The sequence below is a fragment of the Phaethon aethereus genome (genome assembly GCF_964289735.1).
Source record: "Phaethon aethereus genome assembly, chromosome: 17".
Classification (NCBI taxonomy): domain Eukaryota; kingdom Metazoa; phylum Chordata; class Aves; order Phaethontiformes; family Phaethontidae; genus Phaethon; species Phaethon aethereus.
Genome location: NC_138593.1, coordinates 12,509,120 through 12,652,465, shown reverse-complemented (window position 1 = coordinate 12,652,465; position 143,346 = coordinate 12,509,120). Strand labels below are relative to the sequence as shown.

General features: G+C 46.3%; 3 protein-coding genes across 3 annotated transcripts in view; all 3 read left to right on the top strand.

The window, feature by feature from the left end:
• Window positions 1-37,374, top strand: part of SRRM4 (serine/arginine repetitive matrix 4) — a gene marked incomplete at both ends in the record, with an annotated part of 42,722 nt that extends 5,348 nt beyond the window's left edge. Inside the window, 12 exons of the mRNA XM_082007785.1 lie at window positions 14,025-14,168; window positions 16,577-16,660; window positions 17,002-17,073; window positions 18,770-18,796; window positions 19,491-19,541; window positions 22,515-22,613; window positions 23,606-23,762; window positions 32,241-32,578; window positions 34,129-34,350; window positions 34,617-34,727; window positions 36,369-36,515; window positions 37,116-37,374. Coding sequence (XP_081863911.1) covers window positions 14,025-14,168; window positions 16,577-16,660; window positions 17,002-17,073; window positions 18,770-18,796; window positions 19,491-19,541; window positions 22,515-22,613; window positions 23,606-23,762; window positions 32,241-32,578; window positions 34,129-34,350; window positions 34,617-34,727; window positions 36,369-36,515; window positions 37,116-37,374 — 1,711 coding nt within the window. The remainder of the gene's footprint in view (window positions 1-14,024; window positions 14,169-16,576; window positions 16,661-17,001; window positions 17,074-18,769; window positions 18,797-19,490; window positions 19,542-22,514; window positions 22,614-23,605; window positions 23,763-32,240; window positions 32,579-34,128; window positions 34,351-34,616; window positions 34,728-36,368; window positions 36,516-37,115) is intronic.
• Window positions 37,375-46,365: 8,991 nt separating this feature from the next.
• HSPB8 (heat shock protein family B (small) member 8) lies at window positions 46,366-49,969 on the top strand (the record flags this gene model as incomplete). Its single annotated transcript, XM_082007551.1, has 3 exons — window positions 46,366-46,744; window positions 47,564-47,627; window positions 48,823-49,969. The coding sequence occupies 3 exons, from the start codon at window positions 46,366-46,368 to the stop codon at window positions 48,980-48,982; spliced, it is 603 nt and encodes a 200-aa protein (XP_081863677.1). The 3' UTR covers window positions 48,983-49,969.
• Window positions 49,970-68,745: 18,776 nt separating this feature from the next.
• Window positions 68,746-132,497, top strand: CCDC60 (coiled-coil domain containing 60; the record flags this gene model as incomplete). The annotated part of the gene is made up of 14 exons (XM_082007751.1): window positions 68,746-69,195; window positions 94,469-94,552; window positions 97,376-97,467; window positions 111,539-111,718; window positions 115,649-115,771; window positions 116,767-116,871; window positions 118,510-118,600; window positions 120,453-120,678; window positions 125,371-125,461; window positions 126,078-126,176; window positions 126,613-126,735; window positions 128,035-128,166; window positions 130,748-130,937; window positions 132,399-132,497. 14 exons carry the CDS (start codon window positions 68,746-68,748, stop codon window positions 132,495-132,497), a joined length of 2,085 nt encoding a protein of 694 aa, XP_081863877.1.
• Window positions 132,498-143,346: the final 10,849 nt, after the last annotated feature.

Genomic DNA, 143,346 nt, shown 5'->3' with positions numbered 1-143,346 from the left:
CCCCAAGCTCATGGATGGGGACTTCTTGGAGACTTCGGGTACCCCCAAAAGCGCTGCCTTTCCCCGCCGTGCCCCTGCTGCAGCCACGTGGGGCTTTGTCACCTTCACCTAAAAGCTTCTTAAAAGAGGACGTGGGGCTGAGGGTTGTCCCCAGACCAGCGCCGCAGGGACTGGAAACGAGAAGGGCGGTGGGAAACGTTGTGGCTTACAGGCAATTTCTGACCTGTAAAAGTTCAGTCGAGAGCTCTGCTCGGGGCCCGGAACCAGCCCCGTGGCTCCACGTCCCGCGCTCGCCAGCCAGAACGCGGCCACGACCCGGCCCTCGGTCAGAGTGAAGCTCCACAGCATCTCACGGGAAAACATGGGGTGCGGCTCTCCCCAAATCCGGAGCTTGCTGTCGCCCCCATCTCTGAGGAGGGGGCCGATGGTGAGAGCTGGGGCTCGGGTAGCGCTGGCAGACGTCCCGTAGCAGTGCCGGCTCCGGCCAGCCCCGTCCCTGCTCATCTCCCATCCCGCGAGGACAGCGGGGCTTCGAAACCCCTGCACACGTTGGCATCCCTCCTTTGAGGCCTAAATAATAAATATGCTCTGCAGACCCCACTCTTGCTGCGTGTGGGGGTCCCTGCTCTCCCCCGGGGCCCCCAGGCACAGACGATTTCTCCTCCCAGAGGACCATGGCTAGAACTGAGCCCTCCCCTCCTCAGCCCGTCCCTATCCCGTTCCCCCATCTCTGTGTCTGGTGGCTGGACATTTCTTTAAGTATATTTTTCCATAAGATGAATTTATCAAATGCAAACCTTGCGTCACTGAAATGATTTCATGCATGACCACCCTTTCTTTTTCTCTTTTTTTTCTTCCTTTTCTCCCTGCGGCCACTGAAACCTCTTCATCATTGCAAAGCCTGACCCAGGCCAGCAAATCCCACCCGCGTTCCGGCTGCGGTTGGTGCCGGGGCTTTGCCACGGCCCCCGGTCCCGCTCAAGCCCCCGAGGGCTCTTTGCTGTGCTGTGCCCCGCGGTCCTGCGCTGCCCCGCTGGGGACCCACGCACGGCTTCCAGCCCCTCGGGTCCTCCTCTGGCCCAGATCCCCGGCAGTGCCGGGCTGCGCGTCACCGGCCGGAAAGCGCGGCTGGGTTTGGTGTCCGCATCGGAGCCCTTTGGCCTTCCCAGCAAAGGGGTGATGAGCGCCTGAAATCCGGCAGGAGCGGAGGATCCCAGCGGCACAGCACCCGTAGCGGCTTTGGCGTGGTGAGGATCTGGCCCGTGCCGGGGGGATGCGCGGGCTGGACCACCCGCTCCGGCAGCACGGCCGGGCACGGCACCCACGTCCTGGTGCCACCGCTGCCCAGCGAAGGCCACGCAAGCCAAGGCAGGGTGCTGCAAAACTGGCTTCTCCATCAGCCCCTCAAGCTGAAAGCGCTGACAAACGCTGGGAGTTTAAAAATAGCAGGTTTTTTTCACACGCGGTGGGAGCGCTTTCCCTGCCAGTGCAGCGGGGACTGCAGGAAGGGCTTAGAAAAAAATAAAAAGGGGGGAAAAAAACCTCCTCTTCTGCCCCGGCGCGGGTGCCCGAGCGGGCAGAGGGGTGGGGGGCGGCGCGGGCAGCGGGCTGCTGCCTGCGGGGCTGCTCCGCTCTCTCCTCCCGGCCCCTGCTTCCTCCCCGGGACAGGGGAGGCTGCGGTGTGCCGGTGCTGCTACGGGCTGCAAAGACCTTTGTGCCGGTGGATCCCGGGGCCGGGGTCCGATGCCCACCTCACGTGCGGGTGGCTGAAAACGCTCCAAGGCACCCACGGGCCGTGATGAGAAAACGGGTTTTCTCTGCCGCTGGCACCAAATTCCAGCAGCGCATCTTCCCGGTGGAACTGGCGGCACTTTGGCAATTGGGCTGGTCGTATTGAATTTGCCTCCGCGCCCGCGTGCGCTTGGGAGCGCGTGTGTTGGGGTGTGACCGGAGGAGAGCGGGGCAGCGGGCTGTGATTTTAGCTACATCACTGTCGAGATGAAGCTACTGCCCAGCAAGAGAAATATTTTTGCGTTAAGAGAGATTTCACAGGTAAAGGGCTCCTGCTGAATTAATCTGTGGGTCAGCTGGAGCTGCCGAATAACCAACCGCCCGCCAAAGCAGTGCGGGGAGCAGCGGAGCGCACGGGCTGTCGGCCCAGGTGTGCCCCGTGCCTCCAGCCGAGGGTGGACGTGACCTGGTGACCCCCTCTGGCCCTGTGTCCCCCGACCCTGGCTGCCCTGGGGGGTCCCTGTGTGGGGCTGGGCTCCGTAGGACACGGGACGTGCTGGCCGCATCTCCCCCAGGATCCCGGGGCATCCCGGGGCGCAGGGACACTCGGTTGCCCGTTCCGTCGAATGGCCGGAGAAGTCGGTGGCACAGTTTTGGACTGGTCCTTGTGCTCTCCCAAACATTTCCCATGTGTGGTTCAGGAGGCAGTGCTGGCAAAGGACGTCCTTCGGATGTTTTGGAAGGTTTTTCGGATGTTTCGGCGAGTCCAGCCTGGCAGACGCAGCCGTTTCACGCTCCAGGCGCGTCCCTGCCCTGGCCGTGGGCGCGGAGCATCTCAGCTCCCGCAGGGACAGAGCCGAAGGCGCAACGCCAGCAGCACGCGCCGGCGGCAGGTCTGGCTCCCGCTACTTGCTGCCTCCCGGCAGTAGTTACCAGCCCATCGCCCTCGGGGGCTCCCCAGAGGTGTTTTTTCTACCGACAGTTTCCCCATCCCCATCTTTCCGAGCAGGCTCGGGTGCTCAAGGGCAGGTGCTTAGCGTGGGAGCTGCCGCCCTGGGGACGGGTGGGTTAACTTTGCGGTGGAGGCTCGTGAGCCGAAGAGCTGGCTGCCGGCTCTGCTGGGCTGCGAATGCCACCGAAGGCACGCTCATCCCTGATTAATGGAAACCGAAAAGCGGGATGCTGAGGACCCGCCGCTGCCAGCCCTCGCCCTGCGCTGCCGCCGGGTTTGTCCGGCACGGAAGAGAGGACGGCGGGTCTCACCTTGCCTTTCCGCCGCGGAAAAGCGGGCAGCGAAGCCCGCGGCCGCAGCCTGCGCCTCGCCTGCAGATCCAGCGCTGGGACGCGGCCGCCGCCCCGCTCCCCGGCTCGCCCCCCCGCCGCGTCGGTATTGATTTGACCCAAACTCCCTTTAACGTGCTGTGATTTCTTTCAATTAGGCTCTGAGCGAGGCCTCTGCGGCGTTCGGTGGAGCCAGCCCCAGCACGGTGCCTGGACCAGAAGGAGGTGTTTGGGGATGCTGCTGCATCCCCAACAAGAGCGTCCCTCCACGTCTTATTTTCCCCATGTGCCGTGAAGATAATTCCACCGCTTAAAGGTTGCTCCTGTGTCCCCCCTGCATTTCGTAGCTCTTCCCTTCGCTCGGGCTGGTGGCTTTGCTACCCCAGCCCACAGGACAGATTTGACGCATCGTTAGCTAGTTCACCTTCCTAATTTAGATGAGCGCCAGACCTGCATGGTCCCCCCTGCTCCGTGCAGGAGCAGCCCCGCCGCCAACCGGAGCCGAACCAAACCTGAGCAGCCCTCATCTTCCCATCCCCAGCAAAGCTTCCCCCTTTCTCCTTGGCGGCTGTCACCTCCTCGGGGACGTACTTGGCCAAGTCGGGGCTTGGTGTCACATCGCTTCCGGCAAACTGATGGGCAGAGTGCTTGTTTTCAGAGATTGTATAGAGCAGAAATCCCTGCACTTCATCTCCATCTGCAATTACCGGAGCCAAGTCGATGCAGTTGATGGTAATAGGATGGTAACACTGTCTGAATTTGTATTTAACGCTGATTCCAAGGGTCTGTAATTTTCATCAGCACCACACGACTTTTTATAGAACAGAAAAATGTGAGAGCAGTTAATGAGCTGTAATTCTGGAGAGCTTCTGCCTTGATTGGGACTAATTATTTTCTTTATAAAAATAATTAACAATCCACACAACTTACAGAGCGAAAGGCATGTGGCATTAATTAAACCGTGCGGTATTTTCAACGCACCTTTATCTCCCCTTTCCCAGCACACCCCGAACAGAGCAGGTCCTGAGCGAGGGGGCTGCATCCAAATCCCACCTCTGCAGCGTCCCGGCCCTGCATGTGCCGTAAAAAGTCCTCGCTGGGGTAGGAAAGGCTGTTTTGGCTGGAATAAGGTGGTGGTTTTCATGTGTGGGCTGTCCGTGACGGGCGCGGAGGGGACGCTGGGGATGGCTCTGCTGTTTTGGCTGTGCTGGCGGGACCCTGGGGGGGACACAAGGGTCTGTGCCGGGTGCTGTCGCTTGCCGTGGGGCATCGGGATATCCCAAAATTGAGGCGGTGGCTTTGCACGGGCCAAGTCCTTGTTCTCCAGCACTCAGAGATCCTGGGACAAGTCCCAGGCGAACGTGCCCCAGCACCGATAGCGCGCGGGTCTGTGCATGCTTAGACACACACTTACATAATACACAACTGTTGACAAGACTAATTCCTCTATTTTCCTGGGGGTTTTCTGAGAACTAATGAATATATTTGCATAATCTTGATTTTATTTATTAATAACTCTGGATTATCCAAGTGTGAGTAGCACCGGGGCTTTGCCGTTCTAGATTGCCTTTCAGCTGAGGATGGCAAAGCAGTTTACAAATATTAGTTCAGCCTCACAAATCCCAGCAAGCAATAAAATCATTATTACACCCAATTAAAGGTGGATGTGCCAAAAAGTGAAATTGTTCTCTCCAGCCTCTCCCGGCAGGGTCTGCCACGCGGTCCGGGAGCCCAGGGACCCAGCTGCCTCCTCCAAACCTTCCCCCTAAGGAGCAGCAAGCCGATAAATATCCTCCTCTTTCTTTTTTGGGATGATTTAAAACAATGTTCAAAGTTGCAGGGTGGTGTGGATGGTTGGGGATGAGACCTGGTAGTGGAGAGGGAGGTTTTTCTGGCTCTGACCCCCAAACAGCACCGAGCACACCGACACCCACCCTGTGGCAGGGATGGCATGGCCATACCCACCTCTCCCTCCTTGGAGCGCAGCGGCAGGAGGAAAGGCCCTGTCTTTCCTCCCAGAAACTCTCCTAAACTTGAATGCCCCTCACCAGTCCCTCCTGGGCAGCTGGCAAGACCCCCGAGGTGTTTCCCACAGGACCAGGGGTGTTACGAGGAAGGAGGATTGGAGTCAAACCAAACCCATGAAGCCGCAATTCGGGAAATTTCCCAGCTCGGCTGACGCAGGAGATGCAAAGGGCCCTTTCTGGCCTTAAAAAGCCCCCGGCAGCATGTAATGGGGGGGTTAAAGCCCACTCGCCACCTCCCTTCCTGGGCTGGGTACGTTGTAGGCTCGTCTCTCCAGCAGGAGAAATCTGTTGCTTAATTCCTCGCCGCGGGAGCTAAGTGCTGCCCACGCGTCCCCGCGCGGGGACATCTGCTCCTCGCGGCGTCTCTGCGCCCGCCCGGCCCCACGTGGTCCGGGCATCGTGGCAGGATGGATGTTCAGCCGACAAAGTCCCGAACGGGAGGATGTCCAGGGACCCCGGTCTCACCAGACCCCCGAAGTGCAGCAGGCTGGCTGGCGTGCGCAGAAAACCTTCATCCTCAGCCGCTCCCAGTCTGGCAGCGGAGCGGCACCGGCGCTGCCCCGCTGGGGCGATGCCCGTGGGCACCCGGGTTGGGGACGCCCATTTGGATGCACCCGCGAGTCTGTCTTGGGGGGGGCGTTGAGCATTTTTTAATGTCGGAGCCGTTCCACGCCGAGCCCTTGGCATTGCTGCTCGTTAGCCGCGGGCAGGCACGTGCCCTGTGCCCCGGCTCATGGGGTGGCTCTGGGGGTGGTTTAGTAGTGGGGTGCGGTGACCTGAGCGTCCCTGTCCCCAGCCTGGATGGGTGAGGCGGCCGCCTTCTCCGTGCTCTCCCTGTCAGCCAGAGTCGTTCCCAGGGCAGCTCCGCAGGCGGGCGGCAGCTGCGAGAACAGGCTGGAGTTTTTTGGAGTTACCTGAGTGTTGGGACCTCCAGCGTGTTTTCCCCTCTTCTTCCAGTGGCAACTCAAAAAAACGCAAATTGGGGGAGAGGCGGAAAAAGCTTTACGTGAGCGGCAAAGGGAGCATTGCTGCTCCAAGTGGATCTTCTCCAGCCGCCTTCTCCTTGCTGCCTCCAACGTGCCTTATTACTAATTCATTTTTAAAGTGATCTCTCAGCGCTCCCAGGAGCTCCTGGTAACTGTGTGCTTACAATCCCCTGTTTGATTAAAATTGAATGAGGTATGTTATTGGCAAATACACTATTTCGCTGCCGTTCGCCATGCCAAAACGGCGTGGGGTTTTGGGCGAAGGAGGGAATCGGCGCATCGCAGAGAGCACCCGTAATGACCGAGCACCACGGCTGTGGCATCCCGTGGCACAGCCCTGCCATCGCTTGGCAGCACACGGGGTGGCCTCCTCATTAAAGAGCAAGTCCAGGCCTTCCAGGAGGATAGTGATCTCCAAAGATCCCGGATTAATCTGTGGAAGGGACCGGAATCTTGTGCGCAAGCACGGCTCCATCCGTGGCAGCCAGCACCGAAGCAAGGCACTGCTGCGGGGGCTTGGCTTGAACCCGGGGTGCTGTGGTGGCACCGGGGACGCTCCCTGGGGCGGGGGGTTTGGCACTGTGCAGCCTGTTGGACATGAAGCCTTGACATGAAGCCTCCAACCTTGACCACATCGCAGATAGTGGCAAAGCGCTTCTTTTCCGGGACATCCTTCAGCTTGATTTTCTGTTAAACCCCTCCTAAAACGTTAAGCATCATCTCCCGGTGCTCCTCTAGGAGCTTCTGGGTCCCAGCGTTGTGTTGGGAAGTGCTCAACCACAGCTGCTGGGCTTCCTTCCCAGCCCATGGCCCTGACCTTTGCCCAGCTTGGTTTTGCCCTGCGCTGCTCATGGGTGAGCAATTAATGAGAAATTTGAGCTCAGATCCAGGCTTTTCCCCATCGCAAGCTCTACGAGGGCTGCTTAGGGTTGCCCCCATGCCTGGCCGACAGCTCTGCCCCCATGGCTGCTCCAGGCTGCCTGGGGATGGATGATGGCAGGGACGGCGTCCGGGAGTGCAGTTTGTGGCCAGCTGGGAGGAGAGCGGCCGTGGGGCTATGGCAGGGTTTAGCGTAAGCTCTTGGCCCCAGTCCCTGCCACGCCAGGGTCACCCAGGAGCCTGGAGTCCCCCAAAACGTGGCTTGGGGATGTGCAGGATTGCTGTGCCATGGGTGCAGCATGGCCATGTTGGCACTTTGGGCTGCATTCGTGGGCACCGGGGACAGCCAAGGCTCCTCCTTTCCTATTCCCCGATTGAGAAGAAAACTGGCTCCTTTACAGGCATGGGAACCTGCAGGGTATTTGTCCAAGGAGAAGGATTTGAGGACAGGAAAGGCACAGGATCGTTCCCCTGTGAGCAAGTATGGCCTGGCAGCGTGCAGGTGCTGACGGGCACAAAGCACCCCAGGGACCGCCGAGCCGGCAGCGTGGGAGGCACAAGATGCTGTAGAAACTGCTCGAGATGGGGCAGCAGTCCAGGTTTCCTTTAGAAACGATACGACCGTGTGCCATATTCCTCGGGTTTATCTCTGCTGGCGCTGGCAGGCGGTCGGTGGAGCCGTCCTGGATCGCTGGCAGCGAGGGAAGGTGATGCCGAGCCTGGCAAGGTAGCCGGGTGCTTGTCAAGGAAGGCGGACGGGGGTCCCAGTGCCCCCGGGGAGGAGGAGACCCGGCCGTGAAGAGCAGGGAGAGGCTGTGCTCGCCATTGTGCTAAGAAAGACGGTCCCCGGGAGCATCGCTTTCCCCCATGGACTTTTACGCTCCGGCAGAGCCGTCCGTCCCGTGCAGGAGCCGCCGCCAGCTGGTGCCCGGGACAGAGCCCTCCCCGCGGGCTGCGGCCGCACGGCGTGCCCTGGAGCATCTGGCACCGACCCGGCGCCTCTTCCAGCGGGGAAGCTCCTCTGTTCCGATTCAACCATGCGTAGCAAATCAACTGCTGGAAAATAGAGAGCCAAGCTGCTTTTTTGGCCCGGGTGGTGATAAGAGTCGGTCGTTAAACGTTTCTGGAGTCCAAGAAGCAAAAGGAGCCGCTGCCGCGTTCAGCCGTGCAGCAGGACGCAGGGTTCCCGGGAGCAGGAGGGGGAGGCGAGTCGCGGCTGGCAAAGGCTGGATGAAAAATGTATGTTACGGGATTGTAATCTCTCTTCTGTGTTTGAACTGCCTCAAGAAAACCACGCGCTTTCCTGCAGCTGGTGCCTCTGCTGATGCACGGAAAAAATAGCGGGGAGAAGATTAAAATTGAACTGGCCTGGAGTCTGTGTAATCAGGGAAAATATCTCGGTGATTTGCTATTATAATTTTCAATACAAACTGCAGGGCTCCTGCCGCACTAGTAATGACGGTTTGAATGAGGTGGGGAAAGAACCTGACGTGGGGTGTTTGTGTGTGTGTGTTTGTGGGAAGCACTTACAATTTCTTCCATCTCCTAATTTCGAGGAGGTATTTTTAGTGCATATTTCGAAGAGCTTTATGTAAACACATCTGCTGGAGTTTTTGCTTGGAAATATCTCTACAACCTTTTTTTCCGCCCCCTCCCGCTCCTGGGACACAGGAACGGTTTGACCATTTCTTTTTCAATCAGATGAGCAAAGCTGGAGATCAAGACAGAGAATGAAAGGGTCGTTTTGCCAGCGCCAAAAGGCTTCTCGGCCCAAAGTGGTGGATTTTAGAAACGCTGTGAGCAGCTCGGCTCACCCCCACCGGCGCCAAGACCCCAGGGCAGAGGCGCATCGGAGGTGGCCATGGCAGAGAGTCAGGGGGGTGCGGGAGAGCAGAGACCCCAACCTGCCGCCTGCCCCCTCCCACGCAGCCAAAACCTCCAGGTGAGGAAAGGAGAGGAAAGAGAAGATACTCAGTCACGAGTCCGTGCCCTTTTCGCACGTTACTCGGGAGAGGCGGGAGAGCAGCCCGGGCGCGGGTGGCTGCGGGCACAGGAGTTTCTCCCGCTTCCCCTCGGGGCGGCACGCCTGCCACGGACGGACGCCTGTGTCCTTTCCCAGGCTGACGTTCCCAGTCCCCAGGCAAGGCACCCGTCATCGGTTTAATGCCAGCGCAACATTCACAACTAATAGGCTCATCGGAGGTGTTTAACCTTTTTCGTTTTTGGGGCTCCGGTTGGCTGCAGCCGCTCCTACCATTTCTCCAGGGGCTGTAGAGATGATGGGAACGCGGAGGCAGCCGGGGCTGAAAAGGGCAAGGCAGTAAAGTTTCCGTATTGGCTTTCCCAGGTACTCTGTCCTGAGCTTGGAAACGCTGTCGGTGCAGGTCTGCCAAGTGCAGCCAGTGCTCCCGGCCTCCGAACTGCTTGTGTATGCGGCCGGGTGCATCCAGCACCCAACCCAGCTGCGGCTGCAAAGTGAAATAAATGATAAAAAAAGAAAGGCTTGGTTAGCACGATCCAGCCCTGGTGTGCTTTGCTTACACTGCTGCTGGCAAAGCAGCTGGAAAGGGCAGAGGGGCTGCAGCGAGGCCGCTGAGGGCTGGGACGGCTGGAGCCCATCCTGCAGAGGCGAGGGACGATGCTGCTGCAGGTGGGGACACAGCTGGTGACGCGGCCCCGCAGCTGAAAGGTCACTAGGAAGGCAATTTTCCTGATTTTTGTCTCCTCTTGAGATGAGTTACTGCGGGGGAAAAGGATGATTGATGAAAGCTTTGTGGCAGGAGACTGCTGCGGGGCTGGGGCAGAGGAGCTCGGCTGGGACGCGAGAGCCTGCGGGCAGGGGGGGGCAGCTGCCTGGCCCCGGCAGCGCTAAGTGCACACCAAACCCCGCCGACCGCACGTCAGCGCGGGGCCGGGGGCCCGGGTGTCGCGGGGCTCAGCTCCCAGTGCAGCCTGCATCGCTGACTGCCGCATTTCTGGGCCTGATGAGATGGCACTTGGCCGTGACACTGAGCGCGGCGGCCCAGGATGGAGGAACGGGGATGGTTTGTGAGTTTGCTCAGCTCCCTGGGGCAGCAAATACCCTCTGCCTTTGCCCCATCCTCTGTGAAGAGTGCCAGAATCCGTCCGTGCAGTCCAACGGGGGCTCACGGGGCAGGGGGAATATTTCCCGGTGGCTGGGATGGCTCAAGCCCCCAGGATGCCCCAACGGGGTATGCATGCATACCTATGCCCCATGCAGCCCTGCCCCGGGGCCAAGGCTCACCCGCAGCACCCCTGCAAAGGAGGGGCCTCATCCTGCCCCCCGTGTGCACGGCCGCCTCGCGCTCCTGTAAGATACCTGGTGCGAAAGCCTCCTGCTGAGCCCGTCAGTGACTTTCTACCCTTCCCCAGCAAACAGTGACGTTCAGTCCCAAAGGGAGCCGGTGTAGGGCATGGGGGCCACAGCGTGGTTAACTGGCCTCAGCAGTGTCCCCACAAACTGGGGTGACATGCCAGCCCCCCAGGGCAGGGAGGCAGGATGGGCTGGCACTGGGTGACAGGGCTCTGTGGGATGCTGCTGGCAGCAGGGAGCCCAGTGGGATTCGGAAACGTGCTGTGCCTTTGGGAAAGGCTGGCGGGAAGAGTATCGGGCAGTTTGTAAAAATAAACAGGGGCCTCGCAGCTGGGTGCTGTCGCCCGCCCCGTTCTCCTCCGAACAGCCACAGTGGTTCACGGTGGTTTCACCCCACTTCAGGAACATTTGGGTTCTTTCCTACCAGTGATCTTCTCTGCATCGTTCTATTAGGGTGATAATAGGTCATTTCCCTCTGCTGTCAACACATTCTGTCAGGGAAGGAAAACATGGGAGAGCCTCAATCCGATACCAAAGCACCAAGTGAGCTGGCTGGGGTGTGACAAGCGGTTGTGAAAGGCTTGGGCTGATGGGAGAGGCAAGAGCCCGCTGCTTCCCTCCCAGCCGCTGAGAAACTGGCCCAAATCGCCATGAGCACAAAAAAACCCTCTTGGACTGGAGTCTGCCGCAAAGGGAAGGGACGAGGCTGAGGGGGAGGTTGCCCAGGGTGTGTTGTGTGCTGTGTTGTCTGTTGTGCCCCGCTGCGTGGGGTGTCCCGTCAGGAGCAGGGATGCTGCTTTGCGGCAGGCTGATGGATCGGCTGGATCTCTGCATGGGAGAAAGGAAGAAGAAAAATAAAAAGTGAGTGCAAGCAATTGTCTAATGGAAATAGAGAAACTTGGAGCGCAGGCAGGACGGGTGGGCTGCTGCCTTGTCATGGCCCAGCTGCCCATGGCCAGGAGTGCATCCTTAGGGACAAACACGCGATCGTACATCGGCAGAGAGGCTGCGGTCCTCGCTCCGAGGGCGGAGTAGTGTTGGATGCCCAGAGCAGCGGATGCCCAGACAAACCCTGGGGATCCTTCCTGCCTCCTCTTCCTCCCGCCTGCTCCGGCACGTGTCTCTGCGGGCAGCACATCCCCTGTGCTGAGCGAGCCCCGTACCTGCAGCTGCTTCGCCCCGGGCGTCCTCACTGTCCTCCCGGGGCCGGCTCCGGCAAAGGACCCACAGAGGCTTTCTCCTTGCCGCTGCAGGCAGGGGCTGGCAGGGGAAGGTGTGATAACCTTCTCCTCTGAGGCCACAGTAATCATTCACACCAAACTGCAAGCACTTTTATATCAGTCATGAAAGACACAAAAGACGTGAAAGACAACAAAAAAAATTACATGTTTTTACATATATATTCCATCAATGTCTATGGAGCTTAACGCAAGGGGATTACCGGCCAGTTTAGAGTGTAAGCGACTCTCGCATTCCTCAGAGAACATTTGGTTGAATTGAAGCCAGCCTTTGATGGGATTGGAGAATAATTATTTCCATCAATAATTACTTCCAAGCCCAGAAGAAACGGTTCCTGGCACATCGCAGGACAGGAGTCCTTGGTGGCCTCAAGGCCAATGTGTTTGAACCCCAGGACCTGACAGCCTCACCAGTGGGAGCGGGGGCCGGGGTGAGAGGGACGTCGCGCGCTGTGCCCCGGTCCCTCCCGCAAGGCGGCCGTGCCCCAGCGTGCTGCCAGCCTGGGGAGGATCCCTCCCGCTGCTGGAGCTGATCCAGCCCAGACTTTGCACAGGTCATTAATTTGAGGACATTTTTAATGGATCCTAATGACTGAGACTCAGAAGACTGTTCTTAAAAGGGGTTTGAGAAAGGCCACGAGCTAATTACCTCGCACAAAGAAAGCAATTAACCATGTAGCTTCCCGGATGGTTAAAAATAACATAGATGTTGGGAAGCGACTGGGGGATTTATTACACGCAGAGTAATAGATTTTTAAAGCCAGAGGGACCATCAGATCAGCCAGTGTCATCTCCTGCATGTCCTGGGCCGGAAATATTTCACCCGGCTTCCCCCATTGACCCCTGTCGCTTATATTTGGTTGATGCACATCCTTCAATGTTCAGAGATTACAAAATGGGCTCCAAGAAAGAGCCAGCTATTACAGAAAGTGGGGGAGAAAACATAGGTGGAAAGAGAGGGGTGACCCTTCTTCTGCCCGGTGCTCCTGTGCCAACTCCAGCCCTGAAGAGCCTGGCTCCTGGCTGGGGCAGGCGCAGGCTGTTCCCTGGGGCATGCAAGCCTCTGGCCATGCTAACGTGCCGTTTTAGCATCGCCCTTTAACCACCCGCATGGCCCCATTTAACCCACCGGCTGTGCAGCAGGCACCTGGCTGTGGCCCCACAGCCCACGTGTGATGGCTGTGACGATCTCTGCAGCCAAAGCACTCTCCCGGCATCGCTGAGCCACTGCGGCTGCGGGGCTGGCAAGGGGACATCCCAGCCTCACCCTGCTCCGGGGGGGAGTCCTCATGGACTGGGGGCTTCGACGTGCTGCTTTCTGAAGGGAGGAGTGGCAGACACGGCAGCGGGACCTTGCAGAGCTGACCTGGGGACGGCAAAACCCCAAAGCAGCACCCACAGACCTGTTCCTGAGATCGGCTTCAAAACAATAACGGGAAGAAACCGGGACACTTTCTCTGCCAGCTGAGCCCAGCCCACCATGGGTACCGCCCCACAGCCAGGGGCTTGGACATGCTGATGCTTGCTTTATTTATTCGAGTAATACTCTGGGTGACACCAAAAACATAGCGTTCTTGGCACCCCTGCCGGGTATGTTTCATGGCTTTCCATTAATCTTTCTGTTCTTTGAAATAAACGTCTGCGGGTCCTGAAAACCTATTTAGTTTCCTCCTGAGTGTCTGAGCTCAGGCTTGTTTGGGTTTGTTTTCTCCATTTGGCTTCTTTTCTCCATTTGAACTCACCTTGCCCAAGCCCCAGTGTTTCTCGGAGACCTCTCACCCCAGGCTTTCCCTGCCCTGGCTCTGCTCCTCACCTACTCTCATGGTCCCCCCCAGGGCTCTTGCAGGCACCTGCCTGGCCCAGATGGCTCCCCTTAGCTCTGCTGGGCTGCCCCAGGTTCTCCAGTTTGGGCTTTCATCAGGATCAGGTGTATTTACTGGCCCAGCACCCTATTTGTAGGAGCGATGAGGCAGGCTGTTCCCTGGCTGCCAAAGCTTTGCCTGAAGGATGGGGATGCGTGGTGAGGTATTGGCAATGTGCATAGCAGGTTTGGGGAATGGCATTTGAAACGCCAAAGGTATTTTTTCTAGCAGAGTGCAAGACCAGTGCTGCCTCTACAGAGCTGGTGAGCTAAAACCCACAATGCAGAGGAAGGTGTCTGGGGCTGCTGGTCTGATTAGCTGCTCCTGCCCCTTGCTCTTGCATTGGATCTGGACCCCGAGCTGTCCCTGCAGTGTGGGGCTGTCCGGCTGCTCCTCGGCCGCGTGATACTTGCGGCATCTCTGCCTGACAGCCAAGCACAGCATGCCCACGCTGGGGCACAGCTTGACTTGGGAGCGGGGGCTTTCCGGAGCCTTCCAGCAGCGCTTCCCACTGCAGGGCTGAGCGCCGCAGGCTCAGGAGGTCCGGGAGCAACCTGCAGCTCTCCTTCACAGCAGCACGGGTTCCATCTGCGGAAAGGCGAGGGGATTCCCCAGAGCTTGGGAAAACCTCCAGCCAATGAGCCCAGCTGAGTGGACGCTTCTTTATCGCTTGCTCTCTCCCGCAGCGGGACCCTCAGCTGCCTGACGTACGCCGCGGAGGACAGACGTCCCGAAAAGCTGAGTGGCCGCACGGTCAAGGAGGCCTCCACCGCCAGCAGCTGCGCGAAAGGGAAGGAGAGACGAGACCATGCTCGCCGCAGGTCACGCAGGTAGGAGCCCGGGCTGTGAGGGGTCACCCTGAAGCCGGGGGTCGGCCTCTGGGGGTGTGGGAGCTGAGGATGGGTTAAATGACTGAGTGTACAGCAAATATATGCAATTGCATGAAATCCCTGTGCATGTTTGCATCTGTAGTTCATTTCCACTCCATGTCTTGCTCCTATAGCCACCTTGCAAGTAGCCCTGGCTGGAAGACGGGCAACCGGCCGGCATCCCCGTGTGCTACCGGGTCCATGGGGTACCCCTGGCTGGGCATCTCTCAGCAATTCCCCTCTCCCCACGCCTACATGAGACCAGCAGCATTGGCTTCACTAGGACGCAGCTTTGCTATCAGTTCATCAGCCCCTCACAACTAGAGAGGGGAAAAATGAATCAAACTTTGTAAATGAGGTAGCTAGGGTCTCTGAGCCCTGCCTGCTCGACTGTCTCTGGGATTAAAGCCTCTCTGTTTTGTTAAAGATGCTGGAAAGAAAGATCAAGAAAGCACACTTTCTATCTTCAGACTTCAGGCTAACTGGAACAATAATCTAAAGCGTACTTTTAATTAGACTTTGGTTACAATCACAGAGAAACAATTAAAATGGCATAAGCTCAGGGAGAAAGCTTCCACATCAAAGACAAAAGGCTTTATCTTGGGAGAGGGAGACGGGCTCTGCAGAAACGCCTTGGAGCCACACGGCATGGCCAGAGGTTTCTCCCCGCTCTCCCTTGGCCGTGGCAGCGCCTGGCTGTGGCCCTGCGCGCGGTGGGGCTGGGACGCACCCAGGCCTGTTTTCTGGGGACCCCAAATCTGTGCTAGGGGAAAGCACATGGGAGCTGGGGTTGAGCATCCTGATAACTGAGGGGCTGAGATGGGTGTTCAGGTCCCCGGTCCAGGACGGACCCTTAGGGTGGCTTTGGGGAGATGTCCGAGCTTAGCAGCAATGAGCTGTTGTGGCAAACACAGTTCTTCTACCTTAATGCAGAAAAAAGCCCAACCAAGCCCAAAGTGTGCCGTATCTCCTAGCAGCACTTCTGCCGGTCGGTGAAATCCTTGGGTGGAGAAAGAGTGGGAAGGAGTTATTTGGGCGCTCTTCAGAGCTGTGGTGTGGTTGCAGCTCGTATTTACTGCGCCAAAACCACTCGGAACACGCAGTTACAGTTCACAACCAAAGCACCGGTGTACAGCTTTGTTCTGCAGAGCAATTTAAAAAAAAGTGTATTAAAAGCACTAAGCAATTGGCTTTAGGTAGTGTGATTTTTGGTAGTAATTCTGGCCATGGGCGAGCAAGTGTTGCGAGCCGGTGGAGCCAGAGTCCCACCACCACTGACAGGTCAACCCGCCACGATGTTTGCGTTAGGACTATTATTAAACATAATGTTTATTCTTTCTGCAGAAACTGCTTGATTTTTTTTTTTTGGCCTGTTTCTGTAGTGAAGATCCCACAGTGGTTCCCAAACGTGGGGCTGCCTTCACGCATTCCCCACTAGTGGAGACTCTTGTCGGCGGGGCGAGAAGTGGGGAAACTGAGGCACAGACACAGCACCCCACTTCCAACGGTGTCTGCCCTTTCCTTAGGATCACTGGTCCCCAGGTCTGGCTGTCCCCCTGCAAACCCCACCCCCGGATCCGTCTGGGGACCCACAGACAGATCTGGGGGTCAGTTTGGGGATTTGCAGGCCAATTTGGGGACCTGCAGGCCGCTGCCAGGTGCCTCCCATCTTTACAAGCATTTGCTTTGGTTAATGAGTAGCCACGGAGTATCCTGTTATATTTTCAGCCCAGTGCTATGAATTAATTTAAACGTGGTATTTGCTTTTTCATTGGAACATAACGCAATTCAGTACTGTATGTTTAAAAAAGAAATTCATTTACAGGAGGTTTTTCTCAAGGTTTAACATCTGTGTAAGAGATGTGTATCTCATTAAATTACCATAGCATCTCAATAAATACATATATTTCTAATCAATTGCTATTTAACATATGTCAAGTCTTTTATTATAGTTAGATGCATCTGGTTGCAATAATTATTGTATGCAAATTAAATGCCAATTAATTATTTAAAGCATATTTACAAAGAGCAACAAGACCTATAAATCTGTTACGGAGTTGTTAACCTCAGCAAACACATTTTAAGTAATCGGCTGGTATCACCGCGGTGTACAGTAGCTGTCTCGTTATATCTCCATTAAACCCACGGAGGAGACACTTCATTTAAACTGTGACCAAATTATTCGTTAGAGGGTAATTAGGTGTTTGTCTGTGCCCCGGATCCACCATGAAAAATGATCTCTCTGCCCCAGACGTCTCTGAGGTGGGGACGCCGACGGACGACGGAGAGCAGCCCCATGTGAGCCGATCCAGACAACGCTTTTGTTTTTATTATTTTAATTTATTTTTTTCTTTTCCCCCCTTCCTCAGCGCCTCGTGTGATGGGGAGCGTGCACCGCTGCCGGCCCGGGGGAAGAAGAAAAAGAAGAAATCCGGCCGCAAGAAGCGAAGGAGGTGAGGGCGGCCATGGAGGCGTTCGGGGCAGAAGGGGACAGGCAGACCGTGGCTGTGTGAGGGGGAAAAAAGCCAGTGTAAAATGGAGGCTGGATACCCCACGGGGAGGCGTGAGGGGCTGAGGGTTTCCACAGGCCCAGAGAGGTGCCGCCATTTTCTCACCCTCCCCTCAGGGTGGCAGAGGCCAAGCTGGGGCTCACCCCGCAGCCTGTCCTGGGGGTCCCGGGAGCCCCCGGCCCCTCTCCACCCCGGGGGATGCCACTGGTGGTGGGGTAAGGGTTGGGGTGGCTGGGGAGGGCTATGGGGAGCCTGCGGTCCCTAATGCTCCTCTGCCTCCTCAGGTCTCCCTCCTACAGCCCCTCGCCTGTGAAGAAGAAGAAGAAGAAAAGCTCCAAGAAGCGAAAAAGAAACAGGTATTTTTCCCTTGAAAATGTAATTTCCCTCTGGCAGCGGCTGTTGGGGCGTGTTTGGACAAGGGGTGGAAGACATTACTGCCGTCAGGCAGCTGGCTGAGCCCGGCGCCGGGAGGCAGAGGCAGGCGCCAGGCTCCTGACTCTTAACAATGGCTGCCCAGAGGGCAGGGCCCCACTGGGAGGTGAAAGCCGGACGGCCGGGGAGGGGCAGAGCCGGTGTCCCTCTGGGCGAGGAGGGCACAAAATGGGGTGCACACCCCGTGCAAACTGATAAATATGGCTGTCAGGGTGCAAGGGAAGAGAGACAGAGGAGCCAAACCAGCGTGAGGTCTGCAGAGCCTCCACCGCTGTCCTTGCTGTCCTCTTTCACATGGCTCCCATTGCCTGGGATGCCAGCGGGATCGGCGTTCCGGGCGTGCGCTGGTCCCTTCCCGTTCTCCCCCAGCCTGCAGAAAATGTCAGCGTTTGGACCCAGGCAAAGGCTCAGACTAATTCCCCACATCCACATCTCAGTCTTCCCTCCCAGCCCTGGGTGACTGCCTCCACATTCCCCTCCTGAAGCCCATTTTTAATTTAAAGAGCACAATTAAAGTTTAAAATCATAAATATTTCCCTGTTTTCTCTCAACTGTTAAACCAATATTTGAAGAGGACAGTGGATGCCATTTCTCTTGGGAAGTTCATGTATTTATAATGTATTGAAACAACAAGAGAAGCTACCAAAAATGGGTAACAGGGTGAAAAGCTGAGCTTGAATCTCAAAGGGAGGGAGGATGAGAGACAAGGATATAGAAACTCCTTTAAAATACTTCCTTCCCAAGGAGGGATTCTTATGCTCCTTTATGGATGCCATCTCCTTGCAGCAGTCCTGGGTCAGATGCTCCTTGGCTTTGAACCTTTAGTGCCCATTTCTGACCCTGCAAGCCATGGGTAAGCTGTAGCTGGTCCCAAACGGCAGCATGATAAACCATTAAGCATTAGTGACCAATGGAGGTTGTTTCCAGACACCTGGTACCACTTCAGCTGGGATCTGTCGCTGGCCTTGCCACAGGCAATCTCCCAGCCCCTCTAGGCAGGACTTCAGGCTGTGTCTTCTGCAGGATGATGTGCTCCAAGCTGAGATGAGACACAGCAGGCTGTGCAGCGTACTGGGACCAGCCTCGCTGCAAGGAAGAGTGTCCTCCATGCTCCCAGGGTCTGCTATGAGGACCGCCAGCACAGTGGCTCCTGTGTCATCCCAGGGATGCTCCAGGAGGCAAGACAGAGGCATGACGCTGGTTTGGCTGTGAGGCTGCTCTGGAGTTATTCAGAAAGGATTTTTCTTTTGACTGCTACTTGGTCATTCATACAGATAACCAGGGAATGGACTCACCTCTGCCCCCTCAAACTAAGTGCAGTGCAAGACTGTGGAGGCAATAGCAGAGAAAAGAGACCCACCAAGGTCTCTGCAGACCTGTTATCCTGAGGATCATATTCTCGATTATTTGTAGAGTGTGCTAGTCACTTCTATCACACCAGCATTTCTCAGCTACCCCTGTGCCAGCTGGCTAAAGGAGAGCCAGGGCCATCCCGCACAGCTGAAACATGAGGACTTCACACAGTGTTCAGTCTAACATGGGGCCTGACCACACTGTCTCTGATTCAAACTTCCAATTTTGTGAGACCCTGTATTCAGTGTACATATTTGTGTCTTGCAGGTTATCTTCAAAGAAGAGAAGACACAGGTAAGAGTTGAGCAAGTGTGAGTGGTCCCTTAGAAATAGGAATTTAACAGTCCCTTTAAGATCTCACAAGGCTGATGTGAGGCAGAAGACATTTTTCTTCTGTGTCTCCTTGTGGAATCCCCTTGGCTCCCCCCATCCCCAAGGGTCTGGGGCTACCCTCTCCCTATTCAGCCTTAGGCATTCCTCAAACCCCACAGGAATCAGGTCTCCAGCCCAACCTGTGCAATCAAGTACATAGCTGGAAAAGACCTCTTGGTATAACCCACCCCCTGGCGACCTCATCCATGTTGTATCCATCCTGCACCTTAAGTCTTCATTTCTCTTACGGTTTCATTTGCAAACAGTATGGCATCCCCCAGCAGTGCCCATCTTTGAAACATTCAGAGCCAGTGGCTTTCCAGGTGTGTACTGGAAGAACTCTCCTGATTCCAGTATGTGTGTGCACAATATCATCTCCTCTATGGGAAGATGCAAAGCCACCAGGATGGCTGATCCCTTTGAGGATCCTTTTTGGCCAAGCGCATGAGCTATATTTGTCAGTAGGCTCTCAGACCCCCTGTGCTGAGGCAGAACCATTAATCCCTTTCATTTTTATTGCACGCTCTTGGGCAATCTAGCTGTAGCATTGACGTGTGATTGTGCAGCTTTTTATCAGAGCAGAAATCTCTGAATTAATTAGCCATTTCTTATTTAGTTCTTCAAGCCCCAAAAGTAAGAGAAAGGAAGAAAGAAAACACAAAAAACAGTAAGTAGCGATTCATGGTGTTCCCTGCTCTGCCTGTGCAGAGCTGCGGGGCTAGGAAGTGCTTGGTGTGGTGGGTCCCTTGGAGCTAACACTGGCTGCGCAGCCCTAAGCAATTCTCAGGATTACTTTGCAGCTAAAATCAGCAGTTCTGGTTTTGCTGGAATGGGAAAGGGTTTGTAGAAGCTGCAGATCTTTCCTCTCCCTCTCTTTTGTGCCTCCTCATTCAGTACTTTCTTTGTATCTCACAGGGATGTATGGTGTCTTGTTCATCCAGTCCTGCTCAGAGGCTCCAGCTTTTCTGATGAGGGCAGCATGAGAGGATGAACTCAAATCTGTGGAGCACAGTGCCCCACAGCCTCCACTGCCCAAAAAGCAGGCTGGCACACCCTCACTGAGAAGGTCTTTAGCTCCTCCTTGTTTGCTGGTCTTGGAGCTTGCAGTAGGGGCTACGTGTGATACACAACACAACCAAATACCTGAATGGGAGCAGAAGGCAACGGGGACTAGGGAAGAGAAGGGATTGTTTGGAAGTGATGGATGTTGCAAAACTCTGGGGTTGAGGTTCCTGTCTGCCCTGGACTGTTAGCAGAGCGCAATCCTTGTCCTATGGGGCAGACAATCAAGGGGTGTGGTATAAAATGTGGTTCCTCAGGGTTGGAAGGAAAGCTTGTAAGCCTTTTCTGGTTTTCACTTCCTTCTCTATCTTCTCCTGGGAATTGCAACTTGTGGCTTCTTACCTGCTTTTAGAACAAGGAAACTGTTCTGGGGCCGAACCATGGGCACCAAACCCCTGGTTCGCTCTGCTGGTACTCAGGATGCCGTACTAGAAACAGAAACTGAGTTAGCAGATGGAAATCTGCTGGTTAGTTCAGTATTAGTAGGATCTGCCCTTTAATTACTGCTAACAAAACTTTTAGCTCTCAGGCAGAAAGGAGACAGAGGGACAATAACCCCTGATGCCGCCAGTGCCACCCCACTATGCACTGGGACTGAAGAGACTGGAGGTCCATAAGGTGCAGAGCATGTTGTGCTGCCCACACAGGCCATCTCTACTGCGTGCAGAAAGCCCACCTTTTCTCTGATTTCTGCATGTTCAGTAGCACAGCCACCTTTTTGTCTCACACCAGGCTACCTACGCACCCAGAAATCTCAGTGGTAAAACTGTGGCTTCCTAGGTTATCAGTAAAAGCAGGCATCTCCCCAACCCAACGTAGCACTGTCCTGTATGCAGTAGCCTAACAGTGTGGTTAAAACAAAGATCAAATGCCCTGCTGGTATGCGTTGACCTAGGGGAATGAGAACTGCTAGAGTTGCTCTTTGGGGATAAACCAGCCAAGGCCTCACCTTTCGGATCACAAATCAGAGCTGAGCTACTCTCTGTTTCTGCAAACCTTCTTACTGTTCCTGGATGTGAATCAGGTGGTTCCCAGGAGCCATCTCAGGTTGGGATTTTTGTATAATCACGCTGCTTTGGTTTATCATTGTGTTGAGCAACTGGTTACCTAAATCACACAGGACCAGTTTTTCCTCCCGCAGAAAGGGAAAACTCTTAAACTGGGGGGAGTGATACAGAGGGTGAGGAGCAAACATGGGCATTTTCACACAAATCTACCATGTGAGGGAGAGATGTTCAGTGCTGCTGATTTCAGCTGTATGGAAATAAGGAAGGAGGATCCCAAAATGTGACGTTTTTAAAAATATAATCATAGGGTGTGAAAAGCATCAGAAATAACAGCCAGGCAGAGTTCAAGCAATTGCCCTGGAGGATGCCCTTTTGTCTTAAAGGAGATGCTGCTCTCAAGCAGAAATTTGCTGAGGTTTTTATAGCGGCAAATTGCTAAATGCTGTCCAAGCAGGTCACATTAGTGCTGTGTAGTGACTGGTATAGTCTGGCCACGAAACTAGACCGTTCCCACTAGCTAACCCATTGTTAGCTTTGCCTGCTGACACAGCGATGCCAGCCCAAGCAGATGGTTACACTACCAGATCTAAAATAACTGCTGTGGTGGGCAACCACAAGAGGGAAGGGGCACAGAAGGTGGCAGGTAGCCTGCCACCCACATCACCACCCTGCTCTCTGCATGCAGGACTTCAGCTGTTGGCACGGAGAGCAATAGCCCTTCAGTAATAGGGCCGGGTAATCCATCAGGAAGAGCCTGAATGGAGCAAAGGGAAGCGTAGAAGGGCACTGAACCTGGCCCCCACGCACAGTTTGCTGGTAACTGTTCCGTGGCCCTGTCAGAAAAGGGAGCAGCAGTGACTGTACACCTGTAAGAAGCCAGGTAAAATGGCCCTACCCCTCAAGCAGGAACTGTGCATAGCACGGGCTGCCATTAGGGAAGCTGTACTTCACGTTTATATAGCAACCATAAGAGCTGCCCGTAGGACTGGCTAGACCCTCCCACCTAGAGAGCATGGGGAATGCTGGCTGTTATCGAGTGTACTGTATTATTTGGAGTCTGTCCTTCTGTATCTGCTCTTTAACAAGCACTACAGAGAGGGTTGGAGCTTTGCTATGGGTTGCCCAGAGGTACGGTGCTGCCCCAACGAGGCTCAGCAATGGGAAGGTCCCAAGCTGTTTCCTTGTCTTGGGGTAGGCTGCAGGATGAAGGGCAAGCACACAGCTCTTTAAGGTTTTGAAAGCAGAAAGGATTGGTGCTGGCTGCTGCACTCCTGCATGCTAGTCCATAGATCTCCACCCCTCCCCCAGCAGGCTACAGAGCCAACCTAATAGCTTGTAGTTAAAATAGATCTCGGCAAGATGGCTTACCTTAATGTTGGTGTAGCTATGAAGGGATGGAGAATTTCTCATGCCTTGGTGTCCTGCACAATGTTTCATACACCAATCTCTTTGGTTTAAAACACAGATCTTCTTTCTGATTTGAATGTTACTGACTTCAGCCTACAGCTGCTGGCTCTTGCATCGCCCCAGTCTGCTAGCCTAACGGTGGTTTTCCTCTCTGCTTCTTAAAGCTCCCGTGGGCGCACCCGGAAATCTCATCGCCATTGCCACCGCCACTGCCACTCTCACTCAGAGAGCTCCGACTCCCACTCCCTCAGCTGCCGAAGCAGGTAATGTCACCACTCCCTGAGCTGGGTGTCCTGCAATGCTTCCTGGTGGGCTCAAGGACATGATTGCAATAGCCTGTGTGACCCACAAACTCTGCAGAGGCACATCCCATTCTGGTAGCAGCTGTGTCACATACTGGGAGTTGAGCTTCTTTTGCTCTCAGCCATAGAAGGGTTTTTGGCTCGAGGAAGAGTGGCTGCAGCTTTTTGGTCCAGCAGTCACTTCTAATCCCCGTGGCTGATGATCAGCCCATGACAGCTGGTTCCAGCCTAGTCTCCCTTCCCTAGCCCAAGGGCTCTGTGCTACCGATGTCTCAGGAAACCCTTAAACTTGGTCTTAGCAACAGAAATATATTTGCCCACGGCATTCTATAGCCACTGTCTTTGACCTGATTAAAATCTCTGTTCTGTGGATGACAGATGCATCCTGGGGCCAGCTAAGTGGATGCTGGTGCTAGACCCAGCATCACTGCAATAGCAAGTCGCATACTTTATACACATCATGAATTCGTGTTTCACGTTTTGTGAAAGCACTTGACTTTATGAACAAACCACCCCCACTCTCCCACTTCACTCCTCCTAACTACTGAGAATTTTCTTATGAAAAGCTGACGATCAGTGGGGAGAGGAATGCAATTGGTAATTGGAGGAGTGTTCACGCAAGAGCACAGCATGTCTTCTCTTGGAGGTGTATTATCATAGGGACGTTCAGGGCTGTGTGAGAGTATGGTTTGCCTTGAGCCACCATAAAATCATGAATTTGAGCTGAAATTTGAGGTTAAGGTCCAAAGCCTGGATGCAAAATATTTTTTTAAAAAAGTAGAAAAGCAAAACATCCCTTTTCTCTCCATCATGATTCCACAGAGCAGTCATGTGTAAGACCACACACAACGGCCTAGCACAGAGCTCCCAGGGGTTTGTATGGAGCTGGTAATGGGCGCTACTGCAATACCGAGGAATAACGGTTTGGCTGTTCATGTCTTCTGGTGGCACAGAGCCAGGTCTCGGGAGGAAGGGCGTAAAACACGGCGAAGACACTCCCGGCACCATTCAAAGATCACGGCAAAGCGAAGCTCCTCTGCAGAGGTTCAGGAGAGCCAAAAAGTCAGCCAAACCCTCCCGCTGTACAGCTTCCTGTCTCCTAAGGAAGTAGTAAGTATTGCATACTGTGCTGCTTTGCTTGAACTAGCCACAGGAATCCGGGCAAGAAATACAATATGAAATTTTTATAACTCAATTATAGTGATGTTAGACAAAGTTGGTTAAAACTGTATTATTTATTAATGGTGCTGTTCTCCAATGTATTTAAAGTCATTCCTTCCTTCAGCACTTTCACACCAAGGGTGGGGCTGGAGAGAGGAAAAATTTTCGAAGGCCGTAGCCTATGAATAATGAATTGAGGACATTTAACAAAAAAAGTGGCCTCCAGCAATGATATTTTACAGGGAAGTGTTTGTTATGCAGTCTGCTCAGCTGGATGTGAACTTAATTCACTGGTCTTCATGTCCAAAAGTTTAGTCCTTCAGGAGAAGAAAAGGAATCAAACATATATAGAAGAATTATTTACATTTAATGAGTTGGTGATTATTGGCAGGGGATGTTTTCTGACTATCGGGATCCTTCTAGGATCACTGTTGCTCTGGACTGACAAGCCCAGGGGCCAAATTCAGAACTTATGAGCAGCTCTCATTGATGCTAATGGGAACTGCATGTGCAGCCGAGGGTAAAATCAGGCTCAGTGCCTTGGGATGTTTTTCCATACACATGGAAAGAGATGATATAATACATGCCTTAGAATTGAGGGAGAAAGAGATGGAGAGAAATATTAGATACAGATTGATATCCTTCTCCATGGCACATTTCCCCTTTGTTCCTGGTAGCTGCAAAACAGAGGTGTGATGCTCTTTGATCATGGTGTTAGTATCTGATAGGCATTCTGGAGAGATAAATCGCTAGATAGGACTCAAGGTAGTGCAGAATCTGGTACTCACACGTGTGGATGTGTAATGCAGAGGTGTCTTGAGTACAGAGTCCTCCAAGCTCCAGAGTGGTATATAATGGGGAACTGATGTTCTCCTTTAGGCCCAGTCATCAGCTGGAAATAGCTCAGCCATACGCAGTAGTTACATCAGATATGAGAGAGAGAGTGCCAGCAAGAGGAGAGGCTTTATCTGCTCACCCGCACAGACACCGTTCCGATCAAAATACACAGAAATTATACATGGGTACAGACAGGCACAAGCTGTCTCTCAACATTATAGATATGCATGTTTCCTCTCGTTATATACATCTACTGTGTAGTGCACTTGTGAGTCATTGCTTATGAAACCATGTGTAGGGTAGAGTGAATAGCAGAACCTGCACACCGTGCTTAGATGTGCGTGTGTGTGTGCACACACACATGTGAAGAAAGAATAAAAAGGTCTGAAGCTTTTATTGCCATGAGCCTGGGGTGTTGTCCTCTGTCAACTTGGGAAGGTAGGAATGAGTTAAGAGTTCCTCCCAAAAACCAACCAGCCAAAGATTGCATCGTGTCACCAGGGTGTGGGTTTTTTTTTTGTTCAAGCTGCATATTTTACATAAATATTTTCAAGTCTAAGCCTGGTTTTTAATTGGTACTAGGTTTCCTCTCTCTGAAGCCAGACTCCCTGAGTCCTGTGAGGCCGACTGCCAGCTGTTCTGTTCCCTGAGCAAGAGTAAACTCTAATTTAAAATTGTAAAAGCTTTAAAATGAGCTAAACTCAAGCATGCTGCACTCCCCTTTCCACTTGCTTCACTCGGGGTAAATGAGCACACAAGCTGCAGGGCAGGGAAAATCAGAGCTTTATAGTGATAGATGCTGCAAAGTAAAATTCATCAGGCCCTTGCTATATTCTTTTTAGTAAGGGTTAATAACATAGGCAAATATTTCAATGACTAAAAGGCATCAGTACTTTTACTATGCAACTCACTAGTGTCCTTTTGTTCCCAAAAAGAAGTATGCTCTCTTGGGACATCATTCAAGAGCACATTTAAGCACTTGTTTAAATTGAAGCCCCTGGTTAAGTGCTGCCCCTGAAATTTTTTCTGAATAAGGTCATTAAATATCATCTACTCAAAACTGGCAAGGGAAAAATGGAATGGGAACTTTTAGTCTCATTTATTAATGACTGTACACAACTCTTTGATGCCTCTCCTTTTTGCAAGTTAAATGGTTGCTCTATAAATAAGCTTAGTTCTGTCAGAAACTACTTTGAGAGCAGCCTGGATGTGTTATGAAATGAAAATATGCTCTTGCAGAAAATGTTGATCACATATAAAAAATAAATTACTGGAAAAGAAAAGATTTTGTGGAAAATTCCATAACTGGGATTAAAGTTGCCATGTTTCAGTCCTCTATGGGGGCTGGTGTGTTACATTCCCTACCCTTCCCTCTGGCCCCAGCTTCCAAGTCAAACCATCCTTACCTGGGGAGGTGCATTGCTATAGCTCCAAAGGAAAAGGGTTGTCCAGGGAGGATCCCAACATGCAGAAGAGACCCAGCGAGACAACACACAAACTCCCATGAGGGAGTATAGCACTTCCAAATCAAAGATTTTGCTTTTTAAGCCAATTCTTATTCTAGATCCTTTTTCTTCTGAAAATTTAAAGCATTCTGTGGTAAATTCTGCCATTATCCCTCCCCCCACAACCCAGTTTGTTTTCCTTCCTTTCTACTGGAACATCCACAATTTCTAACTAGGCCTACCTGTAATTTGAGGGATAAAGCATACTAATACACAAAATACAAAATAATGCCCTGCCCATGCATCTACCTTGCTGCTTCTTTCCCTCTTGCCTTTATACTAAGTTGATGCATGCACACACGCAGAATCACCCCGAAGTCCCCTGCTACTTTTCTTTTTGGCAGTGGATTTCCAGGCTTCTCCCTTTCATTCTCCCTTTAATCCCATGCAGCCGCAATAGCCAACTATTGAGAATAGGATTATGGGTCTGTGCCTTCAGCATGCAGAGAAACTGTGGGTAATATGTAGCATCTATTTTTGAACAGAATAGCCCTCACCTGCTGCAGACACTTTATTCCACACCAATACAGATGTATTACATGCCACTGTGCTTTCAGTTGAGCAATGCAATATAAATACCTGCAGGGTATGAATTTAAATGCCTTGTACCTGATGAAGATAACTGCATGCTGCATACACTGTCCTTGCCAGCTCTTCCACTGAAACTCATTTACAATGTCACAAATTAACATAGGCTTGAGACAAATTTTTGGTGAGGCTCAGTTGGGAACCGGTTGTTTCAAATGGTGCTGTTTGTGCTCATGTGTCTGCAGAAAGGTGTAAGTGGGGAGGTACTGGGGCTGGGACAGCATGTGCAGGAGGGAACCGTGCAGCAGACCTGCGTATTGGCTTGCTGTTGCTCTCTGGTTTTTAGCCTGGGTTTTGGTTCATGTAGGAAAAGCTATTATTTTAAATGTTAGGTACCATGTTTCTGACAACAAACGGGGCCCTTGAAAAGCAGAAAGACAAAGCCTTCCATAAATACGGAATTTATTTTCTTTTTGCATTTCCTTGTCTTCCCTGCCAGACAGGGAACTGAGGTTACCCCTGGTTATTGTCCAGTAAATTCGCAGCTCCGCGCTGGGACCACAGGGAGGGCAGCAGCCAGGGGTGAGGGAGGGATACCTGCAGCCTTGGCAGGGCTGTGCTGTACACCAGGTACCAAAGGAGGTGGTGGAAGGCAAATCCTTGCTCCAAAGCAGTGCCAGCCTGGCCCGAGCTGAGGTGGGGACACCCTGGCCTGCATCATGCGACACTGGCTGCGCCCGAGTGGGCTGAAAACATTTTTTGCAAGGGAATAAGCCTTTGTTTGGCATTCTCAGGAATTTACCCTCAGCAGTGGATCTGTGAGCCAGGCCAGCCCCAAATAACCCAAGCTCTGACCCTGCAGGGACAGTCGTACTGTTGTCTCCATGTTCCTGGATTTAGCTTAGCCCTTGTGGTAGAGAAAGCCTCACCCTGAACTCTCCACCTAGCTAAAAAAGGGATGTTTTTCACTCAATATTCTTTGAGTCAGTTATTCATAATTATGCAATTGTGCAAAAAGGGGTTCCACTGTATTCCTATAGCACTGCTATTTTTTTGTATTCAATAAAAGGTTGTCTTTTCAGCTGGGGCAAATCGTCGGCAGAGGTGAGCCTGTTCCCCCAGGTGAAAGCCTCCCCTCAGCCCCAGCTCTGGAAGATGGAGGTACCTCAGACCAAGCACACAGCCTAGTTCCCCCAAGCAGCCCCCTCTCAGCAGGTGCTGCTCCCCATGCCGGCGGCTCCTCGGCAGCTGCCTGCAGGGCCCTCACCAAGAGCCGGGGTCATTGACGCAAGTTTTTTATTCCTTTCTTTATTACAACGCACAGCAAAAGAGAGAAAGGGAGACATTATGCACCTCTGAAAAAGAAATTAACTCCGCTTTGGAGTTGCAAAACAAGAGAAAAAAGACCCAGGAAAGAAATCTTCCAACTCTAAGTGAGGCTGTGCCACGCTGCTCATTGATGGGTCTCAGTCCCCTTATGGCTGAGAAAATGTATAGTCATCTCTTGCCTCAGGGCTGTTTGCAGCACAGTAAATGGAATTGTTTGGTTTAATTGGAAGACAAGTAGTGATTGTATTTTTGTAATCTATTAGGCTGCACTGCCTCTTGGTCTAGGATCGCACTCAAAATTAGTCTGGAGTATGAGTGAGGGCCTCATTTCTATTTCCCCTTCATCTTGATTAAATAATGAGTTGAAAAAAAAAATTCCAATAAATATATATCTTGGGTTCCCTTGAAGGCAGCAGTAGGTCCCCTGCTGAAAGCTGGAGGAAGCAAAGTTCACTGAGATTATTTAATTACTAATAAGGGAGGGGAGGGAATCCAAATGTTCGCATAGAGAAAATTAGATTCCTAAAAGAGCAGACTCTTTTTAAGACACCCTAGAAAAATAAGGAGCCATTAGAATTCAGTTGAGCTCCACATAGTGTTTTCAGATGTGGTGCTCTGTTTCCATCTCATGTGGCTGGTGTGCCTTTCAGAAGCAGTAAAATGGGACTGGAAGGAAAGCCGAGGTTGTCCGATGGGGAATTTGCCTCTGAGCAGACAGGCAAGTCAAGCACCTTGAGACTTGTCCTGGCTCTTGCCACAGGACAGAAATCTCTCCTGGAGCCCACAGGAAGCTACTGGCTATAGCCTGGTGCCCCAAGGTGGTGGGGCTGGCAAGCTGCTGTGTCCTGCTCGGCACCTGCCTTGCCCCAGCCAGAGCCTCCAGCCCTCACAAGGACTCTGGGCTCCATATTTCACTGATATCCACACGTTGCCTCTTCCCAGAGCGCTCCTACCGCAGATGTTGAGCTACAGAGGAGCTTGTTGATCCCCCCCCTCATCATCTGACAGATTTTGTGATGTGCTGACAACAGTTGCTGCTTTGAAGGTGGACTTCAGCGAAGGCAAAGCAAAAGCATGCATCCCAAGTTCCAGCGGCAGTCCTAAAAGCTGTTTTAGAAACGCCAAGAAACTGCTGAATTTCTTGGCAGAAGTAAAGGCCCCTAAGTTTAGACAGGGAGGGAACAGAAGCAAGGTGTTTGTGTGTGCGATGCTGCGGTCAGTGTCCCTCGAGCAGCCCCGTGCCCACTCCAGGCCTTTCCTACCTCTGTAGCCATGTTGTACCTCACGTGGTGGTTTTATGCCTGTAAGTGAAAGGTGGTCAAAAGCTGGTTGTCTCTTGGTTAGGGTTCATTAATTCGTCATCTTAAAAAATATCTGGTGCTGTATTTGAAAGTGCAGTCGGGTATCTTGTGGGATGTGGCTGGGGAGAGCGCCGTGGTTCATAGCAAGGAAGCCAGTTCTGTCGGGGCTCTGGATGTGGCATCAGGGTTTCAGAAAGAACTGGTGAAAAACAAAGCCGCATACCTGGTGCTCTTACACTGCTTTGACATTCAAATTTCTACTGGAGTAAACAAGGACTGGTAGAGAAGAGATAGAGCTGAGAAGTAGCAAGGAGCAGTACCAGATGCTGAAATGAGGACTTGCAATGTGTGTCTCCACTCATTCCTAGTTGGGAACATTCGGGAGAGGTTTCTGCTCTGTCCAGGGCTTCTGTGTTGAAGGTGCAAGTTGGCTCGTGAAGAAGGATCACCTCATTTCCCATGTCTGCTGCTGGGGCTCGTGATGCCTCCGAGTTAGGACTGAGCATGGATTAGAAGTTAGTATGGAGTGGAGATGGGGGAGTCCCCAGCTCCAGTATGGATTTGCTGGGATGAGCTAGTTCCTATCCCTCTGTCCCTTATCCCAGAAGCAGTAATGCCCCTCTCTGGCAACACAGGAAGTACTTGGAGATCCTCCAACTCCAGGTGTTTTCAGAGCGCGGGAATGTTGTGGGCTGTCATCATCCCATGGACCATGTGCTGAGAGCCTTTCAGTGTGTTGGCAGCTCCACTCTGGTTTCAGAGATTGCTGGTTCAGCACACACACCAGTGTCAGCCATCCCTGTCCCAGTTAGCACCTCCTGAACTATGTCAAGAGCAACACACACCCCTCCCAGGGTCACAGATCAGATGCCACTGGCAGGAGGCTGGATGTGAAGGCACTGTCTGATGGGATGAAGGAGCTCCATGTAAACAGTGACACAGGGTGGGTCTGAAGCCCCTCTGTAGATGAGAGACCTGACCCTGTGCCAGCCAGTCCAGGGCTAAGCTCTCCGAAGGGACTGGCCCTGTCCCTCCTGTGTGACAACTGATCCAGGTCTCCTCTGCTCCCTGAAATACTACCAACATTGCAATGTGGTTTTCTCTGCTCACAGTACCCCAGGCTTGTAAGGGCATGGCCCAGGTCCCCAGGGTGGGGAATATGGCATAAAGGGAGGGCACTGTGTGCCCCAGAGCGTGGCGTGAGGACGTATGCAGGCGTTTGAGGGAGCATGGCTTGCCAGGAACACGTTAGAGGACTATCCCAAGCTGGGGGCACCAAACCTATGTGTCCACAGTCTGAGCACCCGGGACCAAACCTAATGGGTGGGAATGAGGAGAGGAGAGCATCTAGTGAAAGAGAGGAGGCCACACAAGAGTGCAGATGTGCTGGGTCTGCGTTTGGCCCTAATTCTCACCCTATTGCAATGGCAGACTTGAGCACTAACAGCCTTGCTCCCAGTGCCGGCACATTCCTGGACTAGGTCAGGCAAATGCCAGTGGAGTTAAAACTGAATTATAAAATACTGAAATGATGTAAATCCCCTTGGCGGTGCTCAGGGTCCCAAACGACAGCCTTGCCCAGGGCAGCCTATATGCGTTTGGGGCCCTTGCTGACTCCGCTGGGTTCAGCAACCCACTGAAAGCCAGCCAGGGCATGGCTGAGCCCCCGTGCAGAGGCTGGCAGGAGCAAGGCTGTCGTCCCCTTCCCCATAGATCTCCAGTGCAGTCCAGGGGGGATATTTTTCCTCTTCTACTTTTTTTTTTTTTTGCTTCTTCCCTCGCTCAAGCTCCCTTTGTCACTTACATGAAACCCAAGGGGATTTGGTGCAAGCTGCGACTTTTCAGCACAAGCGATCAGCCTCCAGGAACGGGCTGGCCAGCCTAATTTAAAGCAGAAGGAAACAAAAATGAATAATAAGTGAGACAAGCAAGCAGACAAAAAGCAGTCATGACATTTGCATAGAGGAGGCGAGCAAACAGTTGGCAGTGTGGATTGAAGAGAGGGTTTATGTTTTTTTCATGTAATTTGAGACTCTAATGATGGACTTATGTTGCCCGCTCTTCCTTTTTTCTTACACCTTACCTACTAAAGGAGGAGTTCTTGATGGGTAAGTGGATGCTATCCGCAAGACACCAGGGAATTTATTAGAGGTCACTCGAGCGCATTAGCTATATCTTCTTCAGGGGGAAAAAAGCACACAAAGAAGTATCTGTATACCTTTTATTTCCAGAGAGATTTTTCTTTTTTCCCCTCCCCCTTCATTTTTTCTTTTTTCTTTTTTTTTTTAGTTTCAAAGTGAGAACCTTGTTTATTTGCCAGTTTTTATTTTGTACAGAAGCCCTTAATTTGATTTGATTCTTCTTTTGCTTATTTTAATGACATTCATTCAGCCTCTTTAGTATATCTGAAGCTTAAAAAAATAATTCATTTAAGATTTTGTTTCATTTTTGTTTTCTTTCCAAGGATTATGTAGGTTTTTGATATGTATATGCCCATTTCTTTTTTTCCTCCCCCCCTCCCCCTATTTAAGGTTAAATAAGGGCTTTGTCCTCTGTTATACCTTTTTTATTTAGTCAGTTATGTTGATTCTTTGGTTGCCCGTTTACTTTGTTGAACTCTTTTGTTTAACATGAATCGCATGCTGGTACTCTTTGCATGATCTCTAAATTTTCCCATTATCATAGCAGGGGGAAAAGAAGTTTCTTCTTACTGTGGATTTCTTTCAGGGATATGTGCTTTTGTTTTCTTCTCCTCTTTCTTCTTTTTCTTTCTTTCTTTCTTTCTTTGTTTCTTTCCTTTTTGTTTCAGTGCATCATGATGGTAAAATTTCTGGTTTTATCTAAAAAAAAAAAAAGCAAAGTAAAACCAAAAAACAATCCCCCCAAAAAAACATTCAAACAATGCCAAATGGCTTTTTTGCTTTCAGATCTCTCAGTCAGGGTCTTCTGCTGACCTCTTTACCAAAAAAGACAGCCCGCCTGGCAACCTAGCCAGCCAGAATGGAGAGTATCATGAATATGACTCAGGAAACGATACTTCCTCCCCTCCCTCCACAAAAACGAGCTCATCCAGGTCAAAGGACAGCCAGGAGAAAAGAAGTCTAGTCCATGATGGCTTTGGCCATGCCTTCTCGTCCGGGAAGCCCAAACTGGCCAACAGCGATAACAGCTCTGATTCAGGAAATTCCTTCACCAGTTGCTTTTCCCAGACCAAGGGAACAGCTTTGGAAAATCTGTCTCCAGATGCCCAGGAACAAGACCGAAGGTCAGTGATTACCAGTAGCTGCTGCTAGCAGCCAAATACCTGGTACGTTGTTGCTCTGTATCTCCTGCCCGCTCGCCAGTTGCCGTGATGAGCTGGCAGGGAGGTTTTTGTGGTCTGGAGGCAGTTAGGTATAAATCAGACCCACGGTCTTGCCAGTCTGGAGTCCAGAACCCAGCAATGACCAATACTGTAGCCTGAGGAGGAAGATGAGAACCCAGCCATCACGCCCCTGGGCATTGCCTGTGCCTGCTTTTCTGGCATTAATGTGGCTAATGCAGGGTTTGGCCCTGGGTCGAGCTGTGTCTTGAACACATCCCTGCTCAGCTGAACACGACCATGTCAAAGAAAAGAGTTGCTGGCTCTTCTGGGCAAAATCTGAAAGGTGCATCAGGGGCTGCTGTGCGAATTCTCCCCCTCTGCTTACTGTGGGGAAGGGAAGCGGGTTTGTTTTCACTAAAACCATTATGGGCTGTTCTTTCACCTGTTCAATGAGCCAAATCCAGCCTGCCCCTTCCCAGCTCATCCAGGACTACTCCTGGGTGACAAGATAGCATGTCCTGCAGATGGGGAGCACAGGGAGGGGCAAGCACCTCGCTGGCTGCAGGATAACATAGCAGCAGCTCTGTGTGCTGGGGCCACAGGGCATCAGAGCTGTAGGCAGCAGTCAAACCACCATCCGGTGCCACAGGTCATCGTCAGGAGAGGGGAGCAGATGCCAGCCTCCATCACCGCCTCCCATTCCTGGGGGTTTGCCAGGTGACTTTGAGGATGAAGGCACTGAGGCTGGTACCCAAGGCTATGCTCAGGCAGTGGTGTTAGGGAGCTCTTCCAGCTCAGGCCCTCGGATCTGAAAGGCTGAAAGTTAGAGCCAGAATGTCTGGGGGTGGGAGCACTGAACGAGAGAGGAGATGGAGCCAGTTAGGAAGAACAAGCCCTCGACTTTTAGAGCGTAAAATTTTAGGGCTGTATGTACATTGTAACTCCCATGGGATAACTCTGCCTTCACATGGGTGGAGCTGGGATTGCAGCTGGCCCTGGTTGTTGGGAGGCTGCCTAGCTGCTGGGCTCCAACCCCAGTTCATACCCAGGGCACTTCTGGAAGCGGAGGAATTCACGGGGCGCTGTCCAAAAGCAACAGGATGTGCCCACTCAGTGCCCACTCATGCTGCTCCACAGCCAGGCTGGAGCACAGGCCCTTTCCTTTGCTCCCTCCCCAGGACCTGCACCTCTCGCTGGCCTGACCCAGGCTCTGCCAGCCAGACATCTCTGGTATGTTGGGCATGGGGCAGAAGAGCTGCCCCTCATGCCACCTGAGACCTCTTTCACAGCCCTTCCCTGGCACAGCCTGGGGGGTGAGCTCTTGGGCTCTGACCCACGCACACAGGGTCTCCTGCAACAGCAGCCTGGGGAGCTGGGAGGTCCTTTTTTATCCCCAGCTGGGGAATGGGAGGGTGGGAGTACTTACTGGCTGGGGCGTGGTGCTGTCCTCAGCCAGGGACCAGTCCCAGTTCAGCCACAGCTTCAATGACTGTCCAAATGTATGTTCACAGAGGGTGCCTGTCCTTGTGCCTCAGCTGTTCGGAGGAGAAGCGGCGAAACTTCCTCCCATCCCCAACCCACAGCTCCCCGCTGAGGCCATGCTCCCGCAGCGAGTCATACACCAGCACGGGCAGGTCCTCCCCCAGCTCCAGCCGCTCCAGCCGCTCCTGCTCCTCACACCACAAGGCCTCTCCCAGGTACTCCCGAAGCAGGTCCTGCTCTTCAGGAAAGAGGTAAGACTGGCTAAAATGGTTGTCTCTGTGACCCTGGGCAATGTCTAACTCTTGCAGGCTGGCAGGCTCCTTGCGTGGGGAGGTGTAAGTGTTTGGGGGGTGCCTAGGGATCCATATGGCGTGGGGTAAACTGGCCACACAGAGCTGAGCCGAGACCCAGAAATATGGGACATCTCTTCCCTCACATGAGCCCAGATATGGAGGAATCTGGTACAACCTCACCGTCCAGCATCTTTGACTCTCCTATGGTTCTTGCCTATCCCCAGGTCTTCTTCACGTTCCCCCAGCTATTCCTCCAAATCCTGCAAAAAAAGTCCTGGGAGCAGGAGTTCAAGGCCTCGTCGGAGCCCCAGTTACTCCCGCTACAGCCCTAGCAGGTACAGCTGTCTCCTCATGTGATATCTGCTGCCTTGCACTTTCCCACTGCCTCCATCGCTTGTTTGGGCTCCAGCACACCTGCTGGCTCCTGCCAGCCCCAAACAGCTCCCTCCTCTTCCTCGCCGGCTGCTTTAGTCCTCAGCACCGGGGTGGGAGGGAGCAGGGGGACACAGAGTAAGGCATATGGCAGTATGTTATGTTGGCCCTCAGTCCAGTGGAAATTTATCACCGTTTATTGCCCCACCACTGGTGCTGGTTGCAGAGACAAGAGCCCAGAGATGAGCCCTTCGCTTTCTGTGGGAGAAGTGGATTTCCTATAGCCAAGGGCTGCCAGGCATTGATTCAGGGGAATTTCACACAAAGAACTTTTGGGGGTAGGTTGCTGGGAAGGAGACCTGGTTTATCCCTGGCTTTGAAGCATCACGGTATCTCACACTCGGAGCATGTGGCAGGTGAAGTGGCTGTTTCTCTGCTCTTAGCCCTTGCGGGGGATACGCTATGCAGCCGAGAGTGCACAGATGGCTGCTCGGTGGTGTTTGCCAGGGCCCCATGTGCGTGGGAGATGCCTCATAGGAGTGCCCCTCTCTATCATGCTGGTGTGAACGGTGGGCAGAGTCTTAGGCTCCGGTTGAGTCTGCAGACATCTTTCATCGCCCGAGGAACCCGCGCCAACCAGCAGCCCCTGCAGCAGGGCTGCAGCCCTTGTCAGAGGGGGATCTTATTGCAGTAGGAAAAGACACCCTGCTTTTCAGTCTCACAGCTCCGCCAAAGAGCTGTCAGGCCCTGGAAAGTGCCCCTGCTGCGTGGGCAGATGCCAGGTACCCTCGTGCTGGCACTCACGCAGCCTTGCAGAGGGAAGCACGGTCCAGGCAAGTCTACTCCCTCCACACCCCATAGAAAACACACATCTCACAACTCAGCCCTAGAGGTGCCTTTGGGCAGGTCTTGGTAACATCTCTGCTGCTGCATCCTTAAAATGTTAACATTCCCAGGGTCTGATTCTTGCAGGCTGTGACAATCCCTGCACTGGTGTAGGAGAATATTTCCTGGGTGCAAGGATCAGGCCCTTGACCTGTACCATGCCGCTTTGCAAATGGCATTGAGCAGGGTGTATGAAGTCAGCAACACTCCATGGAAGGGCCTGTGTTGACGTGTATGGGAATTTAACAAAAGAGAAAACCATAGCAACACCGGCACTCCTCCTGGCGAGCCGTGCAGAGCTGCACAGCCCTGCAGGGATACCGGGGGCCCTCCGCTCACGTGGCGCCTGCTTGACAGGGTTGTTCTCGCCTGCTTCTGCAGCACGGCCAGCAAGAGCAATTTTAGTAGAGATAAATACAGAGTACAGACACAGGTATGTGGAAGCCATCTTAGCTTGGCAGTGCAGGGCCACCAGGAGACACGGCTGAAACTCCCAGACACAATTTGTGGGTGTCCATCTGTCTAGCTGGATGAGTGTCTCTGTCCAGCTCAGTGAGCGTGTGCAGGGCTGATGCCACCGGAACACTTTGCTTAGAGTGGTCCCTTTTGGAGCTGAGTGTCCTCCGCTGATCTGTATCTTCATGGGTCATTGCTTCCACATCCGAAACCCACCCCACAGAAATACAGCAGTGATGGTTTCAAATCTGTGCCTTCCCCAGGGACCGTGAGCGAGACCACAAGTACGGCTCCAGTGAGAAGGAGTCGCACAGGGAGCGTGACCGGCAGCGGCGGCGGCGGTCGTATTCACCCCTAAGAAAACGCAGGAGAGACTCTCCCAGCCACCTGGAAGCTCGGCGCATCACGAGGTAAAGGGACACAGTCCCATCGTTTGGAGACAGGCTCAGCTGGCACTCCCCGGCGGATGTGGGCTGACTTTGGGTCTAGCCCTTGCCAGCGGAGGTTTCTCCAGGAGACCAGTTTCCCTGAGCCCGATCAGCAGTCCCTTCTGCCCCTCCTAGAGCTTGGGGATTTCCAGCTAGAGGCAGAGGGAGGATGGGGGAGTCTCATTCACAACAGTTGAATTAAAAAGCAGATGAAGTCAGAGCAGGGACTCACCCGTCAAGTACCAGGACCATCCCCCCACAGGCTTTTTGTTTCATTCTCTCCTGTGGTGGGTGTTCCACACAATAGAGAGAGTCAAATATTGACTCTAACCTTTGTGCTGAGGGCACTTTGGGACAACATCGAGCAGAGCCCAGCCTCCTTGGGACATTCCCCAGGGCTGTGGGGGTGAGTGGTTTGAATCCTCAATGCCTGTCAGCTACCTGATCTCTTCTTTTTTTTCTTTTGAACAAACGCAGTCATATTTTTGGGGAGTGTTGTGCAGAGTAAACAGTGCTTTTTGGAGATTTTGGCAGTAAATCCATTTTGTGTTGCTGGTAACCCATGTCTCTCTGTTCCCACAGTGCCCGCAAACGCCCCATCCCCTACTACCGTCCCAGTCCCTCTTCCTCCAGCAGTGCCAGCAGCTATTCCTCCTGGTACAGCAGCTTTAGCCGCTCCCCAAGCCGGAGCTATTCCAGCTACCGGACGAGCCGGAGCCGAAGCTGGAGCAGCAGCAGCGCCGAGGGCAGGAGCCACAGCCGGAGCTCAGGCCCCAGGAGCAGCCGCAGCAGGAGCAGGAGCTATGACTCAGGAGGCAGCTCCGACAGCCTGCGTCGCTAGGGAGTGCCGCCAAGGGCTCATGTGCCGATGGTCACCTCCAAATTCCTGACATTCTCCGCTTCCTTCCCACCTACTTGGCCATCAATAGCAATCATCCCCGATACTGATGTGGTGGCAGGGCCAAGTCCCTCTTCCCCCTTCGGAGTAAGAGCCCCTGTGCGCCTGGCGCAGCCCCTTTGCTGCCTCTTGGAGCTGGTGGATCCATCCCAGCTCCCCAGGGCTGGAAGAAGGGTTGGTGCTTTACAGAGGGTCTGTCATGACAGACCTGCTCCATTCCCCCCAACATCCCCATCTCCACATCGCTGCCACTCTCCAAAGCACTACCAGCTGGTCCAGAGGAAAGAATTCAGCTCCTTGCTCTTCTGCCAAACCAGGAGCCAGCGAATTCATTTCTGTGGGAGGGAGAGACCCAGTTAGAGAGGAATTTGCTGGGAAGCTTTGGTGATGATGTCCCCACCAAGGCAAATATTAGGTCCCTTGGGTCTCTCCAGTGTCTGCCTACTCTGCAGCAGGCCTCTTCCATGAGAGAATATTTATTTATTGCCAGTCAGCCAGTCCCTGCTATAAATAGAAGGCTAGAAATCCCTCCTGATGTAATTCCTGGGGAAAAAAAGGCCATTCCCTCTCTTTCTACTGCCCTTTCCTACCAGGTACGTGTCATCTTTCATAGGGTTGTTTTATCCCCCTCTCAGCACTGTGACTTGCTTGTGAACGAACTGCTGAGGTCTGAAGCAGACGTGGGGCCGGTGGGGTACAAGGGAGAGGGGTCCTGGTGTCACGCTGTGCTCCGAGGGCCAAGTCACAGCACGGGAGATAGGGGCCATGAGGTCCCCTTCTCAGAGGTACCCTTTGGGTTTAGGTTTTTCTAAAGGGAGCCTTGCTCTTGGAGCGCAGTGCTGTTGGGACTGTAAGGAGATAAGGAGACAGCCCAGCTGTGGGGTGTGGTGAGAGCGCGCAGGGTTAAAAGGGCTTTGCATGAGCCAGGGGACCCCAATTCCCCCTCCTCATAACAGGCAGCAATTTTAAGCAGTGCCAGGAGTTTTTCAGGAAATCGCATCTCCTTGGGACCCTCGGGCTCCCCTAAGGCAGGACTAGCAGCCACAGCAGCCCCGTCGCAGGGCCCGCACCGAGCTGGGGCAGATGCACTCGCGCCCCAGTTTGTTGCTGGGAGGACGGACGGAGCAGCGTGGGGGGACAGAAAGGGCCCCCCCACTAATTGCCTGTTTTTCCAAGGAGCCGCAGGCAGAGGCAGGAGGGCCCTGCCTGCCCGGGCGGCCCTGGGCCTCGGGGTTTTGTCTCCCTGCCAGCCCAGCTGCCTGTGCAATTACTGTGTTTTGCAGGGTAACAAAGGCTTCTCCCAGCACTGGCTGAGCTGGTGCTGAGGAGTTTCTTTCTCTTACAACACCTGGGTGCTTAGAGACGCTAATTTCGGCTTAAGACTTCCCTCCCTCCCTTTTTCCATCCCCTCCCCTTCCATCCTGCATGATTATTAACGAGTTTGGGCTTAATGAGTCAAGGAGGTGTGTCATTTAAGTGTCACAGGAATGGTCTAAGGTGGAGCCAGCATCTGCTGGAGGAGGAGAGAGGGTAGAAAGAAATGCAACACCCCCCCAGCTAAAGGGTTACCTACAGCACCCCCCCGCCCCGGTCCTGGTGGCCACAGGTAAAGGGGCAAAGCCGAGAGTGGCGGAAGGCCAAGTGCGTGTGGTGTTGTGGTGGAGCTGGGTGATCGCCTTAGCAAGCATATAAACCTGTTACTTGTTGGAAAGTACAGCAGCATGGGATGTATTTCCACCTGGAAGGTAAAAAGGGAAGTTTTGTGCCAGGGGTCCCTGCTTCCCAGTGTGCTTCCTACTTCTGGTCCCCCTTGTCCTGTGCCTTCAACCCACAAAGCCCCCCCTTTTCCCAGTCCTCATTCCCCACCTCACGCTCTGCAGATAATTTGAGGATGAGGGTAGCTGGGCAGAGAGCTGGGCACCAGTGGGTTCGGATATGTCCATCTCCTGGGAGGCTGCTTTCTAGGACGTAGAGAAGAGCACTCCTGCTAGGGCTGAGCAAACGCTTTAGGGCTGTGAGCAAGGGATCAAAGATGGGGTGTTCCTGCAGCAGAGCGAGAAGCGGGGTGCCACTGCCTTCCCTCCTGCCCTGGCCCTGACAGTGGCCCCTTGGCCATTTTCTGCAATGAACTCCCTTCTCGTAAAGGGCTGAAAACCTCACACGTCTTCCCCAAAGAGTCTCTGCTAGTTTGACGCTGGACACCCCATCCTTCTGTTCCCCAGGAAGTCCCGAAGGCAGCGATGGGAGACCCAAACCCCAAATCTATCAGTGGTTCAAGAGTAGCCTCATGCCCCTTAACACCCCTAACACGCACACGTGCATCGGTAGCAAGGAAGCAGTGAGCCAGGAGGTCAAACACTAGGAAAGAAAAGAAGAGGGGCTTTGTGCAACTGGTGTAAATATCAAACACAGCACTGACTTGAGTTCCTCGTGGCTGGGGGCGAATGATCAAAGCACCACATCAGGGGCAGCAGCACCCGCCGACCGTGGGACAGGAGATGACTCCGAGGGTTGTGTGGGGCTGACGGTAGCTCTCGTACCCGTCCGACTGGTCCACGCTTCGAGGACTGCCTCTGCTTCTACAGTCCGTGGCAGCTAAACGCTCCTGGGGTTTCCCAAGTAGACTTAAGTTGGAGTAAACCTCTTATTTTATTTATTTATTTATTTATTTATTTATTGCTGTTATTATTCTATTTTTAATTGTATGTCAGAATGGATGCAGGTGGTCACTGTTACCAGTATTTATTTATTCTAGGTTTGGTTTGTTTTTTTAACAATAAGTTATTTTTGGATCTGTCTGTTTGTTTGAATGTATCCATGCCACTGCTGTTGTGTAAAGGTTTACAGCGCTGGCCCTGCTCGTGGGGTCAGTCCTGTTGCCAACATGTCCCTTGGTCTGCGCTCTCTGGAGTAGGGTGGAAAGCGTGCAACGGCCGGAGGGATGCAGGGCAGAGCTGCTTGTCTGTGTTCGTGTTAAAATTAGGGTTTCTCATTAGATTTGTGCAGGAACGTAATGGATGTGACCAGAGAAACAGGTCCAGGACCTCACGGAGGTGACGGCAAGGGCCCGCTCACCGCTGGCCGAGCGAAGGGGAGTTTGCAGTGCTGCGAGGGGAAGTCTCGCCCCGCTCTGTGCTCGCGCCGGCCCGGTGCCAGCTGGCCGCCACCGCTGTTTCCCTTGGCTCCGCAGCCAGCGCACAACCCGAAACCGAGCTGCTCTGCACAGGCACCGCTGGTTTCCCCGGGAGGATGCCGTCGCTAGGGCTCCCTCGCCGTGTTTATCACCGCGCGGTGACCCACCCATGGAAAAACTAGAGAAGTGAGACCGTGAGAGAGTGATCCGTGCTGAAGATGCTTGCAAAATCCAGCCTCTGGTGACAGGACCTAACCAAATCTCTGTGTGTGGGTGTACATGTGTACCTATATGTGCGTGTATATGTATATGTGCACATGTGCATATACATATGAGTTTCCCTCAGTGGTGGTATTTATTTTTTAACTTATTTAAGGTTTTTTAGTACAACCTGGAACATCACCTTCCCTGTCAGTGGACAACTGGGTTTTCTGTCGGTTTGTGAGAAGCCTGTGAGCTTTTCTGTCTCTGTGCCTTTTGCCAGCATTGGGTTTTTTGGGGTTTTTTTCATGTTGTTTCACTCATTCATCGCTTTTAGGGATTTTTGTTCTGCGTCCGCCATCTCAGATTGCTGCTGGCGCTCTCTGCAAAGAGCAGCGTTCACCTGGTGGAAAGGCAACTCGGTCATTTTGGTGTTGGTGACTCGCTGCTTGCCTGCGGCTGGCGGCACCAGGGCCAGCCAGGGCCAGCCGCAGCCTCACCTAGAGCAGCAAGGCTTCAGGAAAATCTCTCAGCCATTTTTTGGAGGCCCTGTCTCAGAGGAGTTTGCTTTCCTGAAACACAGAGACTCTTTCCCACCCACGATTTCGTTTCCATCCCTCAAGCACCCCGGTTGCCTTTCCCTGGCTGAGCGCACGTCGCAGCACCCGCTCCCAAATGTCCCCCTGACCCCGGAGTCGTGCTGCCGGCTCTCGCCACTCCCTGGGCGAGCCTTGGCTCTGGGTCTGTCACGCCGAGCGGGGCTCGTCCCTCCTTTCCCCAGCTTTGGGGCCAGGCTCCAGATAACCCAGCACAATCTCTGCAGGTTTGCTGGAACGCAAAAATAAGGGATGGTTCAAAGCACTGTTGTGTTCTTTTTTCACAGGTTACAGCATTCGGTTGAGCTTTGCTTTATGTTGACTGCAACTTTTCTCAACGTGTTTGTTGTTTTGGGGGACTGAAGTTGTACCAAACATGTCTGCAACAGCCAATCACTGTTATTTTGCTATGCACTGTACATATATTGAACAGGCTGAGAGGACTTAGCCTCTATTTAATATTTATTTATTCTATTTATTGAGCATTACTTTAAAAAAACTATTTGGGTCTTGCCAGTGGGTCCAGGAAGGTAGGAGCCTTTGAGGTGTTGCCATATACATTGGAGAGAGGTTATCAGAGAGGTGAATTACTGAGGTTGTCACCTGCCGGCACGGAGGCACCTGGCAGACAAATTAGGCTCATTTGGAGCTCAACCACCAGCGATTTAGGGAGAAATCTCGTTTAGATGGAGATGAACAAGGCAAGGGAAAATTCTCCATCTTCTTGGGCCAGCTTCCGCTGACAAATCACAACCCCCTGGAAAGGTGCTGGGCGTTCGGAGGCAACCAGGCAGCTGTGGTGGAGGAATAATCCTGCTCTTCCTCCTCCGTGCCACGAAGGGCTGCTTGGGTCACCAAAGATCCCCGGAGATCTCTGGTCTCCCACCACTGACCCCCTCTTGGCTCTCGGTGGTTATTGGGGGAACGGGGGACTTGGCGCCCTTTCATCGGTGTGAGGAAGGGGATAGGGTTGAAGTGACCTGCCGTGGTCTCTACCAGAAGGCAAGGATGTCCCCCCTTCCCCATCCTGAGACCCCCGTCCTCATGCCATGGTCTACTTTGCCCCCTTCCCCGAGCTGTGTGCCCGAACCGGTAGCTCTGCCTGGACGTGAGCTCGGGAAAGGTGGCCAGGACAGGACTGGGGAGGTCTCTCCTGTGTCTCTGACACGAGCCGTAGCTTGCTGCAGGCATCTCCCCTGGCTTTGAAAAAAGTGTGGGATGTGCTAAAAATGACGGCCTGCCCCCGTCTCGCTCTACCGATGCCGCAGCCCTTGTCCTCCCCACCCGGGTGGGAGGTGTTTGTGGGGAGAGCTGGCGGGGGCAGCCGTGGCGCCGGCAGGCGAGTGCCCAGTGCTGGGCTGTTCCCGTGGAGCTGGCTGGGAGCCACAGGGCGCTGGGCCATGGGGCTGTCAGGATATTTGAGAAAGCGACGGATTCAGGTGCCTAAGTGAAGACTTTGCGCTTTAGTGTCCAGTGGGATTTTATTACCTCTTTACCAGAGGATAAATAATTCTCATGACTTTTGCTGCTACCTGGAAGTTTGCACGCGCCTGGCAGGGTCTCCGGAGCACTGGTGCATCTCGTAGCAACAGCTTCATGGTCAAACCTCCTGACTTTTGGACTATTGCCTAGAGAACAACATCCTGAACCTCACCGGCCCAGGGGCAGCTCTCCACCTTCGAAACCCAGGGAATAAGAAAATGTAGAACAAAAACCGAGACGGGAGAAAAGCCGTGAGGGAAACGGTGTCTCTGTTTTCTTGCCTGTTAGTCGGTTCCTTACCAAGTTATATCGGCTCATCCGTTCGTTTGAGTTCATTGTAAAGCTCCCTTTACTCTCCATTGAAATGCATACTGTATTCTTTAGTCTTCCCGGGGTATTTAAGTTGTTAGCCTGGTTAGAAAAAGGATTCCAATAAAGGCTCGGACAGTATTTCCTTCTCATCACAGCCCTCTTTGTCATATTCCTTTTGGATCCGCCTGCGTGCGGTGGGATATTTTGGGTCGTTTCAGCTGCTCCACAGGGAGGGGCATGTGCCTCCGCTCCCAGCTGCCAAGGAACGGCTCCTCGGGGGCACTGGCTGAAGCAAAAAAATTTGTGGGCTAGGATTGCTGGCAGCTCTCCCTTCCTGGCTGGGCCAGGCTTTTGCTGCCCGTTGCCAGGCATTTTGGATCCCCTCGCCCCGTTCAGGCCCCGGTAGCCCAAGCCAGAAACGCAGCCGTCTCGCCATGGAGGTCGCCGTTGGGGCTCACCGCTGCTCTTTGGGCCGTGCCCTTCGCTGCCAGCACAGCCCTCGCTCCAAGCCCTGTGCGGTGCTCCCGCGCCACAGGGTCCCGCTGCGGCCACCTCCTCGGCCGTCTCGGCAGGAGCCGGGGCGTTCTCCCGTGAGCAACGGGGCGGTGGGGACTCTCCAGCACCCCAGATGATGCCTCTCACCCTGGGGTGCTCCCCTGGACCGGCTGGAAGCCCCACAGGGGAGGGAGCAGGAGCACTGGACCAGGTCCCCGTGCTGTTCCCACTAGGGCTCAGATGGGCACCCAGGAAGGCTCTGGCCGCAGCACGGATGGATCCCGGGGACACGGGGCAGCGTCCCCAGGTCACTCGGAAGAGAAGGGAGGCTGTGACGCCACTTCGCGCTCCCCAGAGCTGATGTTGTGGGGCCGGCTTAGCGGCGGGAGGCAGCCGGGAGGTTTGGAGTGACAACAGGAGCTAAATTGGGATGGCCCAGAGAGGGCAAGAGCCGGCGGGAGGGGATGTGTGACTAATCGGGATAAACAAGGCGACAGGGAGGATTCCTGGCTGGGGAGGGAGGATGGCCCGGAGCTGCATGGGGAAACGTGGGACTGGAGATGCTGGGAGGCTCCTGGAAACACAGTGGGGTCGTGGGGCTGCCCAAAACTTCCTCGGGGCTCATGCCCCTGTCCCCGTGGGCCGGTGTTTGCCTGAGCGGGCGCAGAGCTGGGTGCTGGGGTGATCCCACTCCCCAGCCAAGGTGAGGGGTGTCCAGCTGAGCTCAGGCTCGATGTCCCCCAGGACACCCTGCTGTCACCAGCCGGGCAGGACAAGGGGATGGAAGGGGATGCGCTGCCCCTCCGCTGGCAGCTGCCTCCCTGCACCCAGGGGTGCTCAGCCGGCACCTGGGACCTCCCCAGGCATCTCCAGGCATTGCTCTCCGTCCCCAGGGAGACCCCCGCGATGCCCAGCTGCCCCCACGCATGGGGGGCACGAAGGGGCTGAGCCCAGGGGAGCAGCCCTGCCCCGCGCCACGGCGAGGCAGCTCCCTCCCCCAGCGATGCCGCGTCGGTGCAGCGTGATTAATGTCGTTGGAGTGACCAGCGGCTGAATTGCTGCGCGGCCGGCGCTGCATTAAAGTCTTCCTGCTGTAATTAGTTCCATCAAGTCCATTAGAAAAATTGCAGATGCTGGAGAGAAGGAGCATGAGGCAGCGCCAGGAGGGAGGATGCGGCATGAGGAAGTGGTCCCGTATCCAGCACAACCCTCACTGATGACATTCCATCCTCCAACGCATCCCGTTGCCCACCTGAGCCATGCCTGCACCACCTCCGTGGGGAGCCCCTCGTTGCCACCAGGTACCCCCTGCTCGCGCGGTCGGGGCCGCGTCGCCGGGGTAGATGCTTGCCGGGAGCTCGCCCGCCACCACCGCCGCGCCTCTTCCCACGGCGCACTGCCCGCTCTCGGCCGCTGCCCTGTAATTAGCCCCGCCGCCGCGCGGCTGTGATTACCGCCTCGCCCTGCTCGCGCATGCACGCGGCGGGGCGAGGAGGAGGAAGGCGAAGAGGAGGCAGGTGCTGAGCGGCGCCGCGAGGACCCTGCCCGCCGGCCGCCCGGGGTCCCTCTCCTTGCCGCAGTTAGGGGCCGTTTCCCTGAGCGCGGCCGGTGAAGGCGGCCGCCCGTCGGAGCCCGGCTGTCCTCCTGCGTCCCGCAGTGCCGCTCGCGCCTGGGCTCCGTGGGCGGCCTTGGGCGGCCGAGACGCTGCGCGCTCCTGGCCACAAAAGGGGTCTGTCCCCTGCCCCAGCATCCCCCAAACACCCACCCGTGGGGCCCCACCGCCCTCACAGCGCCGCGCTGGGGCTGCCACCAGTGACCCATTTCCCGGTACAGTGGGCTGCTCGGTGGCACAGGGACACGTGGCTTTACAGTGAGGGGAGCAGCTTGGCCCAGCCCCGCCCAGGGGGGTATTTTTAAGGGGTGACACCGGGGTGAAAGCAGCCGTCCCTGAGCTCGGGGGCTATTTTGGGCGGGTGGGCTGGGCGCAGGGCGCTGGGAGGGGGCGGCAGGGGCCGGGGCAGCTGCCAAAGAGCCGTGGCCCCACGGCAGCCGGGAACCTCGGGCCGGCGGGAGAGGTCAGCTGCCGCAGCCCAGATTCTCCACGGCTGTTTCATCCTCTCCAAAATACTCGGCTGACAGGGCAGGAATTGCAAAACACACACCCCCTCCTCCCAAATCCATATAAATAGCACTCGCCCGGCGGCTGGAAGGTTAGAGAAGTTTCTCGGCTTCAAGCTCAGGCATTTATTGCAGCTCTCGCCTGGGAGCGACAGGAAAAGTCGCACGTAAAGTGCTGGAGAGCAAGAGAGGAGAGATAAGCTTTTTAATCTTGGGCTATTTGGGTTTCTGGTTTTGTTTTTTTCCCTCTCCTGCTGAGAAGTTTAATTTTCCTCTCCCCGGTCCCTGGGATCACAGCCAGACAGGAAGCGTTTTCTCGCAGCCAGAGAGCTCCCTCCGTCCTTCCTGCGCTCCTCCAGCTCCCAGGGATTCCGCCCTGAATTGATTTTCTCCGTCGTCCTTCACCGGGTGCCGGGGAAGGAAGGGACCGTCCCTGCGGCGACCACCTGCAGCCGCGCGCCTGCATCCCGCCCGGGGTGGATGCGTCTCCTCCGGGACGGGCTCCCCAGGGAAGTTCACAGCCAGGAGCGGCCGCGCAGAGGCTGAGGCTCCGTGGGAGAGCGCCGGGGACACGCTCGGACCCCTCCGAAGGAAGCCATGGCCGACAGCCAGATGCCCTTCTCCTGCCATTACCCCGGCAGGCGCAGCGTCCGCGACCCTTTCCGGGAGCCCGGCTTGACCTCGCGCCTGCTGGACGATGATTTCGGCATGTCGCCCTTTCCCGGGGACCTCACGGCGGACTGGCCCGACTGGGCTCGGCCCCGGCTCACCACCACCTGGCCGGGTCCCCTGCGCACCGGCATGGCCCGCGCCTCCGCCATGGCCCCCGGCTACAGCACCCGCTTCGGGGGGTACCCCGAGAGCCGCAGCCCCGTGCCCTTTCCCCGCGAGCCCTGGAAGGTGTGCGTCAACGTGCACAGCTTCAAACCCGAGGAGCTGACGGTCAAAACCAAGGATGGCTACGTCGAGGTGTCAGGTGGGAGCGAAGGCGCTGGGGGGGGGGAGCAGCCGAGAGGGGCCCCGGCTCGGCGCGGTTAATTACAGCCGGGGCGCGGCCGGCGCGGGGGGAGATTCCCTTTAAAGGGGCCGAGAGGCACCGCCGGCGCTGGGACGCGGGGGGCAGCCGCCCCGCCGTCCCCAGCCCGGCCCAGCCGCGAGAGGCCCCAGCCCGGGGACGAGCCGGCTGGAAGCACGTCCCTAAAAATTCAGCTAACGGTGGGCAGAGGGGGCGGGGTACGCCACACGCGGGGTGCTCACAGGCACCCGGCCCCGAGCACCGACATCTCGCGTTGCCCCCGGGCCGGGGTCCCGGGCGGGGCTGGGGGCTGCCGCGCAGCACAGCCTTGGGCGTTTGCTGGGGGCTCAGGGCGTCGCGGGGGAAGAACCACGGGTCGGGGGGGTCGGGGCAGCCGCCAGCGTGGTTTTAACTTCAGGCACGCCGCAGGCATGAGGGACCCCCAGCCTGACAGCGTGGTGGAGGGGAGCCCAGCCTGGGGAGCAGGACAAGGGGGGACGCTGCCGCCTCCGAAGGTTTTATGACATCCGGCGGCTTCTTCTTAAGCTCTTGGCAGCCTGCGAGACCCCAGGCTCTCACTGGAAATACGGGCGTGCCGTGTCCGGCATCTCCTCGCCCACGTAGGAGAGGCTCCCTGAGCCCACCCCAGAGGGAAGGGTTTGCACTGGGAAAGGAAACAACTCCTCTAAAAACTTTCCTGTTGGGTTTTGTTGTTGTCTGTTGGGGAAAAAAATAATCTCCCGGTGAGGTGGTGACGTGGGGTGTTGCCCTTCCCTGCAGGCAAACATGAGGAGCAGCAGGTGGAAGGAGGGATCGTCTCCAAGAACTTCACCAAGAAAATCCAGTAGGTACCAGCCAGCCCCGGGGCGTCCCCCCCGCCGAAGGGGCTGGGGCGCGGGGAGGGCTGCCACATCCCCTCGCCAGCACCTGAACGTCGCTAGGCTTCGGTGGGACCCCGTCCCTGCGGCGCAGGCGGGTCGCAGGCAGCGTGGGGATGCCACCGGCGGCGAAGGGCCGAGCCCCTGTGCCCCAGCTCACGCGTGCAGGGGCTCCCGTGCCTGTTTTCACCCCAAAATCTGCCCTTTTGCAGCACGTGCCTGGCTGGTTCGGGCCACAGGGTGATTTCCTGAGGGAGGTGAAAGAGGAGGAGGCCTTTTTTCCGGGAGCTCTGTCAGTCTCCTCCGGGCCCGGGGCTGGGTTTGGAGCCGGCCGGGGTGCAGGAGCAAGGAGGGGCGTAAGGAGCCGCGCTGACGGTGCCAGCACATCCCCCGGGGTTCATCAGGGCATGATGGGCTGACACCATCGCCAGCCCCAAAACACATCCCCGTGTGTGAGCGTACATACATGTATTTATCTCTCTCCATCTGAATGACGTCAGCTAGATGGCTGTCGCGTTGACTCACCGCGATGGCTCCCTGGGGCAGCAGCGACGGCGAAGGGCAGGGAGGAAAGGCGAGCCTGGAGGCCGGCGAGCCCCCACCGCGTGGGGGGCAGGCCCCCGGCCGCGGGGCTCGCGCGGTTAACGGGGGGAAGCAGCAAAGCCCGGGGCAGGGGAAGGGTTTCCTCGGCTGGCGGCGGCTCAGCTTTGCTTTTCCGCCCCAAAGGAGCCCCGTGCATCCCAAGCTCCCGCGGGAAAGCTCGCTCCCGCTCGGCGCTTGGCGGCCGCAGCGGCTCCTTTTACGGGCAAGGCCCGCGGCTGACGCGGGCTGCGGCACGGCGATGATTTACTCCTGCCTCGCAGAAGCCCGGGCGGCACAAGCGGCCGGCGACACCCCGTCAAACACATCTGCCGGGGAGATTAAACAGAGCGCCCGCAGGGGCCAGGCCGGCCAGGAGGCCGCTTTAAATATCCCCGGCGCATTCCCAGGCGCTTCAGTAATAACGGAGGCTTCGCCGAGCCCCGCGCCAGCGCGGCGTCGGCGGTTCCCCACGCGTGGGGGGTCCTGCGTGGGCTTCCCGAGGGTCGATGTCCATCAGGAGTGGTGCGCCGGCCGCCGGCTCCCGGCCCACCTCACCTTTCCTTCCCTTCCCTCCTGCAGGCTGCCCTACGAGGTGGACCCCATCACGGTCTTCGCCTCCTTGTCACCGGAGGGGCTGCTGATCATCGAGGCGCCCCAGATCCCCCCCTACCAGCAGTACGGCGAGGGCGGCTGCGGCGGCGAGATCCCCGTCGAGAGCCCGGAGGCCACCTGCGCCTGACCGCCCACCCGTGTCCCTCCCACGCCCCGGCATCCCACCTCCCCTCTCCCCCCGGGCCCCCGCGGCGTGGCGTCCGGCCAGCCTCCGGCAAGGGCGGCGGGTGCCGCTCGCGGGGACGGCAGCACCCGCCACCCCGCGGGGGGGCCGGCTGGGAGCCGGGGCGCGCGCCGGGTGCCAGGCCACCGTCCCCGAGGGCTTGTAGCGGTCTGAGGCGCCGGTAGCGATTTTGTGCCCATGGGGCCGGGCAGAACGGATGTCGTCGTTACGGTTGGGTTTGTGCTCTGAATCGCTCGGGTAGGGTATTTATAACAGTAGCCAGACAGGTCCCCTTTTTCTCCAAGATTGACATGGAATCCTGTAGCCCTGTGTCTTTTCCTCCTCCGTAGGGTGGTTGTTTGTTTTTTTTTTTAAGCTACATCTCTGCAAAGGACGCGCGTCCGGCAGCGGAGCTTGACGGCACGGCCTCCGTCCTGAGAAACGCAAACCGTCCGCGTGTTTTGAACATTGGGTTTGGGAGTTTTGTTTTGGGTTTGTTTTTTTTTTTTTCTTTTTTTCCAAAGAGAATTTGTGCTTTTACTTGTCAGACCTGAGGAATAAAACCCAGTCGATGTTCTTAGCCTCCGCTCGTCTCGGCTGAGCCCGGCGGGGCGGGCGCAGGGCTGCGGGCGGGGAGGAGAGGGGATGCCACCGCGGGCCACCTCCTCGCCGGGTGCGGGGTCCTCCCCACGGGGGGAAGGAGACGAGAGATGCGCGGGGACGTTTGCACCCACGGGCGGCTGAAGCATTCGCTCGAGCCTTTTTCTGCAGCCTGTGCGTGCCAAGTCCTGGCTAACGCGGCGCCGGGGAGGCACCGAGCCCGGCGAGGAGCACGGGCTTGTCCTTCCCTTGCCCTCTTGAGGGGTTGCAAATGTTTTTCCTGCTTGGGGATGCTGAATCAGCCTCTGAGCTGGGAAAGTCGGGTTTGCACCACCCCCGTTTCCACCTTACCCTGCCAGCTCCCCACCGGCAGCTCCGTGGGGAAGCGCTTCCCAGCTAATTCCGGCAAATGGTTCCTGAAAGCCACTCCCTGGGGCGAAGCACCGGGTAAGGTTTGTCGACGTGCTGCAGTGCCCAGGGCTGGCAAAGCAGAGGTGCCGACGGGCGGTGGGAGTTTTTCCATCAATCTGTGCGGCACCTGGAAAAGGCACCCGGTTTTCCATGGCACCAGGACCTCGGAGTTAAAAATACAACCTCACATGCTCCGCTCCGGCTCATTCGGGCTGCAGTCGCCAACAACAGCCCGTCACACGCTGTACACCCCGGCCCTGGCACTCAGCGGCCGCGGTGGTACCCGCGCTCCAGGTCACGGAGGGGAACCTGGGGGTTCTCGCCCCAGTTGTATATATTATATTTGATTTCCGACAGTGGTTACGGAGCCTGGACCCCCCCGGCGATGCACAACACCCCCACAGCCGTCAGCAGGAGCCAGCCCGGGGCTCAGCCACGGTAGCTCTGCCAGGCACGGCTGCGAGCACAGCGATTTTTATGAATAAAATATAATCCCCGAAATGTAATACCGACACCGGCATGGAAAGCAAAAAAGTCATGAGTCACAGCTCCAGCCCCATGTCCTCATGCCGCTTGGAGCCATCGTGCCCCATGGGTGACACCTCTCCAGCACAAACTGTCCCTCCTCTTCCTCACCCCCTCAGAGAATTTTTTTTTTTTCAGACTTTTGAAAAAACATCCCCAGCCCCAAAGAATTATTTTTTTTTCAGTCTTTTGAAAAAGCATCCCCAGCCACACGGGCTCCCCAGCCACACGGGGAGGTCCCCAGGCTGCAGCTGCACCAGCGCTGGGGCAAGGGGAGCCCCAACCTTGACTTTGGGCTGCAGCAGTCGGGTGATGGCTCCCAGCTTTCTCTCCTGCTGATCCCGCAGGTTGGGGGAAGGTTTTCTTTTTCTTTAATCACTTTCTGGTTTATTTGGTTCTTCTTTCTAGTGGATGCTTTCATAATGTCTTATAAAGACTGTTGTAAGATGCATTAGTAATAATTTCTTAATGGCTGAGGTTGGCATTGGCGCCAAGGACCTCTTACACAGGCCGTGTAGCGGCTTCTCAGGCTGTCGGGTTGTCTGGAGTATCATATACTAATGAAATAAGTGTAAGTGGAGGTCTTTTTTTCTTCCCCCCCCCCCCAAGTATGATCAGATTATTGAAGTGAAGGAGGTTTTGAAAAAAGTAATCCCTACCAGAGTTTCTGCAAATGGGGAAAAATAAGTTTGGAAACACTGGGCACTTCTGCATCAGCATCCCCCGCTGCGTCCGAGGCGGAGGGGTGGGAAATGGGGTACCAGGGTGCTGCAGAGCTGGGGCCAGCGGGGAGCAGGAGCTGTTTGCTCACCCTCAGCCTGCGCGTGAGATGACAGCTTGAAGCCGTTAGCCCCGTAACGCAACGCTATAGCGGCCGCGCTGCCAATTCCATTGCATTTCATGGCTTTATCGCAATTACGCTGCGTGGGGTGGTGTCATAACGCGTTACGGTTTGTCGCTTAATACCGGCTCCAACGGGGAGACGCTGCGCACGCGACGTGGGCGAGCAGGAGCGGGCTTCCCGCGGGCCCGACCCGGGGGCTGGCTGGGGGGGCTCGGGAGGGACCGAGACCCAGGGCTGTGCGTTTCGGGACCCCTCTCACACACGGGAGAAGGGGCAGGATCGTGTTTATCAGCAATTCACGTTGCACCCCCGCCGCAGCGGCACCTCCCCGCTGACCCTGTACGGATCACTCCGGGAGGCCAGCGGTCCCTTACTTCTCCTTCTGGCGCGGCGTTAGACTTCGAACGTCCACATCGTTCACAGCCAAATGATTTTTACTGCTGAAGGAGGTGGAGGAGCCCTGCTAACCAGGCCTTTCAAATCCTGCTCTCAGAGCAACGCCGGTGCTGCCGGCACGGTGCTGTGCCCCCGGCCGGGGAGGGGAGAGGAGCAGATGTTTGAAAGGTTTTATTTTTTTTCTTTCTAAGAAGCCAGTTCTGATAAAATACACAATCACATCTGAAAGGGGCCGGTGTAATTAAGCAGTTGGATGCTGGGCAGTTTGCATCGGGCTCTCTGTTGCCACCGGTGCCAGCACGTGCCTCGCTACCCGGGCAGCAGCCGGAGCAAGGAGCGTGGGCAGAGAGGATGCTCGGGTCAGGGCTGGGCTTGGAAACCCGGCAGCTCTTGATCCGGGACCACGAGCTTGCAAGCCCAGCTCTAAGCCCGGGCAAAGCTCTCCTGGGCAGCTGGAGGGAAATGCAGGTGGTCCATGCAGCTTTCTTTTGGAGGGGAAGATTTTTCTAGCTTCTTCGCGGTGGTGATCCCTTCCCGCAGCGCAAGCGGGTGACTCCCAGTGCTGCGCACACGGAGCTGGGACGGGCTGGTGGGGAGGGCTCGGGGCCGGGAACGCAGCGCCCGGAGATAAGTGTCACGGGAAACCGGCCCCGGGGGACCTGCTGCCCCAAGCAGCCGCCGCAGACGGGCTGAAGGACACAAAGAGATAAGGATAAGGTCACCCAAGCCCTGGGAAAGCTCGCCGGGCGGCTCAGCAGCAGGAGGCTTGGTTTGCAGGAGGCTGGATAAAGCTCTCGGCCGTGTCCTGCCGTCCTGAGCAGCCGAGGAAGCCGCAGGAGCCCCGTGGGCACCTCCAGCCCTCGGCAAGGCAGGGCCACGGGCCCATGGGGCCAGGCAGTTTCTGGGTGCCGGTTTACACCCCACCGAGGCCGGGCTGGGTGAACACGTGGCTCCTCGCAGGGCACCGGCTCCCAGCCTGTCCCAGAGGATTTGTTTTCCTAAAATGGAAGCAAAAGCTGAATTGATTTATTTTGGTTGGCAGCACGCGGAACAGGGCAAATAATCCACGAGACGCTCCAGAGCTGTCCAGATACACCAGGCATCTCCAAAGGGCCGGTTTCTTCTCCTGAAAGAACTGGGTTGGTCTTATTTTCGGACTCCCCAGCTCCCGTGGCAGGGGCCTGGGCAGAGCTGTGGCCAGCGGCCAGCGCAGCAGCTCCCAAAGCCGTGCCCGGCTCTGCTCTGGGCGGTCATCGCTCCTGCACCCACACGTGCCCGTGGCTCGGGACACACGTGCTGGCTCACCCCGCAGAGATGCGCTTGAGGTCTCTCGCTGGCTCCCGGCACGCTGATGGTGCTGCGGGGTGCTCGGGTGGCCAGAGACCCTTCTGCTGGCCGACGGGGACGTCTGTGCTTGCCAGCCCCTCTGGGAGCCTCCCTGCGCGGCTGCGAGCCGCGCGTGTGCCGTGGGCGTGCGGCAGCGGGTTCTCCGCCGGCATCCTCTCCCCGGTCCCCCTGCGCTCTCGCTTGGCGGCTGGTTCTTAATCCTGCAGATTATTGGTTTGCAGAGGGGGGTGGATAGAAGACTTCTTGGGTTTTTTCCTTCCCAGAGCCCTCTGGAGCATCCCCAGCTCCCCAAGGGTTTCTCACTGTGTCTCGCACAAACCCGGGGCCCTTTGGTACAAGCCAGCCCCTTTTTCCCCAGAGAATATCCCGTAACCATCCAGGTGTTTCTCTGCTAAAGTCAAAGTCATTTGGGGTTTTTCACATTTCTCTTCTGGAGTTTCTCTTCTGTTAGAAATTTTCTTTGTTGCAGTTTTGGCCTCTACTTGCAAAGCAAAATCTTATCATCTACTTTATTTTGGATGTCTCCAAAGAGAAGACTTTGCTATACAATGGCTGCGGGGGACAGAGAAGCAAAAACTTTCTTTTTCTCTCACAAAAGAACCCAATGTCATAGAAATAACCCGTCCCCGCTGACCAGATGGCCTTTCTGTCTCTCTTAAATCAAAGGCCGGGAAGTTCAGCAGGAGTTCCTCACCACGAACCAGCATGGCCACCCCTGGGAGCAGACCAAGACGCTCCTGAAGCTTTGTCCTTCCCAGCAGAGAGAAGAGGAGGCGAGACCTCCGTAGATGAAGCAATGCTGGTGGGGTGTTATGGCACCGTGTTTTGGATGCTCCTGCCCGTACCTATCTTGGGAGGGCACTGGGTGAGCTTTGAGGCTCCAGCCTGGTGACCCCCACCACTGGCACGGACCCTCCCGGGCGGACAGTGTGTGTGACCATGGTGTTAAGCATCGCTAACCCCTTCACTGAGCCACAGCTGCCTCCGGGCACTGCGGTATCCACGAATTCCTCCCTGGAATAACGAGCTGTGGCCAGGGGGAAGGAGACTTTTCTCCTGCTTGTTTTCTTTTGTCAGTCTTTAAATCCAGTTGCGAACACTGCTGGTAATTAAGGGCCATCTTGCAATTTAGGTGATGTGCTGAAGTCCCACCTCCTGCTCCCAGCCAGATGCTCCACAGCAAACCCATCCTGGAGGAGAGGCAAATTTTGTCTTAATTTTCTTTTTTTTGCGTATTGCAACAAAAAGCTTCACATCTGAGGCGGCCTTGGAAACCTCTCCTTATTAAAAGACCTCCTTGAAACGTATTATAGCAGCCAAGGAGGGTGCTTATGAAGCACAAAAAGCCTGCAGAAGAGCTCATTAAAACAACAAATTACAACTAATTAGAATAAATCAAGCTAAATCATCTCCAGCGTGAAGGTAAAATGAGGTGCGAGCGAGTGTTTTTGATAAGGCTGGTGCTGATCTCAGGCTGCTCTTTAGAGTGATGGTGAGTCCTGCTGTAGCCATGATCCGGCTGCTGGGACTGGGGCAGGAAACGGACCCAGCAAGGGGAAAGCGGAGCTAGAGGGATTTTTGTGTCCCCGTCCGAGCTGCCGGTCCCTAATCGCAGTGGGTTTGGGGGTAGCGCAGCATCCGCCGAGGGACAGGCACAGGTCGAGGCGCTTGGGTTTCCTCGCTTTAGGGTTTTTCCTCTTTAATTTGCGATGTGCAAAGCGGCCCCGGGGTTCTGTTCCTCTGCCACATCACTTCATCACACGCAGCCGCAGCTAAATGACCTCTCTGCATAATTAGCAGTGAGATCATCGCGACTGCCTTGGCTCGCAGTCGTTTCTCCTCCGGTCTCCAAAGAGCTGCTCAAAACAAGGGAGAGGAGGGAGGTGTGGGGGAAGGCAGCGGGACGGGGTTCCCGCCTGCACCCAGGCAGCCCCACAGATGGGTGCTGGAGAGGGACACCTTGCACCTCTGCTCCTGCACCAGCTAAGGGAGGTTTGGGAGGTCCCGCTGTCCTCCTCGATGATGTTGACACTCAAGCCAAAGGTCCCAGGAGTGAAGACCAGCAGCACCAGCATGACCCACGCCGAGGACGGGGCTCGCCGCCAGCGGGGCGCTGGGGAAAACCTTCTGCAATGTGTTAAACACCCACGTAAGGCATCCTTGACCAGAAGGTCTTTGAGCTGCCAAAGCGAAAGGTTTCCTGCTGAAATGAGTGAATTGCTTCTGAAAGCACCTGGAAGGGGGCTCAGCTCGCGGGAACACGGAGCCCGGAGCCGGCGCGGGCGCTGGCGCCAGGGTCAGCGGGGACGCTGCTGAGACGCCGCGGCTTGAGCCTTCCTGGCTGCCGCCTCCCTCCGAGGGATGAGCACTACTGCCAGTGCTGGGGAAATGTATTAGTTTCATTAAGCTTAAATTATTAGCTCCAGGCCTTGATAATGATACTTAATAGATCTAATATTTTTTGGTGGTTATGCTGTTGTATACGGGGGTACATATCGTTAATAACCTTCTTTAAACCTCCTTGCTTTCGCTGTCACTAATTACGTTCAAGCCCTTCTTATGCTTAAGCCCAATTAGCTGCCTATGAAGAGGCTTTACCCCACGAAGAATGCCCAGCTGTGCTGGGAGGCAGATGCCGATGTCTTGGGTTACTGGGCAGGTTACTGCTTGGATTTGGCCACAGGAGCCACGGGCTGGTCCCCCCAGGGTGGTAAGGCAGCTGTGGAGGGTGCTGCTTTCTGCAGGAGGTGGTGGAAAGCCTCGGGGCAGCTCCGCTCTGTTCAAAATCCCTTTCCCAGTCACCCCCTGAGTTCTGCCAGGGCTGCCCCATGTCCCGGGTGTTATCCCCTGGTGGTGTCCAAAGGGAGATGATGGACAGTAGGTGAAGGTGGTGAAGTTAAACATGGCTCATTATTTTTCCCAGGGGGGATAAAGGCATTGAGGACTCAGCGTTTTCTCAGGGAGGGTGTAGCTAAGCCTGGGACTCGCCTGTTACTGCTAGATCAAACCTGTGTGGTCCCCACTCTGGATGCGGCCGGGTGGAAGAAGGAGCATCGCCACCATCCTCAAACTCTCCCTGAATCTCGCTGTCGCCCTTGGGAGGAACAACCAGGCTTGGCGGCTGCTCTGCTCCTCCCTGTCCGCGCCTCCTCCCCATCCCCTGCGAGTTGATTAATCCATTAGGATTAACCTCTCTTTAACTCCTTGATTAGCTGCATTTTAAAACCCCATTTGTTTTCCCTTTTACATCAAGCCAGAGCCAAAAAAAGAGGCCAATTTGCAGTGATACTGATTTACTGCAATTTCTGAAAATCAGGGCGAACGCCGGGAAGGTGTGCTCAGCATTTCAACTCCCCGGCGAGCTTCATCCGGCAGGAGCCAGCTCTGGGAAGAACACTCCAGAACCAGCACCCATCCGAGTTCCCAGGGCTGGTTCCTGACGGTATCAGTGCGAACCTGGAAGATTTATCCTGCATTTCAAGGACAGAAAATGTCCCGCTCTGTACCTGGGGGAAACTGAGGCCCTCGTGAAGCGACGTGCGTGGGGTAGCAAGGCTGATCCTCAGCCCTTGGATGGCTTTTTGGTCCCTCAGGGACATCAGTGGAAATGTCCTTGCCTTGCCTGAACTGTGCACAGCAGGAATTATTCAAGATTGGGCTACTTGCTTTGAGATCACACAGGGCGGTAACGTCGTGCTTTGGCCTCATCCAGACCTGACTTGCCAGGTGTAGACTCGGTCCTGGGTTTACCGAACCCGAGTTTAGCCCATGGTCAGCTGCCAGACCCCTCCAGAGTCCGGGGGTGTTTGATGAGAAAAGCTCCGTCCTTCTGTGCCGGGAGCTTGGCTCAGTGTCGGCTCTGGCTTCGTCCGTGGAGCCGGACCAGCTGCCTTCCTCTGCCATGCAGGAGCCACGTGGGAAAAATCATTAACGTCTTCAAAACCAAGCAAAACCACTGGATTGAAAACAAAATCTCGACCGTTCCTAAATGCCCATCTTTCCCTTCCCAGTGTGTCCCCTGGGAAGGGGTGACTAGCTCTCCGTGCCCAGCCCGGGGCTGGCCCGGGGTCCTGCCCTCGGCGGCCGCCGACGGCGATCGCGCGCTGCCGAGGCCAGGGACGCTGAAACACCGGGGGAAGGAACGGCGCTGATCTGAGCTGTTTTGGGGCACGTGAGTGGGAAATGGGAGTCCTGGGCACGTGCGCCTGCGTGCGCCCATATGCCTGTGGGCTCAGCTGTTCAGGCGAGCGGGTTCAAAGCTCCGCAAGGGAATCTTCTTCCCGTTACCGAAGCAAAACAAGGTAAAGCCAAGCGGAGGCTTTGCCCCGCGGGCCTGCAGCACCCAAAGCGGGGCTCTCCTGCACGGGTGGTGTGGGAAGCGGGAAAGTCTCCCGAGAGGCTCTCTCCCAAGAGAGAGCCGTCTGTGAGCTGTCAAAATATATTATAAGCTGCAGTTGAGGTTTAAAAAGCTTCATACTGATGCACAATTTAGGGGAAGCATCTTGCATTTCCATAGCTATACAACAAGATTTTCTGAAATTACAATGATATGAGAAAATGTCTTTTAAAGTGGCACCCAGATGGCAGGGGGAAATTGTGCTGTTTGAATTCTCTTCAGATAAATTGAAGCTAAAGGGATGTTAAACATTTTACAGACTCACCCCCCAAACCCCCCTTGTACCACCTGCTGCCGAAATGAGACGAGAGGAGTCATCAAACGGCGCGAGTGAGATCCTTGCGGCGCCCGCTTAGGGAACGGCCTCATCTCAGTCCCGCATCTGACGGCAATTAACACCGAGAGATCCCAAAACCTGGCAGGGTCAGGCCTGGGCTCCTCGCCTGCCCCTCCAGGGAGGGTGGGGTGCACGTGGGGAGCGGGAGGAGTTGCAGGATTCGGGTTCCTCGGGGCCTTTGCGTGGCCACGGCAGGAGCCCGGAGCGATGGGGAGGGGCTGTCGGACCCTCTGGGGCTGTGGGCGAGCTGCTGCTCCGCTGGCCAGCCCCGGGGTAAGCCTCACCGTGGAATTAGAGCCCAGGTGGATGCAGGCAACCTTTGAGCTAAGAAACCTCCCCAGCCGCTCCCCGGGCCCGGGAAGGCGGCTCTCAGGGCTGGGATTTTGGGGGGGGGTGCCCGAACCCATTTCTAAGCAAAGAGAAGGATCCGCAGGCAAACCCCGGGGCTCGGCCTCGGGGTTTGCAGCGTAAGCGAGACGCGACGGCTGGAGCCGTATTCCTCCTCGGAAAGCCACCTGCCCCGGCATGCAGAGACCCCCAAATGCAAGAATGGAGCATTTGGCTATCGAGGCCCCGAAGGCCAGCCATCGCCAGAGCGGTGCTGCCGCGGGGACAGGCCCGGCCGCCACGGCGATGCTGCGGAGCCTCCCCGGCGTCGCTCGGCAGGGCAGCGGGTAGTTCCCTCGCAGGTTTTTGTCCTTTTTCCGCCCCCTCCTTGGCATTCACAAGCGAGGGGTGTTTTCGCTCCTGAGCTCAATACGTCACTTTGTCTTGTAGCGGCTGCCGGGTTTTAAAACGCTGGCAACTTGCGAAAGCACCGAGAGGACAAACGCCAATGGTTACGTACCCATCCTTACCCAGGGAGGAAGAACTGGGCTCTGCGGTTTTTTGCTTTTTGTTTTTGTTTTGAAAGGGAAATGAGCGCGTTTACCCGGCTGTTTACTTCAGCCGTTAGTCACGGCAAGAGAGACGCGTGCGGGCTGGTTTGTCTCCGCGGACGGGTCTCGCTTCCCCGGGGTGGGCTGGGGTGCTCAGGGGAGACCGTGAGCAGTAGCAGCAAATATGCAAGCCTCGGTTGCGTTGCCCTCGGGAAGGTGAGCCAGGGGTGACGGGAGAGCAGCCCCGGGGCTCCCGGGAAGCCTTTCCCCCGTCCGTACCTCCCTCCCCGCTCATGCTGGCCAACACGGATGGGGCAAGCAGCCGCAGTGCCCGGGCAGCGTCTGCACCCAGGGCCCCCTGAGCCTCTGCTGGGTCAGAAGCTGCTGCTTCAAGCCCCGTCCAAGCTCCCCCGCCGTGGGGCGGCTGCCCTTTCAGCCCGTCCCTGGGCAAGCTTTTATACGTACGCTTCTTTACTGCTGTTTCCAGCGTTGTCGGGTTCGTGACGGCAGATGGGTCCATCCAGCAGGCAGGGTGATGCTCCCGATGGGTGGCGAGATGTCTTCGTGCTTAACACGAAATGGAGGTCGCTGGCGGAGCATGTGGCTTGTGTTTTTTCCAGTGTGGCAGAGCGCTTCCCGGCTGGGATCTGGCTCGAGTTTCGGGAGGAGAGATCCCGGGTGAGATCCCAGCAGTTACTTCAATGGACTGAGCCCGCAGGGAGCACTTGCTCGCCAGCAGCGTGGGCTTTCCGACACCCAGCAGCACTGCAGAAAGCCATGAGGGCTGGGGCTAGGTATTTTTAAACAACCTTGGCCGAGCAGGCTTTGCCAGAGTGCTGCCTTTTCTTGTTATCTCTTCCTGCAATTACATGAGTCAGTGACAGCTATCCTGCGGTTAATTCAAGAAGTTTCCTGCAGGTACGGGGTGCGTAACACCCAGCAACGCTTTCTGGTGCGACACGGTACTGTCTCGTGTTATCACAGCTTGAGATGTTCAGCAAAGAAGCGAATCTTTCCTTCAAACTCCAGGTTATTTTGGAGGGGGGTAGTCATATTATCTATTATACTCATGAAAACAGATAATAATAGTCATACCATTTGGTGGAGCGCTGTTAACGCAACAAGGCTGTCACTTGTCACCAAGAATACTGTGCGTGGCAGCTTGTTAAAAAGAAAGTCAAAACAAGGCTGGCAGCAGGCAGCCCGAGCGCATCACGGTCGCTGCCGGGGCTCTGCGAGCGCGATCGTGTTTCCCCCGCACCGGAGCCAGCGAGGATGTTCCGTACTGCAGAGCTATGCTAGCTTGGCCGGTGCAGCCCATGACGAGTTACACATCTGGAAATGTATCATGCATGTAATAAGGGTATGAGAAGGTTTCTGTAGGAATTCATCCCCGCTGTATTTGCTCCACAGCGAGCCGTAAGCTTTCCACGGTCACGAAAGTCTCTTTATTTTTAATCTGGAGGAATTTCAGCACTAACCCAGTGCACCCTTTCCCCACCTTCCGCCTCGTCCGTTCGGGGGCTTCAGACCCTGTGCATAAGCAGAGCCTCAACGCATCCACAACAAGAGCCAGGGCAACCCCCCCCCAACCCTTGACAACTTCAGCATTTTCTTTTTATAGTGGAATGGAGAACAGAAAACTCTGCAGAAGCGAAATGTCTCCCTCAAATCATCAGGTTATTTTTATGTGCATCTATATTTTCTTATGTGTGAGTAAATACCTCCCCCCCACACATACTTTTATCTCAAGGACTGAAATAAAAATAGCTGGAGATTGAAAGGGGAGCAGGCGAGGAGGCGGTCGCGCTTTTTGGGAGAATCTCTTCAAGGTTTGGAAACGGCGAAGCCGTGGTGATAACGTGATCTGACAAAACCTCAGCTTCTCCGGGCCTGCGCGGAATGGTGTTAATGAAAGGGATCTTAATGACTTTCCCTCTACGTTTCAATTTATTCCAACAAGCCGCAGCCAGGAGCGCAGACTCGCTGTTGCGCTTCGGGAAGTTTTGACAAGCGCCGAGGCGCCGGCTGCGCGTGCGCCGGGAACGGCTCGGAAAGAACGACCCCGGCCCGCAGGTGCCAGGGTGGCACGGAGGGACACCCCCCCTCCCCGGGCTGACGGCAGCGCCCGCTTCGCCCTCCCGGGCTGCGGAGCCCGGCTGCTCTCCCACGCCGAGCCCCGGCCCCGCTGCTCTCCCCAGCCCTCCTGCCAGCCCGGGGGGACGAGGCACGGCGCGAGAAGAGGAACGTGCTGCAGCTTGATGCAGATGTTTTATAGGCTCTTAATTCATTTTCTTTCTCCCCCTCTAAGTAGGAGGGCAGCAAGGAGAGATTTCTGAGAGCTCGAGCTCGGCAAAGGAGGGAGGAAATTTCCCTGGGGAACGCAAAACAGGGAGGGGTATGTGATCTGGCAAAGCTGGTGCTACACAACCCAGAGCCTTGTGTGCCCTGGCTTAGGATCATTTATTGTCATTGCTTCTCTTGTTTGGGTTTGTTTTTTTTTTTTTAATGATAACAAAAGAAGGATTATGAAGTTGTTTGCTGTGGGAAGCTGCGTGGCTGGATGGCGGCATGCATGGGACACGGTGACGTTTGTCCAGGCTGGGTCCCTCTGACCTTCGGCACCGAACGGCCGGAGCGTTTCTGGCAGGACTGGATGCTTCCAGCACCCATCGCGGCATCGGAGCTCAAACTGCACCAGCTGAACTTTGGCCAAAGCAGAAATAAAACCATCACATCTAATAATACCCGGGCTGCAACCTGCTCCCCAGAGAGCCTCTGCCAGCTGCCGCGGCCGGCTGGGGCGGAGGGGAGTCACGAGTCACCGAGACGCGGTGCAAAGTCACCATCCCCGTCCTGACCCTCGGAGGCCTGCGCTCCCGCGGGGGCCTTACGGGGGCTGCAGTAACCGGGCTCGGCGTGGGCAAAGCCTCCTCCGCCTCCACTTTGGGAAAGAGCTGGCAGGATTTCCAAACGCCTCTGCTTGGCAGCTAATCCCCGCCATCCCGGTAACGTGCTGGAAGTCGATCCGGAGAAAGGTCAAGGCTCCCTATAAATTGCAGCTGGTCACTCTCCCTCTGTACAGCGTCTCTGGCTGCTGCTGCTGCCCGATCTGTTCATTCCCAGCGAGGCCGATGCTGGATGCAGGCGGGAGACCTGCCGTGGTTGGCACGGGGACTCGGGCAACCCCCAAATGGCTCCTGCAAATACTCGTGCCTTCGGTGCTCCGTGCACGGGCCCCTGCGCCGGGGCGGTTTACAGGTAACCTCTGGCAAAGCCACGCTGTTTTTTAAACCAGCTCCGGGGGGGTTGGCAATGTCCCACGAACTTCTTGCTGAGCAAGTTCCTGGCAGCCACGGAGGCGGGACGGCGCGGTGAGGGGCAGCGTGGCCTTTGGTAGCAGAGCGTTGCCCTGCCCCTGTGTTTTGGGCACAGATTTGCTGGGTGCACGAAACGCCAGAGCCGGTCCGACGGCTGTTACCGGGGCACGCCAGACCTCGGCCGAGCCGCTGGGTGCAGTTTTGGCGGTAGGCTCTCGCCGTCAGCAGTCTGAGCCGTTCCCTTTTTAGCAAAGCTATTGGCAGTGCAAATTTAAGTCATTCTTTTTTTTGCAAAATCCACTTTCTCAGCAGCACCTTTTGCCATGGCAGAGGGTGAAGCCCTGCCACGGGGGGAGGAAAGCGGGCGGCAGGCGGGTTTCGGCTGTTTCGGTGGGCGGCAGCAGCCCCTCTCCCCTCCTTGCCCACGTTGCCTCAGCACCGTGAAGACACTTCTCGCTTAAATGGTGTGTGCCCACAGCTCCTCTGAGTCACGCTGTTAGCAGAGAGCTCGTAATTCTTCATTTTTTTTCAAGTACAAATGTCTTTGAAAAAAGACATTAAATAAAACATTTGACTGAGGTCCCGGCGGTGACTAATCCCCACAGTACGCCCTGCTCCGGCGTTCATCCTGCTGAGCTCGCTGCGTGCTGGGGGGGCTTGCACGGATCCTTGCAGGTGGAGGAGCAAAGAAAACGCTGAAGATTGCACGAGAAGAGCTCGAAAGGGGCAGGCGTGGGCTGCGGTGGTGGCACGGTGGGGACAAACCCCAGCACGTCCCACCCGGGTGCCAGCGTTCCCTGGGGAGCGCTTTGGTGTGAGCTGTGCTCTTGGTCCAAAGCAGGGATACAGACTAAATCATGGGATGTATCCAAACCTAAAGCTTCTGCCCAAATGTTACCGGAAAGGTTTGAGGAGGGGGGAAAATCCCTCTCCATGAGAGAGCCGGGATGGGATTTCGCCCCCGCAGGGACGCTCCCCGTCAAGGAGGTGGCAGCTTGGAGGACTCAAACAAGGTGATGGTAAATCTGTATTCATAAAGATGCTGCCTCCCGCCCAGTAAAAGCCATCAAAACCTGAGCTCTGCTGAACGCTTCGCCCTCCCAAGCACTCCTCCCGGGCACCCCGTGCGTACCGTACACCCAAGCCCCGCAAAAGCCCCTGGGCCGCGGCAGCAATGCTGGGCAGAACCAGTAAAGCCCCTGGGACCCCACTGCCGAGCCACGGCCCCAAGCAAACCTTCCCCGTGAGTCCCTCTGGGCTGGGAGGAGACGGGTAAGCGCGGGCTGCCCGGGGCCAGGACGGGACTGCTGCTGGGGCTGACCTCGCTGTGCGGCCGCTGCCGCTGCTCTGCGCCGGACGGCTCCGAACGGCTGCGCCGGCCACCTCTGCCGAACAGCGCCGGCTTTGCTGGCCGCTTGGGTACCACTTGGAACCATGACCCTCGTCGGGGACTTTTGCAAGATGAAGCCACTCTCCTCCCAGCTTTGCTCTCCCCCTCTTTACCTCGAAAGCCCCGGGAGTGGCGGAGCAGGAGGCGGCCTGCGCGCACCGCCGACGAAACGGCCGCAGGACGGGGCATAACTAATTAGAGCCTCTATAAAATGACATCTATTTCCACAGATGGGAAGCTGCTTCCCCTTTTTACGGCTGCTTCGGTTAATTAGTTATCTTGGAGGTTGCATTTGCATTCCCGGCTCTGTGAAATACCCTTTTGTTAACTACTTTTCATATACTTTTATGAAGTCGGCCACTGAAATGGGCTCATTTATCTCACCAGTGACAGGCTCAGAGGCTTGCCCAGAGCTGCCTGCCAGATGCCAGGATTGTAAAATAATGTTTGGCTTGTCTGGTGTTTGGAAAGGAGACAGAAGGTGCAGGACTGAGAGAAGAAAGTCCCAGGCTCCCAAAGCCAAAGGCTGGTTCTTGACAACTTTTACAAAAACGTCCAATCTGTTGCTTTTGGGCAGCTTGTAGGAGCCGGGGCAGGGTTGGATGCTCTTTTTGCCAGCCCTGGGCTTGGACATGTCCATCCTCATCTGATGGGAGCCCGGTGTGAGCATCCGACCTTCTTGAGCTTTATCTGCTGCATGCCCCCTCCAGTAGTTCTGGGTGTGTGCGTGTCCCTGTGCGCAGGGGGGGTCCCCAGGACCCCTCCCTGCCCATGGGGAGCCTGGGGACACCCCAAAGCCGCTGCTCCAGCTGAGCCTGCTCCAGCCATGCTGCACATTTACCCTCCATTAGCGAGATCATGAGTAACAGCAGCGATAATCGATCACCACCGTTATTGCTAGGAAATGTTTGCAAAATCAATGTTTCCTCTGTAGCATAAGCGATCAGGGCTTTTGTTGGTCAGCTGTTTTTCAGGCACGTTTCTGCCATAAAGAGTGGAAAAAGCTGCGTAACCGCAAAGTGCGATGCGACAGTTTTCCTTGTTCCTGGCAGCGCAGCCGCCTTCTCGCCATGCGAAGCTCTGCAAACACTCAAAGCAACCCGGCACACTTCGGCACGCGCTGCCGTAGGGGCAGGAAACCTTCCCAGGCCGCTGGCACGTGTTTAGGGACCGTGCGAGATGCCCACGGGTGCTCTTGCAGGTGATATTTCCATTTTCCTTCCCCTCACCTCCCCGCTGCTCCGTGCCGGTGACGTGGGAACGTTGCTGAACGCCCAAAGCGGGGCAGAGGAATCGGGCGCGCACCGCTGGCGGTGCCGGATTCGTGCTTTCAGCAGGTTTTGGTGCTCTTGTGCATTGGGTTCAGCATGCCAGGGACACGAAGCCTCACGCTGAGGGGCACGGCTGGGCGGGCTTGGCTGCCCTGGGGCATTTTCCAGCGACCCCAAGGGATGTTATGTTGAAAAAAGGGAATCCTGCCATCAGTTCAACCACCCCTCTGTTCCAGGAGAGGGGTTTTTTTTGACAAGAAACCATACCTTTAAACTCAAACCTTGAAAATTCAGAGCGCAGTCCAAGTGTTGGGGGGGGAATAAAGCCCAACATACATAAATCTCTCTATTTTCTGCACGACTGAGTTTGTATTGGCCTGTTAGTTGACACTTCTGAAGGCATCCGCTGGGATGCAACTATTATACATTCAAACTGTCACAAATGGAAATGTCGCTTTGAAAGACAAAGGGTAATTTATTGAGAAAAGGGTGTCATTTAGGTGGAAGGATGGAAGGAAGAGAGACAGTCGCTGCAGAATGGCCAAGAGAGAATACCAGATCCGCTGATAGTCAGGGAACAGCTTTGAATTTTCAAGGCTGCCCTTGAGGGATAAGAAAATAAAAGCTAAGGACAAAAAAAAAAAAAGTCTTAAATACAGTGACAGCAGCAACTTGAAGGATCACAGTGAAAAATGAGACTTTCTCCTCCGTAACAATAACCGCGAAAAAGATAGGAATGTAATTTGTAAAAGCTGTTAAATTGCCACCAAAAATTGTAAGCTGGATGGAGAAATGACAGAGAAGGAAAAAAGAAATAAATGCCTACCTGTCGTTCCTGCAGCATTTCTTGAAAACGGGACTAGACAATGAATGGGGCGGAGGAGAAACGAAGCTGAGGAAGGGAAGGGCTGGCAGAACCCACCTGGTTCGGCTGGGCGACGGGAGCTGCTCACCACCAAGAGCTTTACCCAGGGGCTTCCATGGGCTGCAGGAGGAAAACGTTTTTGTGTGCCTCCAAAAATGCAAACCCATAGACCCACCTTTTTTGTTTGTTTCTGAATAATACCTCCTCTGTCTTGGAGGGAGCCTATTTATACGGAAATGGCTCTGAGGACCCAGGCACAGGCAGCCTGCGCGGCTCCGGGCTGGTGGCTTGGTGTTCACCGCGGCTCCGGAGGGAACCTCTTGCCAGGAAGGAGCTTGCAGGGTGGGCTCCCAGTGACAAGCTTTGTGGGAAATTAATTGCAAACAGCCTGGAGGAAGGCGCGATGGTCTTGGGGAAACCACCTGGGGGGGGGGACAGATCTCTGCCAGAGCCTTGCCCCAAGCTGCTCATGGGGTGCCCATGCCAGCAGGATGGGGGACCTGGGCCTGAACTGCAGAGTGGGGAGACTGGGAGAGATGGGGTGTCTCCAGCACCAGCGGGACGTCGCCCTGCGCACGTCCCCTCCGGGCTCTTCCCGGCCCCGCTGGCCCCTGAGCATCCTGACGAAGCCAAATGGCGCTTCGGTTACTTTAAGCCCATTAAAAACCGGAGCCGCCGGGGAAGCAGAGTGTGTTTTGGGCATAACTCCAAAGCGCTGCAGCACCACGTGCCCACCCCAGCACTTGCAGCATCGGGGTTGACTCAAGCTAAATAAGCAGAGGGTGCTGGGGGTGACGTGTGTCAGCTGGGGTCCTCCTGCTCTGGGGCCTGAAGCCCCTGGCAGGTCTCAGCCTGCTGTAGCCGAAGGTTGAGCTGAGGCTCCTTCCCATGCAAGGCAGTCAAGCACCGCTGTCGGATGCGAAAGTATGGATGCAGGAGCACCTTTTCAAGCATGAAGGCTGCTTCAAAATTGCCACTTTGATGTTTTCCACGTGGGGATTGTCTAGCAGATGTTTCCCTTAAATCCCCAGGGCTGAAATCCCGATGCTAGATGAGATGTCACCATCGGTATTAGGGAAATCATTGAAACCATCTCTTTCTCAAATCTTTTAGTTGAAAACGCGCTCGTACACCCAGGTACAACAAAAGCAGGTGCTCAGAGGGTCGTCATTACCAAATTGTGGTATTTCTCATGCTGTCTCAAACATCGGCTGTGGGAGTATTTCTTTTCGGCTGGAAACATCTGCGATTAAGCTGCAGCTAATGCGAAAAGTAGCAGAAATTGCATTTCCAGCTCCACGATTTAGCAGATCTGGGTGTGAGTACCTCTGGTCCCGACCTGCACGTGGGCAGGAAGTTTCTCCTGAAAACCAAAGCAGTGCAAGACACCAGGTTTTGGGGGGCAATTCAGCCTGCAGAAAATAAAAACCCAGGGAGGAAAATGGCGGCAGGGGGGACCCTTCCCAGCTGCAAATGTCCCCCGTGCCCTCCTGCAGCCTGGGGACCCTGGAGCCCCACAGCTCCGCTCCTCGGGCCGCAGCTCACCGCTCCTGCGCTCTCATGTCTGGTGACATCACTTTAAGTCAGATTATAACAGCAAAGAAGTGTTGGACAGATTAAAATGCAGGGAAACGTAGCAAGGCTGTTTTTTCAGGGTTCAGGGGAAAGACGGGGAGGAGGGAGGGAGGAGGTGTTCCCAGATACCCCATCCCTCTGGAGAGCTCGCGGGATTCAAATGGTTGGAGTGATCTTGAGAGGCTAAAAACCCAATCTGCTGGAAATCATATACCTCAAATAACGTGCTATTGCTGCTGATGGTCTGTGTATTTTAGGACTGAATAGATACAGCATTAAATTCGTCTCGAGTTCTCATTTGCCACCAGTTACTGCTCGTTTGACAAGGTCTAAGTGAAGTTTGAAAGGCTTTTACTGAAAACGGTTGTAGGAGGAGTGAGATCTGATGGGTTTTCTCAAGGGCTGAGCAGCTTCTGGCTGCAGCCCCCGGACCAGGCGCAGGCTGGGGGTGCTCTGCCACGTGCCCGGTGCTGCTGCCCGGGAGAGAAGCCGAGGATAATATTTAATTAATCGAAATACTTATGAATGTTACCTTTACTGTTATAATGACATTCAGGTCTCCCGCTTCCCCATGCTTTAACGGCTGAGCCTTCTGACAATTTTGGGAGGTGATAAGGTTTTGTCCACCGCGTTTTTTGCGGCCCCGTCCTCCCTCCGTCACAAGCTCTGCTGTCCCTAAGCCCAGGGGGACACTTTAGCTTGTCCCTCAGCTGAAAGAAAAGGTGAACAAACGCAGCTCCAGGAGCGACCTCAGGCCTGGAGAGGCCCTGCGCTGGCTGCGGCCTCCTGCTGCGCCCCGGCGCGGGCTTTGCGCGGGGAATCCCTTTGCACCTCCCCCTGCCCGCGGGGCCGAAGCAACGCTCGCGCGCGGCGCTAGGGGTGAGCCCGCAGCCGCGCGGGGCCCCTCGCGCACGGCCCCGTGCAAGGCTGGCCGCTCGGCACGCGGCCCCGCGCACGCCTCACGGCTCAGGCGCTCCGTGCGCGGCCGCGTGCGCGCGGGCCCTTCCGTGCAGCGCCCCCGCCCCCCCCCCCTCCCCTCCCCGGCTCGCGCACCTGCGCGGCCTCCCGGCGCAGGCGCGGGGCCCCGGTGCACGTGCGCGGCGCCGCGCGGGGTTTCCCGGGCGACCGAGTGACGCGCGCGGAGCGGTGGCCGTTAACTGTCGCGCGGCGCCGGGAGGAGGCCGTCGTCCTCTGAGGAGCGGGGCTGGGAGGAGGGCGGGGAAGGGGTTTCGGCGGGTTCCCCAGCGTTTGGACGGTGGGAGGCCCTTGGCGTGAGGCCTGCAGGCAGGGGAGGTTGTGCTGTTGTGGAAAATAGGTGTAAATCAAGTTCTGTTTGTGTTAATTTGTTAGTCTATAGGTGTCCCGGCCCCTCAGGATTTATTTCTATTGTTTGAGGGGAATGAGACCTCATGTAGTGTTAGTTAGCGGAAAATGCTTCCGCTGGGCTACCCTTTAGAAAGTTAAAAAGACTTGCTTCAGGGTTTGGGCAGCAGGTGCGTGTTTTCATGACTGGGAAACCAGAGTTTTTAGTGACTTGGGGAGTAAAACCACCAAGGTTCCCATTCTGGAACAATGCCAGTATCAGATGCAGCTAAAACCTGCAGAGTTGAGGCACCTGTGGCAGCAAATGCAGGTAGGATCAGCAAACTCAAGGCACCTGTGGTACCAAATGCACCTAAGAGCAGCAGACACAAGGCACCTGTGGTACCAGATCTACCTAAGAACAGCAGAATCAAGGTGCTGGCAGTCACTAAAGTCTTGGATCCTCGAGATTTTGTGTGCATTCAGGCTTTGCCTGGCTTTGCTCAGAAGGAAGGAAGGGTCTTGGCTAGAAGCAGAACTATTTACAGAAGCAGTGAGCGTCCAAGAGAACAAGTGTTCTGGGAAAACTACCACAGGAGGCAAAAGCAATTCACTCAGGGACACTTCACCCCCACTGGGAAGCCTTATCGGGAGCTTGGAGAGATTCTCTACACAGACCCAAAGAAGCTCACCCTCTACTCTTTGGGGCAGCTTGTGCAGGTAGGCCCGACTTTCCCGGTTCTACTTTAGATAGAAAAACAGGGAGGCTTTTTTTCTAAGTAAATTGCAAGCCCCTGTTTCCAGGGGAAGGAATCGTTATTTCTGTTTAAAGAAATGTTTGAAACAATTTTCCGTGCCTTTCTATGAATAATCACAATCCAATAGAACATTTCATGGTGGTACAGAGCACTTGTAAATAAAGCCGGACTGCTTTGATGTCTATATTGTGTTTGGGAAATGGCTTTTGAAACTGATCTTTAAAGTTCTTAGTGAGAGCACTTAAACTGAAGCAGAGACAATAGCAGGCTAATGAATGAAAAGGAAAACGAGATAGTGAGAATGTATTTAAGGGAAAATACTGAGGGTAACAAGTTTTGAAAATGGAAGGGGAGGAATCATATTGAGGGCACGAGGGTAAAGGGTGGGTTAAAAAAGCAGGAATGATAAATGGTGGTAGTTGAGGGGTGCGTAAAAATCTCAGAAGTTGAGCATAAGAACGGTATAAAAACTAAAGTGTTTGTAATACAACTTACATAGGTAGGGATGGCTTTGGAGGTAGTGGATTAATTATTTTGCATTTTACTCTGCATTTGTATTTGAGTTTCAGGAAGGTGTAAGGGGATTAGCCAGGAGTGTCTGTGATAGTTTGATTGTTTGTGTGGTGGCTATCTCCTGGTCTCCTTAGTGCTGCATACCCACCAACTTTGTGGGTCTTCTACTCTCTCAAGTTGCCCTTAAGTCAAGCTTGAATGATTGAACCACAGGGACAAGAACTCAGTTGCTGATGCTCGAGATGAGCTGTCAGTGTTCTGCCATTGGTTTCCTTTTCCTCAATGCTGTTGTATCACACAAGCAGATCTGAAGCTCTCGGAGTTTTCTGTACTGTTTTGTGCAGGGAGCAATTTTCCGTGTGGAAACAGAGTGAAGTCTCTCCAGCCTACTATCTGTTAGCATCAGTCTCTGTGACTTTGAGCCTACAGTTTGCTTTGTGCTTTCTAGTGGAGTGCCCAAGGGATAGCCTCTTGCAGCTGCAGCAGAAGCAGCGTGGTTTTTATTCAGGGTAGGCAGAAAAGATTCTGTCCACCCACTAAATTTTCTGCTCTGATTGTGTGCGTTGCATTCCGAGCTTGAAGTTTTAGCTCAAGTGTTTTAAGCTCTAAATAGGCAATGGGTGGCATTCATTTTATTTTTACATACGACCTAAAGCATCATGTTGCTGGCTGTCTTGATTCAGAGACTTGTTTCTGTAAATTACGCAACACCCAGCAAGTGTTGCCAGTGTTCTTGTTTTAACCCTTAACTTCTAAAACATCTTTGCTTCTGAACATTAGAAGTTACTTTAAAGATTTTTTTCCAACTGCAGATATACTGTTTAAAATTCTGATAGTTCTGAAAATGTTGGTTAATTTGTGGTGGCTGTTGTTGTTCTGGCATTGAAAAATGATGTCAGGCTTTGATCCTTAAGGGTGCTCTGAAACCCAGTTGGAACTCAGCTACTTAGCTTGACCAAATTAAAATGGTACAATTTATACAGAAAAGAAGCTATATGTAGGCCACTAAATACGTGGTTGTGGCTTGTGCTTTAGATTCGTGAAGCTGTCAGAGGGGATGTAGTCACACCTGTCGTTCCCTTTTGTGGAGAGCATGGTCCTGAAAAATCTCAGACTAATCTTCCTCCCCCCCCCCCCCCCCCCCTTCCTAAACGGTAATGGTTACTAAGCTGAAAAACTAAAAAAAAACCCCAAATCCTGGCAATGAATCTGACCAGTCCTCTGCTTCCCTTCATCCCCACAAACTGGGAAGGCCCAGGGATTTTATGCTGCTTGCACACCAGCTCTCACTATTTAAGCTGCCAGGTGCTTTGCAGAAACCTATTTATGTTTTTCAGAGATACTAGAATTGAAAAATGTATTCCTATTCCCTAATTTAAAAAATACTTCGTATTACCTGTATTTTTGCTTTATATGAGTGAGTTACCTCCATTCCCACCCACGCCTAGCAGTCCCTGTAAGATTTTGAATAACTGAGAAGATTGTAGATACTGGATATGCAGTATCCATGAGGTATCATGAGAGCATAACACTGCTGGTAGTAAAAATCATGATTTCTGCCTTCTGACTTAGCATTTTCTTCAGCCACAAGTACGGCTGATGACGTGTAATGATGAATGACAATAAAATTTGTAAACAACAAGATGATAATAAAAGCCCTGTGACTTCAACAGGACTTGAGTATACTAATATCTGCTGGTAAATGCTACTGATACTGTTATAAAAAATAGATTTTTAAGAGCTAAAAACATTTGAGTAAGTGCACTAGGATGGTTACACAAAATGTTATGGGCATAGGATATTATATGTAATAATTGCATGCTTAAGATGCTTTTTTAATATACTTGATGGCAACAAATTGTGTTCAGAAAAGCTGTATGTTCATGGATGCTTTTTATATCTCTATTAAGTAAATTTGGTATCTGAAAACATAGAGCTGATACTTGACTGTTCCAGATGTTGCATTGGAAACTGCTGTTCTGTAGTCACACAGAGAATGGGTATCTGTCTTACAGTGAAAACACAAGTAAAGCTGGGTCAGTGCAATGGAAGAATTTCATTCCACAAAACAGACCCCTTCCAAACTGCTAGCAATACCGGTAAGGGATGGGGGAAGCTCAGGAAGCATAGCATTTGTGTTTAAAAAACCAACCAACCAAAAAAAACCCAACAAACCTCACAACAAGGAGGCTTCTTTTACCCAACCTGTACGATATTATCCAAGTGTAATTGAGTGTCCAGCTTTCACAGTGATGGGGGTTTTGTGACCCTTATGGCTTTAGATTGCTGGTCAGTTATCCCAGCTTTTATCCACAGTAGTGTCTCAGTGTTTTCAGATGTGCCTTATATGTGGTGGCTTTCTACATGTGCTCCCTGCCACTATCGTTACTAGAAGAATCCTTGCTAAGTTGAATGGGCCATGTATTTTAACCAGAGCAGCTGCACCAAGCATCTTCCCAATGGATTTCAGGTTCTTGTCTTTTCAAAAGTTGTTGGGGGAGTGGGGGAGGAGACTCCCTGTGGGGCTGCCTGGTTCTGTGTTGTGTTAATATCGGTCCAGACCCATACTGTGAGAGAGAGCCCTTGGAGCTTCCAGTACAAATAATTGGTTTGAGGGTGTCTGTCTGTGTGTGTCATTGTGTGCCCCCTGCAAAGGTCAAGTGTGGGTTGCAGACAGCACTGATTCATTGAAAGTCGAAGAATGTAGCTATCCAGACAGTATTTTTTATTTCTGAAGTGTTCAGAGCAGTGCGTTAAAGGTCTCTTATTCATTAATGTAATGGTGTGTAGTGGTTAGTTACCTTTTATCATGTTTATATAGCTTCTTTCCCTTAATTGCTATGAGAAATTCATTTGCAAAACCTGTGAGGTGGCTTGTTGACTTTTTACATGAAGGAAAGGTGGCCTTTCTGACCAAGCCCTAAAAACAATCCATGTTCACAAAATCTTGAGTATTGTTAGTGTCAAAGCCCGCTCTGTAGTTGTCATAAAATTCTGTTCTGTAATTCTGTGCTTTGGTTAAATAGGTCACTAGATAAGATTGACAACAGCATCAGCAATGAAAGGTTTTAAGCTGGAAACCACAGAAGAAAAAGGGGCAATTTCTTTCAAGAGAAATTACACTGATGTTGTTTGGTATTGCTGCAGTTAAAGATCTGTCAGGGTTTCTAATTTAAAACCTTGCTTCCCAGAAGACTAAAAGCGTGTATTTCAAGGCAGAGCTTATAATGGAAAGAAACTTATTCCTGCCAGCTCTCTGATGTGGAGTTCAGTCATAATTCCTTATCGCTCTGGGAAGAGCAGGAAAACATTAGTGGTGGGTTGTCGTCTTAGTATCTCCAAAATGGAGAAACTGGTCAGGCCAGACTACACTGATGTGGTGGCATTCCTAATGCGTTCCAGATTGGGTAACCAATACATGGTCGTTGATCAACCCTGGTCTCACACCTGCATACAAAAAGTGCTATGCATGAGCCATTTTTAAGAAAACAAACAACTTTATTATAGATTTAGAAGAAGCTTCAGAAAAACCTTGAAATTTCCCATTTGAAGAACATGAAATTTCAACAAATGCTAGTGAGGAAGAGAACAGCACAATATTTCTTTCCATTAGCTGCTCAACTAGCTTTGAAAGTGAAAAGCTACAAAACACTAGTACTTTCCAGAGTGTGTTTTTTTTCCATATTGGCTGTATGAGGTAGAACATGGGGGTGAGTTGTCACTGGGATGGCTGTTATTCAGAAGTGCCAAAGCATCGATAGAGATGTTCAGATTCAAGTATCTCTTGGGGTATTTTGGAACATTGTTGGCTGGTAAAATTGGACCCTTACACATCTTTCCACTGCTTGCTAGAGATGGTCTCAAAGTCTTTGTTGGTGAACATTTGAGTATCTCTTTAACAATTAAAAAATGCATATTGGTAGCATGAAGGTGAGAATTTTGAGATGTGCGTTGTTTGCAAAGGTTAATGCATATTTGATTTAAGGTTGGGAGTGTTTTTTCCTGCTTGTACTATTTTGCCAGGCTGATCTTGTCATGACAGTCTGTCAGCTCAGGAATTACAAGGTTTATAGGGGTTAGTGTTCTGGACAGAGCAAGGGTACAGGGAGGGTGCAGAAGAGATTGTAGCAGTGAGAGTCATGCTTTCAGCTTCCCCAGTGATCCGACTTTATCTTGTCTGTCCTTGTTCATTTCTTATGAAAAACTGGGAATGAAGATGAGAAACACAAAATTATGCCTGAGTTCTTTTTTCACTTTTTGAAGCTATGACTGCAGTGCATGCCCCCCGTATGAAAATCAGTCTGAAAACCAAAAGCATCTGCAAAAACAGGTTTGTCTTTACCTTTTCACTGCAATAGCTATATAGATTGTGTCATGGCTTGCATAATCTTGGTTATCTGTTGCAGATCATGAACAAAATAAGTTTCCTGAATGCAACACAGCTAATATGGGGAAACTTCTAATTTTCAAGAAATTATTACTTTTTTTTGCTTGCTCGCTTTCTAAAGTCATGACTATTTACAGCCAGTGATAAATCTATATGCTAGAAATGCTCCAGGACAGAAGAGAAATAGATTATGCAAGAAAAGTCGTTAGTTGGAAAACTGCCATTTATCAATTGACTACAATTTCTCACCTTGCTATTGCCAAAACATTAGTGATGTTAAGTACAGAGCATGTAAAAAAGGGCAGGTGCAAAAAAGGCACAATGACACTGTAATTATGATTTCAAAGTTCATAGTGTCACGTTGTAAGAAAGATTCTACTGCTTGTTATGGAAATGAAAGGGTGCATCGTTTTATGCCTCTGAGACACCTGGCTGAATGTACATTAAGGAATGTCTGAAAGACTTTGGCACCAGTGTGTGACACTTCAATCTGAAAGCTTACCGTACAATGGGTATACAGGTATGCCTGACTTGGGTTTCCATGGAGATTTCTTGTACCTAATTAACATAGGTGGATTTTGCAGGTAGTTCTTTGGCTAACCTTCTCTAGTTTCCTTTTCTTGTTTTTAATAGGTAAAAGGGTGTTGTGGGGTTTTTTTGTTATCGTGTTTTGGTTTTTCTCTTTGGTATTAACCAGATACAAGTTGAGCTGTTTGGGTTTTTTTCTTTCTAGAGTAAACATACAGGGAAGTAGCTGTTCTGTTCAATGTGTGTGGGGGGGGAACTAACTGTGGGTATTTATACTGATGACTTTTCCTACAAGCTTTGTAATGTCTATCGATAACTTGCGTGTGCAAGCTCTCAGCATGGTAATCGTCAGTCAGGACAGAATTCATGCATGTTATCCATCTGAGGTGATGTGTCTGCTTGACTCCTCATGATGGAAAGCTGATGTACAATTCCAGCTTCCACCAAGGTCACCACTAGCAACAAGCAAGTGAAACTCTGGTTGTACACATTTTAGGTGTAATGTTGACTTCCAGTAAATAGAATGAGTTGCTGAAGTATTTTTTTAACTGTCTTCTGTAGCCTTTAACTATGTTAGCAGGCATAATGCTACACTACTTTTCCTTTTTTAAAATCTTAACAGATGCATTTCCTATTGCAAAAGACAAACTCAGAGGATGTTTGGAAATGAGCAGCCTAATTGCATCTCTCTCTCTCTCTCATATGACTTCTCACCCATCCAAGGAGGCATTGACCCGCCAGACATTTGCGATGTAATGATAATGTACTATTATATTGCTGCTTTTATGTACGTGTTATTAAATGTTAGTAAGCCTGAATGCATAAGGTTTGAGTGCATATTAGAAAGTGGTGAATAAGCAGACTGTGGATAATTTGGCTATGGAATAACAGAAAAGTGTATAGCTGTAAGTGACTGAACTAGTGGTCTGGAGCACTTTGGTTATGCGAGAATGGTACTAAAAGGAGCAGTGGAACGAAAGATAAACGGAAGCTGACACGTGAGCTAATAGATAATGGTGTTGTCATAAACAGAACTAGAACAGAGCAAATGATATAAGAAGCAAAGTTCCATTTTAGATATATTTTATAGAATTTGGATATATGCTTAAATTGTAATAGCAGATAGTTTTCTGCCTCCGTCAACAAATGTTACATCAGATTAGGTTGTTAGATTGTATACTGGCTACTGTTGGTTTTATTAATTAAGCTCATTCCCCTTTGTTAGCCTGAACCATAAATATATTTCTTTTAACTTGGGTTTAATTTTTAAGAGCCCTTACTAAAAAGTTGAAAAATGTCAATCACATCATCTTTCAGGAACTAGAATTCTTATTTGTACATGTCCATAGACAAAAGGGGAACTATTACATCATATTGCAGTACTTCTAAGAAGAGGGTAGCAGCATTCCCTGCCAAGTATTTGAGATTATTTATCAGGTATAGTGAAGCTGTTGTTGATGCAGAATTTCTGAATTTAATTTTTTATTCTTATCTGTGACTTAACTGTGCCACTGTAGTCATGTGTCTGTTAGAAATTCTTGGCTGGTTTAGAAGAGGAACAGTCCTTCAGTTGGTTTTATTACTGTTAACCATGATACTTAAGCACTTGTGTGCTGGGATTTTTGTTCAAATGCTTTTCTTCATGGCCTGGTAAGACTGACAACCATTCCCTTTCTTGTACCTTGGGAGAAAGCGACTTAGAAAAGTGAATTAACTTAGCTAATTGTATATGGAAAATATAGACCTCTTGGTTTTTCCTGCAGGTGTTCTTGCTTTGTCATTTAGAGTGTGAAACAAAAATGGTGATATAAATGAGCCTAAAGATAGGTCATATGCTTATGGAACTATATTTTTAAGATCAAGCTTTTTTATTTGGTTAAGAGTGATAGCTTTACTTTCCAATATTAAATGTTAGGTGCTAATCCTGACCTGAGCCTAACTATATGAAAATGTTATGTTCTATAAAAGTAAAGGCTTTATGATCACTAAATTAGTTTGACATATCTCTGTAACAGCAGCTAACCAGTAAGGTCCACACAATCTCCATGCTATTAAGTTCAAAACAGTCTAATCAATTTCAAAAGTTCAATTTCTGTTCCTAAAGGCTGCTTCTGTAATGGATTAAGGGAAGCATATCAAATGTAATAATGCATTGTTATTAAGGTTTTAGTAAACTTGCCAAATGTCAGGCTGCTGGTACAGTCATGGTGCATTACACTTCTGTGATTACAGCTTGAGCTGTCATTATAGTGAATTGCATTGCTCACCTAGGTTTGGGAATTGATCTGCAATATCATGCCTGGGGCAGGAGAAAAGTGCATTTCAAAGGTTACGCTTTACAGGGAATATTCAAAACATTAGATTTTTAACAGGATTAATGTCTGCTTCTCTTAAATAGTGCATCCAAATGCTCTGTAGGTTATATAATGAAAGAAGTAGACTTCCTTGTATGTGGAGAACCTGGTGCTCCCCTGGCAGCAGTATGGCGGTTAAAAATGACTTTTGGTAACAGAAAACATTTTGTCAAATGGCTACTTTTGGGACAGAATGGGGAAAAAATGTTTTGATATTTGACTAGAAGTGCTCTGTAAGAAATAAATGGTTGTTACTGTTTATGGGTGTGATTGGTTTAGAACTTGCACTGGACAGTAAGGTCTTTGTAATTCATGGATGAGTTTCTGGTTCCTATTCCTTTGTGTCAGTCTGCTAGCACAAAGGAATGTTACTGCTGATCTTACCAGACACTGGTGGATTTCTCTAATGTCATGTTCAGTGGAGTTATGTCAGGAATGAATGTATGTGTACCAGAAATGTAAGGAAATGTTTCAGGTGGGAAAGCTGAGCTCTTTTGCATACGTGGAACTCTAGGAACCTCTCTGTGAATGTGTTCATTAGTAGGAAGTGGTAGGTATTTAATTAGGGGAAGGGAACATGAACAATGTGGAGATTTTTATATTTGCATGAGGGGAAAAAAAAATCACAGCTGATGTAGAAATGCAGGACTAGATTTGTAGATAGGTTGGGTTGTGCTTGTTTCTAGGAAGGGTAATATATTTCTAGATCAGTTTTACCCCGAATGATGCCAAAAACATTTTGCAGGCTGAATGTGGAGGTCCTATCAGCTGTCCCTGGTTAACTGCCATCAACATCAGAGCAATGCTATCTGAGACTTCAGGACAGAAAGTGATGAAGAATAGTGTACCCGGTTGAAAAAGGAGAAGTGAACTTAGGTGAGCAGACAGCAGTTTAAGCAAGTTGAAGTTTAGCCAGGACACCTTGCTAATTCCCCCCAAATGTTGCATGGCAGAGGAGGAATCATCCTTTTTATACAGAAAGTAACAGTTTCAGGGTAAGTTGATCTGAATGCAAGAACTTTTGAAACCTGTTCTTAAATTGGAGTATTTCCCTGTGTAGGCACAGTGAATGAAGGCATTCAGCAGCAAGGGGGAAAAGTGTAATAATTAAAGCTTGAGTTTGGCTTGCAGAGGAAAAACCATTTGTGTAAAATCAGTTTGGTTGTGTCTCTCTTTTCTTGAGACTGTAGAATGATTTATCTTAAGTACCAAGCAGTGGAAGGCAGCACTTTCCATGGCTAGAATAGCTTCTCATTATTCATGAAATATATAGAAAGTGTTGAATGCACAACAGCAATGGGAGGGGAGAACTGTAAGCAGGGAGAGGACATTGTGGAATGTCACTACATTCCTTGTAGTATAATGGGACCTTTCCATTAAATTAACATTACGCTATGTGCACAGAAGGAGAGCTAAAATAGGGAGTATTTTTAGGGGACAACAGTCAAGTTAATTAATCAGCTGTATAACTGTCAGTCTTTGCATTAAGAGCTCAAAAGCAAGGTATGGGGGGGTGGAGGTAGTAGCTATAATGTTACTTTCGATTCTGTTCATTTGGAAAAAGGAGTTACTTTGTGTTGTTTGTGACAACTAGGCTATGACATTGTTTTGGGTATTGTAGCCTGGAACCTTTTTTTCTGGTGTGTTGAGAGGGAGGTTTTAACTTAATTCCTCAATGACTTACTGCTAAATGGTTTGTGTCCTCTCTGTTAATCGAAGCAGGTACAAAAGACAGATTCCACAGTCCTTATTGGTTTGGGTAGAATACTTCGATATTTCATATGCCTGTCTATCAACCTCAGTGGACTAACCACGGAGTGAGGCTCGGTTGTTCAAGTGAAACGCTGCTAGATTTTGGTCTGCAAGCATTGTACTTCATACACACTTGAACAATTTTATTTAAGCGTCAAAAGATGCCTCATAAAGCAGTTGTGATGTATTTAAATTTTTAATACCTCATTCATACACTGCACCCATTACAAATCTTTAAGGATGATTCTGACTTTTTAGTAGTTTTCCTTGCTCATAAAAGGCAAATTATAGTTGTATTACATCAGGCTCTAGATAACACTCCACATGTTTGAAATAAAGAGACTACAAAGCTGCTAGGGTTATTTGTACTATTTTCTCTGCTGCAATTAAAGTTGGGTTGCAGTAAACTACAGAACCCACTGAAACCTTTGGACAATCCTAGTCACTGTGAGTGCGCTCTACTGCATCTTTGGCCTTGAGCCAAAGACACTTCTGGGAGGGTGAAATCATGTCATTCCTCATCTGTTAGAGCAGTCCTTGGACTGCAGTACTTCAGTCCAAAACGTATTTACTTCAATAGTTTTGGCCTCTGTGCTTCATTTGTCTCCTGCAGGTGTAACCAGCAGTTCCTGGTGATCAGATAGCCTCATTTGTCTTCCATACTGAGGATCCTGATTTCTCCAGGATTCCTAGGTGGCATCATTTGGTTCCACTGTGTGTCAACATTTCCCTTTCAGTGCTTCAGGAACCCTGTGGTTTTGGACTCTGCTCTGTCTCAGCTGATTCCTCCCTCGCCCTTCAAAGTAATTTTTTAACTGCTTGTACCCCTTGAATCTGTTAGCTTCCAGTTCAGATAGAGGAAGACCTACAGCTTTATTAGATAACAAATGATCTTCATAGCTAATTGTTTGCTCTGCTGTTTGGGGAGCTATTTATTTTAAGAATAAATGAATTTATCTCATAACTATGGCCTAAAAATAAAGAACAAACATTATCTTTTTCACTGGAGAGTTAATGGCAGAAAGTTAAACCTGTCATGTCTGACAGTTTTAGAATAAGACTTATGGTTGAATTCCCTCATGACTAGGCTGATACCTTGTGTATTTGTGGTACTGTCTGACCCCAGCTGCCAGGTGCTACTGGTCATCTTGATCCGTGGTCTGCCAACGGGCTGTGCTGGCTATGTCAGAGAAGCTGTGACACAGTACTGCAGGTAGTGAATATAATTTTCTGGAGCCTACGTGCAAAATATTCCCCACCAAAAAAATCGTACATGAAAGCCTCTCAGCAATGTTCCTCTCCTGTCACATAACCAACTGCCAGACACATGCCTGAATACAGGGGAATAGGAGATAATAAAGGTCTGGAAGTCTGGTTATTGATAACTCTTAGGGCTAGTACTTTCTTGCTGGTGTAATAATATTGGCAGGTTCGTTGTCTGGCTGGTGAAGAATGGTGTGACTGCTGTTGGTTCACAATGGTCAAGCATGACAACCTTAAACCACAACATTGGAGCAGTTTGCTGCTGACAAAGATTTCTTTGCCCAAAACAGGAAATAGATGGATTGTGATCCATCTGCAGCGTTATGGCAGTGTAACAGTAGGGGTGAATGTAAAGAGAGTTTGTATTCCCTTCCTAAATGTTTTCTAAAGCTGGTATTTACTGCTCTATGTAGTGTTGATCAGTTATGCCAGAGCTAGAAGTATTTATGACTTTCATACAGTGCATATATTATGTTGACAAAATAATTGAAAAGTTATAACAATTGTCTTGTAATTAAAACCCAAACATATTCTAGTGCAATTCTGTGGTTTTAAAAACTTGAAACTGATCTCATTCTAGTTCTGAATTTGTCTGCCAAAGTGTGCTGATTGTTCAAATAAATGATCTGTTCAGTTGTACAAAGGAAGTCTTTTCTCTAAGGAAGCTTCTCAAATACATAGGGCCACACAGTATTAGTTTAAAGCATATTGATATGTTGTCTTATGTATTTATACATTCAGGAAACTGAGAGTCTTTGTACTGTAGCAGAAACACATTTAACACCTGCAGCAGGTGATAGGTTATCTACAGATATCTAAAACATACTGCTTCAATTTTTTTTATTAGATTACCCTGAAATGTTAGAAATTAATTCCTGGAGTCAGTGTCAGCTAAACTGACAGTGGATCAAAGCTGTGAGACAAATTGCTCATTACAGTTCAGGGAGCTGAATCCCCTGTGCAGACAGCTGTACCATCATTGGAGGGTTCTCGGGCACTTCACCCGCAAGCTCTACCTCAACAAATGTTGCCATTGTTGGTGAAGCTCATGGGTGGATTTCTGTAAAATAAGCTCATTTTAAACTCCCATCAAAGGCATCGCTATGTCTTAGAGTTGTTTGTTTGTTTGGGTTTGTTTCTTGTCACCCTGTTTAGAGCTTGTGTCACTATGCAACAGCCTGAACTATAAACAATGATGTTAATCCATGAAAAATGAGAAATTAAACCTTGGCAGGACCTTAATCATTCCTATCCAGGTTCATCAGATGAAAGCTGTATTTTTTTTTCCTTGGCTTTTTCTAAAAGCTCAGCAGCACAGAATCCATTCAACTTTGCTGTCTGACAGAAATCACTCTTGCTGATAGTGAGCTCACTTCATCTTTTAGTAAAAGCAGATAAAAACAGAAAAAAAAAAATCAAACCACAAAAAAACCCTTGCAACCAACAAACCTTTTCCAAATAGTCACTTTGCCATTTCCATTAGCTCATCAGAAATATTTGAATCCCTTTTAAGAAAGCTGCTTTTGGTAAAACATTGTGTATATATTTGTTTTCCCTTCACTTTCAGCTGAAACACTTTCAGCTGTTCTCCTAAATTAATGTTAGCTTATATTATCTATGTGAGATCTGAATTGGTCTGTGGCAATAATTGGTAAGTCGGAGCAAGTAGAGGCTTTGGACTAAGGCTTTCCAGCACCTGTTCGTTGTAACAGCAAATTGTATGAACGTTCATCTCTGTGCTGCTTTGCTCTGAGGTCAGCTGGAAGACACTATTGCTTGAAAACAGTGATTTAATGGCAGTATGACATACAGCCTTAAAACTAATGGAATACAAAATGGGAAATCAAAACAAAGGCAATGCTTAAGGAGAATGGGCCACAGATGTAATGCAGTCTGTGCATGCAGCTGGCACAACTATCACAAAATGCTTCTGAAAATAGCTGTCCTTCAGAAAGTCAAGTTTTGGTGTTTTAGCTGTGGCTTATTCCCTTATTTATGTGTCTGATGTCAGCAGCCTGGACTGAATTTCTTTTACAAGAAATGTAGAGTAGTTCCTAAATATTAATAATTTTTTTAAGTCACAGATAAAATGGTATAGGGCTTTATTCGCAGGTAACCTAGGCAAACCTATGCCAGAATGCTAGTTAACTTAATCTCATGATCCAGCCTACACTAGGTACAAACAAGGGGGCTCTGTGTGAGTGTGCATGCCTAAGGCTTCGTATAAATTACAAATAGATAACAGAGAGGGCATCTTTAGTTTAGTATACTATATCTAAAACCCATGTAGAGCTGTTTGCTAGGACCTTGGTATAGATGTAAAGGGTGTTTTGGACTTCATACCAGGATTAAAGGATACTCTGTAATCTTGCATAAAAGGTAACCATTAAGATCCTTTTCTTGACATGTTCATCTGTCTCATGTTTATCATGGGTGAAGCTGGTGCCAGCCAGTCTGTGGATACAGATTCATTCTGCTGTTGCAGTATGGATCATATTCATCCCTGTTAAAATATGGATTCAGTTAGGATCTTTGTTCCACCAGAAAATTTGACCCTTTGACAAATATATGCCTGAGTGAAATTAAACAGTGGTTCAGAATTTGGTTATCTTTTTGTTTGTAAACTTTGTATTTTCAGTTTACCTGGTGAGAATGTGCATTTATATAGCAACCATTCTATACTCTTTGTTTATTTATGTAATGTGTTATTGGAAAAATATTTTAAGAAATATATAAGCTTTTTAATAATCTTGGTCTTCAACTTGCATCCAAAAATGCTTGCTTGTTTTAGGGAAGCAACAGGGGTGGCTGCCTGGAAAAATAAGAGTAGAACTGTCAGTTCCATATTTAGGGTTGGCAGATGTACTCTGTTCATTTTACAGGTCATTAAATTTCTCATTATACAAACTCAATCATCTGAGTTTTTAAAATATGATTTAGAATATCCAAAAGATGAGACAGTGTGCAAGATAAATGTGGAAGTTTAGATTTTGAAAGACAAAACATAATTTGAAAAATTATAGATAAATTCCATAATGATCCTCCTATATTATTGTCTAGCTATTCCATATGGAAGGTTACATTCTGACCTTCGGTGTATCACTGCATGCGGAATAACACCAAACAAAAAATTTGTATTTGCCAATCTGTATAGAGATTCTGATTAATCTGTCTGCATTCCTAGAGGAGAGAATCTGTAGCAGTAATTTGTGCATTGGATATTATCTATTTGGATGTGGCTAGAAAACTGCATCCTTTTAAAAAAAGCTTTAAAGGGCTGCGACGATGGAAAAGAATTAGCGTTACTAAACTTCGCCAACATTTCTTTGCAGGAATTTGTTTTCCTAGTCACTGAGTCTTGGTGGTTGTTGGGGGGAAAAAAAACTTCCTCCCCCCTCCCTGAAATTGATGTAATGTTTGTTTGTCAAAAGCTCGAGATCTACAGATATCAGCTACTGCTTTAGAGAAAAGTGGTTAGTTTTGATAACTATTTGGCCCAAGTAATAATTTGCTTAGATTTCTTACTCGGAAAGCAATCTGTTAGCACAGCTCTCCTCCACACAAATTTTCTTAGGAAAGCCATAGAAGGGAGGAAGTGATGTTTAATCAGCTGAGCTTTCTGTTAATGCTGGCTTTCCAATATTTTCTTCCACAGAAACATGAGTCGCTGTGATCCCACAATAACATTCAGAGTGCCAATAGTGAGCTGGGAAGATAGTGAAATAATTGCTCTAACAAGCTCAGGCTTAATCTTTCCCTATACATTTGACATTTTCTTCTCCAGCTGCAGTATTGCTGTCCAGCCTTTCCAACATCTTTAGGCTGATGTTACATGAGGTTTAGATATTACTCAGCAAAAAAACCCCAACTACAAAATGGAACACATTAGGTTAAGCATTTATCCTAAGACTAAGAGACTGCTATTTCACTAGAATGTGTCTAGTCCCACAGCTAATTCTAGACTACACATATGGATTGTCCAGAAATTAGACTTTTGACATATCCCTAAGGCTTCTCAGACCTTTAAATACAATCTTTCAAACTGATTAAGACTATGTTAGACTTTATAGCTTCTTCCAAACTAGATATAGAGACCAAAGAAATTGTCTACTCTAACAAGGCTTTGGTAAATATGTGTGTTCATGTGACTGAATGCTTCCTAGCTTAGTTCTGAGTAAATCAAGCTACCTATAATTGGAGAAGTGCAAGATGGATCTCTTCTGCACAATCCTGAATAGGACACCCTCAGTCTTCAGCATAGGAAGGCAGTTCATTACTGAGGGACCTTTTAAAGTTTTACTGTGAAAGTGGTTCAGTAGTGTCCATTCTTTTTACTATGCCAAGGCCAAAGTAATGGCTAGGGTAGAGATGAAGATTATTGGCTTATTTTTGTGCCCTGTGAGTATAAAAATACAAGCAAAAATCACCATGGCTATTCCAGTTATTCATAACTTTTCTCTAGAGAAGAATCTCGGTAAAACACATTATAGCATGTTCCTTGCAAGCGAATAGGGTCACGCAACCTGAAATGACAAGAAATTATAGTGTTTTAGACCTATGGTTATTGCAGTTCTAGCTCTTCAGTTGCCTATGCACATGTACCTAAACTTATTCTACTGTCATCTGAGAGTAACCAATTTTAATTGTGGAAATGATGACTGCATTTTGTACCACTTTTGCTTTGGTACTCTGTAGCAAAATAGAAGTTTGTTTGACTGTCAAGTTTGAAGTTTTGCAGATGCTGTCTGTGAGCAACCAGTGTCAGGGCTTTGGAAGCTAAGACAATCAAACATGGTTTTCCATGGCATTGCTGTTCCCAGTCCTCCATTGGTCCTGCCCATCTTCCTTTAAGAACTGTTTCTGAAAATCGCCTGGTCCTTATATGCAGGGTGTCAACCACTTCTGGGTCTGTCTGCCCAGAGATTGGTGCTTAGCTCACTATTGAGGCTTCTGACAAATCATTGTTCACTTTGAAAGGCTTTTGGACTTCATTTGGCTTTGTCTATGTGGGGAAAAATAAGTATACCTCGTCAGGCTGAGACATTCTGTAAATAAGTGCTAGGTAGACACAAAGCTAGCTCACATAATTAGGAACTTAACATCTGGTAACTTGATTCCAAGTGCCAGGAAAATTCTCTAAGCCCTCTCTCCTTCCTCTTTTTTTTTTTTTTTTAAATAAACTCAAATACAGGTGGATGCAGTGAATTCTAATAAATGTTACTAACATAAGCTACCAGGTGTTCTGAGACATCAGTAAAGCAAGATGCCCATATAAAGCTGATAACTTTAAGCTCCATTTTCTTGCATGAAAGAGGTTTTCTAAAAAGTTATGAAAGTAACTGTCTCGGAGCTTGAGACAGAAGCTTTTGGGACCAATCCACTGTGCGTTCTGTTTACAAGGCAAAGCTGGGCTTGCTTGTGCATCCCCAATTCCTTCCAGAGGTGAATTTATCCATAATTAGTTGTTCCTTCTACCAATAGTCTTCCTGTCCCTGTGCCAGCTAAAAAGACCTTACTTTCCAAGTTCTGAGATCTAGTTTGTTTGAAATAATGTCCTTTAGAAAGCACAGCCAGCTCTTTCTTTCTTGTGCGTCTGGCATACTTTACCAGCTGTTGTTTGAGAAAATTGTGCCAGGAAGCCTGTCATATTTTTTTTAATGTGTTTTTCTTTGTTGTTGGGGTTTAAAATGAATTTAGATCTTATGAAAAATGCTTGCTTAACAGCTTTTGCAGAATAAGATTTTCTATTTATTGACAAACCCAGTAAGAGTGGTGCATGCTTGTTCCCAGGACCTCTCGGAGAATGCGTTTTGGTGGGAATGGATGCAGTGATGATAATGGTTTTGTCCCCAAATCCATTTATTCGCTACATGGGCTACAGCAACTTACAAGAAAAGACTCCAAAGCCGGTTTCTTTTACCTCAGGCTATATAGCATATCTTGCTGCATTGTCTGCTTTATGTTGTCACTTGAAATTTTTTTCTATTGTAGGTTTGATGGTGAAAAAGGAAGTAGCTCATCTTTCTGAGATTTTTTTCTGGGCCAATGATGATACTTGCAGTAGAAGTCAGATCTGTTCCATTGAAAAAGTAAATAACTTTTTAGGCATTTCTGTACTTTAATCAGACCTGTTAAACTCTAAGACATATATTCCTGGGGGAAAAAATTGTGTTGTAATATTGAATTTTCAATAATTCTGAAATTCTAGCTAATGTGGCTGTGGTTTTAGAGAACAAAGGCACTTTGCTGGATTGATCCTTCATTGCCATCTTGTCTTTTCTGTGTAATTTGCAGAGGTTACACATAATCGACATTGGTGGGACTGGAATGGCATACTATGCCTATGTGATGGACTTAGTCTATGCATGAGTTTAAGGTGTAAACTGGGCAGGAGAGGAAGAAGGAGTTAGTTCCTACTAGGGGAAGAATGTGTCTCAAAAAGACAGTCTACTATTTAAAAATGAGTGAGATATCACCATCTTCCTAAACTGCCTAATTTCTTTACCTTTTTTGATTATTTGTTTTTAAGTCCTCTACTTTTGCTAATTCTAATTGCACATCTGTGAAATGTTTAAGCTATTCAGACAGCACAGGGTAGTGTGAAGATTATTACACAGTAATGTACTTTCTCTTAAGCTCCTCAACCAGTTTAGCATTTTGCAGTCCTTTGCCATTGCCAGCTGAAGTAACTCCTGACTATAAGGACCTGTGCAAAAGAAGCAGAACATCCTAGAAAAACTGGTGCTTAGCTACAGGCCACCTCGATGCCATTTCCTTGGTGCTGTGAAATTTAGTTTCTACTAGACAATGGAATTTCATCTCAAGCTAAACCAGCTCTACTGTGAAGCAGAATAAAGCAGATGATCACTGTCGGACATCTTTTGAAGAGTTTGCTAAAGGGTCAATTGGGCCAGTCATTTCAGCATATTTGCTATGAATCTAGATGCAGAATTCTGGAGATGGAAAATGGCCACTCTACTTCCCTCCAAGAACTAATCCAGGCAAACATCACATCAGAGTGAAATTTCTTCTACTCAGCCTACAAAATAAACAGATTGTCCTGCTCAGATATAAATGCCAACACTTTTAAAGGAACTGTTTGAAATTCTGAAGATCTTAAGGTCCATGAGGAGTTGTGGTAAGACAGAGAAAAAGGCAGAGGGCAAAGGGCCAACAGCACATTTGAAATCCACTTTAACTTCGGTGCTTAGCATCCATGTGAAGAACAGTTGTGGAATGATAAACATGGTTGAGGAGAAAGGAGGAGGTTCAGAAATTTGTCTCCTTTAACGTTCTTCAGAAACAGTGACAAATGCTGTAAGATTCAGTCAGACTGTGGGAGGGGATCTGGGACTTCCAGAGTAAGGTGCAAGCTTTTGGCTTCACAGACCTGCTTTCAATACCCTGCTTTTACTGTATAGGTTATATGTGGCTAGGGCAAGTCACTTACCTTGTTCTACCTTAATTCTTCATATATACAAAGAGGATATTACCACACTCCTACTTGACAAGAATGTTGTGAGGATTAAGGTCGTAAAGGTGGTAAACTGCTAAACTACTATAGTAACGGGGACCATGTAGGTATTATAGATAGATAGGCTTTGGAGTCTTCACTGCTACTGGATGGTGTTTAGCCCCTGCAGTCTCCTCATCTGTGCCTAGCCAGAAGACTATGTCCCATCTATCATGCTCAGCCAGCTGTGCTTAGCTACTGATTTGTGACCTCCAGGTGTGAGTATTACTATTCATATCTGGGAATGAAGCCAAAGGATAGGTAAGATCTTGCTCTGCTTCATTAACACACTGACAAGAATAAGTGCTGTGCCTTAAATTTAAATAATTCCTGCATTGGTGTTTAGTAAATAAAAGCCAGCATGGGAGAAACCATGGAAGTTCAGAAGTTTTGGGGTTTTTTTTTCCTTCTGATTTCTGAGTAACAATGGGACAATTTGAAATTCAAAGAACATAGTAAAGCATTGAACAATCTTCACAGTTGAGACCAGTGAGCACTGGCCAAAACCAGCCATTAACTTCTGCATGCACTGCTTGTTTATTGAACTAATATCTTTTACCCTCTCTTTTTTTTTTTCCCCCTTCTGTAAGGGAAGTGCTTTGATTGTTCTTAACAAGGCTGTGTTTTAGTTTTGTGCTGATTTTTCAACTTTGGTGTTCTTTGTCCTCTACCAGGTGGCAGTCGTCATGCTTTTGATGCCATGTTTTTTATTGATTTGGTCAAAAGTAATTAAAGAGATAATTTGTTCTCAATTACATTTCCTTGAATTTCCTGAGGCTGGTAACTCTGCTCTCCAGCTGTGTCTTACCCCAGCTCCTTCGGAAATTAACTTTGTGCTCACTATGAAATAAAACAGAATAGCATGTTCTTTTTTTGTTTGTTGCTTTTGGATTGAATAGAGACTCTGTGCTGTAGCAGATATCGATCTGATAATTTTATTAGGTACTCCTGCCTTGGTTCGTGAACTCTCATGTTTTTAACATTCCAATAAGAAATCCTGTGTTAGACTAGCAGAAGTAAGAAACTAATTTTTCAGAGATGTTTATAGATGTTTCTGCTTTCTGAGTGTCCCTTGTGCCTAAAGGGTTCTTTTCAGCACTTTTGTAATCTATTTTAAACTCTACTGAATGCAAGAAGGAAGCGAGCAATATTGTGGTGCAAAAGGGTTTTGGTTTTTTCAGTTTAACATGGATTACATTAATTTCTAGTAGAATGGGGTTTTGGCAATCCAAAATTTCTTTGGAATGTTTGGTCTTCTGGAAGAAGATTTGGTGTAAACACTTGTAATTCCGACTTCAGCAGGGGAAAAATCTAGAAAACATTAGCTAAGGCTGGGTAATATTATTATTGCCAGTATGCAACCAAAACTGTGAGAAGAAGGCCTTGGGAGTGTTGCATATACCTAAATTACTGGCACGTTGCCCAGAGGCCATGTAAATGACATAAAGAGAAGACAGACATATCAGCCAATATAGGGACATGTCATACAGAAGTGATAATCTTTTTGCTTGCTTATTTGCATTGACTTCCAAGGACACATTTCAAAATTTTCAAGTTATATTAATGAAAAGAATTTATGGAGACTATGAAGATGGCAGCTCAAATAATGTAGTTGCTTAAGAGGTTAAAAGTAAGTGTAGGGCAAATGCACTGAGAACAACGATTTTGCAACTAAGATTAATTTGATCCAATTATTTTACAAACTTTACCAAACTTATCAGAATTAGGTAAATAGTCTTTGCAGGCAAGAAAATAAAATATTTCCCCTAAGGTATACAAGAAACAGAGGGAAATCAATGGAATAAACAATGCCAAGATATTTGAGCTGGTTGTGTTATGAAAACAACAGTTTTTCTGTACATAGGCTTTCCACCACTGTAATAGCTGAATAGTTCATAGATGCTAATGAATGCGAAGTGTTATTTTTCCCATTTTGGACATGGGTAGGAGAGGCACAATGAACTGTGGAGTTTGTACTAAAATTTATTGTAGTAAAAAAATAAAAAGGCTTCTGCTAGCTGGGACAAGGTGTTAAATGTTTTATTTAGGATGTTGGAGGAAACTTCTGACAGAGGTGAAATCCAATCTACTTATTACAAATTTAATTCTCATGCATTTACTAGCAGACAACCTTTCTCTCGCTTTTCAGCTGCCTCCTTCCATTTTCTTGATATGTCTACATTGACAGTAATGTCTTCATTGGAGTGCAGAAGAGGACTAGAACTCCCTTGCTCATTAGAACTACCCATAGTAAAACAGTGGGATGAGTGCCCCTTTCCACTGATACCAGAACCGTTTCTGACCAGAGACCAAGGAATGGAAGCTGCTGCAGTAGCTCTTATCAAGTGCTCCCCTTGGTAACAGAAATTCTCAGCTGCAAAGTGCTTTGCATTATTGATATGGTACAGCACAGTCTTAACAAATCAGGTATCTTGTCTTTGATACTAATACATATTTATATCTGCAGATTGTTGTGGCTTTTTTTTTTAAACTGAGGCACTAGAATAGCATTCCTCTTAAAGAAATCTTAGTTTTCTGCAATATATTCTTAGTACAGTCCTTTCCCTTGGAACCTCTAGTGTTTAATTGAAAATTCTCTTTCAGTCCTGATGTCTGTTCCATGTTTCCACTTTCTAGTGAAAGGGCAGAAAAGGTCAGTATTGAGCAGCAGCAGTAAAAGAAGAAATAGAAAAAAAAAAATCCTGAGTACTTGGCTAGAATACTGCCTTTAAAATTCAACATTTAGAATCCCACCTGCAGAAGAGTATTACTCATCTCTATATGTAATGCTTCACAAAAGCCTTCTAAACATTTATGTAAAATTAAAAAATATATTTCACTAGGTCAATCTTGCGTTTGGATGATGAAATGTTGGCTTGTGATGAGACTGTGCTGATTTATTTTCATCAAAACACATTCACAGTTTTCAAATGTAGTCCTAACACTTCTATTCAAGTGATATGATAGAAGGAAGAAGAGTGCAATAGGTGTGTCAATCAGCTATTTTTGACAATAACATGTAAACTTAATGAGTCACCCAGAATGAAAAAACTTCAGGAATTGCCAAGGAAATGGGTTCTTTCACCAGCTTAAACAAAAAGAATTGAAAATGTACAACCTAAAAGCATGTTTATTGGACCTTGACTCTCCATCTATAGGTGGCATACGCAGCAGCAACTAAGGCTATTTCCACAATAAGATTTGGAGAAGAAAGTTGGAAATTCTCAAAACTTAGAGAATGACATCTCTAAAAGGTGACAGGTGTATGAAAGGCAGAGAATGTTTAATGAAAGGAAGGATTTATCAGAGTTGAACAACTTGTAGTGTCTGGAATTATTTAGATGAGAAGGTGGAAGTATTTGGGAACTGATAGGATAAAATCTAGATTCTGCAGGTTTGCGACTGAAACAAGCTATTCAAAAGAATTCGTTCATCCAGAAATACTTTAAGAGCCTTCAATTTCTTTCTAAAGATGAAGAGGACACACAAAGAGGAGCTGCCTAAAGCAGTAAGCAGGAATGCCAGGGCTTCCCGTGTGCCGTTAGTGCCTGAGAGCACACTGAAGGGGGTCACCTCCAGCAGAGCTATAGACAATCAGATGGCATCGAGCTCCACCTACTGCAGTATTTCTGTAGTTCACCTAGAGCTGCTGGATCTGATCTCAGGAGAAATGGCTGTAATCACTTTCATGGAAAACTTCTGGTCACTTCTCACGCAATCTCGGCATAGATAGTGTTTCATATATTACTTTATTACTTGGTGATTTTTTTTTTTTAATTATTGTTTCTTACATACGGAGTTGTATGAGATTTTGTTACTTCGCTATAATGAATGCAGGAAACGATCACTGAAACAGGCCTTTTGATGGCTTAAAAGCAAATTAGGTAAACTATGATGAAACTATCCATAAATTGGAAATGCTAAAAAATACCCAACACCCAAACTCCAAAGGTTGTTCAGATTGTCATGATAATATATTGCTGAGTTTAACAAATTAGACATACCAGTACTGTTTTCTGTTTTTATATCTGCACTGCAAGTTAAAAAGATAGTTCTACTGTTCTATAATTATGTACTGTTACTGTTTTAAGCTCAGATTGCACCTTTTCAATACATGACATTGTAATGAAAGATAATGTTGTAGAAAAGGAAGCTATTCCCTTCTGTTTCCTGCAGTAAGGCTGATCGAATCACATTGCCAGTGCCTGAGTGGAGGGCGTGGCATATACCACCCTCCCTGAGCAACTGTGCAATGCTTTGGTAGATTCACAGCTCTTTTTCCTTTCCTCATGAACTGGCAGAGCTTGCTGGCCAGAGGTAGGATGCAGGGAAGTGTTGCACCTGAGAAAACTTTTCTTCAGTGCTCTGTGGCATTAGATGCTTGAAATGAATATAGCTAAATGGCTCCAGACCCTCTACTAGTGGTCAGCATACTGGTCCTTTCAAGCCATTGAAACCTCAGGGCTACGTTCTACCATGCTTCCTTCCCTTGAGTAGTGAGTTATTCTGAGAGACTCTCAATTGGTTTTAACCATGTCATCCAAGGTATTGCCAGCTGTAAAAGCAGTGGTACCTGGCTGTTGTCAACACTTTCCTGCTTAAAAAAAAAAAAAAAGTCAGGAGCAAAGCAGGCTGGAAATTCTGGTGTTCCTGGAGTGTAAGATGCTTCTGCTCCAAATCAGTTTTCTTCTAGCTTTTTCTTTATAATGTGTGCAATTTTAAAGAAAAAAAAGTCCCACTAGCATCAGTTTGATGCATGTTATTCCTGTAGCAGAGATCATGACAGGTTTTTGGTTTGGTTCCTTATTGTGCTATGGGATGATGCTGTGGTGATTAGCATTACAGGTTACAAATAAACATGCAATGCAGAGAGGATAGCCATATGGAAACAGTAACAGAAAAGGAGAAAGAAGATTGAAGGATGTCCAAATATTTAGAATTTCTTGGGTTTTTCATTGTACTCTCAAAAAAGTATGCCCTGATAAAAGTTAAATATTGCCCCAAATATGAAAACTTTTCCAATTTTAAAACAAAATTGCTTCTGAACCAGCTTCTCTGAAGGTGTTTCACCTACAAAGTCTTCTGTTCCATCCATGTGGCACCTTTCTGCCTTTAAGAGTACTTTGAAATTTAGAAGGGTAAATCTGAGGGAATAAATAATTATTTGTTTTTTAGTGTTATTTATGTTCTGGTTAGATCATTTGTGTTCATGAATATACAGGAGTGTAGTCACAAATATTTCAAACTTCTTATATTGGAAATTTTTTTTTTTTTAAAAGGGTTTTGTTTGGCAAGTGCTTTCTCAAATCCAGTTTACTTTTGAAAGCCTGTTTTCACAGGTAAAGATATTTAATATTCAGAATCAGGTTCTTACTACAAATGGTTAAAAGAAATAACTTTGATCTCTGGAAAAAATATACCAAATATTGATGATTAAATTTATGTAATGACAAATATGTAATTTGTATTTTTCCCTAAAGTTGATTGTAACAGACTCTCCACACTGAATGCATACTCATCGCCAGTAATCTCTGATTAGCATTTCCTGTAGGCAAAGTATGGGTGCCCACACAGGCTGTAAAATGATTCCTCTCTTGTTCAGGGTGTGAATGAGGCTTTCTCAGTCGCTGAGGTGAGTGCTCCTGTTCGTTGGTAGCCCTCTGTAAGACTTGTGCTTCTGAGCAGCGTCAGTTTGCCATCGGTCTCTGCTGCTGACTCCAACCGCACAAAATAGCGGAGCCTTCAGACTTCTCTTTGACATTTCTTTAGTTCATCCTTATACTCTGGCTGCAGAAAATCGTCTTTCCATTCCAGCGGCTTTGCTCTTAGTACCACGTCTGGGTTTGCTTCCCCTCCCTAGTTTTCTACTTGTTTGTGGGCTGCCTCAGTCATTGTGTTAGAACATTGGTGTTTGCAGTTCACCAGTGAGTGAAGGTACTGTTCTTTACACTTTGAACCTTTGTTCAGCTGAAATGTTACATAGTAACATAAATTTGGAAAGAATGTTGTGCCTTCTGAAGTCAAGATTCCAACAAGCACAATGCTCTGCTCTTTAAAGTTCATTTTTGAATACTTGAATATTTCCAGGCTTTGCTCTGTTGTGCAAAATCTGTACAACATAGCAAGTATTTCAACTGCAGCTCTGAGTCTGCTGTGCAGCTTTTTTTGTACATTGGCTCTACCCTGACTATGTGGATGCGAGTTGTTAGGGCCTCCAGCCTGGCTTTACTTGGAATCAATAAATGAGGTCTTTGATCTAAAACTAGTGCAGAAAGGAATTACTGTTTTCATATCCTTTTAGCCTGAGCACCATATACTGCGGGGTGATCTAGAGTATTCTATTAATCTACCTATACAATTTTTTTTAATAGGGGGGAATATGTCTTCCTTCCACTTGAATAAACTGGTGGTTGAAGGAGTTCTCAAAGTGTGCTTGTGTTTGACTTTAGGGCTTTTTATGGGTATGTGCATTCCTTGTGGGTGAAAGCACAGACCCAAGAATAGTTGTCTATCACAGTGTGATAGACTGTGTGCTCTTCAGGGAAGAGCAATTACAGGTAAGTAATTTCCTATTCCTGGTTTTGTAAATTGGATTTTCTTTTTGTTAGACACAGTAGTCTATATAACAGTCTTCTAAGAGAAAAGTTACATATTCTAAGCATTTAAGCATGGTAATTTAGAAAGCCTGTATGCATTTTGCACAGTAGCTTGTCAGCAGGTACTTCATATGAGAATCTTTGTGCACTAAAGTTACTTCAGTGATATTTTAAGTTTTTCTACAATAGACTAGCCATTATTTTTGCTATAGTTTGCACTCTGTAGAAAAAATTATTTGCACCACTCAATTTTGAAAATTATGACCTGCTACAGTGTGGGTAACTAGCAGTATTTCAAATATATTTACATGTTTTGGTTCATTTTTTAGGAACCGCTGAAAAAAGATGTGCAGGAAAAACCACCCAAAGAAGTGGCTGAGGTTATTACCAAGAAGCACTCTTTCATTCCAGAGGTGAGACTACTGGTGAAGCCTTGATTCAAGATGTACTTAAAAGCGGCAACAGACAAACATCATGTTTTAATTATTCATATAGATATTTGTTTGCTGAAATCAAGGTTTAAAGCCTTACTGTACATGAGGAACCAGCCTTTTGCTGACTGATGAACATTTCATAGGTTTTATCTAGTAAAACTCCTCCTGAAGGTATTGGAAAAAATTGCTGATGAGTGAGATATAGGGTTCTATTGTAATTTGGTAAAAATAGTGTTCTGAAAATTCAGTTTAGCTGTGTTAGTTATTCCATGCATCAATTCTAGAAGACTGACCTTTAAATTATATTACGGTTTAGCACAGAAATGGCCAATACATTCAAAATGACTTTTTATTTCAAAAATTCATTTTTTTATTAAAGTACATAGATCAATATTGCACATCCTTAGATCTCAAAAACCCGAAGCTGAAAGGACTGTTCCTTTAAGTGTTATGTGGAGCTGCACAAATTAATAGTTGTTGAAGATCTGGCCTTTATTTGTTTTTTTCAGCCTTTGTGACCTTAACCTACAATTTTAAATATTGAAAGGCCTGGAGATAATTTTACTTAAATGCCACTTTCTGGTCAGCACAGAACAGTTACTGTGGTGAGTCTGCTCTAATTCATCCAAGTCCACCCAAGTGAATGTTCTATTTAATGTTTACTCAGGCCTGTCATATGACAATGCAGAGTTGCAGTGTAGTCTGGCTATCTATCCCAAAGCAATTCAGGCCTTTTAAATATAAATAAAATGTTGGAATTAAAACACATTTTAATTTCTCTGTATGCATTTAACAATTTGCCTGAATTTTATTTGACAATCCAGCAGAGAGATTTAATTTTTTGTCATATGTTGTCTTTGTTAGCTTATTTAAAATCTGATCCATCTCCTTTCTCTTTATAAAAAAACTGAATGCCAGGCAACTGATTTGATCATAAGTTTCTTATAAAAGAGAAGAATGAAATGTAAACAGAGAAAGGACTGTACGTTTGCAATTATATGAAAACTGACAACAAACACTAATGATTTTTTTAAGAAAGCAAGCACAAGTGTTAGCCTGATGTCAGCATCGGGTAACATCTCACCTATCAATACAATATTTAATTTCCCTTTTTTTATCCAACTCATCAGTCAGTGGGGTATTTCAGATTTGTTGGAAGCTAACAAAGTTGAAAAGTAAGATGTGCTGTGGAAGTCCTGCTAAAAGGCGGAGTGTGCCCAGCTATTTTACTGGCAGAAGCACACTGTCTTGAATACCAGAAACATTCTACCAACACATTAATTTATAGGTTTTTTTTTTCTTTTCAGCTCTCCTTTGCAGTTATTTTTATCTATAAATCTCATTAATAAGAAGTCTTTTGTTTGCACTTTCTAGAGTGTTCTCTTAAAAAGTATGTGAAGTATGTAGCTCAGTCGTATCATAGAAGCTGTTGTCCATACAGAGCACCAATTATTTCAGCAATCAAAAACGGTATACTCGGGTGTGCATAAAGATTTGAAATAAGAGTTGCAGCTTCTCTTGAGTAGGCAAGCATTTTCTTTACAGACTCAACTGAGATCTGCAATATCCTATTGCATGTTTTCCCAGGTGCATAATAAAGGATCTTCTTTATTTCCTTTACTGTGAATTTATTTTTCTGGACACCCTAGGACATGAATGCATGGAACTGCCTCAAGGAATACCCTAGGCTGCACCTCAGCTTCTGCATGCCAGCACTATGCCTCTCAATGAATAGAAATTTAGCCATGCACTTTTTGCACATTGGGCATTGCCTGAGCTGCATATTTTATTACCTAACACATGCAAAAACACTGCATATGCACAGCATGCAGTCATAATTCTATGAAATTGATGCAGCTGTTCTCTGGAAATCCCAAGGGTACTTGTAAGCCACAGCTAGTCGACAACAAATACAAGCTTTCATCTCCCATGTGTTTCAGTTCATAGCTGCTCAGAAGAAAAAATGTTGCAGGCATTTTGAACAATGTATTAAATTAGTGATTTTAATTCCGTTATGTAAAATTGCTGACCTGGTTTGTACACTCCTAAAAAATAGGAGAGAAAGAGAATAATAAACCATTATGTTTTGTGCTCCAAAACCGGCTATGTCTGTGGAGCTTTTCTTATTGTTTTGGTTCTTGAAAATGTCAGTCTCCTTGTTCTGAGACTGATTGAAAATTTTTCTGGGTTGGGACTTCTAAAACTCTCCCATTTAGCACTCCTAGTCTTAAATATACTTAGGCTGTGTTGTCACCCATGTTTCACCATTGTCACTGCAGGTGGTGCTTAAGTTGACAAGATTGAGGCTTCAGTATGCTTTTCTGTTGCAATCACACATTCTGATTGCACTCCAAACTTGCCTACAAAGACTATTCACTCTATTTGGTCAGTATTACCGTAAAAGTATTCTAAAAGTTTTCTCTCCCATGCATACTTTTATAGTTTGTTAATGTATAAACACTCACAGCAGTCATTCCTTAAGTCTAGGCCATTGAACAATCTCTTCTTCCTGTCTTGTAGTTTAATGAAGCTTATGGGTGCCTAACTGCCTGTAAGATCTCTGTCAAACTTGAAGTCAGCCAATGAGTTAAAAGCTTGGAACAGATGTGCACATGGGCATGCACAGCAGTATCATATAAGACTTGTTTACATGCTTGTGGAATGACACAATGCTGTCCCAGATGATGACAGTCTTAGAAAATATTTGGTGATTAAAACTGGACCCTGAGATTGCACTTACCTTCTCCATTCTAAACTCTTAATTAATACTGTAATATTTATTTTCAATTTGATCACTTTCAGTCTGATCCACCAGAACCAGTGAAGAGGCTCTCCTCATTTACAGAAACAGGAGAGGAGCTGAAGACTCTTAGTAAAGCTCTAGCTCACTCAAGGTAAGGGAATCCAGAGCACTCAGAAATGGGACCAGTCAAGGCTAAAGGAATCTTTGGTTCTGCAGTAGCAGCAGCTGGATTATAGACAAAATAATCAACTGCACTAACAGGTTAGAAAAGATGGTTTACAATTCTTCCTTTATTGGCTTTATGTATACTCAAAATGTTGTCAGTGCTGTATGAGGGATGGTTGTTTGATAGCTCCATCTATATCAATACTATATGGTTTTAGTGTTCTTTATAAAGGTGCTTGTTACTTCATTGCAGTCTTTTGCACAATACAGTTTTGTGCCAAGATTAAGTAGTCAAAGTAGTCAAAAATGAGCCAGTGAAGTAGTCAAAAAGAAGCAATGTTAGCACATATAATGTCAATGATGTGATAGAAAATAATAGTGAAAATCTCTACCACTATTATAGAAATACATGCATGGACTCCTTTGGAATATACTAGCTTGAGTCTCAGGAAGATGCTGACATGGAAGAAATAGATTTTTGTGCCCCTTATCTGATGGACAGTGAAGTGTTAGAATAGGACATGGATTTGGGATCCTAGATACCTTTTAGCCACCTGGGTTTGGACAGCAACCATTATTTGTTTTATGGGACTGACCACAAAAAGTAGGTGGGTGTGCATGCTTTTCCTAGAGAGTGTTTTCTATGGAAGCCACTTGACACAATAAACTTCTGTCCCAGCAGCGCATTTCTTATGGTCTCATTTAAAAAAACAAACAAAACCACCAAGGAGGTCTATTGGGAATAGGCTTTACCAAAGAGTACTCTCCCATTTAGGACTCCTAGTCTTAAATATACTTAGGCTGTGTTGTCACCCATGTTTCACCATTGTCACTGCAGGTGGTGCTTAAGTTGACAAGATTGAGGCTTCAGTATGCTTTTCTGTTGCAATCACACATTCTGATTGCACTCCAAACTTGCCTACAAAGACTATTCACTCTATTTGGTCAGTATTACCGTAAACAGTTGCTAAACAGCATAACAACCTGTGCAGTTAGTGACTCCAGGGTTTTCTAAATTTTTCTGGAACCTCCTAGCTTTCTTGATGTGAGTGTTAAGCTAAGAAACAAGATTCATTTGCAACTGAAACAGCAAGCAGTAGTACAAAATGATGATTTATGTCTGGGAAGGTTTAGTTACAGCCTGCTGCAAATAAAACTGACAAATTACTGCTGCCAGCCCTAGCAGGATACAGATTACACAAGTGTTTACAAGGTTCCTAGACTTTTAAGTCTTTGAAGAGCATTCACTGGATAAAAATAGTTGAATTAAAGCAAGCAGCAGTAAGACAGACATCTGTATAAAAAATTAATTATTAAGTTAAATCTAAGCAAATATGGCAGTCAAGAGAGCACATAATATTGTATCAACAATAATATGTAGAAGATTAATTAGGCTCTTGCATTGTTTGACTGAGACTAACTGCATAAAAGTCAAGGAAGTTAGAGAAAAGTAGCTTCTTTGCATGTAGTACTGTAGAGGAGTTGGAACTTCACATTTCACAATGTAGTGTTTCTAAGTATTCCCAAATTTTTACATCAGAACAATTTCTAAATTTTATACTAGTTGCTTGTGATAACGTTACATTTCATGTTGTTCCCTTTTACCCTTCTCTGCTGCCAATTACTTTCATTATTCATTTAATCTGTAAATTTCACTTGATGACCTTGGCCGAAAATAGTAATAAATTGTAAACAAAATAATAAATGCTGTGTACTCTGAAGGTTGGATAAGCCATTTTATTAAAGCATGACTTGGTTTTGCCATAAGTGCACTGTTAGTTATATTTGACTGCCTGTGCTCATTGTCATTGCTAAGTTTCAGTGGGATTGTCTCCTTGAGGTCAAGTTCTTTTGATGATAAGCTGCCAAAGATCAGTTTACTTCTCAATATATGAATTGCAGGTGCTTGGAGCTTGCTTTTGGTTGCTCTACATTCTTCATTTGCAAATGAGTAGGACAAAAAATACTTGCAAGTGTTCTGTAGGATGAAAATTACCTTCACCATTGGTACAGAGAGACTTGATTTTTTTTTTTTAATATTTGCAAATAAATTTGTTAATGACATTTGGATGAAGCAAGCTGGACCACTCATTTTGTTACAATTTACAGTTTGAACAAATGAAGTGTCATTTTCTTAGTAGGCTAACATGAGGAGGTCTTGATTTGATAGTTGCTGAGAAATGTGCTTTTGAAATGCCATTAGAAGCTACATGGCATTTTTGTGTACTTTGGCCAACCTAGTGATGTTTAGGATCAGATGAGCGTTTCTGCAGCATTGAAATTCTCTCCAATTCAGTAGGTTAAGAGTGAGTTTCTAATCCTATAATTGTAGAAAACTATGAAATTAAATTTAATTTTATAAAAATCTAGATAATCTTCAAGATTATAGTGAGTAACATGATATAGGACTGCTTTTGCAGAAGGTGGTGTTTGGGCCCCTTTTTTGTGAGGGACTAAATCTGAAGGATCAAGTGGCATGAAAAGCCATGCTTTAAAAAGTTAGCTTTTTCATGTGCTAAAGAAATGCCATATAGTATGTTGGTGGTACAACTGAAGCTGGACATGATTTGTCCATGCCAGAAGAAGGGGGGGTGGGGAAAAGTAGATTCTCTCTCTACACAGTCTGTTTCTTCTGCTCCCTGTTTCTGAGTACTACAGCACTGTGAGGTCGATACAGGGAGGTCAGAAATGGTGTGTGTGGTGTCAAGATATTGATCCTAACTCTTGGCTGAGCAGCTAACTTTTTATGTACCTTTGTCCAAATCACTTGACCCCTCTGCAGCTCTGCCAAGTAACTTGTAAATTGGGATTGGAAACTAAGCAATGTATCTGAACTAAACTCACTGTGTAAATGTATAGCTTATAAATTGGATAGCAGAGTATGAATGAGGATTGCTTTTGTTACTGAAAGAAAAAAACTTTTTTACATATGGGCATTTTTTTTCTTACCATTTTCATTTACATTATTTTTTACATTTTTAATCTTACTACCATTATCTTATGCTTTTAGGGATGTTAGCTTGACAAATCTTACAATGCCTAGCACTCAAGTACATGCAAGCATTGTCTTATTCATCTCTGCAGCACTGCTAGGTATTAGGTAGATAAATAATATTGCTCTCATATGTAAACTATGAAAGTCAAATTGGAGATGTAAGATTAATTATTACAGGAACAGCTACAATTGGAACTTGGGTGTCTTGGGCAAGTAAATGCCTTACTTATTCTTCTAGGCTTCAGTGATGCCTCTGTTTCTCTGATTTTTATTTTTATGTTGAAATTGGCCTACTAAATTAGAAGCTCCAGGGAAAGACTTCTTAAGAGAGCCAGCCCATTACTCTGGGTGAGTGCAATTGTTTCCTATAACAGATGAAGTGTTTAGTCTAGCCTACTTTTAACAGAAGACACTTCTGTTTCCTGTACCACATCATGATAAATGCAGATGTGCCTTCCACTGAATTTTTAATAGTCATGCAATCTGCAAAATTATGTTAAATGTAGATTTTTAATGATGTGAATAGATTTCATTCTAATGTGTCTTGAGGTCATATCTTTTCTCTGAGTGATTAAAAACCCAGATTTTAGTCTTTCATCTCTCATCACTCGCAGAAGCCAATGCAGCTGAAGGAACAAACAAGATTATATTCCTTTATGTACATCATCATCAGAATTGTCTGTTAAGTCCTGATCAGTTGTACCTGCACCACACCTGCAGAGGATAGTGATGTTGTGCAATTGTTCTTAGATATCTAATTTGTCTTGCAGAATCTTTTTTACTGCTGATGCAGAAGATGGAAAGAACCCAACTCTACTTTAATATCCCAAGCAGAGTTTGAAGTGCTGATAAGTAAGAAAATACCTACCTGTTAAAGCGTCTTCCAACTCTGCCAGCTTCTAGTCCCATAAATTTAATTCACACTTGCATTCAAAACTGGCTTCATGTGATTTCAGATGCCTGGGTGGAAGTATTCCTGGCTACAAGTTTTCCATGACAATTGAAACAGATGAAAGATGAAGAAAGTGAATACTTACTCTTGTGCTACTGCACAAGTAAATGTAGATTTACTTTTTACTGAACAGTAAATGATATATTTACACTTATTTGCTTTTTGAAGATCGGAAGTTTAGCGTAGTCAGGGCCTTGTCAGAGTTGCTTACTACACTCAGTAGAAATGTGCCTTTTTGCTCTTGTGTAGGCAACAGTCACTTTAATACTGGTTTCTGGAAAGCACTGTTGCCCGAATAAATGCTCAAATGAAGTTTACCTGCCGTATTGTGTAATCCCATGCATTCTTTACACTGTAATCCCAGGAGTGATCCTCTAACACACCTAATATAATCCATTCTGTTTACTGTGGCAATTAAATCATGAATGCTACATATATATTATTTAAGAGGTGAAGTATGATATGAGCTATAATGGCCATTGAGAAATTTGCTTGAGAAAAGTCAGGGAAACAGATTTTTTTGAAATATGAACTCGCTTTCTCTAATGCTTTCTGAAATGTACAGTAGCCAAATGACCTGGTATGCAGAAAAATATTCAAAAGGCTTAATATCTAGAAATCAAAGGTGTACATTAATTTATTTTTTTAAATTGTTATTGTGTTGTATAAGCCTGGAAATACCTTGAGTGTCATTGTATGACCTTTTAACAATGAAAATGTGCTAGCCATTTGTCTGGAGTGTTTGCACAGTCTTACTTTGATTTAATCTGCATATTAAAAAAAAACAGTAAGAAGAGAAACAATTAAACCCACAGACTTTTTAACCAAATATTGAGATACGAAGTTGCAGGAAAAGATAATTTCAAGTAAGAACGACTGCACTGCTGGCTTGGACCAAAGGACATGTCAGCAACACTTCTTAGGAACAATTTGAGACTATAGAAAAGGAGCTATTTTAGAAAAAAGAATCAGAGTGGAAAATGCAAGAAAGAAGCAAACCAGGGTTTTCTTCTCTAGGGCAGCAACTTTTAATTTCAATTAAAGCAGTCAGGCTAGCAGAGCAGCATGCTAATATGTACTACAGGGAGTCGGTGAATACAAATGACCTTTGTAGATTTGTTTTTTACTGCTTTTCCTCCTCCTGATTGAAAAGGAACACCCAGCAGTTGTCTTAATTGGACGTTAATTGATACATGTTCACAGGAAGTAGTGTCTGTGATCTTGCAGCTTGTTTGTATGAAAGTATAATGGAACAAACTGCGAGGAATTTTTTTTTTTTAATGATTACAGTGACATAGCACAGTAGTATGAATTTTAAACTTATCTCAAAAATGTTTGAAGAGTCATTACTGGAACAGACTTAGCTGCATTCATAAAGCTTTAATATTCTACCTATACATTAAAAGCATAATTAAACTGAAGATAAACGTTATAATTATGACCTCATAGCTCCTCTCAGTAATATTCTCTTATACTTTCTTCAGTCCTCATGATGATATAAGAGAGAATGATGACAGAACACAGAGGTTGCTCAAACTACTCATCTTTCAGAACTATCAGTCACTAGTCCTAAGTAGAAAATCATACCAGTGCTTTCTGACTGATGTTGTACCCAGTCACTTTAAGGAGACACCTGTCAGCTTGCAGATATCATTTTATCTAAACACAGCATCAAAATGTAGGAAGGAATTTTCTTGTCTTTGTGCAGCATAAAATAAAAAACCACTTGGGAAATCCACAGATAATGATCAACCCTCTTCCTTTGTAGATCAATATGTCTTACTTCCAGTGGAGATTGCCTATGTAGACACAGACTAGCTCTGACTTGACTAAGTACTTTGCAATGTCAGGTTCAGTGGGTGGAATGGAGTATGGCAGAAAAGACAACACCTTTGTCCTTGAGTGTTGAAGTATCTTTAGCTTTGAGCTAAGAATTATGTTTTCGTTTCTATTGCTATTCTTACTAAAACTACGCAAACTCAAGAAGCACAGTGCCTCTGAAATGACATTCAGCTCTGAGAGGATTTTTATTGCTTTGTTCCAATGACATCTATAAATGTGATTTGCCTTAAATCGCTTCTGTAGACTAACTCAGCCCACCAAGACGATGCAAGTGCAGTGGAAATACTGTTGTTGTTAAACATCGCCACAAAAAATAGTGCTTAAAAATAAGCATATTGCTTCAAATGAGACTAGCTGAAATACTTACTTTGTGTAAAAAGGAAAGGTAGGAAAGGTGGTAGAAACTGTAAGTGCTGTGCAGTGACAGCCATCTAAGCATGGGTGCCCATGTAAAAATGACAAGTTGAGGTCATCCTCAGCCAGTGATGCCTAGGAATTGACAGCTTTGAGCTGCAAGCTCAAAGAGGAAGTGACCATGCCATTCCACGAGCCAGCCAAGCCTTTACTTGCAAAAAGGGCATGCTAAACCTCTGTATGGCATTTCCCATAGTTTGAAGAAAATGGCTCCCAAGCATCTGTTTTACTGTGCTGTGCTAGTTAAATAAAATGAAATGTCAAACTGCTGGCAGTTTAACAGTATTCAACTGGCTGCTTTTTATGTTTTAAATTAGAAACTGGATGGCTCTTTAAAATGGTTCAAGTTTCCTGAAGGGAGATCTCTAAAAGTCACCCTGTATATTGAAAGCCCAGCCTCTGCTAATGCATTCTTTATGCCTGCAACAACAGTTAGACTGACTGTTACCCAAAGAGCAGTTTCTCCTATTTCTCTGCCTGCTAGTGGCTGTGTAGCTGACTTTAATACAAAGCCATTTAAATTTTGTGATTGAAATGGCAGCTGCTGCTGAAAGATTTTTAAATGGCAAAAAATGTGTTATTTTTGGAGTTCTGGTTATGACCTTGTCTGTCCTTACCTGTGAATCTATACCAATCCTATTCTAATATATGCAGACAAAAAAAAAAGATGTTAGTGTTTAGAGATTATGACAAATCGGCATTCCTTAGTGCATATGGTTCACTGGAAGATACAGTGGAGTCTGTAAAAGCAGGGAGGAAAGGCAGCACAGACTTGAGAAGCAAAGAGAGCGAGGCAGTACTAACTGAGAAGGTGAAATGTTTATCTGCCAGTTTTAGTTTCCAGTGTATTTAATACTTCATAATGTCGGTTGCTTGGAAACCACTGTTTTGTGCCCTTTTGCTGCTTGGCAGAAATCACTCTAATTGGCATGTTTCTAGCACTGTCACCGCTGGCAGTTTGCGGTGCTATTTTTTTTCCAGAAGCAAAAATTTTCTTTTACATGAATGATGGCTCACATTAATTAGACAGCAGTCATGGGCAAAGAGAACCATTTAAGTGTATGGATGTATGAATCATTATCTGTATCATCAATCACTGGAAAGACTGCTTTTCCCATCAACATTTCTGCCTTTCCAGGCTGTTAATTTGAGTCTCAATCTCCTTTCCTTTTGTGCAAAAATAAGTTTGTTTATGTTTGAAATTTCATAAGTGGAAATAGTTCACTGCTTATTAAATTTTACTATCCATCTAAACCCAACAGGCTAATCTCGCATATTCTGATTCAAAATGACATATTGTCATTGAATGGTTGAACAAAGCGAACACTTAAAATGGGTTTTTCATTATTTAGTAGTAAAATGTCATTGCTCTGTAAATACCTTTTATGTGGTAAGGCAAGACACTAGATCGTGAGGTGTGGCTTCTACATTCACATGAAAATCTTGAGCCAGCAGTATTTCCTGGTAGAGGATCAGGGACCTCTGTGAAGTTCCACTTTAACAAGCAGTGAGTTTTTATCAATAATATGAACATAAAGTTATTACTGTACACTCTTGCACCAAGAAAATGGAAAGCCCAGAAATCTTCAGATGATTTTCTCTTTTTGAAGTTTTAGTAATAGTTTTCCTACAGCTTTTTAGAGAAAAGTTTAAAGCAATGCCTTGAAATCTCGCAGATTTATTTTTCTGCCCTTTTTCAGTACAAAGCTGTCTTCTCTGCGCTGTTCTGGAAGTACTTCCCCCACTCACCTTTGTTTATGTACTTCTCCAGAGACACCAAGAGCTGGAAATCTAAATTTGCCTACCTGCAAAGAAAACTTTTATATGAAGATCAGCAGGAAATGGGAGTTACAGCATGGCACAAGTAGAGGAGAGGGGTGTGCGTGCATGTTGTATTCTGGAGCCTCTTAAAAGGGACATTGTTGCTTTCCATTCTTTCTAGGTTGAGAAGAACGCATTTCCAACTAAAAATAAGCCTTTTTTCGGTACGTTGTTTTTTGTACTTCCACGTAGACAAATATATTTGTGCTTCTCTAACATTGAGAACCTATCCTTGTTTTCAAAGGAGAGGTTCTGCCTCATTTCACAATAGAAGTAGCCTCCTCTTTATTTTAATGTCTTTGTGGTTGATTGAAAACCACTCTGAGACACCTTTAAATATGCAGTAATAATTAATACATTTACCTGATATCTTTTATAATAGTCTGGCGTTATTTTTGACTATTGAAGATCCTTATTTCTTGCTGTACAACCTTCTGTGAACATAGCACAACTTTAGTCATGTCTTATTCTAACTTACTTTGTTTCATGACTGACTTCATGGACAGATTTTCATGTAGCAATATGCTACATATCTTTCCCGTTATGCAGATCCCGGTTTTGTTTTTTACACAGAGACATTTTGAGTGCAGCATATTGTACTCATCTGCAGGAGAATAAAATGGGAATCTACATCTGAAATAACATGGGTATTCCAGATCGTTTGTATGTCTTCAACTGCTCAAGACAGATGTTGGTATGGTACTTCTTTAGTTCCTTGTCAGAGTGGTGAATGGTTCAGTATGGTAAATGATCACATATGTCTGAGTTTCTGTGCGTTAGTAACTACATTTAATAGATTTTAATGTCATTATCATTTGGTCTTCACTGAATTTAAGAAGACTAGATGTATGAATATTTACCCACTTGGTTCTTGCTGTGTAATTACTCAACCATTAAATAGGAATAGTGAACAGTGTGTTTCTGATTCTCCGTTGCCTTGTATGTATACATTTGCATCTCTAACTTGGGTGTAAACACTACCAAACCAGAATTCATAATTAATTTATGTTTAGTATCTACATATTAATTGTGAATAGTTGTAAGCTTTTTCTGTCCCCTTGCTAAGCTTTCAGGATATGGCCCAAATGCAGAGCTCAGTAGTAGGATTTGCTAGCTCAGGCTCACCATGATGTAAACTTAACTCCATGGCTTTTGGTAATTTCAGAAGGTGGGTAGTGTATGCATCCTGTAATAACTCACTTAGTGTTTTTTTAAGTGAACAATGCACTAATACTCATTTATAATGAGACTGCCTTACATCACTCAGGAAAGGTGTGAAGCAACTTTAACGTAAATAAGTTTGGGACATACTGGCATAGATACACATTACAACACTGGATGTAAAGCGCTAAAGAACTGAGTGAAATGGTCAGCAGCTCCAGTAGTTACTGATAAGAGAATGGAGCAGATTCTCCACAAATTGCAAGAAATGCAGGGTTTGCTCTCCTATTGTTCTGTGTGTGCTTTGTAAATAAGAAAAGCACTGTGCATATGGATTTTCTTTTATCTTGGCATTTCCTGCTGTTTCACAATTCTGAGCTGTGTAGGTGTTACGGCACCTTGTCAGAAAGTTAAGGGGCATAGAAGAATTACTTCAGCTACTAGAATACAGCAACAGCTCAAATGGAGTCTGATGTGTGTTAATGCACATACTCACAACATAGTATTTTGGGGGACTGGAATGATTAAAACAGTGTCCTATTCCAAGTGGAGGCAGTAACATTTAATCAGTTGAAATGGAATCTGATGAGAATGCAGGTGTTAATGCTTGTGCTCCTGCAGAGATTACCATAGGATCCTTAATAAGTTCTGGTTGTTAGAACTTGCATTTTTCTATAAAGACCCTCTGGTACCACAGTGCCCCGTAAAACTAGGGTAAGGGCATAGATTTCAAGTTTAATCCAAATGAAGGAAGCTTCCTGCTCTCGCCGCTTCCTTCAGTGGATATTTGTTTGAATTCTTCAGGATTCAAACACTCATCAGCCTCATTTGAGACTTGTGATTGGATCACAGCTCATGATGACATGGCTGCAAATATTGCTAAGTGTTCATTTAGAAGAATTACACTGGTTTTATTTGGTATTTTTAATCCATGGTTTTAGTTTGTAATGTTCAGAATATTTTTTAGCTGTATTTACTGTAGTTTCAAAGTTAATGCTTCCTGTGCTTTCTGTTTTATATAGAAATGGATAAAACAAATACAACAGTTGTATTGCTTTTTCTGCTATGAAAGATATTTACTCAGAATGGTTTTTCAGTGGTGGCGTACACAAAATTGCACTTGCTTTTCACCTGGAAAGCCTTGGCTCAATATTCAGTTTGTCACTAGTGCCACAAGTTAGGCAGTGCCCAGCTGATACGTGCCTTGCAACACCCTCATCAGGGTCTGGCCTTGTGCCCAAAGAGGAGCTGTCTAGCAGGGAGTGTTGCAGATGCAGATTGAAATGCTTTTATGAAAACATAGGAAATGGCACTTTGCCTGTGTTTTCAGTGGCTTTCAGAGCCACATTGGTTTCATTTATATTTACAAATGGCTATAAGCCTCTGGAAAAGGCTACATTCTTTCTGTATAGTGTCTGGAGCAGGAGGTGTTCTGTCATTAGCTTTATTTACATAAAGGCTGTATCCATTAAGATAAGAAAATTGAATAAGCCATTTTATGAAACAGTGGCTAACAGTTTCCATGATCAGAGAAATGTGTATGTAGTGAAATTGTTTGATAGATACATAGTTATTTTACTTACAACTCACAGTATTTGTTCACCATGATCATAATATAATGCTCAGCCTTAGAGAGAGAATCAAGCTGGTATAAATAGATGGCAACTTCTTTGCACCTCAGGGATTGGGACAGAGGGAGACTAGTAGGAAGAGTTACTGAGACTGAAGCACCCCAGTAACACTACCCACTGCACTGAACACAGATGCTTAGTGGAGGGATAGCCAAGAGGGTGTGCAGCCTTCTGCACATTTTTCTAGCAATTCTGTTCAGGCTGGAGTTATGCCAGCTTACCAGAGCAAGGATTTGGCATCACATGTTTAGGGGTGCATGTCATTCCTTTAGTAAACCATCTCCCACTAAATTTGTTTATCTACAAAGTAGACATGAGGTTGTTAACTGTAAAATCTGATCTTCTGGGACAAATACATCCTTAGTATGATTCAAATTAATTTAGTGAAGATGACCCAGTGTACTTGAACAAGATATATTTAAAAAGAATGTGTTAAAAAAAAAAAAAACAAAAAAAACCCACAAAAAAACAAAAAAAAACAAAAAAACACCAACCCTGGTAAATATCTAGCTTGTCTGTACCCTGATGCAAAGTCTTCTGGCATTATTATTATAGTGTCTTACTGTTTTTTCTAGCACTTAAATTATAATTAGGACAAATTCATTATTTTCTTTTATTTTTGTGAGTCATTTCTTACTCAAAGGCAGGCACTAAGAATCCCATATCTTAGCAGTAAAAGTTCAATTCCCCAATATTTTAATGGTCTTGTATTACAATTAACTGATCACCTTAAAGTCCCTAAAAGATTTAAAGTGTAATTTAATAAGTTTGTAGTTACACCAAGCGCTGAAAATATGCTTGCAACCAATTTTCTGTAGGTGTAGTACACTGCTGGGTCACTCCTTTGTGTATGTCATTGACCCTTATCTATAATAGTATATTCCAGTAGAGAAAACTCAAAGTATTCCATAGTTTGTTATTACTGCTCAGGAAACTCTTTCAATTTTCATGCTGATAAAGTTACTAACTTAGAAAAATAAGACACATCCTTTTGTCTGAATGGCAGTTGAAAATATGTGTTGTGACTACAGTTGAATGAAGCTCAATTACTTTAATAAATGTATTCCAAATTTCATCTTGATTACATTTGCATTTTAATGAATGATTCTTACCTATCCATCAAGTAGGCAGCCCAGCTAAATTTATGAAGTTAGTGTTTGAAGAGGGTATTGTGATGCCAGAATTTAAATGGAGAAGTATTTGATGTCCTATTCCAGCAATATACTGTAAATCTATAGTGTAGAAAAGTACGGTGGTCACATCTGTATCTTAAGTTTGGATTTGTTTTACTGTTTTCCTGACAGGAGTCTGTGAACCCTTTAGGGTCGTTCATAAATAGCCCAGAAATATTCTATGATTCTATTAAATAATTCTATGGAGTTATGAGAGGATTTTTTTGGTTTAAATCAGGTAGTTATTACAGCTTTTCTATATGTTGCATTTCTGTTAATTCTATTTTATTTCTTTTCCTATACTTGGAGGATGTAGAGCTACTTTTTATAATACCTGGGACTTCAAGGAAGTCATAGACTAAAAATGTTCTTTCACAAGTGTGCATAACATTTCCTACTCCAACTGGTATGAGAGTGTGATTATTGATTTTGGTATACATGTGTTAAAGCCTTCTATATTAGATAAACCTTAAAAAAAAAAAAGTACTGATTCTACTTGCCATTTATGCATCTTTCTCCAATAATACTGGTTATGGCTGTTAGTGTAAAAGTTTAGTTCTAGTTTATAATTACCTTTCTCTACCACTTGTCTTTGATTCATGTAATAACATTATTGTTCACTATTTGTGGTGTTATAGTATACAGCTACAGCAGGGATTTTGATCTTTAAGAAGGAATACTTATATTAGTGCATGCAGAAATGTAGAAAAAGCACTATGAGGGGAAAAAATATTTTTACCTACAAATATCTTGGTACTTGGCAGAAAGGAGAGAGAGAGAAAACTACTAGAAAAAGACGTAAAGTAAGAATTTGAGTCCATTAAACATTTTCTAGTATTCCAAGAGAAGTCTGTTATGCAAACTACTAGGTTCTTATGAAAAACATGAAGCCAGTCTGACACGACTCAGAAATCCTTATGTCTTTCTGAAGTATGCAGCATTTCTTATCAGGGACATCTTATTTTCTTATCTTTTCTACATTTTCCCAAAGTTAGTATAGAAATATCTAGCAGACAGGTTATTGCCTATGTGAACTGGAAATGTTTTCAGACTTTTATTTATAGTTGCTGGACTTAAATGTCAACAAAATCGAAAGCCAAATCCCCAAACCATTGAATTGTGCAAGTGGTTTTTCATGAAGGGAAGCAATGAAGGAGTAAACTGCTCCCCTTGAGGACTAGTGAATTCAATGCCTGAAACTTGCATCCTGTTATGACCTCCAGGTGCTTTAATACATGTCTGGTAAGAAAAAGAGTTTTTACTTCTCAGTAAAACAAATGAGGCCTAGCTTTCAAGCCTAGATTGTGTTTGAAAGAATCAATAATGCCTGAGGACACTTGATTCAAAAATCAGCAAAACATTAACTTAAAGGGATGTGTCCTATGCCTGGATAGTAGTATAGTATGCTTGCCTGACTTAAATCTGCTGCTACATTCTTGCTAACTTTTTAATCAAAGGCTATAGAGTAACTGTGTGCCATATCCCTTTCACTACCCTAGCTCATGTTTTTTGTGTTTGGGTTTTTTTAACCTCTGTTGTCATCCTACAGGGAGTGTATTATAGTCTCTTTGGTTTTTTCTCTTGCAGTAATACCCTGCCTGTTGTCTTCAGCTCACTCACAGACTTCACTGGCAGCTTTCCTGTTACTAACAATGCAGCCATCTGACAGCAAGTGGAATTTAGCAGCTAAGAGGTAGCTTCAGGGCAGTGCCTGTCAGGCTGTGACAACTGAGTTAAGACAGCGAGAGGCCCAGTGGTCAATTGGCTGCTACAAATTAGAAATAGGCAGGGACTTTTAAAATCAAGTAGTGGGCAAAGTGATGCTGAGTTCAAGACATCCAATAGTTAACCTGTGCAGTGCTGAAAGACATAAGGGAAGGATCTCCCAGTTCATACTGGGGAATTGCTGTACTTTGTTATCATATTGCAGAAGGAAATACTAATGTTGAACTCTTGAATATAGAAGAATGTGAAATCTCTGTTAAAAATTAAGTTGGTGGGCAAGAGAAATTAATTAATTTGATAATGTGTCTTTAGTACACTGACCAACTTGTGATGATTTTTGGCAGGCATCATATCAATTCTGTGAAGCAAGGTGGAGAATACTTTCATATACTTTACCAAGAATCACTGGAGAGGAAGAACACACTGAAAGCAGCCCAGCAGGCTCAGGGCACAAGATGGAGAACTAAGTTCCAGCCACGCAAATACTCCTCTGATGCGGAGGAGTTGGAGGAAGAAATAAGCACGTAAGTTAACTCAGAGGGCTTTTGCTGGTCTGAGGGCAGTGGTTTTAAAAAGCGACAATTTCCAGTTTTGTCATTACTTGGTATTGAGGGAGAATATTACTACTTGTGTGAACTAGAAAGAGAAAATGCTTAAAATCTGGGTAAATGAGCAGCTGTAAACTTCGCAAGCATGGGGGAAAAAAAATGCTTGGGGCGCTGTTTAAAAAGGATGAAGTTTAGAAGGCAGAAGGTTAGTGAACTCAGGAGAGGTTTCACAGCTAATTCAGAACTGATTCTATGAGGAGAAAAGGAGGAGGCCTGGTGAGTTTGTGCCATGCTTTTGTCCCTTTTATGGGACCACAGCAGTAAGAATAATAAAAAAACTACATTCAGCAAAATAAGTGGCTTAGCTTGCAGAGTGGGTTTCTTTGCTAGTTCAGACCTATTACTTACTACCTTCTTCAGGTTTTCTCTCTGATTATTAGATAGTCTTCGATCCTTTGGCTCATGCTGGTCTCTTCAGTGCACCTTTAAAGCCTGTTGTAACACTGTAGTTGTCTTCCATTTGTCAAACCTCACTAGGTGATGAAATGATTCAATACTCTCAGCAGGACAGAGTAGCTTTTCTAGAGGCTATACACCTTTGGGAGCCTTATCACATCAAAAGCTCATCCATGTCTAACAGTCTTTTCTCATCAATTTGCTGTGGCTTTTGTCAGTCACAGGTATCAGCTTCCTCTCATTCACCTTTCGTCCATGAACTGACTCTCAACTTGGAAAACTCAGTCTCCAGATTCATCTGAGATGCAATCATGCCCTGCTCATGAAGTGAGACAACGATATAGAACCATTACTAAAAAATAAGAAATAAAATCTTTCCTATTAGTATGAAACCTAGACCAGTACAGAGAGGCAGAGATGTTCTGAACAGAAAAATAATATACTTACTAGAGTAACATTTAATGTCCAGCATTCTAAATGGTCACTAACTGAATAGCTATACCTTTGATCCTAGGTTAAGGAAGGCCACATGAACATTTTAGGGTAACCGGATTATTTCATTTAAAAAGACCCAAACAAACATAAGAACCTCTCTGAAAGTTTTTTTTTTGTAAACTTCATGCTTATTTTTAATTTTGATATGTAACTGTTCGATCTACCCATAACTCAGCTAATCCACATTTATTGCAGGCAAATAATTTATTATGCATATGAAGAATACCTTCATTGCCTTTAGTATTGTGACCATTCAGATTATTGAAGTAATTTATTTTATTCTGTAAGGAAAGGCTTCTTTCTTCAGCAAGGCTGACCTAAAATGATTTGATATACTTCTTTCCTTTAGGAAGGTACACCTGCATAGGCAAAATTATCTTCATTTAGGAATGGCTTCTCCTAGCAGTAAAAAAACTTTTACTGGTGCAGAGTATACCAGGTTTCTGCATTAATACTGCCAAAGCCACTTTAATTCTACCTCTGCACCAAGGTTTTTGCCAGCTGTAAAAATCTATTTTAAAATCTTAAAACTAACCTAAAAATCTACACTAGCAGAAGTTTCTAGTATAAGCCTGATATCCTTTAATATTTTCAATGTGTTGCTTAAAACTAATATTAATTGAGAGTTTAACTTCACTTTTAGAGGAAAGGCTTCTAGTATCTGCCAACATTTCTAAGAGGGAAATTGTTAGACATGATCAGATGTCAAAATTAGGAGGTCAGGATATGTTGGGTGGGACAGGAGTACACACTGAAACGTGTGAAACAAGAAATGCATGGCTTTGGCAGGTATGCCTTTGCTTATTCAGACTGTCCCATGTGTCTTAAACACATGCAGGAACCTGCCAGTATGTGTGTCAGCTGTGTGCTGTTACATATATGCTTGTCTGCAATGGTAAGAAGTTTAAGAGGGGGGGAAAAAAAAAGCCTAGATAGAAAATACAGATCATTATCTGGTTTGGAGACTGACTTCACTCCTAGCTTTCACAGTGCTGACTTCAAAAATTAGGGACTTCATAGAAATAAGAAAGGCTCTGAAGCAGTGTTAAACTGCTGGGGCACAAGGTGTCTTTTCAACAGATGATGTCTGGCTTCAGTCTTGCACAGCGGTTGAAACTGTTGGCTTGGTTTTATATGCACAGATTCCAGTGATGGATGTAGGGCTTTCCCACCCCCTTCCTCTTTTTCATTGTAAGACAACAGCAAATATTAAGCCTCTACTGGGACTTTTGTAGCATTTAATTGTGTTATCAACTATTTTAAATATTCTAAACTTGGGAACAGCTTCTTACCATACCAGCAGACAAAGTAGAAGTAAAGTTTAGTTACCCCTCATTAGTAGGAATATGGACTCTGTCATATGCTTCAATGTGTATACAATGGTCCCACTCCTTATTCTAGCATTCTGTTGTTTGTTAGGATTACAGAGAAGAGATAATTGGAAGTGTGATTTGAGGAAGCGCAAGACAGGCATGTTGTTTTGAACTACAAAGTCTGTGGAATTCATTTGCCTGATCATCTCTAATAAGTACAAATTTGCAGTTACAATTTCTCTAAGATATCTGAATGAAGACGACCACTTCTTGAGGTTTAGTGTAAGAAATTTCTTCTGGGACAGCAGGAACATCTGCCAGCTTATACCTTTGTTAGAGATCTCTTTTGTTAGACAAAACAATATGTGAATTTATTAATTTCTTAATTAGCTGAAGAAAATAGACTCTATTTAAACATAGTGCTGAGGTGCCCATGCCAGTGTTGTATGTACTATTTACAATTGCTGCTTTGCTTTAGAAAATTTGTGTCAATGGAATGCTTGGGGCATACACTCCTCAAGCCTTGTTCCAAATATTTGCTAGTTTATAGTAGACAGCAGTAAGCTGACACCCCCAGGCTGCTTCAGATCTAGAAAGGAAATGTTAATCCAGAATCAATCATTCATTAGTTTAGGAAGTCTCTGCTAAAGTAATCTGCATACAGCTTTAAGACTCACCCAGATCTCAGTTAACCTCTCAGCTATTTTTTTTATGGCTAGTATAATTTCAGGTTTTTTAACTAATTTATGATCCAGCATACAATATTTTATGTTATATCTTTTTGTGTGGACCTCCTATCTTCTGCTTACTATTGGTATATGAAGGGTACAATATCTCACTGTGCTATTAAGCTTGAATCTCCATTGTCTAACACCAGGTGCACATAGTTATTTGTGTTATGGGAAAACAGCTGTAAACATTTCCTTTTCTTGCTTGGTAGCATTTTATAAACACCTTGCACAGGTGTAAATGGCCAAACAGGCTTGTGGCAGTGAAGAAACAGTGCCCACAGTCTAGAAGGAGCTCAGTTTTCTGTTACATTGGTTTCTCCAACACATGAGACTCGTTTTCTTTAGGGTGAATCTTTTCAACTTAATCTTGGTTGTTTTCTCTGCACACAGTATGTCAACCCAGGAAAAACTGAACAGAATTTGAGAGGCACATCTTGAAATTTTGGTCTTGTGTGTATATATAATCCCAATGATGCCATTGGCATGATACCAACACAAAACAAGTGTAATGGAATGTAAGCGGTATCTGGGCATCTTTTCTGAGACAAATCAGTTAGCTTATTGCATCTGCCCCCAAATTTGGTTTCACATAAATGCTTAATTGTTAATAATAACTAGTAGTATAAATATGTAAATACAAGTAATACAACATTTATAATTCATAAAGTATCATAAACATGTTAGAAATAACTAATAATTATATATTCTGGTAAACATAAACATCAGGTTTGTAGTATTAGTAAATGTCAACAACGGCAGTAATTCACAATTTAGAACTACATCTAAGTATTTTTTTAAATGTAAGGAGGGGAAGAGGGAGTGTGATGATATGAACACAGTAAACAGTTTTATTGGCTCTGTCTTCATTTCACATGCTCCTTTTTTAACTCCAGTCTTTGTCTTTCTCACAGTTGCTCTCTAACAGAAGGCAATCACCTGAGGAAGTCAGGGAAGAAGACAAAAAAGATGACCTTACGGTCTTTCACTCCTGTTTATACCAGTGTCTTGATCCCAAGCCCCCTTGGAGCAAAAAGGTATATTTGAAGGCAGATTTATGTCCTACTCTCCTTGGTAGGACATAAATGGAATTCACAGCAACACAGACTCATAACACATATACCTAGAGCCGCTATTCAACTGGTCAATACGTATCCAGAGAATTGCAGGAGTTTATGGTGAAATATTGTGTCTTTATTAATAGCAACTGTTAAACTCTAAATGATTGAATCCTAATGAGTTACTAAAACCCTGTATGTGCACATGTACACATGCATCATTTGCCTTGATGATCGTGACTTAGAAAATTCTGACTAATTTGCATTAAAAATGCTTATGTGGTATAGCTTTCAATATTAGGCTCATTTTAAGGAAAAGCTGTCAAAATTAAAATTTAATTTGCCTAGTTAAAAAAAAGTAGACCTATGAGAGAGGGAGAAGACAGTAGGTGTAGTGTACACTTCTATACATTTTGTGTATATATATATGTATATATCTATACACTCACTAATACACACTGCCTGTTCTGTTCTAAGTTCATTGACCCAGTTGCTTACCAAAAGTGTCTTTACATATTAGTATTTGCATGTGGAATAAGATAAAATGCCAAAGATAATCTTAGTTTAGAAAAAGATGGTCCAACAATTTAAACTCACATGCTGCTTTTTCTCAAATGCAAAATCTTAAAGCTACTGTAGAATCCAAACCCCATAAGAATCTATACCGTAAGAGGATAAATGCTGGAATCCTCACAGGTATGAAAGCACTGAGCACATCACCAAGGTCAGTCCACTGAAAAGTTTAACATCCAAAGATATGCTTTCAGGATTCAGAGTTATGTATTCATGTTACATAACTCAAGGTCTCAAGGTGCCCTGAATTCACTGGGACGATGAAAAAATTATCTGCTACAGAAATTCTTTTTATCAACAAGAGTTTTTACTCTGAGAGATATCCATTTCAGCCAACGTGATGAGAGTTTGACTCTTTCCCTGACACTGCAGCATAACACATTTGTTTCTTCTCTTTGCAGTGAACATCTTTACCGACAACTGTGTGCCATACACTGGCTTTTGGAAGCTATGACTCTTGAATCCAACAGTTCGATGCATTCCATATTAACCTGCTGGAATCCAACGTATGTGTCCAATGCATGACAGTAGATGGAATGAGGAGTTTGGGATCTTTTCTCCTTTATGTGTAGTTATTTCTGTTCTTTCAAGTAATAGTTATTTGAGTGAAATGTTATTAATTCTGTATCCTGCAACGTAAACAATTTTTTAATTGACTTTGCTCATGGAGTCAGCAGGGAGTTGTACAGTCAAATCAGTAGCACAGCATGTTCCTCTATTATTGCAAGCTGCAGATCTAGGAGAAAATACTGAGCTATCCCAGCCAAATTTAGTTGTGTTTTCTTTCCTTTTTTTCTTCTGGTTAATAATTATGCAAATTAAGTACATGTAGTAATATAAGTATGTATTTTCCCATAGCCTTCCCTTGGAGGGTTATCTCAGTGAATTCAACAGGAATTCCAGATACGTTATAATTACAGAAAAAAGCCAGCTATTAAGTGATATTTAGTAGCTAGTTTTATTCTATCAGTTATATATGATAGTGATGGGTATTTATCAAAGATGCATTGCTTCTGAACTTTTATACTGTTTAAAAGTAAATATTAATTAAAGTTCTCAACCTTTTTAGTCAATATAATCATGCTGACATAACATGTATTTAAATTACTCATGAGTGTTTAGAAAAACAGTGAACAGTTTATGCTCTGATTTGCAGGGCAGAGCTCTTCAAAGGTGTTCTGTTTTCTCAGTCAAGACGAACTGCGCCTATGTATAGCAGAGGTGGCACAGTAGCATTATATAGCATTAGCCTGATAAATTGGAGAGGAGAATCAGTCCAGCATGTATTGTGGATGGGTTTTTCACCCCTTTATGTATGAGGACCAACCAAGAGACTGGGATAAGAGAAACAGTTTGTCAGCAAGTCTCTCAGATACAGGCTGACAGCAGAGGACAAAGGCATAAGGCTCTGGATTCATTTCCAGGTTCTGAAGTACTGCAATCTCTTGTATACTTCCTTCTGCTCTCTGTTGCTGTCTCTAACCCCAACTCCTCTCCCTCAATGTAATTTGAACTGATCTGCATACACACATTCTTCATTACGCAGTAACCATGAAAAATGAGGCATACATTTAGATCATAAAGTCTCTTTCTGCACAAAAAGAGTTGTTTTTTTTTTAAATGTGGTGAAGATAGCAAGCGTAGAACACTAATCTGCTTTGTAAAACCTTTGACTGATTAGATGGGGACTGAATGATAAATGAGACTACCTTAGCAGTGACCTGTTATACCACAGCTGCAAGGACTGCAGCTTCCACATTTGCCTTTGTCAGCATGGTGTAATGTTTAAACTTTTGGACTAGTACAGGTCCTCACTCAGCCTTCAGTGCTATTGCACTGAAAATCAAATCAAACCTGCTGTCATTTGTATCCATGCAATCTTGCTGTATTGGACAAAATTCTGCAGTACTTGCACAGAGGAAGTTGAAAGTGTAAGCTGGCCCAGTACATGTGTGATAATTTGTAGAATGACTGTGCTTTCTTTAGGTTCTTCTTCACTTGTGGCTATAACTTACTCATGGCTTATACACCTGACCAGTAGTGGTCAGCCACCATTTACGCTTCATTTATTGCATTTCTTAAAAGAACTTCTAATGAAAGCAAGACTCTTAAAATGGAAAACTAATTAAATTGCTTTCACTTAGGGACCCTGGTGGCTGTAAGAAAACAGTAAAAGAAATTGAAGAGGAAAAGTTAGCAACATACATGTGGGACCTCTTTATTACAAACACAAAGGTAACTTCATTGTTAATTTCTTCCTTGGTACCTAGTCCAACTTTTCAGGCATTTGTTTTGTTGCTTGATTGAACTCCATGATACCACATTTTATGCTCTGGATCTTGTGACTGCCTGAGTATTTGTCTCTCTAGGTTTTGAAGAATAACAATTTGATGCTAAGTAATAGGAAGAGCAGTATGTAGCCGATTTGAAATTGTGACTTAGTCTTAGTGATAAGAACTGATGTGGGAACAATTAAATATTCAGCTAAATCATAACTAGCCTCATTTGCATTTGCTCCCTTTTTATGACCCAGAGTCATGCAGCAGTACTTGTTCACACAAATAGGTCTTTTTCAGTCAAATGAGGATTTCAGATTGGTATCTGAAATATTATTCTAGTAAGTTCTAGTCATGATTTGTTTGGTTGCCTTTTTACACTGAATTTGAAGCTAAATTCCAAAACAAATTTCAAATGTTGAGGCCTTTAAAGAAAGCAAGATTCACTTGCCACATTCAAAGCAAAGCCAAGGAAAGGAAAAAACAAGTAATTCAGATGAAAGCCTTTTAAACAAAAATAAAGTTAGTACCTCAGAGGAAATTAAACACTAGAAAATTATCTGTAATGCTTGGCAACTGTTTTACTATCTTTCTGAAACCACAGAAAGATTTTTCTTTTTGAAACTGCTGAAGTGGCTGGTGGAAAATGAAGGGGGAAGGAGTGATGCTTAGGAGTATACCTAGGAGAACTCGAAAGAGCCAGCGGGTTTCTTACTCTGTAGCACATCTTACATTTTGATCTTCAACAGTTTGCTTAAGCTTTTAGTTCCTTGATTTGCCCCCTATAAGGCTACATTAAAACAAGTTTTATGAAGTGCTTTTAGAACTCCAGGTGAGGCACTCTTAGAAATATGAGCTGTTGTTACATGCAGGCTATTTGCTCTTGTAATTTTTCAACACCTGCAGCTCATACCCTCATGATATAATAATTAAAATGATTCAATAGAAGATTATGATTCCTGCTGGAGAATAACCAGCAAAAGTGAAACTTTCAAAAAACAAAGATTATGGTTTTTATGCAAATATTCTTCCTGCTGTGAGCAAACAGAGAGGGAACGTCAGCAAGTCATATAACACAGTTCTTTCTAAATAGGAGGATTTCTGATTTTTTTCCATACCGTCTCACCAGTTCTTTGAAGTCAGGTCCAAATGAACATGAGCAGAAGAAACCAAAGTGCCTGTCACTCTTGATATGTCTCTTTGCATTTACATTGCTGAGACTTTTTTTTTTTCCTCCCGGAATTAATGACAATTTCTTTGTCATTTATGCTAATATTACTTGAACACTGCTTTTCATATTTGATATGAAACTTCTAGTGGAAATATTGGGTTCCTTCAGGGGCCCTTGCTTTATAATACATGTTGTTCTGATTATCAAGCCTGCAGAATTTGGTCTGCTTTCAGACTTCAATTTTACATTCCTGACACAGGAAATTCATTTGCTAGGTTATTGGGTGTTGGGAGGAGACCTCAACATTTATCAAACAGCTTTGACCTATTCTTCCCTGTACATGATAAGGTTGCTGTAGTACCAACCCTCTCTGCAGCTGCAGTGTTACTTGTTTACAAAGTAGCTTAATCTGCTGGCATTAATGCTATAGCAGAGGAGTGTTGAAGAAAGGTAACAAAATGAAGGAGGTCCTACCCAAGAAATCACTAGCTTGTTTGAAGTCACTGGAGAAAAATCTATGAGGCTACAGGAGGACCAGAAGTATCTAATATTGAAATTAGATACAGAAATATGATTCTTTGTTGTCAAATTGCTATAGAAAACCCCTCCTTTCTATTCATTTTTTTTCTTCTATCTACAGAAATGCACCTGGAAAGCACGATGCAGTCCACTTAGGAAGATAAACAAGACATCTACTCCAGGCACCTCTCAGCTTAGCAGTCAGTCGTCTCCCCAGAGTCAAAGCCCTCGTGGCAGCATAACATCCGCTGCACTTTGCTCTGAAGACGACATCAAGATTAATGTAGCTTCATCTGATGTTATGAGTGAATCAGCACAAGCTAAAGAACCACCAGCTCTTTTCCCCTGTAAGTAACTCTTCTTGACTGCCAGTATCAAATGGATTTGCTTTCAGTGTTACTAGGGAGAACCTATGTCAAAGACACTGCTAGATGTACCAGTGTATTTCTCTTCAGGCGTATGGAACTTTGTACAAGTCTCTCTGCGCTCTCCCTGCTAGCAAATTGGTTTAAAGACAATATAATCCCATGTGAATATTAAGTAAGAGTTCTAATTAGTATTCAGTTACAGCAGTTGTATAATCAGACTGTCATCCATATCTGTAAGGTCCAACAGCAGGTAAAAACAGTGAAACTGTTCTCTACCATAACCAACTGATCCACTGAACACCTATCTGTCTAATTCAGGGGTTTCTTACTCTGTAATCCTCCTACTCCTCCATCAGTGATTACCTGTGCTTGATAGACCTGATGGAATAGTTTATCTGTTAGCTGCGCAATGCGTTTCAGTACAAAGCTAGGTAATCTTAAGTCTTTTTCCCTTCCTTCTAAGTAAAGCTGGACCAGAAAAACACATTAGCATTTAGTACTGCTAATTATCTTTTAATTGGCATTTATATTATCATTATTAGGCTCACATCATGCTCTGCTAGACTTTAAATTACCCCTCAGGAAGGAACTCATGGAGTCATTTGGGATAGTTCTGTGAATGTTCAGTAGCAATCAGAAAGGCAAAAAGAACCCGAAGAATGAAGTGGAAGACAGCAGAAAACATGTTATGCAAAAATACAAAGGTTTTGTATGTGCTTCTTCAGTTCTGGTCCTTCCAATTCAAATAGGCTTGTATCAGAAGTAGTAAAATTTGATGGAGGGAAAAAAAGGGATGGGGTATGTTAGAAATATAGAATAGCTTCCATATGAGAATCAATTGAATAGACTAGGGCTTTTCAGTGCAGAAAAGAAACAGCTGAATACGGGGTTATGACAGATCTCTGTAACATCATGAAGTGAATGGAAAAAAGTGATTAGAGAGGGTTAGTCACAAGTTCCCTTGACACCAGATTTATGTGACACCAAATTAAATTATCTGGTGGAAAATCTAAAGCAATGGGAAGTGTTTTCACGCAATGTGTGCTTAAACTTAGGAATTCATTGCTACAATATATTGCTGGAATTATGTTCAATTCCAAAAACAATTAAACGAACAGAAGAAAAAACAATTAATTGCCCTTGAATGTAAAGGAATGGACACATTCTCTGGGTCTGAAAGGCCTTTAGGTTCAGACTGCCAGAAGCTGGATGGATATATCAGGAAGCTTGCACTAATGTCATATACTCCCTACACAGCTGCTGCTGTCCATGGCACTGAACACAGATGAATGTCTTTCCTATGATATGAATGGGAGTAGCGGAGAATTCAGAGTTATAATTTAAAGAAATTTATTTATGGATGTAGGTGAACAACCGGTTTGTGTGTGAGATGATATTTGAAAATAATCTTGAGCTGCAACAGCTGGGAGGCTCCATTTGCTGTGGAACATAAAGAAATATCTTGCGGTGTGTGTGATGTATGAGAAGGATGTTCTGTGTATGCTTTAGAACAACATCTATCATGTGATTGCCTGTGATTTCAGGGGACTGGCCTGAGTTACCAGTCTGGTCCTTTCCAGGATTATATTCCTAGCTCTAAAAAATATGGGAAGTTAGTTTTTGCAGGGCAGCTCTGTAGCAAAGATTGGATTCTGTAATCAATTCTGAAGCTGCTAGAATCATGTTTAATTCTGGATTCTGATTATAGGATGCTTCATGAACAAATTGAAAATGGATTACAAGTACAGCTTGTACAGCTGTAGCCTTACACCCAAAATTCACAAAGCTTCATGTAACTCATACAGACATAATTTTGAGAGTACACACAACTGTAACCCACACATATGCACATATATATATATTTTTTTTTTCAGAAATGGGAAAGAGATTCTGTAGTAGGCAGCTAATCAGTAGATACAGCTGAGTGTGACTCTTACAGAAAGATTTCTTTTCAGGAAAGAAATCATAACTCAAAGCCTTTTGTCCAACTGTAACTTAGATGCTGCTGTTTGGGGACTGCTGCTGTAGAATGTCTGCTTATACAAATTTGATTTTTCAGTGCTGTTGGCTGAGTGAGGACCTGTACTCGTCCAAAAGTTTAAATGTCACATCATGCTGACAAAGGTAAACGTGGAAGCTGCAGTCCTTGCAGCTGTGGTATAACAACAGGTCACTGCTGAGCTAGTCTCATTTATCATTCAATCCCCATCTAATCAGTCAAAGATTTTACAAAGCAGATTAGTGTTCTAAGCTTGCTACCTTCACCACATTTAAAAACAAAAAGAAAGAGACTTTATGATCTAAATGTATGCCTAATTTTTCATGGTTACTGTGTAATGAAGAATGTGTGTATGCAGATCAGTTCAAACGGCATACATTTTCTTCACACTGAGAAATAAAATGTGAGACCTGTAGCTGAGAGATTAAACACTAACTGGAGTTTATCCCCAAAGCTTTCCAGCCAGCAGTTTAGCTTTGAATTCTCAATCAAAACCATACTTTTAAAAGAGGAAGTATAAATATTTGTGCAAAGGATCTTAATTATAAAACTTATACCTGAATTTTGGGCTTTTCTTTGGGACTGATCAATGTCTTTTCAACTGATTTATCATTGTTAGATCCCTGCAAAACAGGTAAATATTAATGCCGCATTTCACAGATGATTAAGGCATAGAAATCAAGGTCAAGTGAAATTATTACATTCTTCTTTGCTGTTTTTCTTTCTAATTAATGTCTGACTAGCTCACAGCTATGGAGGTTAATATTTCGAAAATATTATGAATATGGACAAGCTTGATTATTTGTTTTCCGAGTTTCTCCAGATGGAGAATTGGAGCAGGTTCTAATGCTATAAAACAGAGGGCACAGAGGTATTATGCCCTCTGTTTCTGTTGATCGGCCAAAAATAGGAGCTATATCTTTGTGGTATTAGCCCTGGTTTGCTTCCTGTCATCTCTCTCCAAAATCTGCCAACAGGACTGCTTCCAGGACTGGCTTTAGACAACTCAACTGATCTTGGAGAAAGTATTAAATGCAGCCACTGCTTAGTATAGCCCTCTTCCGCCTAAGCACCATTATCTGCAGAGTAGATGGGTTTCAGATATCCAGCTATTCAATCTGCCCAAATGGTAACCATAAATAGAAAGGACTGGGTTCTTCTAAGAAGGTGTCTGACAGTACTTGCCAAGAACAGATGAGATCTGTATGCAGCCTGAGCTCAGTTTGAGCAGAGGCTCCCTGCCCGTATCAATGTCAGGTTCCAGACCCTGTGGGGGTCAGGCTTTGGATACAAACTGCTCCTTAGCTCTAGAGCTCTAGAAGGTTCAGTGGAGTACCCCGCATCTTACAGGCTTACACTTGGAGACTAGTAAGGGTCACAGTGGTGCCATCATTAGAACCAGTCAGTGCTAGAACTTAGGAGTTTCTGACTGGGACCTTGGCACTCTTGAAACTCACCTGGCCACAGCTAATAGATGATCTTCATGGTTCTTAACATTTTGGCTATTAGCTGGTGCCCAGCAACTTGGTCCATCCGTGTTTTACATTGAAAAAATTCACCATATAATATTCAGATCTGTACTTTTAACGAGTATAAATAGTTTATGCTGCTATTTAACACAGACAACATTCAGCAATAATTTTCTATTATTCTATATGTGGTGCTTCACAAAAGTGTAGAAAAAGGACCTTTTGAATTTGGGGATTACAATTTCAAGGTGTTGAGTGTGCAGTGTAATGTCACGTACTACCATGTAGGACATATTGAGTACCTCAGAGGATGACTTAGAATCTGACAGCTAACACTGAGATTTTTAATAACAAGAGTGACAGTTGTTTTTACTGCATGAGTGATTAGAGGGAACGATGCAGAGAAGATGGCCGTCTCTGTGTCTCTCCAGGACTTTGGCATCAAAGCAGGAATGAAACAGCAGTGGGAAGGAAAACAAAGATGTCAATTTGAAGGAAAACAATGAGTTAAATTGGCTTTCCAGGTATTCAGGGAAGAGGAGAATATGAGCATTCACATTAGTGGAAGGCAGAAAAAGAGTAAAGAGTGTTATTAGTGAGATCTGCTTAAAGGTGGATAATCTGGAAACTATAGCCAATGAAGGGATACTTGAGGACATGTCTTAAATTTTAGTGGATGCTGACAAGGAGACACATAAAGGTAATTAGATACCTCTAATTTAAACATATTAAATTCTATATGACATTTTAAAGAAGAATGGCAAAGTGATTTGGTAGACTTAGAAATTCAGAAGACTTGACAGTTATGCCAGTAGAATGCTAACAGCACAGTAAAGGAACTGAAAATAGACTTTCAGCACAGTTTGTTCAAATCTACCTGTTTTTCTAATACACTGCTTTTATAAGCACCTAATGTAAAAAATATTTAGTATCTTCTACTAGATGGGGGATTTTTCACAGCTGAAAGAACAAAGTGTATGTATTCAAAAGTGATTAATGAATTGGGTACATATGTATTTGGGTACCTATCTTGACACCTCTCTAAAAAGCTGCTTTTTTAAAGAAACTTTAATTTTCAGAAATACTAAATAGCAGGCTTCTTTAGGATGTCTCATTCAGGTCAGCATATATGACATCCTCTCTGCCAGGAAGAGAGGAATGCACTATTGAGTTGGCATGTTTTTACAGAAATTTTTTTATCAGCCCTACAGAAAATCATCCAGATAACACATGAAGAGGTGTCAAAAGATGTCTATGAAGAAGAAGATGTGACTAAGAACACTGTACTGCAGCGGTATGTTACCTGACGGGTTTCTGAATTAACTAGGAGAAGCAACTCATCAGGACAGAGCTTGTGTTGGGGTTTTTTTCTTTTCTTTTTTTTTCTCCCAAACAACTGAATTCAGTACTCAGTTAATTCAGATGACATTTACATTTTTTGGCATGGGTAGCAGAGTAGCCCATTTTACTGCTGTGCAAGCAGTATGTATTTTCTGGAAAATACCCCATGAATCTTTCCCTTGCAAACGGAAGAGGTGTTATGCTCCAGCAGCTTTGTAGAAAAAGCAAAGTTCTATCTTTCTCCTGTAGAATTGTTTCTGTTTCTACCACTGCATTTTGCAGAGGTGTCTCTATAACGTTTCCAGTTAAGCTTACATAGATGTGTTTCCTCTTTACTGAGTTCTGTGGTGGTTTCCACAGCTATAAGATCAATGTGACAAACCATTCTTACAATTAGACTTTGCTGAAGCATTTTTTCCCTTGAGTTGAGGTCAATAGAAATAAATTTTGTACCTGGATAGCTTCAGCAAGTCTGTAATATTAAGAATGTTTTATCAGCACCTGTAGAATCTTTCACATTCTGGAGAAGGCATACTGTACACTATTTTAAACCTTGTTGTGTCTTACAGGTTGTTGCCAATGGCTCAGAAGAACTACAGAGTAAACATGCCATTCATTAAGGACCAAGAGAGTACAACATCAAGGAAGCAGAAGCCCAGAAGGCAGGGGTAAGAGTACAAATCTGGTTTTGAAGTACATTGTAAGCTGTATAAACTCAGCTCTATGTGTGGAAAGCATTTGGCATGCAAATGTCAGAGAGCTTTTCGTTACATGAGACCAGAGCAGGCCAGTGAAACCTTGCAGCACATTTAGTGTATATTTCAGTGCAATGCAAAGGCACTTTCCTGGAAGGATGTGACTGGAATGAAAGATGGTAAAAATCCAAATTCAGTATCACTTACAATTTTTTTTTTATTCATCAAACTCTCTCATAAATGTGATGAATTAAAAAAATGTAAATTATATAAAATTTGGATTTTTACTGAGAATAAGATCTCAAAATTTACGTGGGCTCACTTTGCTGTATGTTCTGAGCGACACAGGTGTTTACCACAAAATGGTTACCACAAGATGTTAATTCCAGTTTTCTGTGTGTTTTGGCAGCTGCCATATCAGCTCTTTCATTAAAAGAAAATCTAACTTGTGTGCCGATATGAGGCAAAAGTTTGCAGCAGTACGTGAAGAAGCAGCTTGTTGTTTACATGATGCCCTAGAGAGCCTTGAGAGGTAGGAAGAGACTGTTTTCTGTATACTCTTAAAACACTAGACACCTTGCTTCTGACCAGATTTAGGACTTCTCTGCAGGCCTTTTAAAGATGCATTTATATGAATTGACATTAAAATAATGATATAGGGATGATGATAGAAAGCTTTGTGACTGTGCACAACAAATACATGTTAAATATTTATGTCAGTGTTTTGCTAAAAACATTGGATATATTTACTTTGGACATCGTAATCCTTTTCACCCAAAGACAGAATAATAAATTCAGTCCACATACAATCTATATGGCTGTCCTGTGTTTTCAGTTCAGAGAACACTGTATTGTTCTTCAACATTACTTTGACTCTTCTTATAGTAACAGTTGCAATGTCCTCTCTCAAGGCCTTTTCTCAGATCAGTGACACTTCTACCTTGTTGACCAGCCAAAGTCTGTCATCCTTTTCCTTTCACCTAGAAACATTCATCTGTGTTTGTGCAAATTCTTTTGCCTCAGTAAGCATCAGACCTGAGATCCTTCTCTACATTGCTGTTCTGAAGGGTGTTATAGACAGAATTTTCTTTCCCCCTCTTGCTTCCTTCATTCCATTCCTTTGTTCTATTTTGTACTAAGACTTTTTTTTTTTGTCCCCGGACCTCTGGGGCTGAGTCCTTGTATTCTTCCCTGAGCAGCTGCTGTGACTGCATAAGGAACTAATCATTCCAGTATCCTGCAGTATGGAAGGACAAGTCAGATGGAAACTTACACTTGCAGCTGTTTTAACCATTCTTCGTACAGCCACACAGTCGTATTCTGTTCGATCAGCATTTGGAGATGAAACCTCAGTTTGGCAGGATATAGTATAAATAGTTTATTGGGAAGAAAAGCAGATGTCTATTTTTGTTATAACACAGTAGTACTTCTTGTGAGAATGCATACATGAGCCCAATCTCTGGGTCAACATTCTAGCTCAGGTCACACTATTCCACCTCTCTTCGTTGTTTTAAATAGTATTTTACCCTAAATCACTGTGCAGTATTCTGTTTGTTTTTAAGCCGTGGCCACCTGATAGAAGGTGGAGGTTGAATTTCAGTTTAAATGTTCTGATGCTCAAGGTTTTTTCTTATGTACAGCCTAGAGTTGATATAAAATGTAAATGCTTTTTAATATGTTTCTAGAAATACAAATGTATACAGAACACTGCAAAGGCAAAAGTTATTATTAGTGTCCACACACTGAACATCTTCCCAGTTAACTATGCAGAAGTATGGTAATGTTTAAAACACAGCTTTAACTTTTGAAGTTTGTTTGGTTTTTTTTGTAGGAGGCAGGAAGAGCGATGTTGTCAGAAATACCAGGCTTTGAAACAATTGAAGTATTTTAGAAGAGACATGGAAAGAATAAGACAGCTGGGCATGAGAGCCGAAAGAGAACATGATGAAGATGAACTAAACTGGTAAGGAGGCACAGAAACCATCAGTTCAAGTGAGATGGCCAGGGTCCTGAGTTCTGCCTGTATGAAAAGCTTTTTTCTTTTCTTTTTTTCCTCTCCAAAGCAAAATATCACTAGAAACCATTGAATTAGTTGCTGGAAATGCAGGCTTTTCAAACTGGTAGCAACAAAAATACAGATATGATCTCTATGAGCAGATCTCAGCCTGCTCAGCAAATAAGTTAAGTGGAAATGGTAAGAAAGGGGATACGGAAGAGTTCCTTTCCAGTGATATCAGGCAAAAGCACCGAGTCCTTGCATTTGCACACCCTCCCCAGCATGCAGCTTTATAGGAGACTTCTTCTGCTAGGAAGTATATAAAACACACTATACCCTGAAGATGAGATGTTGTATAAATGTACATGGGTTAGATTCACAACTTCTTACTGAACTGAACATTCACAATACTAAAACTGATGGTAAAGGCAACTTTGACTCTAGCTGTCCATCCATGTTAAGAAAAAATTTCCCTGACAATGTTTATGAACTGCACATGGATAATACTGCAACATTTACAAGGGCAAGTAGAGTAATTGCCTAAATGCTTCCCAGTACAGCAATTCGGCAGATAACTAGTGTTTTATGTTTGAAAGCTATTAGCAGTGACCAGCTTCCAGATAGACACCAGAAACAGCCTACCAGAATACCTCAGCAAGCTCACAGCATGTTCCCTACTGCCCTGTCCATGAGAACTCTTTGGACATGGGATTACAGAGTATGCAAACTGCATAGAACCCTTTTTTTCATCAGCCTGCCCTCTTTTGCTCTCCTTGCTAGTAAGCCTTCTGTCCTTCATAATTTGAGAGAATAGAAAGTGTATTTCTAATCTCAGGTTCAAAATGCAGGTGGTCCAGGAGCACATCAGTCATGTGTTAATGAATAAACTTAGTCTTAGGTCTATCTAGCAGAACTCTGGTTTTAATTGTCAAACATATTTGCTCAAGCTGCCCCTCAAATTTGAAGATCTGAAACTGGAATGGATGTGGTTTTGCATTTGTAGTTACAGTTCTGCTAGAAGAAGCCTTAATTTGGACAAAACTCCATAGGAGACTATACCAATATGGTGTTTTACTTTTTCCCCCTATGCGAGAACAGTACAAGTCTGCTGTTCCTTCATATGAGAATTGTGCTTCCACAGTGAGAAGGCTGTCTTGCTTTGACTGTGCCAGCATAGTTAGACGAGTATAGCTTTCTTATGCCAGGCCTGTCCTGCAAAGTGCTATCCATGAGGAGTATGAAGAGTGAAATCTCTGACAAGGCTGGTCAACGCCCTTGTGGAAGACACAAAGTCATGACAGAGAAATTGCTTTCACCATAACACTTGTTTCATTTACAGGGCTGTTTTTTCCCCATGCTCTTGCAAACACTGCCTTGACAAGAAAGCTGAATCACAGTAGGAACACTTTACTAATATATGCCTATACTAGTCATACTGTATGACTATAGGCTGTCAGTGTAGTTGTCTTATCTCTGTCGTGAGGTGAGGAAAAACAAAAATAATACAAAATATGAACAGTGCAATATAAAAGTACAGTAAACGTAGCTTCCTTTCTCAAAGAAAATATCTTAATGCATGGATGCATTACAAAAGGCCTCTGTGTTGACATAGTTATGGTAACCTGGGTAATACAGCCAGTGATAAAAAGGAGTTGGCTATACAGCCATACGCATACCAGCAGTGTACTACTGGGTGTAGAATTGGCCCTAGTGAACATGAGAACTTACACGTTTCCTTTTTGTACTGGTTTAAGGAGGAAGTTCCTCACCCACCTCCTGCAGTCCCTAAACTGGAGGGAGGGATCACTTCCTGCTGATGTGCTGCCAAATCCTAAGCCCTTTGCAATGAAAACTACAGCACACCCCAGTCATGCACAGTCTAGAAAGGTTTGGAACATCCGTCTCCAGGACTGTCAAAGCAGCAGTGCAACATTTACACAGAACATTAAAAAAAAGAAAGGCAGCTTTTTTACAAGAGTTTTATTTCTATTGTAATGTATAATTCTCCCTCTGAATCTCTAGATTCAGAGCAAAATGGTAAAGACTACGCGTTACAGTGCACTTCCATCAGTGAGATTTATGTCAGCACACAGAGAGGAGAATGATGATAGCACAGGGAAAAGGGATAGCAAAGAGAATCAGAAAGTGTGTCAGATCAGGCACCAATTGCACTGGAATATCCACAGAGGCTAAACAAAATAAAGAATAGATGAAGAGGACAAATCTGTAGTAAAATGGAAGCATTTGTTAGGATTTTATTATTTACCTTCACACCCAAGTTTGTCATCCAAAATGTAAATGAACAATGAAGCAGCATCTATTTCAATGCCCTGCAAAGGGAATTGGTGCACAAGTCCAATAAAGTAAAGCTTTTTCACATTATTCACTTGGATTTATACTGACTATTGTATGCCCCAAAGAGCCATTTTTATCTGTGGAAGCTATGGAGGTGGTGAAGAGGCAGAAATGCCAGGCAAACCCTGAGTTATAAATCAGGTATGCATTTGTTCCCAGGGCTTCTTTTTTATTGCTGTTCTTTCTGCTAAAGGTTTCCTGTATTGCTTGCCAGACTCCCAGAGTCTGTGAAGAGTGACCATTATGTACAGAAAATATTAAAGAAACTGGAAAAATACGGCAAGACTCCTGACTTGAAAATTCATCCAGACATCTTTCTTAAGGCTCTGGCTGATCTACAGGTGTGGGAGCTGTGTTCTCCAGAAATTGCTGCAGCTGTGGAGGTGAGATGAGTCCAGTGCTTGATTATCTGTGTGATGAGGGTTGGGAGAGCAGGTGACTATGGCTGAAATTCATGCAGTTAAAAGTCAAGCAGATGAAATCATTTAGGATCTCGCTAAATGAGGATGGTACTATTGATCTTCTGCAAGGCACTTTGAACTCTTCAGAAGAAAGACACTGTGACAAGCACTGCATTATTAATCAGTATCATTTTATTATTATGTCATTGTTGATTTATTTACCACCACAGTGAAAGTGACATCTGTCATAAATTATTAGGATACTTGAAAAGAAACATTAACTTCTTGTGCCCTGAAAAGGACTGTCATTCCTAGAAGTTCCATCCAAGAGCATTCAAGTAATGTATTACATCACTGACCCAGGAACTCTGCAGATATCTTTGTTTTGCTACAAGTAGCATTAAAAAAAACCACAAAACCCTGTTTCTCAAGATCTTAAGTTGGGCCCAACTCTTGTAGTTCTAGAAGCAATTGGCAGAAGAGGAAGGACACAAGAAAGGGAAGAGAATAATACATTTAGAATGTATACAGCTATGTAGCCTAACTAGGTAACTAACTTAAAAAAATGGCAATGATGCCACCTTGTGTTTTTTGTTCTCATCACAGTTACTTCCCCTAATCTACAAGACCAACAGAGGTCTCTGAAAGGCAGCAGGGGTTACTGTGCATCTTACATGTATCGAGTGTTATCATGCCTTAGGCAAAGATTTAGCACCCAACATGTCGAGATCAGATTACCTGTATTTTCTTGGTGTCTTATAAAAATAGCCGTTTTGTCTTATGCCCTAATTTGCATAGTCACTAATCAGAAAGGCAGTCTTGCCTTGATGTTCAATATATAAGTCTGTTTGCTGTTCTTTTTAGATGTATTTCTTTGCTGTTTCCATTCTGTTCCCTTTGCATTTTGTTTGCTTATATTAATGCAATAATAATAGGGAAAAATATATGAGGATAGCTGAATCTCCTATCTACTTTTTATGCATCTTTTAAAAATAGCCACAGAGGAAGGAGGACCTTGATGCTCCTTCTAACTGAAATAGATAAAGGAAACTGTCACATTTTAGGAGTAAGAAGAGCACCACTGAATATGGCCTGGCTTATACTGACAGAGATTCCAGATGAAGTTCTTACTTAACTTCAGGTTGCTTTAATGTATGTACTCTAAGGGTAGGTAGAAGACGGCTGCAAATTTAAAACACAAAGACTTGACTTGGAAGGATTCAGAATATAAATTGCCTTGAAGACTGTGGAGTTTTCCTTTTAATTAGATCATACCCAGCTGTTCTGGAAGTTGCATTAAAAATATTTTGGTGATATAAAGCACTATACTAACTGTCTGCAGAAGCCATTACATTTGTTCTGTTGTCACAATGGTCAAATTTTCCCGCATGTTCTCTCTCTCTCTTGCACAAAAGCTCAGGAAACAACCTTTTTCTGTTTCAGTTTGTACGTGAAAGTATTGTGCAGATGCCAGAAGAGGATTTCAGCGAGTGGTTTCAGACAAGAGTAGCCCCCCTCAGTGCACAGTCCTCCACCTTTTAATCAGACAGACAGATGAGATGGTTTTCCAGCTACAACTGTCTTCATGCAGAAAACTACTGCCTATTGAAATCTGCCTCAAGGAAGACTAGAGAAGGGGAATTAACTTCAGGAAGGCCCACTGACCACTCTTGCGCTACTGAAATTTGTCCCTCTACAGTGCTCCGTTGGCCACAGTCGGACATAGAAAATAAAAGCTAAATACTGTTGCTCCTTCTTGTACGATGTCTTGGACTCACCATCAAACTTCAATCTCATCTAACCATGTAGGATGGAGACTGAGTTTCTAATTACAGGTCAGGTAATTTCTTCAGACGATCCTTTAACAATACCTACAGTATAACAAGCATCTACTCAGTATGGATATACTGATTTCCATACCTACATAGCATTGTCTCTGTTTGCTTTTCATTTTAGCTCTCCTTTATAAAAAATATCCTAAGCACAGGGTTAGCTTTAAGACAATTATTTTTTTTGCATTAATGCTTTTTCATAATTCAGATGTTAATTTTTGCATTGAGTTCATTCTGTAGTTATTTTGTGATTATGGATTAATTCTTGCCTTATTAAAATCAGTATTGAAAACCCAAGCATCCTCAGATACATTTCCCAAGTTTGCATGTTCCCCCCACCGATTACCTTAGCATGTATTTGCCATTTCTCTGCTGTGTAAGACAGTAGAATGACACTCCTGAACTTCCAGACAGTGATAAATTGTGAACCTGTCTGGGCTTAACTGTGTATTTCATGGTGGGTCACAATTGCTGGGTGATGGAATCAGTGACCAGTGACTCTCTAAGCCCATGATCTTAATGAGTTGCTTACCTGCCTGTCAAAGCTTCCAGAGGACGCACTGGGGAGAAATGCTGTTGATCCTTCGGCTGCAGTAAGGGGAAGCAATGCCAGCTTAGGGTCCAAGTGAGTACAGTGACCACTGATTAATGGCCTTATTTTGTCCCCTTCCTCATTATTAAGAGATAAATGTTTTTCAGGGAAAAGAACCAAGAACACAGATTTCTTTGACTTACAGCCATCAGAGAAAAGTAAGCTCTTAGAGCTCTGTTTTGCTCCCACTTTTCTCATTCAATATGTGGTGGTGACAAGCTGGCCTTTGTACAGGTAATAAAGTCATATTTTTCCCTGTCCATGCTTTTCTTTCCCTTCATCTCAAAATCTAGTGGCAAACTTCCCTCCAAAACTCTGTAGGACTGATCTAGTGCCCAGTGAAATCAGTGACAGTGCTTCTGCCAGTTGAGCAGGATGAGGTCTCATTCTGACTTGAGACCTGTATTCTTCCATTTCTTTTCATTTCTTGTAGCCCTCCATGGGTTTTGAGAAACCCCAATTCTGCTGTTCTTTTCAGATCTTTTAATTTTACCATGATCTGAGTCAAGCTTCATTGTCAGTGCTGTTGTGTTACCCTGTGGTAACAGCTGATATTACACCCAAACAAAAAGAAATCTTAATTTAGCAGCTTCAGAGCTCCTGGTTGAGCTGTGGTTATACGAGGTGAAACCTTCATCTTTGTCCTTCTTTGCTATGTAGAACTGCAGATACATGGTTGTGAGTTTTCCTTACATATAAGAAATGGAAACAAAGGGGCTTGTCCTCAGCTGGAGTATGAGCATGAGCCATGCTCCAGAAATCAAAACTTTCTACCAGCTATGTGACCTAATGTGACTGCCTGCATGTGAGATGAGATGATTGTGCCAAATGTAATTAGCTAATATCTGAGCAGCTCTTTGAGCTCCCAATCAAGGATGGCAATGCTGAATGTTATGGTCTCGAATGTTGGGATTTTTTTTGTGGGATTATGAAATATCTTATGTATGATTTTGTTTGACGGCGGCTCTTCTCTCCCCTATTGCCACCAGGTAACAAAAGGGACAACTCCTCTACAAAGAAAAGAGATCGTCTTTTCTTCTCTGGCACCAGACTAATAAAAATATTTTCTGCTTCTTTTAGTCTGAGGTGGAGAAGAAGATAGCAGCTTCCCTTTTCCTGCTCCCTGACAATTTCTTCAAGCAAGATCCTCAACCCTACTCAAGTCTTTGCCAATTTAAACAATACGAAGAGGTTAGAGTTCCATACCCAGATAAAAGAAGACTTGGGCTTTTTAAACTTTCGGATTTTTTTCCTGCAGGTATCTTGGATTCTCCCAAATATTTCTGTGAACATCTCACAATCTTCAACTTGCTGCTTCAGTAGACCCTTGCAAGGTAGGTTCAAAGTAACCCATTTAACACATTGGAGACGGATGCACCAAGAGTCCAAGCAATTTGCTAAAGGTCAACAGAGTGTGTGGTAGAGCTGCTGGATTAATGTTCTGTCTGCTTATGCTTCCTCCCATTCTGTTCTGGTTGTTTACAATTTCAACTAATGGGCCAGTCATTCACAAATCCCAAAACAAGCCATGCAAGCTTGGGCTGGTCACTTGCTTCATGCACTGGAGGGATGTCTGGGGGATTCAGACACTGAACTCGTGGGCAGAGAATCTTGATGCTGTTTCCTGCTGCTTGATATTTTTCCAGTGTCATCCAAACCCCATCCTCCTCAGATTACACCTCTGTGAAACTGAAGTAATAACACTTTCCTGGGTGTCAACAGTAGGAGGGCAGAAAGTTGTTGTTGCATGAGAATTACTTGGACATTAGCCTGATGAATGTTACAGGAAAACTCGTCTATTAAAATAGTAAGTAATGCCTCTTTCACTGTTCACCCTTCCTTCCCACTTCACAATGGTTGTGAAATTGTCATCTCTACTCTCTTTTCATACGAAAGATTTCAGCATGGTAGAAAAGCAGCCATCCATCTTGTTATATCAACAATACTCCCACTGTATTTGATATTGGACATAAAAAGCAGCATCTTATAAATCGGGATTATAAAATAAACATCTCTGTCTTTCTTGGCGATAAGCTGTTTTATTGTCAATAAATGTCACAGTCACTGTAGGGGTATTCAGAAATCAGGATATGTCTTTCTGACTGGAAATTCAGCTTTATGTATCACCACTCTCTTCTGCTGTCTTGTAAATTAATGGTACCATTCCAGCATGTTAAAGAGATGCAACTATATTTGGCCTTAGGCATTAATAACAGCAATTCTTTTTGCTAAGTTTTAATAAATATCACTGTTGTGGTGTTGCAGAAGATAAAATCTCAGGCTAACAAGCTCCAGGATATTTGGGACAGCTCCAGCTCCTATTGAGGTCAGTGGAAAGGTTCTTATTGACCCTGTTGAGTATTGATTACTGTAAAGTCAGAACAGGTTGTTATGACAAGTGCAAAGGCTGATCTTGTAACCAGCAGTTTGATCTTTTATTCAAGGTACTGAGTGTTTGTGGCCATACTTTTTGCTATGCAGCAATCCTACACAAAGCAAAATAAAAATAACACTTCCCAATAGGAAAGCTGACCAACCACTACAAGAAAGTGATCAAACAGGAAAAAAAGATGTGACAGAAGGAATGCAGCTGAGAAGGATTCTCAGATACCCCAAACTTAATTTCCTATCTCTGGTGAGATTTCTTCTCATGTGCCTAAATGCAGCTTCTATTGAAGGACCGGGGCTGGGCTTGTGCCAAGGGCATGAGGTCATTGATCTGGACAAATTCTTCAGCAGTTCAGTGGCAGAGAGATTTCTGTACAGACCCATTCTTCTTGCTGAAGTCCCCACCCTACTCCTCTATTTACAGACTTCCAAAAAACTTTATTTCTTCCTTCTGGATGCTAAAAGTTTCAGAGGCCCCTTCAAGAGGCATTTTACTGGGAAGCACATCAGAGTAATGATTTAGTACTATTAAGGGCTGGTTTATGGAAAATAGTATCAGAGCTGTTTTGAATCATCAGAGTAGAAATAATGACACCAAATACATAGATAGGACTGTTCTTCATCCACTGCCTGGAGTGTAGTGAGAGGAATTAAAGCTTAATCTTTCCCACTTTGGCTGGAACTGAATCGCACCTTTGATTTGAAAGTAACAGCAGACTCTGTATCAGGGAAGGTTACATTAGCCAGCCCACCAGCTCATTATCTAGAGAAGCTGGAAGGACAGTTCTTACCCTCTCCATTTCTGTTATAACCCACACAAGGCTTGGCATGGCTTGTTCCATCCCACCCCTCAGTTCTTCCAGATAGGAAATGTAATTTTTAAATTTCAGACCTGTATTTGGGTGTTTGTTTTTCTTTAGCAAAACCTTGGCTTCCTTGATTTAACTGACTACTGGCTGAAAGATATCAATGTCTACCCTCCTCCTGAAAAGATCATAAACAGCTGATTGTGAGAACATACCAGGGTCTGAAACACCCTGAAATCACCCTGTTTCTTGTATTCTTCTTAATCTTCTGTCACTGGCCAATGTCAAAGATGGGATGTAGATTCATTTAGGTCTACCTGATGCTTGTGTTTTTTGACAAAATTGGAGAGGGAGGGGAAAAATTGAAACTGTTGGGTAACAGTTCAACATACCAGTGTCACTGTAGCATGTCTGAAGTTGTATTGGTCTTATTCATCAGGGTAACAGGAAGAAGCAAGGATATTCATTCAGGAGCCCTATCAACAGTGAGAAGCGAGGAATGCTCTTTTGCTGCTATGCCAGAAGTGCAGGGAAAGAACAGCATTTATCCCTTTGAACCAGCCACCGAGTCCCATGTTTTGAGGATGCCACCACAGCCGACTGACTCTCTTCCTCTTTACGGTAAGTGGCCATTTCCATACTTAAGTGTGGCCTTAAGGAATAAAAGGCAGATCCTAGATTATTCTGCAGTCAAGAAGGGAAATAAAGGGTATATTCCACTGGAAGAGAAAGAATTTTCTCTTGCACAAAGCCAAGCAACTTCAAAACTATCTCCTTTCTATCAGAATACGCCTTCCAAAGGAGCTGGCGTGCTGTAGCTACACAAATCTCGTGCAGGTTCCACACAATTACATTATTTTCAATGGTTGTCAGTCCTGATTAACAATGTCAGTTTTAAAGATTCTGATTTTCCATTGTTGAACGAGACTTTTGCAGTGCACTTCACAGGGGCAGGATTAGACCTTAAAAGAGGGAAAGGCTAAAAAAGAAAGCCTTTTTTCTTTGTTGACCTGTCTTGCCTTTTTTCTCTTGGCAAATGGCTGTTTGTTTTCTATGTAATTTATATGGCTTTTTATTAGGGTGGCTGTATTTTCGTACACTGCATTGTAAATTACACCCAACTCTATATGATGGATTTAGTCATTGTGCTATAAATTTTAGTGGATTTTTAAAAGAACCCATCATGGTTGACAACTGGGGCATCTAATTTATTTCTAGTGCCAGATTACTATAATGGTCATCAAAACATTGTCTTGACAGATAGTTTGTTAGAACATTTCTCATAATATTCTAACAAATACTTGCCTTTAAGAGGCTGTCTCCTACCTATGCTTCTTCACACCATGTTTACAAAGTAGGGCAGGTTGCAGCTAAGGGAAATACGTATGGTCTATAATGGAAACTTTGCACAAAAAGTGCGGAGGGTAGATTACAATGTCCAACTGTCCCCATTTGTTGTAAGAAAAGAGGAAGAACTGTGACCCATCTAATCGAAGTGGCTGAGATAAAAATGACAAAAAAGCAAGATTTTGCTTTTGAAAAAAATAGACTTGATTACTGGAAGCTTGCAGTGCATCCTGCTGCACCCTTGTAAAAAGAATCCAGGACATGAGCAAGGACTGAATATTGTTCAACGGTTTTAAAAGCCCTCTCCAAATTCCACAAGAGAATTGCCAGATTTTTCTCATGCATGAAGTATAAAAAGAAAAAAGTGGAATTATCAAAGAAAACAATCATTTAGTATGGAAGCTGTGCGGGGATGAGCAATGGGCAGTCTGACTCCCCAGTCATAGGCAAGGAACATTAGCTAGCTAGTTGTTCTCTATGGTTACAGCCCCCTCTATAGCTGAAGGGGACAAGAAGCCCTTCACCCACACAGAAATCCAGAGTACCCATACTCACATGAGTTAATGTAGGTACTCCGGATTCTGGTCATTCCTGGAGCAGCAGTTCTTGCTGTTAGCTATGGAGGGGGGCTAAGAGATATCACCTGTCTGGAGATATATGGCTAAAGCTCAGGTTTTTTAAGTAGCCCTCCAAGGAGCATTTTTTCTGTTGATAGTATTGCACCTGGATTTTTGACAGCCACGGAGTGTAGCATGGCAATACTGTCCCAGAATAGAATACTTGCATATTTATCAGTCTGATGTGCTGGTGTCAACCCAGTCAGTAGCTTTGTCTGTACTGCAGTTTGACATCACAGGACAAAAGTGAACATTGAGTTTATATATTTGAACTGTGTTTTTTTTAATTGTGATAAACCTAATGTATAAATTAGGAGAAAGAATCACGTCCTGCTATGTCTACATCCAGGTCATTTCCTGGTGGGCTTCATATCCCAGAAACAGTGTCTCAGTTGCCTTTTCCCCATTAAATCATCTCCTGATGCAATAGTTAAATGAGTTCTGGGCCATGTTCACCAGTGTGCTCTAGGCCACTGCAATTACTTTGAAATAAAGCTGGAGTGGCATTGATCAGTCAATCCAAATTTGATGACTGTTCTAATTGCTGTATATGGGACTCCTTAATGAAAGAAGAGTACGTGCGTAGATGTGTGAGAGAAGGAGAGATGGTTCCTATGGGATGCTACACAACGGAAAAGAGCTAAGTATATTAATTATTTATAGAACAATTAGTATTCAGCTTATCCCACAAGTTCGGATCTGAGTCCAGATCTGAACTTTCCCTAATGGGTGCATTTAGCCTTTTGGTTCAAGCCTCACCCTACTTGTAAGTAACATAACTGACCTAGTCCAGCCACAGAACAATATGCATAGCTATGCTGGTGTTTTGGTCTTGTTTGTATTGTGTGAAGCTGGAGCTGATCCAGCGAAGTCTGTGAAGAGATTTCAGACTGATTGTGAGGCGAGTGAGAACTAATTAAATTCATTGTCTACATCAAATGCCTTAATTAACAGAATTAGATGACATAATATTAAATAATCCTGAAACACTTTCATAAACATTTGAATTTATGAAAATTTTTCAAAACAGCAATTTTCAGTTATTTGCTAGTACAAATTAGTTAGCAATTTCTTTAATATACAAATACCACTCAAGTTGGCAAAGTTGTTCAAATTCTTAAACTAACAGGTCTGTTATAAATGTTTTCAGGAACTCCTAGAAAGTAAATGTTCATGGATATTTCCAAAAGGCTGAATTTACAGCACTTCATTGCACAGCCACATCTGAAATGAATTCTAATAGCAGAACATCTGAAACATTAGGTGCCCAGTTTAAAAAAAGAAAGATATAAATGAGAAGGTGTCTGCTATTAAAACCCCTAGTAGTAACTATTCCTAGAAGAAAACAGGTAAAGTGAGATGTAATACAGGCTGTTCACACGTAGTGACAGGGCAAGAAATATGTTTTCTTTATGATGCACTTTAAATAAATGCTATATCAATATTGGTTTTAATTATATTACATAAATTATACTGTCCGCCAGAAATTAGCACTGGAACCTCAGTGTGTTATGGCATTCTTAGCAGATGAAGGTCTAACTTTGAAAAACACTGAACTTCTCAGCTGCAGAAAACATTCAAAACATAATCAATTTTAACATATTCCAAATACATTCAACTAAACTGCTAATATTTCAGTCCCTTGTAAAATGTGAGCAGAACAAAATCAAACTTACATAAGTATATCTAAGAGTTTTAATAACTGCTGACCCTGAGCAAGAAATCCAAACATGTGTTCGGTCAGGTAACAAGTACACGCTAAGGTCCATGGGATTTTTCCAGAAAAAAGTATCACCGTTGCCAATGTTTAAGAAAGAGGACAGGGTAAGAGCCGGAGTCGAAGCTTAAGTCAATAGCAGCAATTAAGTTAATGCCAGCAAAGAGTGTGTGCCACTGGGAACATCCCTGAATATTATGTCTCTCTGGTCAAAAAGCATGTCCCAGTCCCTGATCAAACTTAACAGTACAATGATACTTTTTGGTCTTTGCCTAGCTGTCAAATAGCAGGTGTCAACCAACACACAAGTGTACTGGTTGCACTCAGTCATCCTGTACCCCAGACAGGCCCATAGTAACCAGGGACAACACTACCTGAGGAATAGCTACCTGGCCCAAGAAGAAAAGTAGTGACCAGTGAGGACATGTATGCTAGACTCCTTCATTAGAGGAGAGGCTTGAATGTTCTTTTTGCAAGGGGTCTTAGCCCCTGCAACTGCTTCCATTCATCACAGCCTAAATCTTACAGCTTTTCAGGCATGCTACAGAAGGCAGCTGCTAAGAACACTTCTTAGTATAGTAATGGAGTCAAAATGTGCTTTAGAAGTGAGCAAAATTTCTTCCTGGGATTCATCTCCCCTAGCTTTTAATCCTAAGGCATGCAAACTCACTTTGAGTGTGTTCTTCTCCACATGGATTCTAAAGGAAATCTGAGTTAGCTGAGCTCTGATGCTCTGTTTTCAGATGGTTAAAGTGAGGTAAGATAAATCCTGCCATTTCAGTGCTACAAAGGGACTGCTACAACAGACTGTGTTGTCAGTCGAAAGGATTAAAACATGAACTCATCTGCAGGGAAATGGAACAGTGAGATAAAACAAGGGCTCCTCACAGCACAATGCAGGTCACCTACAGCACTGAGCAGATGCCCACTGCTGTCTGAGCTGGCTTAACAGATCCTTTAATGTTGATATGTGACTAAATCAGACAGGTCAGAAGCCAGGAGATAGTATGGAAAAGGACAGATCACGAAAAACATATAAAGACATCTTCACGTGTCTTTTACCAGCACTAGCAGATTTGCAGTCAACTTACTGGCTTCAAATTATGATGGTACTTCAGAATTTTATCAGTGAATGAAAAAACAGTCTCAGACTTTGAAGGAAATGTTCATTTTTATTTGGATGTTTCTCTCTTCACATATTTATATTTATCATGAATAATTTACCAAAGTAACAGCTCATCATGGACCTTTTGATGTTTGCAAAGCCACAGCCCACAGTTAGTCCACAATGAAAACTGAGAGTATACAGCTGTAAGGGTAAAACTGCAAAGTTATGTTTAAACTAAGACATTTCTCTCACGCTACCTATTACAGCATCAGCGTAGACTAATCCCAGTGGTAGAATAATAGCCCCACAGACATGGCTGTTTCAGTAATACGGACAGAAATACAACAGCAAAAAGAGTGCTGATCCACCATTTTTAAGGAAGGGAACATGCATCCTTCCAGCCATTACACTTTCTACTGTTTCATATGCCACATATTAAACCCTGTCCACTTCAAAAGCACAAAAAATGAGACATTCCCTGTTGTGCCCTTACTGGTTATATACTAGAAGAAATAATGACAGTGATATGAACAGACTTAAGGAAAGGTCTAAATTAATTTTTGATGTGCAATGTAATGCAAATACATGCAAGTTGGCCAAAAAAAAGCCAACAGGTATTTAGCCTTTGATTCCTGAATGTTCGCATTTATTTATGGTAGAGAGTTAAAGGGCAGCTAGAGCTCTTGATTCAACAATTGTGCCATGCACAGATGTTGACTTTACCTGTTTTTCATGGAAAAGAAATAATTTTCAGACAAGTTGTCTCTGTCTTCTTTATAAGTCCACTCACTACTGTGCCTTCCATGAGAAATTGCAATCAAAATTATTCTTGTAACTCCAATAATATAGCAGCTCCCTTTCTAAGGAAAAGTATAACCCTGTGAATATTTAATATGTATGAAAACCAGTAAACTGTACCTGATTCAACCTCATTAATTAATAACACTTTTGCTAGGCTCCCACTGAATTCTACTGGAGTTTAGGGGCCCTCATGTGAGCTTAGTCTTTGTCTGCTGGATAAAGGTTTTTAGTTTGTTATTATCCAGCACTGCCTGAATGGAATTTATGAACGTTCTATGGTACTGTCAATAAAGAAACTTACTTCAGAGCTAGGAACAACTGTCTTTATGATAGCTTATTACAACAATTTCCTTTGCGTAATGTTGACAAAGAATTTGATCCAAATACTCATTTTGAATTGCTAAATGATAAGTAGCAGTAAGCAGCCTAAAGCAGCCTCACAAATCTCTCCCTTCTCATTTCTTTTTATGCTTAAGCAAGTTTAGTGCTTTCAACATGCCTGTACAAATTGCATCCATCTATAAACTCCACTATACAAACATTATCACCCAAACAGCGCTAGGAGATACTAAAATATCTAAAACCAAAAGCATAATGGCTGCTTCCCAAAGCCTGACGGTAAACCTTCATGGTACAGCTGTGTTGGGGTCAACACAATGAATTACAATAGATTTTTTTTTTCTTTTTGCACTTCTTGAAACTGTAAGAGTCCTGCATCCCTTAGTACTGCTTAGTCATCTGCTATATGATTTTTATCTGTTTTACTCATTATTAATTTTTATCCAAATTTTCTGTCGCTTAACAGTAGTGTATTTACTGTATTTACTGCCATCACACACATAAGCATTCTGTATTTGTAGTTTCCTAGGAGCTAACCAAAAAAGCTTAGAAAGGATTCTCTGAAGATCAAACAACCAGGGCAACTCTTATATCTCACCCCATTAAGGATTCTCTGTAACAGAACTGCAATATAGAATAAAAAATATGGCTTGTCTCTTAACAGTAAGCACCAGGCACAGAGTTCTGGTCCAAAACTTGAAAACCCCAAACTGTGGAGGTATTTGGGTTTAAGGCCTCAAAAAAAAAAAAAAAAGTAGAATGTTTTCTGCAACTGAAGTTCAGGCAAAGTAAAAAAGACAGTTCACCTCAGTTCACTATAAATAGAGGCTTCTAAGCAAAGACC